At 39.5% G+C, this 144,179-nt stretch overlaps 2 pseudogenes; both read left to right on the top strand.

Annotated features, from left to right (window-relative positions):
- Positions 1 to 63,510: 63,510 nt before the first annotated feature.
- On the top strand, positions 63,511 to 133,010 carry LOC140616559 (bromodomain-containing protein 3-like; annotated as a pseudogene).
- A 9,828-nt stretch (positions 133,011 to 142,838) lies between these two features.
- Positions 142,839 to 144,179, top strand: part of LOC140616388 (DNA (cytosine-5)-methyltransferase 3A pseudogene) — a 3,074-nt pseudogene continuing 1,733 nt past the window's right edge.

Below are 144,179 nucleotides of genomic sequence, written 5' to 3'. Positions count from 1 at the left end.
CGATTCGAATCAATTCGGGTTTTTTTCAAATCGATTCGATTCTTTTCAATTCGACTCTTCGATTCGATTCTTTTCGATACGATTAAATTCTTTTCGATTCGATCCTTTTCAATTCAATTCGATTCTTTTCGATTCAATTTGACTCGATTCTTTTCAATTCGATTTGATTCTTTTCATTTCGATTCGATTCGATTCTTTTCGATTCTATTCGATTCTTTTCTATTCTTTTCAATTCGATTCGATTCTATTATTTTCGATTCGATTCGATTCAATTCGATTCGATTTTTTCGATTTGATTCTTTTCAATTCGATTAGATTCTTTTCAATTTGATTCTTTTCGATTCGATTCAATTCGACTCTTGTCTTTTCGATTCGATTCTTTTTGATTTGATTCGATTTGATTCTTTTTGTTTCGATTAGATTCTCTTGGATTCGATTCTTTTCGATTCGATTCTATTCGATTCGAGTCTTTATGATTTGACTCAATTCGATTCTTTTGGATTCGATTCGATAATGTTCCATTCGATTCTTTTCTATTCATTTCGATTCGATCCAATTCTTTTGGATTCAGTTGGATTATTTCCGATAATTTTTTATTCGATTCGATTCCTGTCGATTCGATTCGATTCGATTCTTTTCGATTCGATTCGATTCAATTCGATTCTTTTCAATTCGATCTTTTCGATTCGATTCGATTCTTTTCGATTCGATTGGATTTGATTCTTTTCGTTTCGATTAGATTCTCTTTGATTCGATTCTTTTCGATTCGATTTGATTCTTTTCGATTCGATTCAATTCGATTCGATTCGATAAGATTCTTTTCGTTCGAATCATTTCTGTTTGATTCTATTCTATTCGATTCGATTCAATTCTTTTCAATTCGATTCGGTTCGATTCTTTTGGATTCAATGGATTCGTTTAGATAATTTTTGAATCGATTCGATTCTTTTCGCCTACCTTCGATTCGATTCTACTCGATTTGATTCTTTTTGATTCTTTTTGATTCGATTCTATTTGATTCTTTTCGATTCGGTTCGATTCTTTTCGTTTCAACTCAATTCGATTTGAATCTTTTCAATTTGAATCAATTCAATTCTTTTCGATTCAATTTCATTCAATTCAATTCTTTTCGAATCGATTCATTTCGATTCTTTTTGATTCAATTCGATTCTTTTTTATTCGATTCAATTCTTTTCGATTTTTTTCGATTCGATTTGATTCGATTCCTTTCGTTTCGATGCAATTCTTTTCGATTCCATTCTTTAGGATTTGATTCGTTTCGATTCTTTTCGTTTCAATTCGATTCGATTTTTTTCGATTCAATTCGATTCGATTCTTTTTGATTCAATTCAATACGATTCGGTTCTTTTCAATTAGATTCTATACTATTCTATTCTTTTCAATTTGATTCGATTCTTTTCGATTCGATTTGATTAGATTCGATTCTTTTCGATTCAATTCAATTCTTTTTGATTCAATTCGATTCAATCTTTCCGATTTGATTTGATTCTTTTCATTTCGATTCGATACTTTTCAATTCGATTCTTTTTGATTCGATTCGATTCTTTTCAATTCGATCTTTTCGATTCGATTCTTTTTGTTTCAATTAGATTCTTTTCGATTTTATTTGATTCGATTCTTTTCAATTTTACTTGATTCGATTCTTTTTGTTTCGATTTGATTCTTTTCTATTTTATTTGATTTGATTCATTTCAATTAGATTCGATACTATTCGATTCGATTCTTCTCGATTCAATTCAATTGGAATCGATTCGATTCTTTCTGATTCAATTCGATTCGATTCGATATGATTTTTTCTATTCAATTCGATTCGATTCTTTTCGGATCTGTTCGATTCAATTCTTTTCGATTCAGTTCGATTCGATTCTTTTCCATTCGGTTCGATTCTTTTCCATTCGATACGATTCAATTCGTTTCGATTTTTTCAGTTCATTTTGATTCGAATCTATTTGATTCTTTTCGATTCAATTCGATTCGATTGATTCTTTTTGATTCCTTTCTATTCTATTCCATTCGATTCGATTCTTTTCTATTCGATTCGATTCTTTTCTATTCGATACGATTCTACTCGATTCTTTTCAATTCGATTCAACTCAACTCTATTCTTTTTGATTTGATTTTTTCGATTCGATTGTTTTCTATTCGATTCTATTCTCTTCGATTTGATTCTTTTCGTTTCAATTCAATTCTTTTCAATTAGATTCGATTCGATTCTTTTCGTTTCAATTAGATTCTTTTCGATTTTATTTTATTCGATTCTTTTCAATTCGATTAAAATCTTTTCGTTTCGTTCGATTAGATTCTACTCTATTCATTTCAAATTGATAGATTCTTTTTGATTCGATCTATTCGATTATTTTTGATTCGGTTCGATTCGATTCAATTCTTTTCGATTCGATTAGATTCTTTTCCATTTGATCTGATTAGATTCGTTTTGAATTTTTTCAATTTGATTCGATTCGAATCTATTCGATTCTTTTCGATTCAATACTTTTCGATTTGGTTCGATTTGATTCTTTTCGATTCGATTCGATTCTTTTTGATTCGATTCGATACGATTCGATTCTTTTCGGTTCTATTCTATTTGAATCTTTTCAATTCAATTAGATATGATTCGATTCTTTTCGATTCAATTCGATACCATTCGATTCTTTTCTATTCGATTCAATTTGATTCTTTTCGATTCGATTCGATTTGATTGTTTACGATTTGATTCAATACAATTGGATTCTTTTCGTTTCGATTCGATTCTTTTTCATTCGATTCTTTTCAATTTGATTCGATTCTTTGGATTCGATTCGATACTCTTCGAATCGATTCAATTCTTTTGGATTCAATTCGATTCATTTCGATTCTTTTCAATTCAATTCGAATCTTTTCACTTTGCTTTGATTCGATTCTACTCTATTCATTTCAAATCGATCAATTCTTTTTGATTTGATCTATTCGATTATTTTCGATTCGGTTCGATTCGATTCAATTCTTTTCGATTCGATTAGATTCTTTTACATTCGATCTGATTAGATTCATTTTGAATTTTTTCGATTCGATTCGATTCGAATCTATTCGATTCTTTTCAATTCAATTCGATTCGAATTCCTTTCTTTTCGAATCGATTTGATTCAATCCGATTCTTTTTGATTCCATTAGAATCGATTTTTTCGATTCAATTCTTTTAGATTGGATTCAATTCGATTTTTTTCAATTCGATTCGATTCTTTTCGATTTGATTCGATTCTATTCGATTCCATTCAATTCGATTTGAATCTATTTGATTAGATTCTTTTCAATTCGATTCTTTTCGATTTGATTCGATTTGGTTCTTTTTGAATCGATTCGATTCTTTTCAATTCAATTCTGTTCTTTAAGGTTCAATTCGATTTTTTTGATTCAATTCGATTCTTTTCGATTCGATTCGAGTTGATTCTTTTCGATTCGAATCGATACTTTTCTATTCTTTTCGATTCCATTCGATTCAATTCGATTCTTTTTGATTCAATTTTTTTATTCGATTCAATTCTTTTCGATTCGATTCGATTCCTTTCGATTCGATTCTTTTCCACTCAATTCTCTTCGATTTGATTCGATTCTTTTCCATTCGATTCGATATTTTTGATTCGATTCGAATTCTTCTCTATTAGATTTTTTCGATTCTTTTCGATTCAATTCGATTCTATTCTTTTCAATTTGATTTGATTCTTTTTTATTCGATACGATTCAATTTGATCCTTTTCGATTTGATTTGATTCTTTTCGATTCGATTCGATTCAATTTTTTTCGTTTCGATTTGATAGTTTTTGATTCGTTTCTTTTTGATTCGATTCGATTCGAATCTTACGATTCGAGTCTTTTCGATTTGAATTCCTTTCTTTTCCAAACGATTCGATTCGATTCTTTTCTATTTGATTCTATTCAATTCTTTTCAATTCGATTCGATTGGATATTTTTCAATGAGATTCGATTCGATTCAATTTTTTTTATTTGATTCGATAGTTTTCAATTTGTTTCTTTTCGATTTGATTCGATTTGAATCTTTCGATTCGATTCGATTGAATTCTTTTTGATTCGATTCAATTCTTTTCGATTCTTTCTACTTCCATTCGATTTGATTCTTTTATTCCGTGCGATTCGATTCGATTTTTTTCGAATCGCGTCGATTTGATTCTTTTCGATTCGAGTCTTTATAATTCGAATTCCTTTCTTTTCGAATGTATTTGATTCGATTTGATTCGATTCTTTTCTATTCGATTCCATACGATCTTTTCAATTTGTTTCGATTCGATTCTTTTAGATTAGATTCGATTCGTTTTTTTCAATTCAATTCGATACTTTTTGATTCGATTCGATTCGATTCTTTTCGATTCGATTCAATTCTTTTCGATTCGATTCGATTTGAATCTATTCAATTAGATTCCTTTCAATTCGATTCTTTTCGATTTGATTCGATTCGGTTCTTTTTGATTCGATTCGATTCTTTTCTTTTCAGTTCAATTCGATTTTTGTGATTTGATTCGATTCTTTTTCATTCGATTTGTTTCGATACTTTTTGATTGGATTTGATTCAATTCTTTTCGATTTGATTCCTTTTGATTCTTTTTGATTCGAATCGATTCAATTCAATTTTTTTCGATTCGATTCGATTCTTTTCGATTCGAGTTTCTTCGATTCGAATTGCTTTCTTTTTGAATCGATTTGATTCGATTCTATTGTTTTTGATTCCATTCGAATCGATTTTTTTCAATTCAATTCTTTTAGGTTCGATTCAATTCGATTCTTTTCGATTCGAGTCTTTTCTATTCGAATGTCTTTCTTTTCAAATTGATTTGAATCGATTCTTTTCGATTCGATTCTTTTTTATTCAATTTGATTCTTTTTGATTCGATTCGACTCGATTCTTTTTGAGTCTCTTCGATTTGGTTTTTTTGAATCGATTTGATTTTATTCGATTCGACTCTTCGATTTGATTATTTTGGATTTGATTCTTTTCAATTCGATTCGATTCTTTTCGATTCGATTCGATTCTTTTCAATTTAATTCGATTCGATTCTTTATGATTCGATATGATTCTTTTCAATATGATTCAATTCGGTTCTTTCCTATTCTTTTCAATTCGATTCGATTATTTTCTATTTGATTTGATTCAATTCGATTCCTTTTTTTCTAAACGATTCGATTCTTTTCAATTCCACTCCTTTCGACTCGATTCATTTGGATTCGATTGTTTTCGAATCGAATAGATTCGATTCTTTTTGATTTGATTTGATTTGATTCTTTTTAATTCGTTTCCTTTTTATTTCATTCGAATCTTTTCGGTTCGATTAGATTATTTTTGATTCAATTCGATTCGATTCTAAACTTTTCGATTCAATTCTTTTCGATTCGATTCCTTTCGATTCGATTAGATTCTTTTCGATACGATTCGATTCTTTTTTTATTCGATTTTTTCCTATTCGATTCTTTTTTATTTGATTTGTTTCAATTTATTTCAATTCGATTCGATTCGATTCTTTTCAATTCGATGCGATACGAACCTTTTCGATTTGATTGGATTCGATTCAATTTTTTTCGTTTCGATACGATAGTTTCCGATTCATTCTCTTCAATTCTATTCGATGGTATTCTTTTTCTTTCGATTCGATTTGCATGTGGAAGTGTCAGGCCAGTACTCACGATTATCTGAGTTGAATATACCGATTTCAAATGACCTTCTTCAAAGAGTGTAGCTAGTTTCTAACTCCCATGTACGAGTGGGTAGCAGACATCTGCCTCCCAGGCATACACACTCTTGAAAGTTGAGCTTATGGCCTGTACTTCCCACATCCTCCTCCAGGTACACTTCGCTGCTAACAGGCCTAGGATCGATGCGTGATGGAAGTATTGTGAGAGGTAAGTGGAAAGTCCCCGCACACAGGACTGGTGCCTCCAAGCTCAAGCCAGCGATTTCCTAGTAATTCCTGTCTTAGACAGCTGCTACAGACTAAGTTCCATACGTGAGAGCTAGCTGAACACCGAGTCCAAAAGCATCACTATTCTGAGAGTTGAGCTCACACCCAATCTCTCACATTTCCACACTGCCTGTAGAATGAGTTTTGAACATCTTCACCAGAGACGTTTCTCAGAAGCTTGTGAGATGCAAGTGGAATAATGCAGGCCTGGAAGGCGCCTCCCGGTGCAGTGGAGTGGTATTCTTCGTACCTCCTGAGTTAGAAGACTGCTATGGTCTCACGGCCATTAGAACACAGCTAGTTGAAAGCTGGCTTCTAGGCATGGTCTCTTGTGAGAGCAGAGCTCAGGGCAGGACCCTCCAGCATCCTGCCTGCCCATAGTCATAGCTGCTAACATCCTTACGTGAGGTGCTGGGAGAGGATGGAGAAATGCAAGTGGAAGTGTTAGGACTATACTCACGTGTATCTGAGTTCAATACAACGATTGCCAACATCCTTGTTTAATTAGAGTGTAGCTCGGGTATACCTCCCTTGATAAGTGTCTAGCAGACATCGGCCTGCAAAGCATACACACTTCTGAGAGGTGAGCTTATGGCCTGACCCTCCCCCATCCTGATTCCCTGTACGTTCTGCTTCCACAGCATTTCATTGATTACGTGAGAGTAGTGGAGTGAGAACCAAGTGTGCCTTGTCAATTTCGTGCCTAGCAGACAGCTGCCTCCAAGGCATGCACACTCCTTTGGATTGAATGTAGGACTTGAACCTCCCACAAGCTTACCGCCTGTACACTTTGCTTCCAAAGGATTTCGTTCGAAATGGGATGCAAGTTTTTTGAGAGGCAAATGTGTCTTCGTTCAATCCAGCAACTTCTGAGGAAATCCTCCCTCAGATGGGAGCTACATACTAACTTCCAAACCTGAGTTACTAGCTAAAGCTCTGTCTCTGGGGAGCTTCCCTCTAGGAGATGAACTGAAACGTGGTCCTTCCCAGTTCCACACTGCCTGCAGATACAGATACAAACATCCTCACTAGACATGTTTGTCAGAAGCTCATGGGACACAAGGGCAAGCTGCAGACTTCAAGGTTGTGTTTCCAGGTGCAGTAAAGCGGTATTCATGGAACATCCTGAATTACAATGCTGCCACGTTCTCATGGCCATCAGAACGCAGTTAGTAGAAAGCTGGCTTCGAGGCATGCCTCCTTTTGAAAGCTGAGCTCAGGGCAGGACCCTCCCGCATCCTGCCTGCCCGTAGTCGTAGCTGCTAACATCCTTATTTTAGGTGCTGGGAGAGTTTGGAGAAATGCAAGTGGAAGTGTCAGGACTGTACTCACGTGTATCTGAGTTCCATACAGCGTTTGCCAACGTCCTTGAACCATTAGAGTGTAGCTCGGGTATACCTCGCCTCAATAAGTGTCTAGCAGACATCGGCCTGTAAAGCATACACACTTCTGAGAGTTGAGCTTGTGGCCTGTACCTCTCCCATCCTGACTGCCTGTACGTTCCTCTTCCACCGCATTTTGTTTTATGCGGGACAGTAGCGGAGTGAAAACCGAGTCTCTCCCTTGTCAATTTCGCACCTATCGGACAGCTGCCTCCAAGGCATGCACACTCCTTTGGATTGAACTTTTGGCTTGTACCTCCCACCTGCTGACCGCCTGTACGCTTCACTTCCAAAGGATTTCGTTCGATACGGGATGCAAGTTTTGCAAGAGGCAAGTGTCCCTTACTTCTTTCCAGCAACTTTCTAGGAATTCCTCCCTCAGGTGGGATCTACATACTAACGTCCAAACCTGAGTTCCTAGCTGAAAGCTATCTCTCTGGCGAATTGCCTTCTGCGAGATGAGCTGACACACGGTCCTTCGCAGTTCCATACTGCCTGCAGATGCAGTTACGAACATCCTCACTAGACATGTTTGTCAGAAGCTAATGGGACGCAAGGGCCAGCTGCAGGCTTCAATGGTTGTCTCTCCAGGTGCAGTGGAGCGGTATTCATGGAACATCCCCCCTTACAATGCTGCTACGTTCTCACAGCCATCAGAAGAAGCTAATAGAAAACTGGCTTCAAGGCATGCTTCCTTCTGAGAGCTGAGCTCATGGCAGGACCCTCCCACATCCTGCCTGCCCGTAGATGTAACTGCTAATATCCTTATGTTAGGTGCTGGGAGAGGGCAGCAAAATGCATGTGGAAGTGTCAGGCTTGTACTCATGATCATCTGAGTTGAATACAGCGATTTCAAACAGCCTTCTTCAAAGAGTGTAGCTAGTTTCTAACTCCCATGTACGAGTGGGTAGCAGACATCTGCCTCCAAGGCGTACACACTTTTGAGAGTTGAGCTTATGGCCTGTACTTCTCACATCCTGCCTGCAGGTACACTTCGCTGCTAACAGGCCTAGGCCCGATGCGTGACTGAAGTGTTGTAAGAGGTAAGTGGAAAGTCCCGGCACACAAGACTAGTGCCTCCTAGCTCAATCCAGTGATTTCCTAGTAATTCCTGTCTTAGACAGGTGCTACGTACTAAGTTCCATACGTGAGAGCTAGCTGAACCCCGAGTCCAAAAGCATCTCTCTTCTGATAGTTGAGCTCTCACCCAGTCCCTCACAGTTCCACACTGCCTGCAGAATGAGTTTTGAACATCTTCACCAGAGACGTTTGTCAGAAGCTTGTGAGACGCAAGTTGAATAATGCAGGTCTGGAAGGTGTCTCCAGGTGCAGTAGATGGGTAATCTTGGACTTCCTGAATTAGAATACTGCTACATTCTCACTGCCATAAGAACGCAGCTCGTTGAAAGCTGACTTCTAGGCATGCTTCCTTGTAAGAGTTGAGGTCAGGACAGGACCGTCTCGCATCCTGACTGCCTGTAGACTTAGGTCCTAGCATCTTTATGTTTGGTGCTGGAAGAGGTTTTGTGAAAAGCTTGTGGAAGCGACAGGCATGAACTCACGTGTATCTGAGTTCAATGCAGCGATTGCCAACGTCCTTATTTAATTAGAGTGTACCTCGGTTCTAGCTCCCATCAATAAGTGTCTAGCAGACATCTGCCTGTAAAGCATACACACTTCTGAGAGTTGAACTTATTCCCTGTACCTTCCACATGCTGACTGCAGGTACACTTCACTCCTATCAGGCCTAGGCTTGAATTGTGACAGAAGGGTTGTGAGAGGTTAGTGGAAAGTGTCGGCCCACACGACTAGTGTCTCAAGCCCAATCCAGAGATATGTGAGGAACTGCTCTCTATGATTGGTGCTACATAGTAAGTTCCATACATGAGAAGCTAGTGGAACGCAGTGTCCAAAGGGTACTTTCTTCTGAGACTTGAGCTCACCCCCAGTCCCTCACAGTTCCTCATGTCCTTCAGATGAAATTTCAAACATCCTCACTAGACGTGTTGGTCAGAAGCTCATAGGACAAAAGGAGCTAGCTGCAAACTTCAATGCTTGTGTCTTTAGGTGCAGTAGAGCGGTATACATGGAACCTCCTGACTTACAATGTAGCTACATTCTCACGGCTATACGAACGCAGCTAGTGGAAAGGTGATTTCGAGGCATGCTGCTGTGGATCAGAGTCTCCTGTTCCAGGTGAGGCCCAGGTGGGGCCAGAGTCTACTGGTACAGAAGAGGCCAAAGTGAGTACAAGAGTTACCAGGTACAGGTGAGGCCAACCTGAAGGTCATGCAGAGGAACCATGTCCCGATGATGCCCAGGTAGGGACCAGAGTCACCAGCTCCAGATGAGGCCCAGGTGGGGAGCATATTCACTAGGTCTTTGTGAGGCCCAGTTGAGGACCAGAGTCACAAGGTTAGGGTGTGGCCCAGAGGGGTTCCAGAGTCATCATGTCCAGGTGAGGCTCAGGTGTGGAATAGAGTAACCAGGTACCAATGATGCCGAGTTGAGGACCAGAGTCACCAGATCTGGGTGAGGCCCAGATAGGATCAGAGTCATCAATTCCAGGTGAAGCCAAGAAGGAGTCCACAGCAATCAGGTCCAGGTGGGGAACAAGGTCACCAGGACTGGATGAGGCCCAGATCGGGACCAGATTCACCAGGACCAGGTGAGGCCCATGTGGTGAATAGAGTCACCGGGTCTGGGTGAGGACCAGGTAAGGACCAGATTCACCAGGTCCAAGAGGCCCACGTGGGGACCTGAGTCACCAGGTATGGGTGAGGCCCAGGTGGCAACCCCACTCACCAGGTCCAGGTGAGGCCCAGGTATAGAAGACAGTAACCAGGTCCCAATGATCCCCAGGTAAGTATCAGAGTCACCAGGTCCAGGTGAGTCCCAAATATGTATCAGAGTCATTTTCTTCCAGGTGAGGCCAGAAGGAGACCACTGGAACCAGGTCTAAGAGAGCCCCATATTGGAACCAGAGGCACCAGATCCATGTGAGGTCCATGTGGGGACCACAGTCACAAGGTCCAGGTGAGGCCCAGGTGGCAACAAGATTCACCAAGTCCAGGTGAGACCCTGGTGGTTACCAGAGTCACCAGGTCCAGGTGAGGACCAGGTAATGACCAGATTCTCCAGGTCCAAGTGAAGCACAGGGAGGGACCAGAGTCACCAGGTAAGGGTGAAGCCCGGAGGGGGACGAGAGTCACTAGGTTCAGATGAGTCCCCGATGTGGAACTGAGTAACCAGTTCCCATGATGCCTATGTGAGGACCAGATTCAACAGGTCCAGGTGAGGTCCCTGTGGGAACCAGTCATCTCGTCCAGGTGAGGCCCAGGTGGGACCACAGTCACCAGGTCAGGGTGAGGTCCAGAGGGGGACCAGAGTCACCAGGTCCAGGTGAGTCTCAGGTATAGAAGAGAGTAACCAGGTCACAATGATGCCCAGGTAAGGACCAGAGTCACCAGGTCCAGGTGAGGCCCAAATATGGATCAGAGTCGTATTGGTCCAGGTGAGGCCAGAAGGAGATCACAGGAACCAGTTCCAAGGAGCCCCATATGGGAACCAGAGCCACCAGATCCAAGTGAGGTCCAGGTGGGGACCACAGTCACAAGATCCAGGTGAGGCCCAGGTGGGGACCAGAGGCAACAGGTCCAGGTGAGGCCCAGGTGAGGACCATGGTCAACAGGTCTATGTGAGGCCCAGGGGTGGAACACAGTAACCAGGTCCAGGTGAGTTCCCGGTGGTGACAACAGTCACCACGTCCAGGTGAAGCCCAGGTAGGGACCAGGATCACCAGGTACAGGGGAGGCCCTTGAAAGAACCAGAGTCAAGAGTTCAAGGTGAGGCGCAGGTGGCAACCAGGGTCAGCAGGTCCAAGTCAGGCCAAAGTGGGGTTCACATTCACCAGGGCACGGTGAGACCCAGAGGGGGACCAGAGTCACAAGGTACATGAGAAGCTAGAAATGCTGCCGCCACCAGGTCCATATGATGTCCATGTGGGAACGAGAATCACCAGTTACAGGTGAGGACAAGGTGGGGATCCGACTCTCCAGGTCCAGGTGAGACCCAGGAGGGGACCAGTGTCACCATGTCCAGGTGTGGCCCAGGTGAAGACCAGAGTTAACAGGTCCAGCTGGGTCACTGTTAGTGAACAGTGTAACCATATCCTGATGCTATCCAGGTGGGTACCAGAGACACCAGGTCCAGGTGAGGCCCAGGTGGGACCAGAGACATGAGGTCCAGGTGAGGTCCCGATGGGAACCACAGTCACCAGGTCAGGTGAGGCCATGCTGAGGATCAGAGTCACCAGTTACAGGTGAGGCCCAGGTGGAGCCAGAGTCACCTGGTACAGAAGAGGCCAAAGTCAGGACCAGAGTTACCAGGATCAGGTCAGTCCAGTGGGGAATAGAGTAACCATGTCCCGATGATGCCCAGGTAGTACCAGAGTCACCAGGTCCAGATGAGGCGCAGGTGGGGAGCATATTCACTAGGTCCCGGTGAGGCCCACTTGAGGACCAGAGTCACCAGGTCTAGTTGAGGCCTAGAGGGGTACCAGATTCACCTGGTCCAGGTGACATCCAGATGGGGACCAGAGTCACCAGGTCAGGGTGAGGCCCAGAGGGGATCCAGAGTCATCATGTCCAGGTGAGGCTCAGGTGTGGAACAGAGTATCCAGGTCATAATGGTGCACAGGTGAGGACCAGAGTCACCAGATCTGGGTGAGGCCCAGTTAGGATCAGAGCCACCAGTTCCAGGTGAGGCAAAGTAGGAGTCCACAGCAATCAGGTCTAGGTGGGGAACAAAGTCACCAGGACTGGGTGAGGCCCAGATGGGGACCAGATTCACCAGGTCCAGGTGATTCCCAGGTGGTGACCAGAGTTACCAGTTCCGGGTGAGGACCAGGTAAGGACCAGATTCACCAGGTCCAAGTGAGGCCCACGTGGGGACCTGAGTCACCAGGTATGGGTGAGGCCCAGGTGGCAACCCCACTCACCAGGTCCAGGTGAGGCCAACCTGCAGGCCAGAGTCACCAGATCCAGGTGAGGCCCTGGTGGGGACCGGAGTCACCAGGTAAATGTGAGTCTACAAGAACACCACAGTCAACAGGTCCATGTGTGTTTCATGTGGGAACGAGAGTCACCAAGTCCTGGTGAGACCAGGTGGGGACCACAGTCACCAAGTCCAGATTGAGGCCAAGGTGGGGCCCAGTGTCATCAGGGCCAGGTGAGGCCAAAGTGTGGAGCGAAGTTATCAGGTCCAAGTGAGTCCCAGGTGAGAACCAGTCACCTCGTCCAGGTGAGGCCCACAAGAGTAGTGCCTCCAAGCTCAATCCCGCGATTTCCTAGTAATTCCTGTCTTAGACTGGTGCTACATACTAAGTTCCATACTACCTAATTGAACCCTGCATCCAACGGTAACTTACATCCGAAAGTTGGGCTCACACGCAGTTCCTCAGAGTTCCACACTGCCTGCAGAATGTGTTTCCAATGTCTTCACCAGAGACGCTTGTCAGAAGCTTGTGAGACGCAAGTGGAATAATGCAGGCCTGGAAGGTGTCTCCAGGTGGAGTAGAGTGGTATTCTTGGAACCTCCTGAGTTAGAATACTGCTGCGTTCTCAGGGCAAGATGAATGCGGCTAGTTGAAAGCTGGCTTCTAGACATGCTTCCTTGTGAGAGTTGAGGTGAGGGCGGGACCCTCCCGCAACCATGACTGCCTGTAGACATAGGTCCTAACATCCTTATGTTAGGTGCTGGAAGAGGTTGTGAAAAGCATGTAGACGTTTCAGGCTTGTAGTCACGTGTAACTGAGTTCAATACAGCGATTTCCAACAGCCTTGTTCAATTAAAGTGTAGCTAGGTTCTAACTCCCATAAAAGAGTGGCTAGCAGAGCCTGCAAGGCATACACGCTTCTCAGAGTTGAGCTTATGGCCTGTACCTCCCACAATCTGACAGCCTGTACGGATCGCTTCCACAGCATTCCCTTCTTTTTTTTTTATTATTTATTTATGATAGGCAGACAGTGAGAGAGAGAGGCAGAGACACAGGCAGAGGGAGAAGCAGGCCCCATGCACCGGGAGCCCGACGTGGGACTCGATCCCGGGTCTCCAGGATTGCTCCCTGGGCCAAAGGCAGACGCTAAACCACTGCGCCACCCAGGGATCCCCCACAGCATTCCCTTCTATGCGGGACAGTAGCGGAGTGAGAACCAAGTGTCTGCATTGTCAATTCGCGACTACCGGACACCTGCCTCCAAGTGATGCACACTCCTTTGGATGAGCTTATGGCTTGTTCCTCCTACATGCTGACCGCCTGTACCTTTCACTTGGAAAGAACGTCGTTTGATATGGGACACAAGTTTTGTGAGAGGCAAGTGTCTCCTAGCCCAATCCAACAACTTCTGAGTAATTCCTCCCTCAGAAGGGAGCTACATACTAACTTCCAAACCAGTACCTGGTTGAAAGCTGTCTCTCTGGGGAACTTCCTTCTGCAAGATGAGCTGACACGCGGTCCTTCCCAGTTCCACACTGCCTGCAGATGCAGTTACGAACATCCTCACTAGACATGTTTGTCAGAAGCTCATGGGACGCAAGGGCCAAGCTGCAGGCTTCAAGGTTGTGTCTCCAGGTGCAGTAGAGCTTTATTCATGGAACGACCTGACTTCCAATGTTGTAAAGTTTGAGTTAGGTTACGGGTTAGGGTTAGGGTTAGGGTCCTGTTTAAGCTTAGGGTTAGGGTTAGGGTTAGGGTTAGGGTTAGGGTTAGGGTTAGGGTTCAGGTTAGGGTTAGGGGTAGTTTCAGGGTAAGGTGTAGGCTATGGGTTAGGATTAGAGTTAGGGTTAGTGTTTGGTTACGGGTTAGGTTACGGGTTAGGTTACGGATTAGGGTACAGGTTAGTGTTAGTGTTAGGGTTAGGGTACGGGTTAGGGTTTGGTTTAGGTTTATGGTTAGGGTTAGGGTACGGGTTAGAGTTAAATTTAGGGTACTGTTTAGGGTTAGGGTTAGCGTTAGGGTTAGGTTATGGGTTAGGGTTAGGGATAGGGTAAGGGTTAAGGTTAGGATTAGGTTAGGCTTATGGTTAGGTTTAGGGATTGGGTTTCGTTAGGTTTAGGGTTGGGGTAAGGTTAGGGTTAGGGTACAGGTTAGAGTTTGGGTTAGGGTACGGGTGAGGGTTAGGGTAAGCGTTAGGGTATGGGTTAGGATTAGGGTACGGGTTAAGGTTAGGTTTAGAGTTAGGTTTAGGGTTAGGTTCGGGTTAGTGTATGGGATAGGGTTAGGTTTAGGGTACTGTTTAGCCTTAGGGTTAGGGTTAGGGTTAGGTTACAGGTTAGGGTTACGGTTAGGGTTAGAGTACGGGTTAGGGTTAGAGTTAGAGTTCGGGTTATGTTTAGGGTTCTGGTTAGGGTTAGGCTACGGGTTATGGTTAGTGTTAGGGTTATGATTAGGGTTCGGTTTAGGCTTAGGTTTAGGGTACAGATTAGGGTAGGGGTTAGGGTTAGGGTACGGTTTAGAGATATGGTATGGATTACGGTACGGGTTAAGTTATTGGTTAGGGTACTGGTAACGGTTAGGGTTTGGGTTAGGTTTAGGGTATGGGTTAGGGTTAGGTTTAGGGTTAGGGTTAGGGTACAGGATAGGGTTAGGTTTAGGGTTAGTGTTAGGGTTTGGGTTAGGGTACGGGTTAGGGTACGGGTTAGGGTGAGGGTAGGTTACGGTTAGGGTTAGTGTTAGGGTTAGGGTTAGGTTTCGGTTAGTGTTAGGGTTAGGGTTAGGGTTTAGGGTTAGGGCTAGGGTTAGGGTACTGTTTAGGGTTAGGTATAGTGTTAGGTTTAGGTTATGGGATAGGGTTAGGTTTAGGGTTAGGTTATGGGTTAGGGTTAGGGTTAGGGTTAGGGTTCAGGTTAGGGTATGGGATACGTTTAGGGTTAGGGTTAGGGAACGGGTTAGGGTTAGGGTTGGGGATAGGGTTAGGCTTAGGGTACGGATTAGGGTTAGGGTTAGGGTACGGGTTAGGATTAGGGTCCGGGAGAGTTAGAGTTAGGGTATGGGTTTTGGTTAGGGTTAGGGTACAGCTTAGGGTTAGGTTTAGGGTTAAGTTTAGGGTTAAGGTACACATTAGGGTTAGGGTTAGGGTACTGTTTAGGGTTAGGGTTAGGTTTAGTTTACGGGTTAGGGTTAGGGTTAGGGTTAGTTTACGTGTTAGGGATAGGGTTAGGGTGAGGTTTAGGTTTAGGTTAGGGTTAGGGTTAGGGTTAGGTTAGAGATAGGGTTACGGTTATGATTAGTGTTAGGGTTAGGTTAGGGTAGTTTTAGTGTGAGGGTACGGGTTATGGTTAGGGTAGGATAGGGTACGGTTTAGGTTTAGGGTGGGTTAGGGTTAGTGTTAGGGTTAGGAGTTAGGGTTAGGGTTTTGGTTAGGGTTAGGGTTAGGGTTAGGGTTAGGGTTAAGGGTTAGGGTTAAGGGTTAGGGTTAGGGTTAGGGGTTAGGGGTTCAGGTTCGGGTTAGTGGTTAGGGGTTAGGGTTAAGGTTAGGGGTTAGGGGTTAGGGTTATGGTTTGGGTTAGGGTTAGGGTATGGCTTAGGGTTAGGTTTAGGGTTAGGGTTTGGGTTAAGGTACACGTTAGGGTTAGGGTTAGGGTACTGTTTAGGGTTAGGGTCAGGGTTAGGTTTAGTTTATGGGTTAGGCTTAGGGTTAGGGTTAGGGTTAGTTTATGCGTTAGGGATACAGTTAGGGTTAGAGTTATGGTTAGGTTAGGGTTAGGGTTAGGTTTAGAGATAGGGTTAGTTTTATGATTAGAGTTAGGGTTAGGTTTAGGGGTAGTTTTAGTGTTAGGGTACAGTTTATGGTTAGGCTTAGGGTAGGGTGTGGTATTGGGTTAGGGTACAGGTTAGGGTTAGTTTTAGGGTTAAGATTAGGGTACGGGTTAGGGTTAGAGTTAGGGTACCATTTAGGGTTAGTGTATGGGTTAGCGCTAGGGTTGGGGTTAGCGTAAGGGTTAGGGCACGGTTTAGGATTAGCATTAGGGTATTGTTTGGGTTAGGGTCAGGGTTAGATTTAGGTTACGTGTTAGGGTTAGGGTACGGGTTAGGGTTAGGATACGGGTTTGGGTTAGTGTACGGGTTAGAGTTGGGTTAGGGTATGGTTTAGGGTTAGGGTATGGGTTAGGGTACGGGTTAGGGGTAGGGTATGGTTTAGGGTTAGGGTACAGGTTAGGGGTAGGGTTACTGTACGGGATAGGGTTAGGGTTAGGGTATGGGTTAGGGTACGGTTTAGGGTTAGGGTTAGGTTCAGGGTACGGGTTAGAGTTAGGGTACAGGTTAGGGTTAGGTTTAGGTTATGGGTGAGTTTTAGGGTTAGGGTACGGGTTAGTTTATGGGTTAGGTTTCAGATTAGGTTTAGCGTTAGGTTTAGAGTTAGGGGTTAGGGTTAATGTTAGGGTTAGTGTTAGGGTTAAGGTTAGGGTGAAGGGTTAGGGTTAGGATTAGGGGTTAGGGTTAGGGTTAGGGGTTAGGTGTTAGGGTTAGTATTAGTGTTAGGTTTAAGGTTAGGGTTAGGGTTTAGGTTTGCATTTGATTTAGTGTTAGGATTAGGGTTAGGGTAGGGTTAGAGTTAAGGTTTAGGGTTAAGGGTTAGGGTTAGGTTTAGGGTTAGTGGTTAGGGGTTCAGGTTAGGGTTAGGGTTAGGGGTAGGGGTTAAGGTTAGGGTTAGGGGTTAGGGTTAGGTTTTGGTTTAGAGTTAGGGTTAGGGGTTAGGGTTTAGGGTTAGGGTTAGGTGTTAGGTTTAGGGTTAGGGTTAGGGGTTACGGGTTAGGGTTATGGTTAGGTACGTGTTAGGGTTAGGGTTAGGATACGGTTTAGGGTACGGGTTAGGGTACGGGTTAGTGTTAGAGTACTGGTTATGGTTAGGGTTAGGGGATGGGTTAGTGTACGGGTTAGGTTATGGGCTTAGGGTTAGGGTACGGGTTAGGGTAAGGGTTAGGATATGGGTTAGCGTTGTGGTACAGGTTAGTGTTAGTGTACCTGTTAGGGTTAGGGTACGGGTTCAGTTAGGGTACGGGTTAAGTTTAGGGTTAGTGTTTGGGGTAGGATTAGGGTTAGAGTTAGGGGTTAGGGTTAGGGTTAAGGGTTAGGGTTAGGATAGGTTTAGTGTTAGGGCTTAGGGGTTAGGGGTTAGAGTTAGGGATTTGATTCGATTCGATTCTTTTTGATTCGATTCGATTTGGTTCAATTATTTTTCGATTCGATTCGATTCAATTCTTTCAATTCGTTTCTTATCGATTCGATTCTTTTCGATTAGATAGATTCTTTTCTATTTGATTCAATTTGATTCGATTCGCTTCTTTTCGATTTGATTGGAGTCTTTTTGATTCGATTCGTTTCGATTCGATTCTTTTCAGTTCGATTCGATTCAAATCTTTTCGATGCGATTCAATTCGATTCTTTACGATTCTCTTCTTTTCAATTCAACTCGATTTTTTTCGATTCGATTCAATTCTTTTCCATTCGATTTGATTCGATTCTTTTCAATATGATTCGATTCTATTCTTTTCGATTCGATTCTCTTCGATTCGATTCTATTCTTTTCGATTCAATTTGATTTTTTGATTCAATTCGATTCCTTTCGATTCGATTCAATTCGATTCAAATCTTTCGTTTCGATTCGATTCTTTTCGATTTGATTCGATTTTTTTCGATTTGATTCGATTCTTTTCGATTTGATTCAATTCGATTAGAATCTTTTCGAATCAATTCTATTCTTTTCGATTTGATTCTTTTCGATTCGATTCTTTTCGATTCGATTGTTTTTGATTCAATTCGATTCAATTCTGTTCGATTCAATTCGATTCGATTCGATACTTTCGATTTGATTCTTTTCAATTAGATTCGATTCTTTTCGATTTGATCGATTCTTTTCAATTCGATTCGATTCGATTCAATTTGATTCTTTTCGATTCGATTCAATTATTTTTGATTCGACTCAATTCGATGGTTTGATTCGATTCTTTTCGATTCGATTTAATTCGATTCTTATCGATTCGATTCGATTATTTTTGATTCAAATCGATTCGATTATTTTTTATTCAATTCGATTAATTTCAGTTCAATTCGATTATTTTCGATTCGAATCGATTCGATGAGAATCGATTATTTTCAATTTGATTTGATTTGATTCGATTTTTTTATTCGATTTGATTCTATTCGATTCTTTTCGATTTGATTCGATTATTTTCGATTCGAATCAATTCGATTCTTTTCGATCCGATTATTTTCGATTCTATTTGATTATTTTCTATTCGATTCGATTATTTTCGATTCAATTCGATTGGATTATTTTCGATTTGATTCGAAGCGAATCGATTATTTTTGATTCAATTCGATCGATGCAATTATTTTCGATTCAATTCAAATTAATTTGATTATTTTTGATTCGATTTGATTGCATTCGATTCGATTATTTTCGATTCATTTCGGTTCGATTCGAATCGATTATTTTCGATTCAATTTGATTTGTTTCGGTTCGATTATTTTTGATTCGATTCGATTCAAATATTTTCGATTCAATTTGATTCAATTCGATTCGATTATTTTCGATTCGATTCGATTCGATTACTTTCGAATCAATTCGGTTCGATTCGATTCGATTATTTTAGATTCAATTCGGTTCGATTCGGTTCGATTATTTTCGATTTGATTCGATTCGATTCGATTATTTTTGATTTGATTTGATTGGATTAGTTTAGGTTATTTTCAATTCGATTCGAATCTTTTCAATTCAATTCGATTATTTCTGATTCGATTCGATGCGAATTGATTATTTTCAATTCGATTACATTCGATTCGTTTCGAATCTTTTCAATTCGATTCAATTCTTTTCGATTCGATTCAATATTTATGATTCGAATCGAATCGATTCTTTTCGATTTGATTATTTTAGATTCGATTCGATTATTTTCTATTCAATTCGATTTGATTCGATTCGATTATTTTCGATTCACTTCGATTATTTTCGATTCTATTCGTTTCGATTATTTTCGATTTGATTCGATGTGAATTGATTATTTTTGAATCGATTTGTTTTAATTCGATTCGATTTGATTCGATTCGATTTGATTATTTTCGATTCGATTCAATTATGTTCAATTTGATTCAATTCTTTTCGATTCGTTTCGATTATTTTCCATTCGAATCGTTTCGATTATTTTCGATTCGATTATTTTCAATTCGATTTGATTATTTTCGATTCAATTTGATTATTTTCGATTCAATTCAATTCGATTCTTTTCGATTCAATTCGATTGTTTTCGTTTCCATTCTATTTGATTGTTTTCGATTCGATTGATTCGATTCGATTATTTTTGATTCGATTCGATTCTCTTCGATTCCAGTCTTTTTGAATCGATTCGATTTATTCTTTTTGATTCGATTCGACTCATTCAAATAATCGAATCGAATCAAATTGAAAAGATTTGATTTGAATTGAATAGAAAAGAATCGAATAAAAAAGAATGGAATCAAATAGAATCAAATCGAAAAGAATCAAATTGAATCAAAAAGAATCAAAACGAATTGAAAAAAATCGAATCGAATCGAAGCAAAAATAATCAAATTGAATCAAATCAAAAAGAATCTAATCAAATCGATAAAAATCCAATCGAATTGAATCGAATTGAACAGAATCGAATCTAATGACATCAAAAAGAAGTGAATCGAAAAGAATCGATCCAGTTGAAAAGAATCGAATCGAATTGAATCAAATCGAAAGGAATCGAATCAAATAAAAAAGAATCGAAATGAATTGAACCAGATTCTATTCGATTCGATTAATTTCGATTCAATTCGATTAGTTTTGATTCGATTCGATTCTTTTGGATTCGATTCGATTTTCGATTCGAATCGATTCGATTCTTTTCAATTCGATTATTTTAGATTCGATTCGATTATTTTCGATTTGATTCGATTATTTTCGATTCAATTTGATTAGATTAATTTCAATTTGATTCGATTCGATGCGAATCGATAATTTTCGATTCAATGATTTGATTCGATTATTATCGATTCGATTTGATTCAATTCTTTTTGATTCGATTCGATTATTTTCGATTCATTTCGATTATTTTCAATTCAGTTTGATTAGATTATTTTTTATTAGATTTGATTCGATACAAATCGATAATTTTCGATTCCATTCAATTCGATGATTCGATTCAATTATTATCAATTCGATTTGATTCGATTATTTTCGATTCGATTCGATTCTTTTCGATTCGATTCGATTGCATTCGATTCGATTCTTTTCGATTCAATTCGATTCGATTATTTTTGGTTTGATTCGATTATTTTCGATTCGATTCGATTATTTTCGATTTGAATCGATTCGATTCTTTTCGATTCCATTATTTTAGATTCGACTCGATTATTTTCGATTCAATTCGATTCAATTATTTTCGATTCGATTCGATTAGATGCGAATCGATTATTTTAGATTCGATTCAATTATTTTTTATTGGAATCGATTCGATTCTTTTCGATTGGATTATTTTCGATTTGATTGGATTATTTTAGATTCGATTCCATTATTTTCAATTCAATTCGATTGGATTATTTTCGATTCGATTTGATGCGAATCGATTATTTTCGATTCAATTAGATTCGATGTGATTATTTTCGATTCGATTCGATTTGATTCGATTGATTAATTTCGATTCGATTCGATTCTTTTCGATTCATTTCAATTCAATTTGATTATTTTCGATTCGATTTGATTGGATTCGATTAGATTATTTTCGATTCGATTCGGTTCGATTCGATTCGATTATTTTCAACTCAATTCGATCGATTCGGTTCAATTATTTTCGATTTTATTTGATTCGATTCGATTATTTTCGATTCGATAAGATTACTTTCGATTCGATTATTTTCGATTCGATTTCATTATTTTCAATTCAATTCAATTCGATTATTTTCGATGCGATTCAATGCGAATCGATTATTTTCGATTAGATTCGATTCAATTATTTTCGATTTGATTTGATTCGATTATTTTCAATTCGATTCAATTTGATTATTTTCATTTTGATTCGGTTCGATTCGATTCTATTATTTTCGATTCGATTTGTATCGATTCGAATCGTTTTGATTCAATTCGATTATTTTCGATTTGAATCGATTCTTTTCTTTTCGATTCGATTCTTTTCGATTCGGTTTGATATTTTCGATTCGAAACGACTCGATTCTTTTTGATTCGAGTATATAAGATTCGATCCGATTCTTTTTGATTCGATTCTATATGATTCTTTTCGATTGTATTCGATTCGATTCTTTTCGGTTCTATTTGATTCGATTCTTTTCGATTCCATTCGATATGATTCGATTCTTTTCGATTCGATTCTTTTTGATTCGATTCGATTCAATTCTTTTCGTTTAGATTCGATTCTTTTCGATTTGATTCAATTCGATTTGAATCTTTTCGTTTCGATTAGATTCTCTACAATTCGATTCTTTGGATTCGATTCTTTTTCATTCGATTCGATGTGATTCTTTTCTATTCGATTCGATTCAATTCGATTCTTTTCAATTCGAATCGATTCAATACGATTCAACTCAATTACTTTTGATTTAATGCAATTTGATCCGTTTTTTTTGAATCAATTTGATTCGATTCGATATTTTCGATTCAACTCGATTTGATTCAATTCCATATCGATTCCATTCAATTCCAATTATTCTCTATTTGATTCAATTCGATTATTTTTTATTCAATTCGATTCAATTATTTTTGATTCGATGTGATTCGATTCAGTCAATTCGATTTGATTCTTTTCAATTCGATTTGATTAGATGCTTTTCGATTTGATTGCATTCAATTCAATTCTTTTCGATTCGATTTGATTCTTTTCGATTTGGTTCGATTCTTTTCAATACAATTCTATTCTTTTGAATTCGATTCGATTTGATTCTTTTCGATTCGATACGATTCAATTCTTTGTGATTCGATTCGATTCAATTAGAATCTTTTCAATTCGATCTTTTCAATTCGATTTGATTCTTTCCATTTGATTCGATTCATTTTGATTTGTTGCTTTTCGAATCGATTCAATTTGATTCTTTTCAATTCAATTCGATTCGATTCTTTTCGTTTTGATTTGATTCTTTTCTATTTTATTTGATTCGATTCATTTCAATTAGATTCGATACTGTTTGATTCGATTCAATTCGATTGGAATCGATCGATTCTTTTTGATTCAATTAGATTCGATTCGATACAATTCTTTTCGATTCAATCCTTTTCGGTTCTGTTCGATTCGATTCTTTTCGATTCAGTTCGATTTGATTCTTTTCGATTCGATTCTTTTTGATTCAATATGATTTGATTCGTTTCAATTTTTTTCGATTCGTTTCGATTCGAATCTATTCGATTCCTTTCGATTCAATTCGATTCGATTCTTTTCGATTCAATTCAATTCGATTTGAATCGATTCCATTTGATTCGATTCTTTTTGATTCGATTAGATTCTTTTCGATTCGATATGATTCGATTCTTTTCGATTCAATTCAATTCTTTTCAATTCTTTTTGAATCGATTTTTTCGATTCTATTCTTTTCAATTCGATTTGATTCTTTTCAATTTGATTCTTTTCGATTCGATTCGATTTGACTCTTTTTCGATTCGATTCTTTTTGATTCGATTCGATTCTATCCTTTTCGTTTCGATTAGATTCTCTTCGATTCGATTCTTTTCGATTCAATACAATTCGATTCGATTCTTTTCGATTCGATTCAATTCGATTCGATTCTTTTCAATTCGATTCTTTTCAATTCGATTTTTTTGATTTGATTCTTTTCAATTCGATTCGATTCTTTTCAATTTGATTCTTTTTGATTCGATTCAATTCGACTCTTGTTTCAATTCGATTCTTTTTATTCGAGTCGATTCGATTCTTGTCATTTCGATTACATTCTCTTTGATTCGATTCTTTTCGTTTCGATTAGATACATTTCGATTCGATTCTTTTCGATTTGATTTGATTCGATCATTTGGATTCGATTTGTTACATTTCGATTAGATTCTTTTCGATTCGATTCGATTCGATTCAATTCTTTTGGATTCAATTGGATTCGTTTAGATAATTTTTGATTCGATTCGATTCTTTTCCCCTAGCTTCGATTCAATTCTACTCGATTTGAATCATTTTGATTCTTTTTGATTCGATTCTTTTCGATTCGGTTTGATTCTTTTTGATTCAATTCGATTCTTTTCGATTCGATTCGATTCTTTTCACTTACATTTGATTTGATTTTTTTGATTCGTTGCGATTCAATTTGATTTTTTAATTCGATTCTATTCGATTCTTTCGATTCGATTCGATTCGATTATTTTCGATTCCAATCGATTCTTTTCAATTCGATTCAATTCTCTTTTCGATTCGATTTCTTTTCGTTTCTATTCGATTCTTTTTGATTTGATTCTCTTTGATTTTATTCGATTCTTTTCACTTCATTTCGATTCGATTCTTTTCAATTCGAATCGATTCAATACGATTCGATTCGATTATTTTTTATTCGATGTAATTTGATTCGATTTTTTCGAATCGATTTGATTCAATTCGATTATTTTCTTTTTTTTAATTTTTTTAATTTTTATTTATTTATGATAGTCACACAGAGAGAGAGAGAGAGAGGCAGAGACACAGGCAGAGGGAGAAGCAGGCTCCATGCACCGGGAGCCCGACGTGGGATTTGATCCCAGATCTCCAGGATCTCGCCCTGGGCCAAAGGCAGGCGCCGAACCACTGCGCCACCCAGTGATCCCATCAATTCGATTATTTTCGATTCCACTCGATTTCGATTCGATTCGATTATTTTTTATTTGATTCAATTATTTTCGATTTGATGCGATTCGATTCTTTTCGATTCAGTCAATTCGATTTGATTCTTTTCAATTCGATTCGATTCGATTCCTTTCGATTTGATTGCATTCGTTTCAATTCTTTTCGATTCGATTCGATTCGATTCTTTTCAATAGTATTCTATTCTTTTCTATTCGATTTGATTCTTTTTGTTTCAATTAGATTCTCTTCGATTCGATTCTTTTCGATTCAATTCTTTTCGATTCTATTCGATTTGATTCTTTTTGATTCAATTCTTTTCGATTCGATTCGATAAGATTCTTTTCTTTTGAATCATTTCTGTTCGATTCTATTCTATTCGATTCGATTTGATTCTTTTCAATTCCATTCTATTCGATTCTTTTCGTTTTGATTCGATTCTTTTCGATTTGATGCGATTCGATCAATTGGATTCAATTTGTTACATTTTGATTTGATTCTTTTCGATTTGATTCGATTCTTTTGGATTCAACTGGATTCGCTTAGATAATTTTTGATTCGATTCGATTCTTTTCGCCTAGCTTCGATTCGATTCTACTCGATTCGATTCATTTTGATTCTCTTTGATTCGATTCTATTCGATTCTTTTCTTTTCAATTCAATTTGATTCTTTTTGATTCGATTCGATACGATTCGATTCGATTATTTTTAATTCGATTCGATTTGTTTTGTTTTTGAATCTATTTGATTCGATTCGATTCTTTTCGATTCGACTCGATTTGATTTGATTCGATTCGATTATCGTTTCAATTCAATTCCAATTATTTTTGATTCGATTCGATTCGATTATTTTTCATTCAATTCGGTTCAATTATTTTCGATTCGATGCAATTCGATTCGATTTTTTCCGTTTCAATTCTATTCGATTTGATTCTTTTCAATTCGAATCGATTCAATTCTTTTCGATTCAATTTCATTCGATTTGATTCTTTTTGAATCGATTCGTTTCGATTCTTTTTGATTCGATTCTTTTTGATTCGATTCGATTCTTTTCAATTCTTTTCGAGTCAATTTGATTCGATTCTTTTCGATGCGATTCTTTTCGATTCGATTCTTTATGATTCGATTCATTTCGATTCATTTCGATTCGATTCTTTTCAATTCAATTCAATGTGATTCGGTTCTTTTCAATTAGATTCTATACGATTCTATTCTTTTCGATTCGATTTGATTCTTTTCAATTCGATTCGATTCTTTTTGTTTCGATTCGATTCTTTTCGATTTTATTTGATTCAATTCTTTTCAATTCGATTCGATTCTTTTCTATTTTATTTGATTTGATTCATTTCAATTAGATTCAATACTGTTCGATTCGATTCTTTTTGATTCAATTCGATTGGAATCGATTAGATTCTTTTCTATTCAATTCGATTTGATTCGATATGATTCTTTTCGACTCAATTCGATTCGATTCTTTTCGGTTCTGTTCGATTCGATTCTTTTCGATTCAGTTCGATTCGATTCTTTTCATTTTGATTCGATTCTTTTCCATTCGATATGATTCGATTCGTTTCAATTTTTTTGATTCGTTTTGATTCGGATCTATTCGATTCAATTCTATCCGATTGATTCTTTTCGATTCCTTTCGATATGATTCCATTCGATTCGATTCTTTTCAATTCGATTCGATTCTTTTCTATTCGATACGATTTGACTCGATTCTTTTCGATTCGATTCAACTCAACTCGATTCTTTTCGATTCAATTTTTTTGATTCGCTTCTTTTCTATTCTATTCTATTCTCTTCGATTTGATTCTTTTCTTTTCGATTCGATTCGATTTGATTCGATTCTTTTCGTTTCAATTAGATTCTTTTCGATTTTATTTGATTCGATTCTTTTCAATTCGATTCGGTACTGTTCGATTCGACATTTTCGATTCAATTCGATTGGAATCGATTCATTTCGATTCAATTCGATTCTATTCGATACGATTCTTTTTGATTGTATTCGATTCGATTCTTTTCTGTTCTATTCTATTCGATTCTTTTCGATTCAATTCAATATGATTCGATTCTTTTCGATTCCATTCGATACGATTCAATTCTTTTCGATTCGATTCGATTCTTTTCGTTTTTATTCAATTCGTTTCGATGCTATTCAATTCGATTCTTTTCGATTTGATTCGTTTCGATGCTATTCAATTTGATTCGATTCTTTTCAATTCAATTCAATTCGATTCAATTCTTTTCTATTCATTTCCATTCTTTTCGATGCTATTCGATTTGATTCTTTCCGATTCAATTCGATTCGATACGATTCGATTCTTTTTGATTCGATTCGATTCTTTTTTTTATTTTTTATTTTTTTTTATTTTTTTTTGATTCTTTTCGGTTCTATTCGATTTGATTCTTTTCAATTCAATTAGATATGATTCGATTCTTTTCGATTCAATTCGATACCATTCGATTCTTTTTGATTCGATTCAATTGGATTCTTTTCGATTCGATTCGGTTTGATTGTTTACTATTTGATTCGATACAATTGGATTCTTTTCGTTTCGATTTGATTCTTTTCGATTCGATTCTTTTCGATTTGATTCAATTCGATTCTTTGGATTCGATTCGATACTCTTCGATTTGATTCAATTCTTTTGGATTCAATTTGATTCGTTTCGATTCTTTTCAATTCGATTCAAATCTTTTTGCTTCGCTTCAATTAGATTCTACTCTATTCATTTCAAATCGATCGATTCTTTTTGATTCGATCTATTCGATTATTTTCAATTCGGTTCGATTCGATTCAATTCTTTTCCATTCGATTTTATTCTTTTCCATTCGATCTGATTAGATTCGTTTCGAATTTTTTCGATTGGATTCGATTCTTTTCGATTCAATTCGATTCGAATTCCTTTCTTTTCGAATCGATTTGATTCGATTTGATTCTTTTTGATTCCATTCAAATCGATTTTTTCGATTCAATTCTTTTAGATTCGATTCAATTCAATTTTTTTCAATTCGATTCGATTCTTTTCAATTCGATTTGATTCGATTCAATGCGATTTGAATCTATTCGATTAGATTCTTTTCAATCCGATTCTTTTCGATTTGATTCGATTCAGTTCTTTTCGATTCGATTAGATTTTTTTCAATTCGATTCTGTTCTTTAAGTTTCAATTCGATTTTTTTGATTCAATTCTATTCTTTTCGATTCGATTCGATTCTTTTCGATTCGAATTGATAGTTTTCTATTCTTTTCTATTCCTTTCGATTCGATTCAATTCAATTCTTTTCAATTCAATTTTTTTCGATTCGATTCGATTCTTTTAGATTCGATTCTTTTCGTTTCTATTCGATTCCTTTCGATTCAATTCGATTCGATTCTTTTCCATTCGATTCGATATTTTTTATTCGATTCTTTTTTATTAGATATTTTTGATTCTTTTCGATTCAATTCGATTCTTTTCAATTTGATTTGATTCTTTTCTATTCAATACCATTCGATTCTTTTCGATTTGATTCGATTCTTTTCGGTTCTATTCGATTTGATTCTGTTCAATTCAATTAGATATGATTCGATTATTTTCGATTCAATTCGATACCATTCGATTCTTTTCGATTCGATTCAATTTGATCCTTTTCGATTTGATTCGATTTGATTGTTTACGATTTGATTCGATACAATTGGATTCTTTTCGTTTTGATTCGATTCTTTTCGATTTGATTCGATTCGATTCTTTGGATTTGATTAGATACTGTTCGATTCGATTCAATTGTTTTGGATTCAATTCGATTCATTTCTATTCGATTCGAATCTTTTCACTTCGCTTCGATTCGAATCTACTCTATTCATTTCAAATCGATTCGATTATTTTTGATTCGATCTATTTGATTATTTTTGATTTGGTTCGATTCGATTAAATTCTTTTCAATTCGATTCGATTCTTTTCCATTCGATCTGATTACATTCGTTTCACATTTTTTCGATTCGATTCGATTCGAATCTATTCGGTTCTTTTCTATTCAATTCGATTCGAATTCCTTTCTTTTCAAATCAATTAGATTCGATTCGATTCTTTTTGATTCCATCCGAATCGATTTTTTCGATTCAATTCTTTTAGATTCGATTCAATTCGATTTTTTCAATTCGATTCGATTCTTTTCAATTCTATTCGATTCGATTCAATTCGATTTGAATCTATTCGATTAGATTCTTTACAATTCGATTCTTTTCGATTTGATTCGATTTGGTTCTTTTTGATTCGATTCGATTCTTTTCAATTCGATTCTGTTCTTTAAGGTTCAATTCGATTTTTTTATTCAATTCGATTCGATTCTTTTCGATTCGAATTGATAGTTTTCTATTCTTTTCGATTCCTTTCGATTCGATTCGATTCTTTTCGATTCAATTGTTTTTGATTCGAATCTTTTCGATTCAATTCGATTCCTTTCAATTCAATTCGATTCGATTCTTTTCCACTCAATTCTTTTCGATTCGATTCGATTCGATATTTTCAATTCGATTCAATTCTTTTTTATTAGATCTTTTCGATTCGATTCGATTCAATTCTTTTTGGTTCTATTCAATTTGATTCTTTTCAATTCAATTAGATATGATTCGATTCTTTTCGATTCAATTCGATACCATTCGATTCTTTTCGATTCAATTCGATTCGAATTCCTTTCTTTTCGAATCGATTTGATTTGATTCGATTCTTTTTGATTCCATTCGAATCGATTTTTTCGATTCAATTCTTTTAGATTCGAGTCAATTCGATTTTTTTCGATTCGATTTGATTCTTTTCGATTCTATTCTATTCTATTCTACTCTATTTGATTCAATTCAATTTGAATCTATTCGATTAGATTCTTTACAATTTGATTCTTTTCGATTTGATTCGATTTTGTTCTTTTTGATTCGATTCGATTCTTTTCAATTCTATTCTGTTCTTTAAGGTTTATTTCGATTTTTTGATTCAATTCGATTCTTTTCAATTCGATTCGATTCTTTTCGATTCGAATTGATAGTTTTCTCTTCTTTTCGATTCCTTTCGATTTGATTCGATTCTTTTCTATTCAATTGTTTTCTATTCGAATCTTTTCGATTCAATTCGATTCCTTTCGATTCAATTCAATTCGATTCTTTTCCACTCAATTCTTTTCGATTCGATTCGATTCTTTTCCATTCGATTCGATATTTTCGATTCGATTCAATTCTTTTTAGATTTTTTCAATTCTTTTCGATTCAATTCGATTTGATTCTTTCCAATTTGATTTGATTCTTTTCTATTCGATACGATTCGATTCTTTTCAATTCGATTCGATTCGATTCTTTTCGGTTCTATTCAATTTGATTCTTTTCAATTCAATTAGATATGATTCGATTCTTTTCGATTCAATTCGATACCATTCGATTCTTTTCGATTCAATTCGATTCGAATTCCTTTCTTTTCGAATCGATTTGATTTGATTCGATTCTTTTTGATTCCATTCGAATTGATTTTTTCGATTCAATTCTTTTAGATTCGAGTCAATTCGATTTTTTTCGATTCGATTCGATTCTATTCTATTCGATTCGATTCGATTCGATTTGAATCTATTCGATTAGATTCTTTACAATTTGATTCTTTTCGATTTGATTCGATTTTGTTCTTTTTGATTCGATTCGATTCTTTTCAATTCGATTCTGTTCTTTAAAGTTTATTTTGATTTTTTGATTCAATTCGATTCTTTTCGATTCGATTCGATTCTTTTCGATTCGAATTGATAGTTTTCTATTCTTTTCGATTCCTTTCGATTCGATTCGGTTCTTTTCGATTCAATTGTTTTTGATTCGATTTGATTCTTTTCGATTCGAGTCAATTCTTTTCAATTCCATTTGATTCTTTTTGATTCAATTCGATTCGATTCTTTTCGATTCGATCCGATTCTTTTCTATTCGTTTGATTCGATTCGATCCTTTTCGATTCGATTCTATTCCTTTTGATTTGATTTGATTTTTTCTATTCGATACAATTCGATTCGATCCTTTTTGATTTGATTCAATTCTTTTCAATTCGATTCGATTCTTATATTCGATTTGATTCGATATTTTTCGATTCGATTTGATATTTTTCGTTTCCATTCGATAGTTTTCTATTCGTTTCTTTTCTATTCGATTTGATTCGATTCTTTTCGATTCGATTTGATTTGAATCTTTCTATTCGAGTGTCTTTTATTTGAATCCTTTCTTTTCGAAACGATTCGATTCGATTCTTTTCGATTTGATTCTTTTCGATTGGATTTGATTCTTTTCGTTTCTATTCGATTCGATTTTTGATTCATTCGATTTATTTCTATTCTTTTCAATTCGATTCGATTCGATTATTTTCGATTCGATTCGATTCAATTCGTTGTTTTTTCGAATCGTTTCGATTCTTTTCGATTCCACTCCTTTTGACTCGATTTATTTGGATTCGATTATTTTCGATTTGATTCGATTCTATTCATTTCGATTCGATTTGATTTGGTTCTTTTTGATTCATTTCTTTTCGATTCTATTTGAATCTTTTTGATTCGATTAGATTATTTTCGATTCAATTCGATTTTATTCGAACTCTTTGATTCAATTCTTTTTGATTCGATTGGATTCGATTCATTTCGATTGTTTTCGATTCAATTCAATTCAATTCTTTTCGATTTTTTCGATTTTTTTCTATTCTATTCTTTTGTTATTTGTTTCGATTATTTTCGATTCGATTCGATTCTTTTTGATTCAATTCGATTCTTTTTGATTCATTTCGAATCGATTCGATCCTTTTCGATTCGATTCGATTCGATTTTTTTGGATTTGATACGATTTTTTTCATTTCGATATGATAGTTTTCTTTTTTTTTAATTTTTATTTATTTATGATAGTCACAGAGAGAGAGAGAGAGAGAGGCAGAGACACAGGCAGAGGAAGAAGCAGGCTCCATGCACCTGGAGCCCGATGTGGGATTCGATCCCGGGTCTCCAGGATCGCGCCCTGGGCCAAAGGCAGGCGCCAAACCGCTGCGCCACCCAGGGATCCCTCGATATGATAGTTTTCGATTCGTTTCTTTTTGATTCTATTCGATTCGACTCTTTTTGTTTCGATTCGATTTTATTCGAATCTTTCGATTCGAGTCTTTTTGATTCGAATTCCTTTCGTTTAGAATTGATTCGATTCGATTCTTTTCGATTCAATTCGATTCAATTCTTTTCACTTCGATTCGATTTGATTCTTTTGATTCGGTGCGTTTCGATTCTACTTTTTTGATTCGATTCGATTCGATTCTTTTCGATTTGATTTGATTCAGTTCTTTTCGATTCGATTCGATTTGATTCTTTTTGTTTCGATTCGATTCTTTCCGATTCGATTCGATTCTTTTCGATTCAATTCGATTTGATTCTTTTCATTTCAATTGACTTGATTCGATTTTTTTCGAATTGATTATTTTCTATTTGATTCTTTTCACTTCCATTCCATTCGATTTTTTTGATTCAGTGCGATTCGATTCGATTTTTTTTCGTTTCGATTCTTTTTGATTCGAGTCTTTTCGATTCGAAATGCTTTCTTTTCGAATCGATTTGATTCGATTCCATTGTTTTTTATTCCATTCGAATCAATTTTTTTCAATTCAATTCCTTTAGGTTTGATTTTTTTCGATTCAATTTGATTCTTTTCGATTTGAATCTATTCGATTAGATTCTTTTCAATTCGATTCTTTTCTATTTGATTCGATTCGGTTCTTTTCTGTTCGATTCGATTCTTTTCGATTCGATTTGATTCTTTCGGTTCAATTCGATTCTTTTCGATTCGATTCTTTTCAATTTGATTCGATTGTTTTCCATTCGATTCTATATTTTCGATTCAATTTGATTCGATTCTTTTTTATTAGATTTTTTCGATTCTTTTCTATTCGACTCGATTCGATTCTTTTCGATTTGATTTGATTCTTTTCTATTTGATATGATTCAATTCGATCCTTTTTTACTCAATTCGATTATTTTCGATTTGATTCGATTCGACTTTTTTCGTTTCGAGTCGATAGTTTTGGATATGATTCGATTCAAATCTTTCGATTCGAGTCTTTTCGATTCGAATTCCTTTCTTTTCCAAACGATTTGATTCGATTCGATTCTTTTCGATTCGATTTGATTCTTTTCGATTCGATGCGATTGGATTTTTTCGTTGCGTTTCGATTCGATTCGATTATTTTCGATTCAATTCGATAGTTTTCTCTTCGTTTCTTTCGATTTGATTTGATTCGATTTGAATCTTTCGATTCATTTCTTTTTGATTCGATTCTTTTTGATTCGATTCTTTTCAATTTGATTCAATTCTTTACACTTCCATTCGATTAGATTCTTTTGATTTGGTGCGATTCGATTCGATTTTTTTCTATTCGATTCGATTGTTTTTGATTCGAGTCTCTTCTATTCGAATTTCTATCTTTTCGAATCGATTTGATTCGATTCTTTTCAATTCAATTCCATTCGATTCTTTTCGATTCGATTCTATTCTATTCAATTTGATGCGATCCTTTTCGATTTGATTCAATTCTTTTTTATTTGATTTGATTCTTTTCTATTCAATACAATTCGATTCGATCCTTTTCGATTCGATTTGATTCTTTTCGATTCAATTCGATTCTTATATTCGATTCGATTTGATCTTTTTCGATACGACTCGATTCTCTTCGATTCGAATCAATTCAATTTTTTCATTTCCATTCGATAGTTTTCTATTCGTTTCCTTTCTATTCGATTCGATTATATTCTTTTCTATTAGATTCGATTCGATTCGAATCTTTCTATTTGAATGATTTTGATTTGAATTCCTTTCTTTTCGAATTGATTCGATTCTTTTGGATTCGATTTTATTCGATTCCTTTGGATTTGATTCGATTTGATTCGATTATTTTCACTTCCATTCGATTCGATTCTTTTGATTCGGTGTGATTCGATTCGATTTTTTTCGATTCAATTTGATTCTTTTTGATTTGAGTCTTTTCTATTCGAATGTCTTTCTCTTCAAATTGATTCGATTCGATTCTTTTCGATTCGATTCGATTCTTTTTGATTCGATTCGATTCGATTCTTTTCGAGTCTCTTTGATTCGGTTTTTTCGAATCGATTCGATTATTTTTGACTCAACTCTAAGATGCGATTATTTTGGATTCGATCTTTTCGATTCGATTCGATTCTTTTCGATTCGAATCGATTCTTTTCGATTTAACTCAGTTCGATTCTTTTCGATTCGATTTGATTCTTTTCAATTCAATTCGATTCAGTTCTTTTCTATTCTTTTCAATTCGATTCGATTCAATTATTTTCTATTCGATTCGATTCAATTCGATTCGTTTTTTCTAAACGATTCGATTCTTTTCAATTCCACTCCTTTCAACTCGATTCATTTGGAATCGATTCTTTTCGATTCGATTAGATTCGATTTTTTTCGATTTGAATCGATTTGATTCTTTTCAATTCGTTTCTTTTTGATTCCATTCGAATCTTTTTGGTTTGATTAGATTCTTTTCGATTCAATTCGATTCGATTCGAAACTTCGATTAAATTCTTTTCTATTCGATTCGATTGGATTCGATTCGATTGTTTTCGATTCGATTCGACTCAATTCTTTTCATTCAATTCACTTCTATTCGATTCAATTTGATTTTTTTCTATTCGATTCTTTTTTATTTGATTTGTTTCGATAATTTTCAATTCGATTTGATTTGATTCTTTTCGATTCAATTCAATTCCATTCGTTTTTTTTGAAACAATTCGATTCTTTTCGATTCCACTCTTTTCGATTAGATTCATTTGGATTCGATTCTTTTTGATTCGATTTGATTAGAATCTTTTCGATTCGATTCTATTAGATTCTTTTTGATTCGTTTCTTTTTTATTCCATTTAATCTTTTCAGTTCGATTAGATTCTTTTGATTCAATTCGATTCGATTCGAAACTCTTCAATTGAATTCTTTTCGATTCGATTCTTTTTGATTTGATTCGATTCGATTAAATTCTTTTCGATTCGATTCGATTCATTTCTTTCGGATTAGATTTTTTCTATTAGATTCTTTTTTATTTGATTTGTTTCAATTATTTTCGTTTTGATTGGATTCGACTTTTTTCGTTTCGGTACGATAGTTTCCGAATCGTTCTTTTCGATTCTATTCGATGCGATTCTTTTTGTTTCGAAACGATTTGCATGTGGAAGTGTCAGTCCTGTAATCACGATTATCTGAATGAATGAACAGATATGAAACAGCCTTCTTCAAAGAGTGTAGCTAATTTCTAACTCCCATGTACGAGTGGGTAGCAGACATCTGCCTCCCAGGCGTACACACTTTTGAGAGTTGAGCTTATGGCCTGTACTTCCCATATCCTGCTGCAGGTACACTTCGCTGCTAACAGGCCTAGGCTCGATGCATGACGGAAGTGTTGTGAGAGGTAAGTGGAAAGACCCAGCACACAAGAATAGTGCCGCCAAGCTCAATCCAGTGATTTCCTAGTAATTCCTGTAGTAGACAGGTGATACATACTAAGTTCCATACGTGAGAGCTAGCTGAACACCGAGTCCAAAAGCAACTCTCTTCGAAGAGTTGAGCTCACACCCAGTCCCTCACAGTTCCACATTGTCTGAAGAATGAGGTTTGAACATCTTCACCAGAGACGTTTGTCAGAAGCTTGTGAGACCCAAGTGGAATAATGCAGGCCTGGAAGGTGTCTCCAGGGGCAGTAGAGTGGTATTCTTTGAACCTCCAGGGTTAGAAGACTGCTATGGTCTCATGGCCATTAGAACGCAGCTAGTTGAAAGCTGGATTCAAGGCATGGTCTCTTGTGAGAGCTGAGCTCAGGGCAGGACCCTCCCGCATCCTGCCTGCCCATAGTCATAGCTGCTAACATCCTTACGTGAGGTGCTGGGAGAGGTTGGAGAAATGCAAGTAGAAGTGTCAGGACTGTACTAACATGTATCTGAGTTCAATACAGCGATTGCCAACGTCTTTGTTCAATTAGAGTGTAGCTCGGGTATACCTCGTCTCGATAAGTGTCTAGCAGACATTGGCCTGCAAAGCATACACACTTTTGAGAGTTGAGCTGATGGCCTATACCTCCCCCATCCTGAATGCCTGTACGTTCTGCTTCCACAGCATTTCATTGTATGTGGGAGAGTAGCGGAGTGAGAACCAAGTGTCTGCCTTGTAAAATTCACGCCTAGCGGACAGCTGCCTGCAAGCATGCACACTCCTTTGGATTGAGCTCATCGCTTGTTCCTCCCACATGCTGACCGCATATACACTTCACTTCCAAAGGATTTCGTTCGAAACGCGACACAATATTTGCAGGAGGCAAGTGTGTCTTAGTTCTATCCAGCGACTTCTGAAGAATTCCTCCCTCAGAAGAAAGCTACATACTAACTTCCCAACCGGAGTACCTAGCTGAAAGCTCTCTCTCTGGGGAATTTCCTTCTGCGAGATGAGCTGACACGCGTTCCTTCCCAGTTCCACACTGCCTGCAGATGCAGTTACGAACATCCTCACTAGACATGTTTGTCAGAAGCTCATGGGACACAAGGGCCAGCTGCAGGCTTCAATGGTTGTGTCTCCAGGTGCAGTAGAGCGGTATTCATGGAACGTCCCGCCTTACAATGCTGCTACGTTCTCACGGCCATCAGAAGGAGCTAGTAGAAAGCTGGCTTCTAGGCATGCTTTTTTTCTGAGAGCTGAGCTCAGGGCAGGACCCTCCCGCATCCTGCCTGCCCGTAGACATAACTGCTAATATCCGTATCTTAGGTGCTGGGAGAAGGAGGCGAAATGCATGTGGAAGTGTCAGGCCTGTACTCCCGATTATCTGAGTTGAATACAGCAATTTCAAACTGCCGTCTTCAAGGAGTGTAGCTAGTTTCTAACTCCCATGTCCGAGTGGGCAGCAGACATCTGCCTCCCAGGCGTACACACTTTTGAGAGTTGACCTTATGGCCTGTACTTCCCAAATCCTGCCTGCAGGTATACTTCACTGCTAACAGGCCTAGGCTCGATGCATGACGGAAGTGTCGTGACAGGTAAGTGGAAAGTCCCAGCACACAAGACTAGTGCCTCCAAGCTCAAACCAGCGATTTCCTAGTAATTCCTCTCTTAGACAGGTGCTACATACTAAGTTCCATACGTGAGAAGCTAGCTGAACCCCGAGTCCAAAATCATCTCTCTTCCGAGAGTTGAGCTCACACCCAGTCCCTCACAGTTCCACACTGCCTGCAGAATGAGTTTTGAACGTCTTCACCAGAGCCGTTTGTCAGAAGCTTGTGAGATGCAAGTGGAATAATGCAGGCCTGGAAGGTGTCTCCAGGTGCAGTAGAGTGGTATTCTTCGAACCTTCTGAGTTAGAAGACTGCTATGGTCTCATGGCCATTGGAACGCAGCTAGTTGAAAGCTGGCTTCGAGGCATGGTCACTTCTGAGCGCTGAGCGCAGGGCAGGACCCTCCCGCATCCTGCCTGCCCGTAGTCGTAGCTGCAAACATCCTTATATTAGGTGCTGGGAGAGGTTGGAGAAAAGCAGGGGGAAGTGTCAGGACTGTACTCACGTGTATCTGAGTTCCATAGAGCGGTTACCAATGTCCTTGTTCAATTAGAGTGTAGCTCGGGTATACCTCGTCTCGATAAGTGTCTAGCAGACATTGGCCTGCAAAGCATACACACTTTTGAGAGTTGAGCTGATGGCCTATACCTCCCCCATCCTGAATGCCTGTACGTTCTGCTTCCACAGCATTTCATTGTATGTGGGAGAGTAGCGGAGTGAGAACCAAGTGTCTGCCTTGTAAAATTCACGCCTAGCGGACAGCTGCCTGCAAGCATGCACACTCCTTTGGATTGAGCTCATCGCTTGTTCCTCCCACATGCTGACCGCATATACACTTCACTTCCAAAGGATTTCGTTCGAAACGCGACACAATATTTGCAGGAGGCAAGTGTGTCTTAGTTCTATCCAGCGACTTCTGAAGAATTCCTCCCTCAGAAGAAAGCTACATACTAACTTCCCAACCGGAGTACCTAGCTGAAAGCTCTCTCTCTGGGGAATTTCCTTCTGCGAGATGAGCTGACACGCGTTCCTTCCCAGTTCCACACTGCCTGCAGATGCAGTTACGAACATCCTCACTAGACATGTTTGTCAGAAGCTCATGGGACACAAGGGCCAGCTGCAGGCTTCAATGGTTGTGTCTCCAGGTGCAGTAGAGCGGTATTCATGGAACGTCCCGCCTTACAATGCTGCTACGTTCTCACGGCCATCAGAAGGAGCTAGTAGAAAGCTGGCTTCTAGGCATGCTTTTTTTCTGAGAGCTGAGCTCAGGGCAGGACCCTCCCGCATCCTGCCTGCCCGTAGACATAACTGCTAATATCCGTATCTTAGGTGCTGGGAGAAGGAGGCGAAATGCATGTGGAAGTGTCAGGCCTGTACTCCCGATTATCTGAGTTGAATACAGCAATTTCAAACTGCCGTCTTCAAGGAGTGTAGCTAGTTTCTAACTCCCATGTCCGAGTGGGCAGCAGACATCTGCCTCCCAGGCGTACACACTTTTGAGAGTTGACCTTATGGCCTGTACTTCCCAAATCCTGCCTGCAGGTATACTTCACTGCTAACAGGCCTAGGCTCGATGCATGACGGAAGTGTCGTGACAGGTAAGTGGAAAGTCCCAGCACACAAGACTAGTGCCTCCAAGCTCAAACCAGCGATTTCCTAGTAATTCCTCTCTTAGACAGGTGCTACATACTAAGTTCCATACGTGAGAAGCTAGCTGAACCCCGAGTCCAAAATCATCTCTCTTCCGAGAGTTGAGCTCACACCCAGTCCCTCACAGTTCCACACTGCCTGCAGAATGAGTTTTGAACGTCTTCACCAGAGCCGTTTGTCAGAAGCTTGTGAGATGCAAGTGGAATAATGCAGGCCTGGAAGGTGTCTCCAGGTGCAGTAGAGTGGTATTCTTCGAACCTTCTGAGTTAGAAGACTGCTATGGTCTCATGGCCATTGGAACGCAGCTAGTTGAAAGCTGGCTTCGAGGCATGGTCACTTCTGAGCGCTGAGCGCAGGGCAGGACCCTCCCGCATCCTGCCTGCCCGTAGTCGTAGCTGCAAACATCCTTATATTAGGTGCTGGGAGAGGTTGGAGAAAAGCAGGGGGAAGTGTCAGGACTGTACTCACGTGTATCTGAGTTCCATAGAGCGGTTACCAATGTCCTTGTTCAATTAGAGTGTAGCTCGGGTATACCTAGTGTCTAGCAGACATCGGCCTGCAAAGTATGCACACTTCTGAGAGGTGAGCTGGTGGGCTGTACCTCCCCCACCCTGACTGCCTGTATGTTCCTCTTCCACAGCATTTCGTTGTATGCGGGAAAGTAGCGGAGTGAAAACCAAGTGTCTGCCTTGTCAATTTCGTGCCTAGCCAACAGCTGCCTCCAAGGCATGCACACTGCTTTGGATTGACCTTAGGACTTGAACCTCCCACATGCTGACCACCTGTACGCTTCGCTTCCAAGGATTTCTTTTGATACGGGATGCAAGTTTTCCCAGAGGCAAAAGTGTCTTAGTTCAATCCAGCAACTTCTGAGGAATTCCTCCCTCAGATGGGAGCTACCTACTAACTTCCAAAACTGAGTACCTAGCTGAAAGCTCTCTCTCTGGGGAACATCCCTCTCGGAGATGAGCTGAAACGTGGTCCTTCCCAGTTCCACACTGCCTGCAGATGCAGTTATGAACGTCCTCACTAGACATGTCTGTCAGAAGCTCGTGGGATGCCAGGGGCAAGCTGCAGGCTTCAAGGTTGTGTCTCCAGGTGCAATAAAGCGGTATTCATGGAACATCCTGAATTACAATGCTGCCACGTTCTCATGGCCATCAGAACGCAGTTAGTAGAAAGCTGGCTTCGAGGCATGCTTCCTTTTGAAAGCTGAGCTCAGGGGAGGACCCTCCCGCATCCTGCCCTCCGTAGACGTAACTGCTAATATCCTTATGTTAGGTGCTGGGAGAGGGCGGCGAAAGGCATGTGAAAGTGTCAGGCCTGTACTCACTATCATCTGAATTGAATACAGCGATTTCAAAGGCCTTCTTCAAAGAGTGTAGCTAGTTTCTAACTCTCATGTACGAGTGGGTAGCAGGCATCTGCCTCCCAGGCGTAAAACTTTTGAGAGTTCATTTATGGCCTGTACTTCCCACATCCTGCCTGCAGGTACACTTCGCTGCTAACAGGCCTAGGCTCGATGCGTGCCTGACGTGTTGTGAGAGGTAACTGGAAAGTCCCGGCACACAAGACTAGTGCCTCCAAGCTCAATCCAGCGATTTACTGATAATTCCTGTAGTAGTCAGGTGCTACATACTAAGTTCCGTACGTGAGAAGCTAGCTGAACCCCGAGTCCAAAAGCATCTCTCTTCCGAGAGTTGAGCTCACACCCAGTCCCTCACAGTTCCACACTGCCTGCAGAATGAGTTTTGAACATCTTCACCAGAGATATTGTCAGAAGCTTGTGAGACGAAAGTGGAATTAGACACGCCTGGAAGGTGTCTCCAGGTGCAGTAGAGTGGTATTCTTCGAACCTCCTGAGTTAGAAGACTGCTATGGTCTCACGGCCATTAGAATGCAGCTAGATGAAAGAGGGCTTGTAGGCATGCTCTCTTGTGAGAGCTGAGCTCAGGGCAGGACCCTCCCGCATCCTCCCTGCCCGTAGTCATAGCTGCTAACATCCTTACGTGAGGTGCTGGGAGATGTTGGAGAAATGCTAGTGGAAGTGTCAGTATTGTACTCACGTGTATCTGAGTTCAATACAGTGATTGCCAACGTCCTTGTTCCATTAGAGTGTAGCTCGGGTATACCTCACCTCACTAAGTGTCTAGCAGACATCGGCCTGCAAAGCATACACACTTCTGAGAGTTTTGCTTATTCCCTGTAACTCCCCCATCCTCACTGCCTGTATGTTCCGCTTCCACAGCATTTCGTTGTATGCGGGAGAGTAGCGGAGTGAGAACAAAGTGTCTGCCTTGTCAATTTCGCGCCTCGCAGACAGCTGCCTCCAAGGCATGCACACTCCTTTGGATTGAGCTTAGGATTTGAACCTCCCACATGCTGACCGCCTGTACACTTCGCTTCCAAAATATTTCTTTCGATACGGGATGCAAGTTTTCCCAGAGGCAAATGTGTCTTCGTTCAATCCAGCAACTTCTGAGGAATTCCTCCCTCAGATGGGAGCTATATACAAACTTCCAAACCTGAGTACCTAACTGAAAGCTCTCTCTCTGGGGAACTTCCCTCTCGGAATTGAGCTGAAACGTGGTCCCTCCCAGTTCCACACTGCCTGCAGATGCAGTTACGAACATCCTCACTGGTCGTGTTTGTCAGAAGCTCATGGACGCAAGGAGCTAGCTGCAGGCTTCAATGCTTGTCTCTCCAGGTGCAGTAGAGCGGTATACATGGAACATCCTGACTTACAGTGGTGCTACGTTCTCACAGCCATAACAACGCAGCTATTAGAAATCTGGCTTCGAGGCATGATTCCTTTTGAGAGCTGAGCTCAGGGCACGACCCTCCCGCATCCTGCCTGACTGTAGACGTAGCTGCTAACATCCTTGTGTTAGGTGCTGGAAGAGGTTGTGACAAAAGCATGTGGAAGTGTGAGGCTTGTACTCATGATTATCTGAGTTGAATACAGCGATTTCCAATGGCCTTCTTCAATCAGAGTGTAGCTATATTCTAACTCCCATTACGAGTGGGTAGCAGACATCTGCCTCCCAGGCATATACACTATTGAGATTTGAGCTTATGACCTGTACCTCCCACATCCTTCCTGCAGGTACACTTCACTGCTAACAGGCCTAGACTCGATGCGTGACTGAAGGGTTGTGAGAGGTAAGTGGAATGTCCTGGCACACAAGACCTGTGCCCCCAAGCTCAATCCTGCGATTTCCTAGTAATTCCTGTCTCAGACAGGTGCTACATACTAAGTTCCATAGGTTAGAAGCTAGCTGAACCCCGAGTCCAAAAGCAACTTACTTTTGAGAGTTGAGTTCGCACTCAGTCCCTCACGGTGCAATACTGCCTGCAGAATGAGTATCAAATATCTTCACCATAGACTTTTTTCGGAAGCTTGTGAGACGCAAGTGGAACAATGTAGACCTGAAAGTTATCTCCAGGTGCAGTAAAGTGGTAATCTTCGAACCTCCTGAATTAGAATACTGCTACATTCTCACTGCCATAAGAACGCAGCTACTTGAAAGCTGACTTCTAGGGATGCTTCCTTGCAAGAGCTGAGGTCAGGGCAGGACCGTCCCACATCCTGACTGCCTGTAGACATAGGTCCAAGCATCTTTATGTTAGGTACTGGAAGAGGTTGTGTGAAAAGCATGTGGAAGTGACAGGCCTGTACTCACGTGTGTCTGAGTTCAATACAGCGATTGCCAACGTCCTTGTTCAATTAGAGTATACCTCGGTTCTAGCTCGAATCAATAAGTGTCTAGCAGACATCTGCCTGTAAAGCATACACACTTCTGAGAGTTGAACTTATTCCCTGTACCTCCCACATGCTGACTGCAGGTACACTTCGCTCTTTTCAGGACTAGGCTCGATGCGTGACAGAATGGTTGTGAGAGGTTAGTGGAAGGCGCCGGCCCACACGACTAGTGTCTCCAAGCCCTATACAGAGATATGTGAGGAACTGCTCTCTAGGATTGATGCTACATACTAAGTTGCATACATGAGAAGCTAGTGGAACGCAGTGTCCAAAGGGTACTTTCTTCTGAGACTTGAGCTCACCCCCAGTCCCTCACAGTTCCACACAGCCTTCAGATGAAATTTCGAACATCCTCACTAGACGTGTTCGTCAGAAGCTCATAGGACAAAAGGAACTAGCTGCAGGCTTCAATGCTTGTGTCTCTAGGTGCAGTAGAGTGGTATACATGGAACCTCCTGACTTACAATGTAGCTACATTCTCCTGGCCATAAGAACGCAGCTAGTGGAAAGGTGCATTCGAGGCATGCTGCTGAGGATCAGAGTCACCCGTTCCAGGTGAGGCCCAAATGGGGCCAGAGTCACCTGGTACAGAAGAGGCCAAAGTGAGGACCAGAGTTACCAGGTCCAGGTGAGTCCCATTTGGGAATAGAGTAACCATGTCCCAGTGATGCCCAGGTAGTTACCAGAGTCACCAGGTCCAGATGAGGCCCAGGTGGGGAGCATATTCACTAGGTCCAGGTGAGGCCCAGTTGAGGACCAGAGTCCCCAGCGCGCCCCACAGCCGCCCATCTCCGTAAAGGGCCGGAGCGCGCCCCGCGGGGCCTGGGGGAGCAGCCGGAGGGTCGGGCGGGGCTCCGGGCAGAGGGGGCTCCCCGGGAGCGTGACTCCAGCAGCGCAGGCCCCGGACCCCAGGCCTCCGGGGGACACAGCCGGGATCCTGTGCTGCCCCGGGACGGGCCGAGGCGGGGAGGGCCCAGGACAGCGAGGACGCTCCTGCTCTGGCGCCCCGACCTGTGCAGATCGGCGCCCCCGCCCCGGGAGCACCCAGGCCCCTGCGGACTGGGAGCCGTGGTGGTCACGGCGGGAGCGGACTCTAGGGCTGGGGAGACCTGGCCGCCGCCTGTGGAGTTGTCCCTCCTGGTGTCACCCTGTGCCTGGGAGAGGCGGGGCTGCCAGGGGACAGGGGCCTCACCGGGGCAACAGCTCCCCCTGAGCCCTACACCCAGCAGGGGGGCGGGGCAGCGCCCAGGTGCACACACCTGCGAGTCAGCACAGCAGCCCCTCCCCCGAAGACCAGCTGGAAGGTCAGGGCAAGAGCAAGTTCACCGAGCAGCACTGGAAAGCTCCAGGGCAAGTCCAGGGATTTACACGATATAGAACCAGAGGGTACCCCTCCTATTTTTTTCCTGCCTATTCCACTACAACTTGTTTTTATATCAGACTGTAAATTTTCTTTTTTTTCCTCTTTCCCACCTTACTACAATATTTTACCAACTCTTCATTTTTAAGATGCTTCCTTTTTGACTTTCAAATTTCTACAATGACACGTCCTAGATATACTTTCCACTTCTAGATTCCCTACAACATACTCAATTTTGGGATATATACAAGATATGTTTTTTTGTTTTGTTTTGTGTTTTCTCTCTGCCTCATTTTGTTCTACAATGGCACAAGTTCATACCTTCTAAACCATGCCAGCATGCACCCAGAACCAAGTGGTATACCGTGCTGGTTCATTCTGTGAGATTATACTCTCTCTGCATTCCCATTCTGCCCCCCTCTTTTATTTCATTTATGTTTGGGTGGTCATTGGTGGGGCTCTCTACATGTATTTCTGGTTTATATAAATTTAGAACTGAGCATCTTCTAACATACAGAACTTAATATACTCAGAACCAAGAGGATCAACCTCTAGGACCCCTCAGGTAGACTACGTTCTCCCTCCACTACAACTTCGTCACCACCACCATCTCCTTTTTTCTTTTCTTTTTTCTCTTTTTCCTCTTTTGTTTTTTGTTTTGTTTTATTTTATTTTATTTTTTTACTTTTTCCTTCTTCTATGGTATTTTTGGCCTTTTATTTTTTATTGCTTTGTTTAAAAATTTATTTTTCACTTTAGTGGCCCTTTTCTTTTATTTTGTTCTCATCTTCGTTTTCATTTTCTGGTCTCTGACCTCATCAGAATCATCTACGGTGAAATTTACTTAGGTCGTGACTGATATTCCTGACTCAGCCCGTTCACACAGCCACTGTGCATTGAACAAAATGACTAGAAGAATTAACCACAAAAGAAAGAAGCAAAACAGTACTCTCTGTAACAGAGTTACAGAAAATGGGTTACAATTTGATATCAGAAAGCCAATTCAGAAGCCCAATTATAAAGCTACTGGTGGCTCTGGGAAAAAAAAGCATAAAGGACTCTAGAGACTTTGTTACTACAGAATTTAGCTCTAATCAGGTTGGAATTAAAAATAAATTAAATGAGATGCTAGCCAAACTGATGTCCTAACAGCTAGGGTTAATGAGGGGGGAGAGTGAGTAACATAGAAGACAAGGTGATAGCAAGGAAGAAAGCTGAGGAAAAAAGACAAAAACAATTTAAAAACCATGGGGAAAGGTTAAGGGAAATAAATGACAGCCTCAGGAAACAACTGGGGTTCCAGAAGACGCCAAGAGGGAGAGAGAACCAGAAAGTATATCTAAACAAATAATAGCTGAGAACTTCCCTAATTTGTGGAGGGAAACAGGCATTTAGAGCCAGGAAATAGAGAGGTCACCCCCCAAAATCAATAAAAACTGTTCAACACCTTGCCATTTAATAGTGAAACTTGCAAATTCCAAAAATAAACAGAAAATCCTTAAAGCAGCCAGAGACAAGAGATTCTTAACTTATATGGGGAGAAATATCAGATTAACAGAAGACCTCTCCACAGAGACCTGGCAGGCCAGAAAGGGCTGACAGAATATATTCATGGTACTAAATGAGAAGAACATGCAGCCAAAAATATTTATTCAGCAAGGCTGCCATTCCAAACAGGAGGAGAGATAAAGAGCTTCCAAGATAGGCAAAAACTGAAAGAATATGTGACCACAAAACCAGCTCTGCAAGAAATATTAAGGGGAACACTGTAAAAAGAAGAGGACACCCAAAAAAATAATCCCTAAAAACAGAGACTGAATAGGTATTACGATGACACTATATTCATATCTTTCAATAGTTTCTCTGAACATGAATGGGCTAAATGATTCCATCAAAAGACACAGGGCTTCGGCCTGGAAAAAAAATAAAATTAAAAAACCCATCTATTTGCTGTCTACAGGAGACTCATTTGAGAGCTAAGGACACATCCAGTCTGAAAATGAAAGGGTGGAGAACAAGTTACCATTCAAATGGTCCTCAAAAGAAAGCAGGGGTAGCAATCCTCACATCAGATAAATTAAAGTTTATCCGAAAGACTGTAATAAGAGATGAAGAGGGACACTGTATCATACTTAAAGTGTCTATCAAACAAGAACACCTATCAATCATGAATATTTATGCCCCTAATGTGGGAGCTGCCAAGTATATCAGTCAATTAATAACCGAAATAAAGACACACTTAGATAATACACTAATAGTGGGAGGCTTTAACATGGCACTTTCTGCAAATGACAGATCTTCTAAGCACAACATCACCAAAGAAACAAGGGCCTTAAATGATACACTGGACCAAATTTCACCTATATATACAGAATTTTGCATCCAAATGCAACTGAATACACATTCTCCTTAAGTGCATGTGAAACTTTCTCCAGAATAAACCACATACAGGGTCACGAATCGGGTCTCAGCCAATACCAAAAGATTGGGATTGTCCCCTGCATACTTTCAGACCACAATGCTTTGAAACTAGAACTCAATCACAAGAAGATATTTGGAAGAAACTCAAACACATGGAGGTTAGAGTACCGTGCCAAAAGATGAAAGGGTCAACCAGGAAATTAGAGAAGAATTAAAAGATTCATGGAAACTAATGAAAATGAAGACACAACCTTTCAAAATCTTTGGGATACAGCAAAAGCAGTCCTAAGAGGGAACTACATCACAATACAAGCCTCCCTCAAGAAATTGGAAAAAATTCAAATACACATGCTAATCTTGCACCTAAAGGAACTGGAGAAAGAACAGCAAATAAAACCTACACCCAGCAGAAGAAGAGAGTTAATAAAGATCTGAGTAGAACTCAACGAAATAGAGACCAGAAGAACTGTAGAACAGATCAAAAAAACCAGGAGTCGGTTCTTTGAAAGAATTCATAAGATAGATAAACCATTAGTCAGCCTCATTCAAAAGAAATTAGAAAATATTCCAATTATAAAATCATGAATGAAAGGGGAGAAATCACAATCAATACCAATGAAATACATACAATTTTAAAAACGTATTATGAGCAGCTATATGCCAATAAATTAGGCAATCTAGAAGAAATGGACGCATTTCTAGAACACCACAAGTTACCAAAACTGGAACAGGAAGAAACAGAAAACCTGAACAGGCCAATAACCAGGGAGGAAATTGAAGCAGTCATCAAAAACCTCCCAAGACACAAAAGTCCAGGGCCAGATGGCTTACCATGGGAATTCTATCAAATGTTTAAGAAGAAACAATACCTATTCTACTAAAGCTGTTCCAAAAGATAGAAAGGGATGGAATACTTCCAAAATCATTCTATGAGGCCAGCATCACCTTAATTCCAAAACAAAAGAGCCCACCAAAAAGGAGAATTATATATCACTGATGAACTCAGATGCAAAAATTCTCGACAAGATACTAGCCAATAGGATCCAACAATACATTAAGAAGATTATTCGCTATGACCAAGTGGGATTTATCCCCCGGATGTAGGACGTTCAACACTCGTAAAGCAATCAACGTGATAGATCATATCAACAAGAGAAAAAACAAGAACAATATGATCCTCTCAATAGATGCAGAGAAAGCATTTGACAAAATACAGCATCCATTCCTGAACAAAACCCTTCAGAGTGCAGGGATAGAGGGAACATTCCTCAGCATCTTAAAAGTCCTCTACAAAAGCCCACAGCAAATATTATTCTCAATGGGGAAACACTGAGAGCCTTTCCCGTAAGATCAGGAACAAGACAGGGATGTCCACTCTCACCACTGCTACTCAACATATTGTTAGAAGTCCTAGCCTTAGCAATCAGATGACAGAAAGAAATAAAAGGCTTTCAAATTGGCAAAAAGAAGCCAAACTCTCCGTCTTTGCAGATGACATGATACTGTACATAGAAAACCCAAAAGCCTCCACCCCAAGATTTCTAGAACTCATACAGCAATTTGGCAGTGTGGCAGGATCAAAATCAATGCCCAGAAGTCAGTGGCATTTCTATACACTAACAATGAGACTGAAAAAAGAGAAATTAAGGAATCAAACCCTTACAATTGCACCCAAAAGCATAAGATACTAGGAATAAACCTAACTAAAGAAATAAAGGATCTATACCCTAAAAACTACAAAATACTTCTGAAAGATATTGAGGAAGACACAAAGAGATGGAAAAATACTCCGTGCTCATGGATTGGAAGAATTAATATTGTGAAAATGTCTATGCTACCCAGGGCAATTTACATGTTCAATGCAATCCCTATCAAAATACCATGGACTGGGCAGCCCTGCTGGCACAGGAGTTTAGTGCCGCCTGCGGCCCGGGGCCTGATCTGGAGACCCTGGATCGAGTCCCACCCCAGACTCTCTGCATGGAGCCTGCTTCTCCCTCTGCCTGTGTCTCTGCCTCTCTCTCTCTCTCTCTGCATCTCTATGAATAAAAAAAATACCATGGACTTTCTTCACTGTGTTGGAACAATTCATCTTAAGGCTTGTGTGGAATCAGAAAAGATCCCGAATAGCCAGGGGAATATTGAAAAAGAAAACCAAAGCCAGGGGCAACACAATGCCAGATTTCAGCTTGTACTACAAACCTGTGGTCATCAAGACAGTGTGGTACTGGCACAAAAACAGACACATAGATCAATGGAACAGAATAGAGAACCCAGAAATGGGCCCTCAACTCTATGGTCAACTAATAATTACCAAAGCAGGAAAGATTATCCACTGGAAGAATGAAGGTCTTCATTAAATTCTCTTCAATAAATGGTGCTGGGAAAATTGGACAACCACATGCAGAAGAATGAAACTAGACCACTCTCTTGCACCAGACACAAAGATAAACTCAAAATGGATGAAAGATCTAAATGTGAGACAAGATTCCATCAAAATCCTAGAGGAGAACACAGGCAACACCCTTTTTGAACTTGGCCACAGCAACTTCTTGCAAGATACATCTATGAAGGGAAGGGAAACAAAAGCAAAAATGAATTACTGGGACTTCATCAAGATAAAAAGCTTTTGCACAGCAAAAGAAACAGTCAACAAAACTAAATGACAACCTACAGAATGGGAGAAGGTGTTTGCAAATGACATATCAGATAAAGGGCTAGTATCCAAAATATATAAAGAACTTATTAAGCTCAACAGCAAAAAAACAAACAATCCAATCATGAAATGGGCAAAAGACATGAACAGAAATCTCACCAAAGAAGACAAAGACATGGCCCACAAGCACATGAGAAAATGCTCTGCATCACTTGCCATCAGGGAAATACAATTCAAAACCACAATGAGATACCACCTCAAAGCAGTGAGAATGGTGAAAATTAACAAGGCAGGAAACAACAAATGTTCGAGAGGATGTGGAGAAAGGGGAACCCTCTTGCATTGTTGGTGGAATGTGAACTGGTGCAGCCACTCTGGAAAACTGTGTGTGGGTTCCTCAAAGAGTTAAAAATAGAACTGTCCTATGACCCAGCAATTGCACTGCTGGAGATTTACCCCAAAGACACAGATGCAGTGAAAAACCGAGACACTTGCACCCCGATGTTTCTAGCAGCAATGTCCACAATAGCCAGACTGTGGAAGGAACTTCGGTGTCCATCAAAAGATGAATGGATAAAGAAGATGTGGTCTATGTATACGATGGAATATTACTCAGCCATTAGAAAGGATGAATATCATTTGCTTCAACGTGGATGGAATGGGATGGTGTTATGCTGAGTGAGGAAAGTCAATCACAGGAGGACAAACATTATATGGTTTCATTCATTCAGGGAATATAAGAAATAGTGAACGGGATTATAGGGGAAAGGAGGGAAAATGAGTGGGAAATATCAGAGAGGGAGACAAACATGAGAGACTCTTAAGTATTGGAAATGAATGAGGGGTAGTGGAAGGGGAGACAGGTCGGGGGATGGGGTGACTGGGTGATGGACACTGAGGGGGGCACTTGACAGGATGGGCACTGGGAGTTATATGTTAACAAATCAAACTTCAATTAAAAATATTTTTAAAAAATGAAACAATGGAAACACCATTTATGAAATGGAGAAGACTGTGAAGAAGTAGGTTTTTGGTGAGGGGGTAAACAGGACCTATGTTTTGGACATGCTATATTTAAGATCCTGTTAGGTATTCAAGTAATCATGTCTAGCAGAGACCTAGATATATTAATCAGTCTGTACCTCAGGTGAAAATTTCAGGCTGGAGATATAAATCAGAAAATAATCAAAGTGGCAAGAATAAGGCACAAAAATAAGAGAAAGATTAAGAGTGATTCCTAATGTCAAGGACATCAAGTCAAGTAGCTATTAAACTATCAATGTCAAAAGCTGGTGATAGTTTTGATGAAGGTTGAGAAGAGACCCCTGGATCTAAATCACTGGTGACTTTGATGAGAACAGTGTCTGCTTGATGGTAACAGCAAAGCCCTCACTAAAGTGAATTAAAAAGAAATTCTAAAGATAAAAGCTAAAGGCAATATATATAATTATTTTTAGGTATATATTTTGTAAAGAAAAGGGGAAAATGATGTGATAGCTGAGGAAGAGTTAGGATGGAGAGAAAAACATTTTTTTAAAGATGTGAGATACAAAAACTGTCTTTAGGCCAATAGAAAAGTCTCTGGAGTCATGTCAGGCAGGCATGGGTTCTACTTACAGGAGAAAGGGGTGACAATTGCTGGGAGCATGGACAGTTTATCCAGGATAAAGGAGAAAAGAGAGTTTGTAGATAGGTTGAAGGCTTGTTGGAGCTTACTAAAATCTTTCTGATTGTTCCTATTTTCTCAGTGAAATAATATATAAGATCATCAGCTGAGGCTAGGGACACGAACGCTGAAGATGGATATTAAAGACAGGAAAAAAATGTGCTATACCCTGAGGTAAATGGGTGAGTGAATGGAGTAGAGAAATACAATGATTCCTCGGAAGTACAAGAACAAAATTAAGGCAGTGATCATCCATATACAGTGAGGACAGACAACACTGCTTTGTTTTCTTCCCCAGCCACATTCAGCTGGGCAGCTGAGGGGGCTGAGAGGCACAGTTAATCTGTTAGTGCTGGGCAGCTCAGGTGGCTCAGCAGTTTAGCACTGCCTTCAGCCCAGAGTGTGATCCTGGAGACCCAGGATCGAGTCCCACATCAGGCTCCCTGCAGGGAGCCTGTCTCTCCCTCTCTCTCTGTCTCTTTGTGTCTCTCATGAATGAATAAATAAACATTTTTATGAAAATCTGTTAGTGCTTTAGTGACTATCAAAGGACAACAAGGAAGTTGAAGGTCGACGTAAGGCAGTCATTCCAATATGAAGCAATGGAATTTAAACTGCCTAAGAAGGGAAGTCAGATATGAAAGGATGAGAGACACTGAAGTGTTGGTATGATCAGCAGATTGTAGGTACTGGTAACACTGGTATATTGATGGAATGGTAGAAACACAGGAAGAGAGCTAAAAATGGTAGGAAGTAGCTAAAAAAGGAAGATGGTTGCAGATTAGGGGTTCTAGTTACTGCTAAGAAAACACATACTACTTTTCATGCAAAAGGGAGAATGACTCAGAAGGTGGAACCAAGAGTCCAGACAACAGAAGTAAGAACCCATATCTAACAACCAAATTAAAGAACTCCAGCTCAAGTTTTCCCAGCTACATTTCAAAACTGCTTTGAACCAATGACTTCTTTTTCTACCTTCCATTCTCCCTCTCCTTTTTAACTAAAATGTCAGGTGTTATCCTGATGTCAATCTTATGATTATATGTTAAGAATTTTGGAAGCAGATAACTCTATAGTTAATTTCACAGGTCAACAGATGGAAGGAATTGTGTCTAGGAGATATACTACATTTACCTGATAATTTGCGTGATGATTTCTAGACTTACAGAGAGACTAGATTTAATTGAAGATTTGGGCTTTTTATTGTGGCTATAATGGAGTGAGGTCCTTGGAAATCATGGGAAAAGTTGAATGCATTTTGTATATGAGAGGAATCACAGGGACCAGCGATTAAATTACAGTAAGCAGATTTGTAACATAGCCCTCATGGTCTCCAACCCCTGCTGTTATAACATTATTAAGTTATGTTACATGGCAAAGGAGTTTTGCCAATGTAACTAAGGCTACTAATCAGTTGATCTTAAGATATGAAGCTATCTGTTTAAACTAACCTAATCAAATATAGTCATGACTACCATTATTAACATGTTAATTAACATGTTAAATTAATGAAATTTCACAATCCAAATATAATTATGAGATCCTGATGAGCCTGAGTTAATTTATATTTCCATATATACATATATGGAACTATGTGTATACATATATCACAATTATGTATGTGTATATATAGCCCAAAATATATAGTGTATGTATGTGTGTATCCCAAAGAAGATAAATTTAGATTCTTGCTAACTCTGAAAATTTAAGAGACAGTGGCATCACCAAGATGCTGACATAGGTCATTTCTGCTTTATTCCCCTTCAGAAAAACAACTACTGATGAACAAGACACAGCTGAGAAAATCCTAGAATAGAGATGATACTGAAACATCCCCTGCATCACAGAGACCAAGATAGACTGTATTAGAAGCGTAAGAGAAGCAACTCCATTCTGACTACTTTGTCTTTCTCCCAGACAGGAGCAACACCACATGGAAAGGTCTTCCCTGAACCTCCAGTTCCCCCCAAAAGAAGAGAACTCAAGGGGACAATCAGCACCACCACCACTGCAGATTACTTCATGAGAGCCCCTACTCTGGTCTCGTGCCATGAGAATTGCAGGGGAAACTGTGAGGCTTGCAATAACCAACACACAGATCTTGGCAGATACAATTCATGACTACAACTCCCTAAGTGATTAGTAATCCAAGTAGTGGCCCCAACCAGCAGCTTTGCTCATCACCAGAACCAAGTCTGGGACAAACTGTGACCAGAGAACTCACTGGAGTACATATCTGCTTGATTTGGGTTCTCATACAAGTTTTGCTGACTCTAGAAACTGTATCCAAGCAAGAAGTTGTAGCTCCATTTGCTGGGGAAACTGTCTTCTGGTCCATCTTGCCAGAGGGCACTGACAAGAAAACCTAAAAGCTGTATAGCTCAGCAATACTCCAACCAAGAGGTGTGTGGGTGGTTCGGACAGTCCCCGAGGCAAAGCCAGTACAGGGTATGAAAAATTCCCCTGCTGCACCCAGGCAGGGGAATTAATTCACAGCGAAGGCTGAGGGTGCGTCATGGCCTCACCCATAAGAAAAACTCGTTTGGGGAACATGTGAGCAAGGCCAGGAGGCACCCCTCCAAACCCCACCCAAGCAAGTAACCTGAAACACAGCCACACCCACTGTGGCTCCCAGGCCCCATCTGACCAGAAGGGCTGGCAAGGATATCTGGAAGCTCTGTAACCAACAATGTGTAAGCCAATAAGCAGAAAGGCAGAGCTAACTGTCTAGAGCAAAGCCAGTACCAGGTGTCGAGGGGTGGCCTGCTGTACCTAGGCAGAGGAATTAACTCATAGCCAAGGTAGAGAGTAGCTTCTGGCTCTTACTGAGTCAAAAGACAGAAAAGCAGAGAAGCCTGGAGCAGCACCTCTCCATCCCATTCAGAAAAGGGAACTAAAACAGCCCCACCACTGAGGATAGCATCTCCCAGCCCCACCTGACCAGAAGGGCTGGTGAAAAAAGGGAGCTACAAAAAAGCCAGCAATACTGTAGCCAAGAGACAGACAGGCATATACAACAGTGAGCAGAACAAAGCCAGTGGCTCATATTTGGCCAGGGAACTTGGGACACAGGTCAGGATAAGATAACACACAAAGAGCTTTATTGCCTTTAAAGGTGCCCCTCCCACTGCTCCTGGGCAGAGAAACTAATTCATGGCCCCAATTATATTAATATAGCCTTCAGCTTTTGTGACCTGGGAACTTAACAAGACCACATGGGGAGCTGCTGTACAGGTCATCCAAAAGCTCTGCTTCTAGCTGCGCTTGAAAAGAGAGAACAGCCCATGGCTTTCTACATCTGCAGAGCAGATGACCAAGAAATTCAGTGCACACTCTTGTGTTGATTCAGGTACCCTCAAATGAGCCATGCGGACACTGGGTCCTCCCCTGCTAGTGAAGGGAAATGAATTTACAGCCCTGTCTACTAAATATAGTACCCAGTTCAGACCATCTAGTAAGCCAGATGGAAAATTCATGCAACTGGGGGAGGGGCCCATCCTACAGATTTCCACCTCTTTCCCTATACCCAAACTTAGAGCTTGGAAAGTTGCCTTGCCAAAAACTAGACCATAATAGCAGGTACCACCTGCCCAGTGACTTAAACTGAGGTGACTATTGAAGATCTATCTCTGCCAAAGCAAATCTATAGAGTCTAGAAGAGGAGCCAAATTATTCAAGTGTGCAGATACCAATGTAAGAAATCAAAGATAACAAAATCCAAGTAAATATGAGACCATCAAAGGAAACTAATAGGGACGCCTGTGTGGCTCAGTGGTTGGGCACCTGCCTTTGGCTCAGGGTGTGATCCTGGATTCCCAGGTTCAAGTCCCGCATCAGGTTCCTTGCATGCAGTCTGCTTGTGTCTCTGCATCTTTCTCTCTCTCTCTCTCATGAATAAATAAATAAAATCTTTAAAAAAAGGAATCTAATAAAGTTCTAAAAACTGACCCTAAAAAAATGAAGATCTAGGAACTATCAGATTTATAATAATTTTCTTAACTTTAGGTAACTACAATAACATATAGACAATTAAATGAAATTAGGAAAATAATCCATGAAAACAACAAGAAGTTTGACAAAGAAATAGCAACCATGCAAAAAAAAAAAAAAAAAAAAAAAAAGAAATAGCAACCAGAAAAAAAAACAACAAACCCAGAAATAAAGAGAAATCCTAGAGTTAAAAAAAATAGTAATTGAGCTGAAGTAGTTAATAGAATTTCAAAAGTACACTTAGACATGCAGAAGGAAAGAATTAGTGACCTAAAAATATAAGACATAGAAAAATTATCCAGTCAGAGAAACAAAAAGATAAAATGAGAAAGAGTGAAAAAATCCTAAGGGACTCATAAATACAATGGGAATTCCAGGAAAAGAGAATGAGAAAGGGCAGAAGCAAACTGAAAGCAATAGTGGTTAAACATTTCCCAAACCTGGGAAGAGAAATGAACATACAGAACCATAAGGCTCAAAAGACTTGAAATAGGCTGACTTTGAAAAAGGCTGTACCTAAAATAGGCTGACTTTGAAAAAAGCTGTACCAAAAAGGATCAATTAAATTGTCAAAGCCAAAGAAACCATTTTAAAAGCATTAAGGAAAAAAGAGAAAAGTACATACACGGGAACTTCTATGACTATAAGCAGATTTCTCAACAAAGACTTTTTAGGGCAGGACAAAATGGGATGACATATTCAAAATATTGAAGAATAATTAAGAATTCTATACCCAGCAGAGCTGTCCTTTAGAAATGGAGAAATAGACTTTTCCCAAACAAAAGATGAGGGAGTTCATTACCACTACACCTGCCTTCTAAGAAACACTAAGGGAATTAAGGGAATTCTGAGTAAAAGTAAAACATAAGCCTTATAAAAATATAAAAAGAAAGTATAGGGATGCCTGGGTGGCTCAGTGGTTGAGCGTCTGCCTTTGTGGTTCAGGGCATGATCCTGGAGTCCAGGGATCAAGTCCCACATCAGGCTCCCTGCATGGAGCCTACCTCTCTGTCTATGTTTCTGCCTCTCTCTGTGTGTGTCTCTCATGAATAAATAAATAAAGTTTAAAAAAAGAAAGTATAAAACTCACTGGTAATAGTAAACAGTTAAGGTTAGATTCTGTAATATGGTGATGGTGGTACATCATTCACTTACAACTCTAGTTTAAAAGTTAAAATAAATGTAGTAAAAATACAATAACTACAGTAATTGTTATTAGTTACAAATACAAAAATATGTAAATTTTATAAGAAATTACCTAAAATATGAGGGGGAGAAGAAGTAGAAGTATCAACTTTAGGAATTTCAGGAAGTAAAGTTGTTATCAGCTTAAAATAGGGTTTGTGATTTTAAGATGTTTTATGTAAGCCCATGAAAACCACAAAGGAAAAAACTGTGGCAATCACACAGAAGAACAGGACAAAGAAGGCAAAGGATACTAGTACCAAAACACATTAAAACAAAAAAGAAAACATGGAACAATACATCTCCAAAGCAACTAGAAAACATTTAGACATGGAGAGAGAGGGAGAGACATGGGCAGAGGGAAAAGGAGGCTCCCCATGGGGAGCCAGATGCAAGACTCGATCACAGGACCCTAGGGTCACGCCCTGAGCCAAAGACATATGCTCAACCACAGACCACCCAGCATCCCAAAAGCAAGTTTTTAAAGGGCAAAAATAAGTCCTGATCTATCAATAGCTACTTTAAATGTAAATAATTCTCCAACCAAGACAGACAGAATAGCTAAATGAATTTAAAAGAGAAAGAAAGAAAGACCTAATATTTTAGCCTCAAAGACACACATAGACTGCAACTAAAGGGAAAGGAAGAGATATTTCAAGAAAATGGTAATGAGAAAAAAAAGCAGGAATAGCTGCATTTATATCAAACCAAGAGGCTTTAAAATCATAAAAAAGAGAGGCACCTGGGTGGCTCGGTCAATTAAGTGTATGCTTTGGGCTCAGGTCATGATCCCCAGGGTCCCCAGCAGGGAATTTGCTTCTCCCTCTCCCTCTACCCCTACTCATGCTCTCCCTCCCTCTCTCAAGTAAATAAGTAAAATATGTGAAAAAAAGAAAAAAACAAAGTAAAACTATAAAAAGAGAGAACAAAAAGGTCATTATTTAATGATAAAAAGGTCAACACATCAACAAGATATAACAACTAGATATTTATGGAACTAACATCAAAGCATCCGAATAAATAAAGTAAAAAAGAACAGAGGTAAGAGACGAAATAAACACTAATACAATAACAGTTAAAGACTTTAACATGTTACGCTCAACAATAGCAGATTATCCAAGGAATCTATAAGTTAATAGCAGATTTGAACAATGCTAGAGGCCCAATGGACTTAGACGTATACAAAACATTCTGTGCAATAACAGCCAAACACATTCTTCTTAAGTGCACATGGAACATTGTCTAGGATAGACTATATGGTAGGCCATAAAACAGGCCGTACCAAATTTGAGAAAATTAAAACCATATCAAATATTTTTCTCTGACCACAATGATGTGAAAAGAAGTTGAGGGCAGCCCGGGTGGCTCAGCAGTTTAGCGCCGCCTTCAGCCCAGGGCGTGATCCTGGAGACCTGGGATTGAGTCCTGCATGCTGCTCCCTGCATGGAGCCTTCTTCTCCGTCTCCTGTGTCTCTGCATCTCTCTCTCTCTCTCATGAATAAATAAATAAATAAAACCTTTTTAAAAAAAAGACAATAGAAGTTGAAAATAAGGAAAACAGGAAAATTCATGAATACTCAGAAATTAAATAACACATTCCTGAACAATCAATGAATCCAAAAAAAATGGGGGGGAATAAAAGTTCCTTGAGACAAATGAAAATGGAAACATTACAAAAATTAAGGGGTGAAGCAAAAGCATTTCTAGGAGGAAAGTTCATACCAATAAATGTCTACATTAAAAGGCAAGAAATATTCCAAATAAATAACCTAACTCTATCCTTAATGAACTAGAAAATAACTGAGCCCAAAGTTAGCAAAGAAAATGGAAAACAATGAAGATTAGAGCAGAAATAAATGAAATGGAGAAATTAAAAACAATAGAAAAGTTAACCAAACTAATAGTTGTTTCTTTGAAAAGATAAACAAAATTGATACATTTTAACAGGAAAAAAAAGAACTCAAATTACAAAATTATAAGTGAAAAGGGAGATATTACAATGAATACCACAAAGGTACAAAAATTCATACAAGGTTACTACAAACAACTATACACCAGGAAACTGACAACTGAGAAGATATAAAAAAATGTCTTTGAAACATACAACTTACTAAAATGGCGTCAGGAATAAATAGAAAATAAATAGACTAATTACTAGTAAGGAGAGTGAATCAGAAAAGGAAGAAAGGAAGAAAGGAAGAAAGGAAGGAAGGAAGGAAGGAAGGAAGGAAACAGAACAAAGGAAAGAAAGAGAAAGAGAAAAAGAAAAAAGAAAAAAGAAAAAAAAACAGAAAAAGAAGTTCCTATGAAGAAAAGCCTAGAAACAGATGGCTTCACTGGTATATTTTACCAAACTTCTAAGAATTAATATACCAATATTCTCAAACTTCTCCAAAAAAACAAAAAGCAGAGAACATTCCCAATAAGCCTTATGAGGTCAACACTATCTTCATGCTGAAAGACAGATGAGAACCCTACTAAAAAAGAAAACTATAGGCCAATATCCCTGATGATTATAAATGTGAACATTCTCAGCAAAATACTAGAAAAGATATCAGCAGCCTATTAAAAGGACCATTCACCATAATCAACTTGGATTTATCCCTGGGATGAAAGGATGGCTCAAAATATGGAAATCGATCAATGTGATACATCACATTAATAGAGTGAAAGAAAAGAATCCTATTATCATCTCAATAGACACAGAAAAAGCATTTGACAAAATCCAACAGTCATTCATGAAAAAAACCGTTAACAAATGAGGTATGGAAGTAACATGCCTCAAAATAATAAAGGCCATATTGACAAGCCCATAGCTGATGTCACACTCAATGGTGAAAGGTTGAAAGCTTTTCTTCCAAAATCAGGAACAAGATAAGGTGCCCACTCTCACCACTCCTCTTCAATATAGTACTAAAAGTCCTAGCTAGAGCAATTAGTCAACAAACATAAAAGGCATCAGAATTCAAAAGGTAGAAGTAAAATGGTCTCTGTTTGCAAATAACATGTTTTTGTATAGAGAAAATCCTAAATATTCAACAAAAAAACTGTTAAAATAATCAACAAATTGAGCCAAGTTGTAAGACACAAAATTGACATACAAAATAAAATTTCTATAATAACAAATTTTCTGAAAAGGAAATAAAGAAACATATCCAATTTATAATTGCATGAAAAACAATAAAATACTTAGGAATAAATTTAAGGAAGTGAAAGATCTATGCTAACAACTGTAAGACAATGATGAAAGCAATTGAAGAAGACATAAATGAATGGAAAGATAGGGCAGCCCAGGTGGCTCAGCAGTTTAGTGCCGCCTTCGGCCCAGGGTGTGATCCTGGAGACCCAGGATCAAGTCCCACGTTGGGTTCCCTGCATGGAGCCTGCTTCTCCCTCTGCCTCTGCCTGTGTCTCTGTTTCTTTCTCTGTATATTTCATGAATAAATCAATAAAGTCTTTTAAAAAATGGAAAGGTATCCTATGTTACTGGACTGCAAGAATCACTATTATTAAAATGTCAATACTACCAAAAACCATCTATAGATCAATGCAGTCCCTATTGAGATTCCAGTGGCTTTTTTTTTAGCAAAAGTAGAAAAAAAAAAAACCTAAAATTTATATGAAGCAAAAAAAAAAAAAAAAAAAGCAAAGAAATCCTGAGAAAGAACAAGGCATGAGGCATTATTGTTCCTGATTTTTTATATTTATTATAAAGCCATGGTCACTAAAACAGTAGAGTACTGGCACAGAAGCAAAGAGAACAATGGAATAAGGAATTCAGACACAAATCCAAGCATATATGGTCAACAAATATTTGACAAGTGAGTCAAGAATGCTCAATGAAGAATTGTCTCTTCAATAAATGATGTTGCAGCAAATGGATACTCACATGTAAAAGAATGAAACTGGGCCCATAGCTTACACCACTCACAACATTAACTCAAAATTAAATAAATGCTTAACTGTGAGACCTGAAACCATGAAACTCCTAGAAGTAAAACACAGGATAAAAGCTCCTTGACACTGGTCTTGGTAATTATATTTTGGAAATCACACCTAAAATGTAACCAAAAAATAAAAAATAGACAAGTGGGAATACATCAAACTAAAAAGTTTCTTCACACCTGAGGAAGCCATCAACTAATTGAAAAGACAACCTACAGAACAGAGAAAAAATATTCACAAACCATATATCTGATAAGGGATTAATAGCCAAACCAAATAAATAATGCACATAACTCTATGGCAGAAAAATCACCCAATTTAAAAATGAGCAAAAAACCTAATAACCATTTTTCAAAAAAAGATACACAGATAGGCAACAGGTATATGAAAAGATGTTCAACACTTCTAGTCATTAGGGAAATACAAATTAAAACTACAATGAGATACCACCTCATGCCTGTTAGAATGGCCATCATCCAAAAGACAAAAGATAACAAATGCTGGTATGGATGTAGAGGAAAGGGAACCCTTGTGCACTCTTGGGGGCGGTGTGTGTTGTAAACTGGTACAGCCACTGTGGAAAACAGAATGAAGGCTCCTCAAAAATTAAAAATAGAACTAGTTACAGTCCATTTCTGGGAATGTATCCAAAGGAATTGAAAACACAAGAAAAGATAAATGAACCTCCCGACACACAGCAGCATTATTTATAATAGCAGAAACAGGGAAACAATCGAAGTGTCCAATGATGGAGGAATGGTTAGAGCAGTTGTGGCATATATGGTTGACTCCTGAACAACGAGGTGTGATCCTCCACATAGTTGAAAATCTGCATATAAAATTTGACTTTCCAAAATTAAGAGGCAGACTCTTAATAGCTTACCGTTGACTGGAAGCCTTACTAATAGCATGAACAGTCAACTAATACATGCTTTGTTTACACATTATATATTGTATTCTCACAATTAGGTAAACTAAAGAAAGGAAGGCGCTATGATGTATACCTTAAACCTCATTCAGTGATGTATGTCAACTATCTCTCAATAAAAGTGAAAAGAGATGAAAAGATACAATTGTCACTTGTTTTTTTGAAATATTTGCAGTAGCCTCCTACTGACTCCTCTTTCCTGAAGGACCCTAGAGGTCCAAGTTGGGAGTCATTAATCCAGTGAGGGAGGGGGGGAATGTGCTTCTCCCCCCGCCACTATCAGAGTCTTTAGTATCACCCAAGAATCTTCTATTTCTCCATTAGTCCTAGTTTCCAAGGCAAAATTTCCATAGTGATCACCACCACAGCTCCCCACCTTGCAGAGTCTACCCCTGTATACTCCATCACTCCTCTGTTACCACAGATAAATTGTTTGGGTTCCTAGCAGAGGCCATTCTCTACTCATATACTGGGTCACATCCTCTCTTGGCTATTCAACAACTCCATCTCTCCAGAAAATCCTCCCCCCTCTTGCATCACACACACTATCCTTCTTTATTCTCCACACCTCTTCCACAAGTCTAGAGAAACATGTTGGTAAACTCCCTTGGCCCCATTTCATGTAAGAGCCACCACCTCATTTCTCAGTTTTCCTAAATGAAGTCTTAGAGGTTGATGAAAATTATAACTTTCCAATTTTCTCTTGATCTCCCTCCAATCAAGCTTTCTCCTCTTGCTAAGATCCACAATTACTTCATAACATTGTATCCGAAGTCAATTCGCAGTCCTCATCTTGGTCTATCAGCAATATGTGACAGTTAACCAGGTTTTCCACTATCTTGAAACACTGAGAACTTGCCTTTCAAGACAGTAAATTTTCTGAATTTCCTTCCTTCTTTCCTCATTGTTCCTTTCTTCATCTCTGCTGGTTCTTCCTTTGACCTTGTTTCTAGATCTTTGATCTTCTATCTTCATTACTTTAGAGAACTCTTCTAGTTGCAGGATTTAAGTGTCATCTCTATGCTGATGTCTCACCAATATGTATCTCCAGCCTGAACCTCTTCCTTGAACTCCAGATTCATATATCTAATTCTCTATTAGACATTTTTTTCTGGGCAGCCCAGGTGGCTCAGCGGTTTAGCACCACCCTCAGCCCAGGGTGTGATCCTGGAGCCCCGGGGTCAAGTCCCATATCGGGCTCCCTGCATGGAGCCAGCTTCTCCCTCTGCCTATGTCTCTGCCTGCCTCTCTCTCTCTCTCTCTGTCTCTCTCTCTCTCTCTCTCTCACACACACACACACACACACACACACACACATAAATAAAATCTTTAAAAATATATATTTAAAAAACACATCTTTTCCTGAATATCTAACTGGCATCTCCAATGTAATACAACCAGGAATGATCTTCTGAGCTTTTCCTTCAAACATTCAAACATAAGTTTTTCTTAGAGACTCCTAAGGTCTTAGCAGACAGATTGTGAACCTTGGTTGCATGTTATAGTCACATGGGGGGCCTGAGTTCCACCTCCCAATGATTGTAACCCAATTGGTCATGGCATCCAGAGTGTTAGAAGCTCTCTATGTAGCTTCTCCAAAGAAGCCAAGATTGAGGACTGTAGCTCTGGATGGGTTTCTTCTTCCTTTAACCTCAAATCCTATTATTTTTTCCCCATAAACACTCTCCTCCAGCCACACTGGTCCCCTTGCTATTGCTCAACTCACCAAATATGCTCCCCTTTCAATTCCTTCTTTGTGCCTGGAACACTTTTACCTAAAATAGCCTTAAGGTTTATTTCCTTATCTTTTCAAGTCTTTGCTTTAAATCACTGTGTCATTGAGATCTACTATGACCACCCTATTTAAGTTTGCAAAGTTCTCTGCCAACCACATCATTTCCCCATTACCCTTACCAGGACTTTTTTTTTCCTTCAGCATTATGCCCTTCAAAAAGATGTAATTTACTCATTTATTATAGGTTCAGTCTCTCCCCAGTTAGGAAGCAGACTCTGAGAGCAGAGGAATATCTGCATCTTTGCTTACTGTGGGATCTCAGATCATGCATGATATATAGCAGGTACTCAAAAAACGAGCACTAGTGACATTCCTTTTTCTAATATGAAATTTTCTCCTTTCTCATTTTCATCAAATTCTTGGTTCTGTTTAAGAGTTAGACCTATTTGCTGGTATCCCAAAACAACCCTACTTAATAGTTCATCCACTTCTAATTTTTTTCCAAAGGCTTATCTTTCCTTACATTTCCTTAATTATGAGCTTCTCCTTAGGGTTTAGTATTTGACCCTTTATCCTTATTTATATTTACACTTAATAACCTCTCTCCTTTGAAAAGAGGAGACTTCATTTTTCAGACTTCAGCTAGAATGGAAAATTTAAAGTGGTGCCGCCATGTCAAAGTTTTAGTTAAGAACACTGGACCTTCCTCTCACGGTAAATCCAGTACAGTATCAAAGCTTCAATTATTTATGTCAATAAATCCAAATATTGTTTCTCTAATGCACTGTTCTCTTATTAGTGTCAAAAAAAGTAATGATCTCCTCCCTCCCTCCTGCTCCCCCCCCCCACACTCTATACCTTATAAGTCAAGATAAAAATTCAGGAGTATTACTTAAAACATCCCTTTTCCCTTTCTCCCAAAACTCAGCCAAGCGTTTCTTTATTCTACTTATTAAATTTTTATTATGACCTATCTCTTCCATGTCATTTCTGTTCATGATAATCTCTTACCTTTCCTCTTAAAGCCTCCCAACTGAAACCATTATTTCCCTACTTTCCCCTTCAATACATTCTACACACTGCCAAAGTATAAACATTTAAAGACCTTTAAAATTCATGCAATTGCATTAAAATCCTTAAATGGCTTTCGTATTATTTAGTATAATAATCCTTACCATGGTTAAGCTAATACTCAACAATCTCTATGCTTCTCTTGCACATAAGCTCAAACTATCACAGTTTCTTTAATAAATCAAGATTACTTTCCTCCTCACTCATTTTAATGCCTTACCACAGTCCATTTCTTCTGTTTGGAACCTCCCATTTATGTTCACTTAGCTATTCAAATTCATTCTATCACATCCTTTTAAAAGTTAATGAGATTCATATAGTCAATGGATCTTGACAAAGGACTAGACAACACGGTGAAAGAAAAGGACAGTATTTTCAACAAATGATAATGTAAAACTGGACACCACATGCAAAAATACTGAGTCCAGACACAGACTTCACATCCTTCACAAATATAAACTCAGATCACAGTTCTAAATATAAAATGCAAAATTATAAAACCTCTGCAAGATAATGTAGGAGAAAATGCAGGTGAACTTGGGTATGGCTATGATTTTGATCCAACACCAGGGCACAATCCATGAAAGAAATAACTGATACACTGGACTCCATTAAAATTTTCTGTTCTGCAAACAGCAATGTCAAGAGAATAAGAAGACAAATCACAGAGTTGGAGAAAATATTTACAAAAGAACCATCTAATAAAGAACTGTTATCCAGAATATATATAGGGAGCAGAGGGACGGCCGTCAGAGCCGCCGAGGCCAAGTGCTGCCTGGCTGGGCCTACAAAGGGGATGTCAGGCCTCCAAAAGGAGCGCAGTGGAAGCGAGGGCCTCCCTGAGCCGCTGCTGTGACGGCCAGTGAGCGAGCCGCGGAGGATGTCCACCACCAGGACGGTCGCGCCCGCAGGGATCCCGGGGAACCCGCGGGAGGTCCCCAACCCTGCCAAGCCTGGCCGCAAGACCAAGCAGCTGCAGTACGCACAGAACGTGGTGGTAAAGACGCCCTGGAATCACCAGCTCACCTGGCCCTTCTACCAGCCCGTGGATGCAATCAAGCTAAACCTGCCCGATTACCATAAAATCATAAACACCCAATGGATATGGGGACTATTCAGAAGAGACAAAAAATAATTATTACTGGAGCGCCAGCGAATGTATGCAGGACTTCCACACCATGTTTACAAATTGTTACATTTACAACAAGCCCACAGATGACACAGTGCTAACGGCCCAAGCCTTAGAGAAAATTTTTCTGCAGAGAGTGGCCCAGGTGCCCCAGGACGAAGTTGAATTATTACCCCCTGCTCCGAAGGGCAAAGGCCGGAACGCGGCGCAGGAACCCGGAGTGCAGGTGGGCAGCAAGTGGTGGCCGTGTCCTCTGTCTCCCCAGCAACCCCCTTCCAGAGCGTCCCCCCACTGTCTCCAGACGCCTGTCATTGCTGCCCCCCTCTGCCAACCATTACTGCAAACATCACATCGGTCCCTGTGCCCCCGCCGCCGCCCCACCCCCTCCCTCGACGCCCATCATCCCTGTGGTCCCTCCCACAGCGCCTGTCGTCAAGGAAAAGGGTGCAAAGCGGAAAGCAGCCACCACGACGCCCACTCCATCCGCGAGCCGGAGCGAATCGCCGCCGCCATTGTCAGACCCCAAGCAGGCCGAGGTGGGGGCTCGGCGAGAGAGTGGGGGCCGCCCCATCGCACCGCCCTGGAAGGATCTAGAGGACGGCGAGGTGCCTCAGCATGCGGGCCAGAAGGGCGAGCTGCCGAGCACTCGCGGCACTGTGACAGCGTCCTCGAGGAAATGCCGTGCAAGAAGCGTGCGGCCTACGCCTGGCCCTTCTACAGCCGGTGGACGCCGAGGCCCTGGAGCTGCACGACTACCACGACGTCACCGAGCACCCGATGGACCTCAGCACTGTCAAGAAGACGGACAGTCGCGAGTGCCCAGACGCGCAGGGCTTCGCTGCTGACATCCGGTTCATGTTCTCCAGCTGTTACCAGTACAACCCCCAGGCCACAAGGTGGTGGCCGTGGCCAGGAAGCTGCGGCCGTGTTTGAGGTGCGGTTTGCTAAGATGCCGGCTGAGCCGGGGGAGGCGCCGGCCCTGCCTGCGCCCGCAGCCCCCGTGCTGAGCAGGGGCGCCGAGAGCAGCCGCAGCAGCGAGGAGAGCTCGGAGGAGGAGGAGGAGGAGGAGGAGGAGGAGCGGGCCCGGCTGGCGGAGCTGCAGGAGCAGCTGAAGGCTGTGCACGAGCAGCTCGCCGCCCTGTCGCGGGCCCGGGAACAAGCCAGAGAGGAAGAAGGAGCCGAAGGGAAAGGAGGAGAAGGAGGAGGACGCGGACGAAGACGAGGACACGGAGAGGCACAAGGCCAAGTCTGAGGACGAGAAGGCCAAGGGGGCCCCGCCGCCAAGCAGGCCCAACCGAAGAGGGCTCCCGCCGAGAAGGCCGGCAGCACAGCCAGGCCAGCAGGCAGCCGAAGCAGGGCGGCAAGCAGGCATCGGCCTCGACGACCCGGAGAGGAGGAGCAAGGCCTGCCCGTGAGCTAGGCCGAGGGCGCCAGCTCAGCCTAGACCACCCGGCTGCCCGGGGACACGGGGCTGCGGGGTCCACTTCATCCAGTCCCGGAGCCCTCGCTCAGGGACCCAGGCCTGAGCAGAGAGAGATTGACTTTGAGCCTCTGAAACCCACCACTGTGCGGGAGCTAGAGAGATGCGTCAAGTGTTGTTGACAGGAAAAGCAAAGGGAGCCTTTCTCCACGAGCGGGAAGAAGCAGGCGGCCAAGTCCAAGGAGGAGTTAGCTCAGGAAAAGAAGGAGTCAGAGACGCGCGGCAGGACGTCCGTGGGCAGCTGAACAACAACGAGAAGCCTGCCAAGGAGGAGAAAGCGGGCTCTGCGCCCTCGGGAGGGCCGCCCGGCTCAGCAGCAGCAGCTCCTCGGTCCGGGAGCAGCAGTTCGGCGGATCCAGCTCCACTGCAGCGACTCAGACTGAGCGCTGGACTCGCACATCAGGACAAAACCAGCGAAGTCGCACCCGCCGAAACTCTGCAGTGTCCCTTGCTCTGGTTGATCTGCTACTCTGGTTCCGCGGCGTGCAGGTTTTCTTTAAAACTCAGTGTTACGGAATCCAGGGATCCCTGGGTGGCGCAGCGGTTTGGCGCCTGCCTTTGGCCCAGGGCGCGATCCTGGAGCCCCGGGATCGAGTCCCACGTCGGGCTCCCGGTGCATGGAGCCTGCTTCTCCCTCTGCCTGTGTCTCTGCCTCTCTCTCTCTCTCTGTGACTATCATAAATAAATAAAAATTAAAAAAAATAAATAAACTCAGTGTTATGGAATCTTCCAGTTTTGGCTTTAATAGGTCTAAGATCTTTCTCGTGTGTATGTGAGGCTTTATGAGAAGGTGTGAACCCACATAAAGCCTTCCCTTCCTTACTGAGTTGAGTTGCTTGGAGACGGCAACTTCAAACGCTGACCTGATGACCGTAGAAAACCATGTCAGATGTGATCTGAAGTTTCTTGCAAAGCCCCTTTCTTATGCCCAACCTGGTCTGTAGCTCCAGAAAGCATTGTTTGAAAGGAAGTTTCTCTGAGATGGTACTGCACCGAAGGCTGTCAGCTTTGCAAACAGGCGATGTCTGTCCCCCCAGCTCAGCCCCGCGGCTGGGGTTACCTCTTGCTGCAGGGTGGGGGGACTGTGGAGGTGCTGCGGGCTCCAGTCCGGGCTTCTGCAGGGGTGGGGAGAGGCGGGTGGGCACCGAGGGAGGGGCCTCGGGAGCTCCTGGGAGGGAACACAGGGGCGCGTGTGCCACGCGCAGCTTTCCATACACTGAAACTTTTACCTCAACTGAAAAAAAAAAGATAAAAAAAAAACAAAACTAAAGGAGACTTTTTTGTAAGGTTCAGCAATTTTCTACGAAAATCTAATGTAAATTTCACTATCTACATGGTAAAGTTCTGCAAGGCAAGGAGACATGGGCTGCTAAGGAAACTTGGTGTTGACTAGGGGAGGATCATTGTCTCTTCTTATACTTTTCATACACACTGCTAGTATGAAAATAGAAACAAAATGGACCAGAGCGATACTTACGGGAGAAAAGAAAAAGACTTGAGAAGTTCTGACATACAAGCAAAAACAAAAACAAAAAATGCCCCTTATAGTTCTAATTTATAACTTTTAGAGTGAAGAACAATGATCTTGCAGAAAAATAAAATCCAAAGGAGCTCAAAGAAAAGGCACAGGAAAAAAAGCTACTCTCTCCATAGACATCCTTAATAATGTAACTTATTGAAATTTAATCTTGAATAATCATAGAAAAATACTTTCTTATTAAATATGGATCTTATTCTCAATAGAATTTTCAAATAAGAAAAATCTTTTATTTTTTGTCTTGACTCCATAGTATATAATTTATGTTTTATTATTTATTTCTACTGACCTGAATTTCTCTAATCCAGCAACATAATTATCTACAGCAAAGATTCTTCAAAATACCATGGGTTATTTACCAGATTTTACTTGTCTACAAAAAAATATATATTTTCCCCCAGTCAGTGATCAGTGACTCCATAAATGGGAAGGAATGGACTTTTTCTCCATTTCTTGGTTTTATGTCACAGTAACGATGAAACTTTTACCTCAACAACTTCTCATTCCAGTCTTTTACAATCACTTCTGTCGAGGGACTGTGTTTGTTCACTGCCAAACAGTGTCTAAATTATAACTTGAGGACAATATGAAGATGACAATGAAAATCCAGTTTACTAAGAAGAAAACAACTAGATACCCTTCTTTCTACAAGGACTTATTTATGAATATGCACTTAATAAAAAATAAGATACTCGATAATGAACAAATTTAGGTTTATTCTGCAGTTAGGTTTATAGAAAAGAGCATAAACTGGAAAATAGTCGCTTCATTCCCCATCTTCTATTTTAGGAAGACTTTAAATCTGTAATGAAGTTTAAAAATGCCAAATCTCACACACACAAAAAAACACTTTCTTGAAACATTTTTTTCACAATATATGCAGAAAAAGCACAGCCCTAAATAGAAGACCAAGACGCGCATACACACACACACACACACACACACACACACACACACATCCACATGCTCAATATATTCACAGCAAAAAAACATAAGGGATGGGCAATTCAAGCTTTCTCCCAAAGCATACATGGGATGAAAGAAATTCCTAAATCTCAATGCAGAATAGAACAATTACTACCAGAGGGTAATGAATTAATGAAAACATGAATACAGTTACTACTGGAACTGGCTTCCGAAGCACCAACACACAAACTCATTCAAGACTCTCTTTTAGATCTCAGCTACAGAAATGCCAACCAACATTCCTATATTTAGCAGATATAGTAGTTTGAGGAAAAGCTACAATTAGTATTTTAAGTTTGAAAATGAACATCAGGGATCCCTGGGTGGCGCAGCGGTTTGGCGCCTGCCTTTGGCCCAGGGCGCGGTCCTGGAGACCCGGGATCGAATCCCACGTCGGGTTCCTGGTGCATGGAGCCTGCTTCTCCATCTGCCTGTGTCTCTGCCTCTCCCTCTCTGACTATCATAAATAAATAAAAAAAATTAAAAAAAAGAAAATGAACATCATAAAAATAATAAATCACTCCTTTTTCCTATATTGTTCCACCTGTCTTTGCTTAGCCTTTACTGAATCCAAATGCTAAGTATTGACTTATGTGGTTTTCCTGTGAACAGATAAAGTAGAAAATGAGAAATAGTTTAGATCTCAAAAAAAAAAAGCACATGACTCAAAAGTTTGCAGGCAGAAATAAATTACAGTGATCAAAAATATTGTTTGGGAATATTAAAATATCTTTACTGTGTACAGAGTTGTTTATGAAAACTTTGGCTTTCTCATCTACATTATACCATGGAGAATAGAACGAAATAATGTAAAAATGTCCTGTTTACACAACGTAGACTTGAGAAAATGCACCACTGGTGCTATTTGATGTATGAAATCTTCATTTTCCAGTATATGGGTTATTTTCTGGGACTAAATCAAGCTCAGTGTATTTTAGTCTGAGAAAGCTAATATGTTTTCACAAAAATAGAAACTTCTGAAGAGTATCTTCATGACCATGAGAGGATTAAAAGCAAATTTCAAAATGCACTTTAAGCACAGACAAACTAGAACATTTCTATTTTGTTGCTTTGACTGTTTTTTTAACATAGTGACCCTTAAGGGAAAAAAATGGGTGGGGGGCAAGGTGGCAGGAAGATAGGCTTCATAAAATACACTTAGGTTGAATTAAAGTAGTTGTAGTTTAGTATTTTAAATAAGGAAACATTCAATTAAATAATCAAGATTCTCAATAATCTGCAAATTGCTATAACCTCTAGTTTTGAAATCCCCAATTTTTGAAAAAAATTCTTTTTTCGTGCCAAAATTGTGTTAAAACATATGTTTGGTATTCTCTTTCCTAAAAAGTTTGGAGATATTTTAGAAGCACCCAAAACCTAAATCCATGGCAAATTTAATAACTCTTTGGAGGTAAGTAATAGTCTCATCTAAAAGAAAGAGAAATCGAGTTGGGTTACAGATGCTTACAAAAATGAGAAAATTAGGATAAATTTCATTAAAAATATTAAATATCTGAAATTCTAGATTGCCAGTATTCCTTTTAAGGAGGATTTATGTTTATGAATAGAAATCCTCAGGGTGGTATTGTGTTTTTCTCCTCATAGGAAACGCCTGTTTTGTCAAGCAATTAAGGTTCTCTGTGGAGAAACTGATATGTCAGTCAGTCCACCACCAGACTCTCAGCCTAAAATCCATGGGCTTCTCTCCCTTTGCTGCAAAACAAAGACCCCTACTCTTATTCTCCTGAACTCTTTGTCTTTTCCTCAACTCAAGTGTCAGAATTTTTAACACATAGATTCATAAAAATGGGGTAAAAAAAACAATTTCTATAAATAAAACAGATCCACAGTATAACATTAACTCTGCCAAAAAATCAGACAAAGAAATAAAAATAAATACTCTAGAAATTTGGAGCTCATTTGCTAATTTTCTTTTTTTTATTTAAAAAAATTTTTTTTATTTATTTATGATAGTTACAGAGAGAGAGAGAGGCAGAGGGAGAAGCAGGCTCCATGCACTGGGAGCCTGATGTGGGATTCGATCCCAGGTCTCCAGGATCGCGCCCTGGGCCAAAGGCAGGCGCCAAACCGCTGCGCCACCCAGGGATCCCCTCATTTGCTAATTTTCTAACTCAATTCACTATGATCATGGGTCCACAGCCAAATCATGGTCTCCTATCCTCTTTTCAACTATCTTATTAAATATAATGTGATTAAATAAATAATTACTAAAGGGAAAGGATATTCTTTTTATTTAAAAAAAAGAACATGAAGAATCACATCACCAAGATGGCAACATAGGATATTCCTGACTTCACTCCCCTCCCAAAACAAATGAACAACTATTCAAGAGCAAGACAACATTGAAAGAACCCTAGAACATGATGGTGAGGTACTCCCCACACCTCAGAGGCCAAGACAAACTGCATAGGAAGAGAAGGGGCCACACGCTGGCTGCACTTCTCCCCCCCAAATCCAGGCCATTTCAGCACCAACCTGAGGTCTCAACTGAGCCTCCAATTCTTCCAGTGGGAAAAGAGAGCACAGGGGGGAATAGCCAGCCCCCCAACTCAGCACTGTGGCTGCTTTGTTTGAACCCCTACTCTGATCTCATGCCTACACAGGGATTGCTGGAAAACTATAAGGTTCAAACACTGGGATTCTAACTGTGACAAAGAATAGGAGAGAGGCTTGTAACAAGTAGCATACGACCTTGGCCGACCAAGTCCATACTTGCAGTGTCCAAGTAATAATACCAACCAGCGGCTTTCCTCATTATCAGAACCAAGATGGATATATACTCTGACCAGGGAATTAGCAGAATATAGATCTTATTTATTCTGATCAAATGAATACTGTTGACCATAGAGCCAAGTTTGCCTAAGCCCAGGCAGGGAACTGAATCACAGCTCCCTTCCTCGACTGTGGAGAGTATCTTCTAGTCCAATTTGACAAGAAGGGCTGGAGAAAACTCCTGAAAGCTTTGTGACCCAATAGCAGTCAAGCTGAGAAGCTGGTAGAATTGAAGTTGTACAGCGGCCCTGTTTGGTCAGGGAACTTGGGGAATGGATCAGCCTGAGTTGAAACAACAAACAAAGAACAATAGCAGCTTTAACTGCTTCTCCCACTGCACCCAGACAGGGAATCTAATTCATAACCCTGCTCATTGTTGAATGCCATCAGTCTATCCAACCAGAGAATCTAACCAAAGGACAAGGAAAGCTCTGTAGCCCATCCAACAGCCCTACCTACAGTGGCATTTGAACAAAGAGCATAGCCTGTGGCTTCCCCAGTCTGCAGAGCAAAACCAGTGGCCTCACCTGACCAAGCAACTCAGTGCAGACACTACACTGATTCGGGTCCACCAACAATGAGCTATACAGACCCTGGTTCTATCTGCTGTCGTGCTAGGGAAGGGAAACTAATTCATAGTCTTATCTACTGCTGAATATAGTAGCCAGTCCAGACCATCGATGAAGCCTAACCAGCTTAGGAGAGAATCCAAACAATTGTAGAGAAGCCAGGCAACTGCAAAGCCCATCCTATAGCTTTTCTTAGGGAGGGAACCAAGCTGGCAGTCCTATACAACTCTCTCAGTCACTGGAACATCTCCTATCCCTGACCTTAAAGTATGAAGCATGGCCCCATCCAAGAAAAGACCACAATAGCAGACCCCATTTGCCCAAAGAAATTACCAGCAAATGCCCAGAAACTGAAACTGAGCTGAATGGTGAAGAAGTGTCTCTGCCAAAGCAAACTTGTCAAGTATGGAATTGGAGCCCAATTACTTAAATGCACAGATTCCAACATCAGGAATCAAAGATCACACACACACAAAAAAAAATCAGGTAAATAGGACACCACCAAAATAAACTCATAAAGATCCAAAAGCTAAACCTTAATAAATGGAGATCTAGGAACTGTCAGAAAGAATTCAAAGTGAACCACCTTTAGGAAGTTAGTGAACTACAAAACACACAAACACAGACACACACAGAAAAGCAAATGAAATTAGGAAAATAATGAATAATAAAAATGAGAACTTTGAAAGAGCAATCATCAAAAACAAATCCAAATATAATTCTTAGATTTGAAAAATAAGTAAACTGAAGAATTCAACAGAAAATGTCAAAAGTAGACTCAACCATGCAGAAGAGGGAATGAGTAACTTGAAAGAGAAGTCATGGAAAATAATCTAGAGGAGCAAAATGAAAAAAGAATGACAGAGAGTGAAAAATCCTATGGGAATTATGAATCACAATCAAAAGGAATGACATTTGCATTATAGGAATTTCCTGAAGGAGACAAGAAAGGGAGAAAGACCAGTAATGGCTGAAATGTCCCCTAATCTAGGGGAAAAAATGAACATCCAGATTCATCAGGTCCAGAGGACCTCAAATAGGATGAACCTGAATAGGGCTACACTGAGACACATTATAGTCAAACTGCCAAAAGTCAAAGACAAAGAAAGAATTTTAAGAGCAGTGCAGGAAAAAGTTACGCACAAAGGAACACCCAAAAGATTATTAACACATTTCTCACAAAAACATTTTAGTCAAAAATCAAAACAAAACATTTTAATCAAGGAATGGGATGACATACTCAAACTATTGGAGGAAAATAACTGTCAACCAAGTATTATTCTATATTGGCTAAACTGTCCCTTGAAACAAAGCAAGGATAAAGACTTCCCTGAGCAAATAACCAGTAAAGGAGTTCCTTATCACTATATCTACCTTACAAAAGATGCTAATGGAAGTTCTTTAAGTAAAGGAACAATAATTATCACAAAAAGATAAAAAGATAGCAAAAATCTCAGTGGTAATGGTAAACATACAGTCATATATTCTGCAATATGGTAACAGGGATAGTTAATTCACTTAAAACTCTAGCTGAAGTTTTAAAAAATGTACTAAAAATAACCATGTTAATCTGTTATTACACAATGTAAAAGCGATAACCAAAAAGGAGGAGAGGGAGTAAAAGTGTAAAGGTTATCAATTTTATCAAAGTTGTATCAGTTTAAAATGAGGTGTTATAAGTTTAAGATATTATATGTAAGCCTCATTGTAATTACTAGGAAAATCCTTTAGTAATTACATAAAACATAGATAGGAACTCAAAGCACAATGATACCAAAAGACATCAAAACACACCCTAAAAAAGTAACAGGTTTAAATAAGAAATAATGGGTGTACAAAATAACCAGAAAATAATGAACAAAATGGCAATAGTAAATCCTTATCTATAAATAATTACTTTAGTTGTAAACAGATTTCTTCAATTAAAAGCCACAAAATGGCTAAATGGATTAAAAACCATACCCAACATTATGGTGCCTAAAAAAGACTCACTTTACCCTCAAAGACACACAGAATAAAGGGATGAAAAAAGACGTTTCAAGCAAATGGCACTAAATTACTGGCACTAAATTTACTTACATTACATGTATTATAAAAATGATATGAGATAAAGAAGGTTATTATATAATGAGAAAATGGCCATTGCTTTAATAAGATAACAACAATTGTAAATATTTTGTGCATAACGTTGGAATACCTGAATATATATAAGGCAGAAACTGACAAAGCTCAAAGGAGAAATCAACAGTAATGCAATGGATAGATCATCCAGAAAACCAATCAGGAAACAGTATACCTAAAAAACATTACAGACCAAACAGACCTAACACATACATAGAACATTCTCTTCAACAATGGCAGAACAGATATTTTTATCAAGCAGGCAGGGAATACTTTTTAGAACAGACCATAAACTTTGCCACAAAACAAGTCTTAGCAAACTCAGGAAGACTGAAATTACACCAAATATCTTTTTTGACTACAGTGCATGAAATTAAAAATCAATCCCAACAGGAAAGCTGGAAAACTCATGACCATATGCAAATTAAATAACACTCTCCTTAAAACCATTTGATCAATTGATAGTTAAAGGAGAAATAGAAAAGGTTTTTTTATTTTTTATTTTTTGAGACAAACAAAAATGAAAGTACAACATACCAGAACTTGTGGGCTATAATAAAAGCAATTCTAATTGGAAGTTCACAGCAATAAACATCTACATTAAGAAGCAAAAAAAGATCCTAAATAAGTAACCTAAGTCTCTAAGCCTTAAGGAACCAGAAAAAGTGGAACTGAGTCCAAAATTAGAAGAAATAAAAATGAAAGTAAACATAAATGAAATAGAGAATAGAAAAACAATAGAAAGGAATAGCCAAAGTAAGAGCTGGTTCTTTGAAAAGATAAATAAACCCTTAGGCAAACCCTTACGTACACTAACAAAGAAAAGGCAAAGGACCCAAATCAATAAAATTATAAATGTAAAAAAGCACATTACAAGTGATACTACAGAAATACAAAGATCTTAACAATATACCAATATACTACACAACATAGAATAAATGAAAAAAATTATCTGAAATGCACAACTTACCAAGAATGAATCAGGAAAAATTAGAAAATGCAACTAGACCATCTACTAGTTAGATGATTGAATAAGTAATCAAAAATGCCCCAAGGGGGAATAAACATTGTTAAAATGACCACAGGATGCAAAGCAATCTACAGATTTAATAAAATCTCCATCTACCAACAGCACTTTTCACAGACCTACATAATCCTAAAATTTGTATGGACCCACAAAAAACCCCAAAGAGCCAAAGCAATCTTGAAAAAGAAAAACAGAACTAGAAGTAGCACAATCCTAGATTTCCAGTTATATTGCAAAGCTGTAGTAATGAAAATCATATAGTACTGGCACAAAAATAGGCACATGGATCAAGAACAGAACAGAGGGCCCAGAAATAAGCCTGCAGTTATTAGGTTAATTAATCTACAACAAAGGAGGCAGGAATATGCAATGGGAAAGAGTCTCTTAACTAAAAGGTGCTGGAAAACTGGACATTGAGAGCTTGTTTGGAGGTTCTAGCAGGGGAGCGCAGCTACTCGTGTACCCTTGACCGAAGATCGGTCCTCCTCTATCGGGGATGGTCGTCGTCTTCCACCGAGCACCCAGCTTCGGGAGGGACGCACATGGAGCAGTGAGAGAGGAAGGGGACACCCGCCTAGCCAGCCAGATCGCCGATCAACCCTGGTGATCAATGGGGTGACAGGTGTCGCAGCCAGATCGCCCTCACATCCAACAGCTACAAGCAAATGAATGAAGTTGGACCTACACCATACACAAAAATAAACTCACAATGGATTAAGGACCTAATTGGGAGACTTGAAACCATAAAAATCCCAGAAGACAACATATCTGATATCAGCCACAGAAACATTTTTCTAGATATGTCTCTAAAGCAAGAGAAATAAGAACAAAAATAAATTATTGCAACTACATCAAAATAAAAACTTGTGCATAGCAAAGGAAACCACCAAGAAAAGACAACCTACTGAATGAGAGAAGATATTTACAAATGACATATCTGATAAGGGATATCCAAAATATATAAAGAACTTCTACACTGAATGCCAAAAAAACCAATCCAATTTAAAAATGGGCAGAAGACATGAACAAACATTTCTCCAAAGATGATATGCAGATGGCCCACAGACACATGAAAAGATGCTCAACATCACTCACCATCAGGGAAATGCAAATCAAAACTGCAATGAGATATTACCTCACATGGGTCAGAATGGCTAAAATTAACAACACAGGAAACAGATGTTGGCAAGTATATGAAGAAAAAGGAACTTTTGTGCAATAATGGTGCGAATGCAAACTCAAGTGCATCCATTGTGGTAAACAACTTGGGATTTCCTCACAAAATTAAATATAGAAGTTCTATATGATCCAGTAATTCCACTGCTGGGTATTTACCCAAAGAATATGAAAACACTAATTTGAAAGATACATGCATCCCTATGTTTGCTGAAATATTATTTTTAATAGCCAAATTATTGAAGCAGTTCAAGCATCCATCAATAGGTGAAAGGATAAGAAGAGGTTGTGGGGATCCCCAGGTGGCTCAGCGGTTTAGCGCCACCTTTGGCCCAGGGCATGATCCTGGGGTCCCGGGACCGAGTACCACATCGGGCTCTCTCCCTGCTTCTCCCTCTGCCTGTGTCGCTGTGTCTCTGCTCCCCGCCCCCGTCTCTCTCTCTCTCTCTCTCATAAATAAAATCTTAAAAAAAGAAGAGGTGGTGGACACACACACACACACACACACACACACACAAACACACTAGAATATTACCCAGCCATAAAGAAAAAAAAGAAATCTTGCCATTTGCAACAACATGGAATGATCTTAGAGGGTATAATGCTAAATGAAATAAGTCAGAGAAAGATAAATCCCATATGATTTCACTCACATGTGGAATTTAAGAAACAAAACAAAAAAGACATACCTAAAACAGACTTTTTTAAAAAATTTATTTATAATAGTCACAGAGAGAGAGAGAGAGAGAGAGAGAGAGAGGCAGAGACACAGGCAGAGGGAGAAGCAGGCTCCATGCACCGGGAACCCGACGTGGGACTCGATCCCCGGTCTCCAGGATCGCCCCCTGGGCCAAAGGCAGGCGCTAAACCGCTGCGCCACCCAGGGATCCCTAAAACAGACTTTTAAATATAGAAAACAAACTGGTGGTTGACAGAGGGGAGGTAGGTGGGAAGATATGAGCAATGAGTGAAGGGGATTAAGAGTACATTCATTATGATGAGCACTAAGTAATGTATAGAGTTCCTGAATCGCTTTATTGTATACTTGAAACTAATATAACACTGTATGTTAACTATAGTGGAATTTTTAAAATAAATAATTTTTTAAAGCTGCAACCTCCCTCCCCACATGAGTATCTCCCTATTATCATTACCTGATTAGTTTTTCTCCATACTATAAACATTTTACTTCTTTAATAGCCTACATTCCACTTCTTAAATTTTTTTAAAGATTTTATTTATTTATTCATGAGAGACACACACACAGAGAGGCAGAAAAACAGGAAGAGAGAGAAGCAGGCTCCATGCAGGAAGCCCAATGTGGGACTCAATCCCAGGACTCCAGGATCACACCCTGAGCCAAAGGCAGATGCTCAACTGCTGAGCCATCCAGGCGTCCCTCCTCTTCTTAAATATAAACTCACCTAGGGCAAAGACTTTTTGTCATTTTGATCAGTGCTCATTCCTGGCATATAAAAAGTGCTCAATAAATATATGTTGAGTAAAAAAAAAAAATGTCCCAAAGAAGAAAAGTCCAGGACCAGATGGATTCACTGTGAATTTTACCAAACATTTAAATTAAGATTTAAAATCAATACTTATCAAATTCTCCATAAAATTAATAATGAAGGAACACTCTCAAACTCATTTTAGGAGGCTAGCATTATCCTGATAACAAAATCAGAAAAGAATGCTACTAGAAAGAAAAGAAAACTACAGGCCAATATCCTAATGATTATAGATGCAAAAATTCTCAACAAAGTACTAACAAAGAATTCAGTAGCCTATGGGGCACCTGGGTGGCTCAGTCAGTTAAGCATCTGCCTTCAGCTTAGGTCATGATCTCAGGGTTCTGAGAGTGAGCCCTGCATCAGGCTCCTCTGCCCCTCACTTGGTTTGTGCTTTCTCTCTTACTCTCTCAAGTAAAATTTTTAAAAAAAATTCATCGGCCTATCAAAAGAATCATTAGAAGGATAATTGACCATATTCAAGTGGGATTTATCCCTGGGTTGAAAGGATGGTTCAAAATATGGAAATCGATCAATGTGATACATCACATTAATAGAATGAAAGAAAAGAATCCTATGATCATCTCAATAGACACAGAAAAAGCATTTGACAAAATCCAACATTTATGAAAAAACAGTTAACAAATTAGGTATGGAAATAACATACCTCAATATACTAAAAGCCATATATGCCAAGCCCATAGCTGATATCACACTCAGTGGTGAAAGGTTGAAAGCTTTTCTTCCAAGATCAGCAACAAGATAAGGTGCCCACTCTCACCATTCCTATGCAATATAGAAATAAAAGTCCTAGCTAGAGCAATCAGTAACTAGCTAACTAAATAAATGCCATCAGAATTTTTTTTAATTTTTTATTTATTTATGATAGTCACAGAGAGAGAGAGAGGCAGAGACATAGGCAGAGGGAGAAGCAGGCTCCATGCACCGGGACCCCGACGTGGGATTCGATCCCGGGTCTCCAGGATCGCGCCCTGGGCCAAAGGCAGGCGCCAAACCGCTGCGCCACCCAGGGATCCCCAGAATTTTTTTTTTTAATGTATGGTCTCTGTTTGAAGATGATTTGTTTTTATATAAAGAAAATCCTAAAAACTCAACCAAAAGCCTGTTACACCAACCAACAAATGCAATAAAGTTACAGGACACAAAATCAGCATACAAAATTTAAAAGAATTTCTACATAGCAACAGCAGATTTTCTGAAAAGAAACTTATCCCATTTTGCAATTGCATCAAAAACAGTAACATACTTAGGAATAAGTTTAACTGAGAAAGTGAAAGATATCTACCCTGAAAACTAGAAGGCATTGATAAAAGCAATCCAGGAAGACACAAACTGTGGATTAAAAAAATTAATACTATTAAATGTCAATACTACCAAAAGCCATCCATAGAGTCAATGAAATCCCTATCAAGATTCCAATGGCTTTTTTTCCCCGAAGGAAACTGCTCCTAAAATTTATATGGAACCAAAAGAGATCTCAAATAGGCAAAGAAATCCCGAGAAAAAAGAACAAAGCAGGAGGCATCAGTCTTCCTGATTTCCAGCCATACTATAAAGTTCTAGTTACCAAAACATTATGGTACTGGCACAAAAATGGATAAGGGGTCAATAGAAAGAATAGAAACCCAAAAAATAGACCCAAACACATAAAGTCAACAAATATTTGACAGGGAAGACAAGAATACTGTATGAAGAAAGGACAATCTGTTCAATAAATGATGCTGGGGTAACTAAATATTCACATGTAAAAGAATGAAATTGGACCCATATCTTACACCACTTATAAATATTAACCAAAAATGGATTAAGACTTAAGTGTGAGACACGAAATTCCAAAAATAAAACATAGGACCAAATTTCCTTGACATGGGTCTTAGGGATCATTTTTTTGCTACAACATCTCATGCAAAAGCAACAAAGTCAAAAATAACTAATGTAGTATGACTACACTAAAAATCTTTTGCACTCTACAGAAACTATCCACAAAGTGAAAAGACTACCTACAAACTGGTAAAAAAGCATTTATAAACCATTTATCTTCTAAGGGATCACTATACAAAACATAACTCATGAAATTCAATAGCAAAAACCAAATAAGTCCATTAAGAAATGGCAAAGAACATGCATAGACATTTCTCCTAAGAAGATATATAAAGGGTCAACAAGCACATGGGAAAAGACATTCAACAGGGATGCCTGGGTGGCTCAGGGGTTAAGGGTCAGCCCTTGGCTCAGGGCATGATCCCAGGATCCTGGGAATCAGTCCCACATTAGGCTCCCTGCAGGGAGCCTGCTTCTGTCTCTGCCTCTGTGTGTCTCCTATGAATAAAAAAATAAAATCTTAAAAAAAAGACATTCGACATCACTAGTCATTAGGGAAATGCAAATTAAAGCTACAATATCCCTTCACACCTGTTAGAATTGCTACTATGCAATTGATAAATTATCGAACCCTGCATCTGCAGCTAAGTATGTACTACATGTTGGCTAATTCAATTTAATTTTTTAAAAAAGAAAAAGGGTTGCCTACATGAAGCAAAAAAAGAAAAAGAGTGGGTTCTACCAAAAGAGAACAATTATTGGCATGGCTGTAGTGGAAAGGGAATCCTTGCTGATAGGATTGTAAATTCATGCATCCAATATGGAAAACAGCATGGAGAATCCTAAAAAAAAAAAAAAAAAAAAAAGATCTAGTTAGGATCTAGCAATTCCACCTCTGAGAATATACTGAAGGAAACAAAAACACTAATGCAAAAAGATACCTGCACCCGCATTGTCACAGCAGTAGTATTTACAAAAGCCAAGACATGGAAACAACCTAAGTGTCCATCAGTAAGTTAATGAATAAAGAAGTAGTGGTATGCATACACAGATACACATTTCTCTTCTGAATAGCTCCTACAGTGTTTGGCTTTGTTAGCAGACAGCACAAGTCAGATACCACAAAACACAGCGTGTAGGAAGCTTCTCCTTTTGGTTCCAGTGCACTTATTGGTTTTCCTTTTCTTTTCTTTTCTTTTCTTTTCTTTTCTTTTCTTTTCTTTTCTTTTCTTTTCTTTTCTTTGTTGTTGTTTTTTTTTTTTTTGTTTTGTTTTTTTGTTTTTTTGTTTTTGGATTGTTTGCTTTGGCCCTGTGACTGCTAGCAATTTAAAGCAACCCAGTTACAGTCCTCCTTCAGTGAGTTTTACAGGCATCCTGATGAATAAATTCTCCCTTTCCCTACCAGCTACTAACCAAATCTAGGTCACAATATCCCGGCAAATTTTTCTACCTTCCAATGGGTCCCAGTAACACACCCTCTCCAATAAAGTCTAAAACTCATTTTTTGGATATGGGGGGGGTGCTCTCATCCAAAATGATGCCTCCCTTGGACTGTCTGTCTCAGAACTAGAAGTAGTAAGTTGCCCCTCACATCTGTCATTCCTCTCTTCCTATTGTTTTGTTTTTGTTTCTCGTTGTACATAACTACTCTTTAAAATTACATAGTTATTCTTTTTATTACATTTTCCTTGTTCACATTTCTAGTGTGGTTTCTGTCTCCTGAATGGACACAAACTGTTAAGAAAGTCTATAAAATGAGGCTAGTAATAGTGACTCCTTAGATTGGTTTTCATGATTATAGGAGTTATATGGATAAAGTTCTTTTTTTGATAAGATTTCATTTATTTATTTATTCATGAGAGACATACAGAGAGAGAGGCAGGGACACAGGCAGAAGGAGAAGCAGGCTCCATGCAGGAAGCCCGATGGGGACTCGATCCCAGGACTCCAGGATCATGCCCTATGCCGAAGGCAGGCTCTAAACTGCTGAGCTACCCAGGCAATCCCTAGATAAAGTTCTTAAACCATGTAGATTGGTAATAGTCTTTATCTATTCAGAGACAGGTTTACAACTGGTAATCCCTGTCAAAACTTTAAATAGATAATTCTTGTAACAAAAACAAAAAAATTTAAGAAATTCCTGCTGAGAAATTATCTACCTTCTTCTTTTTAAAAAAAAAATTATCTACCTTCTAAAGAACACATTCTCCAATCCTTAGAGTTGTAACAACACCTTGTTTAGACCTCTATTCTAATTACAGTACAACCCTACTATATACAAACTATTTCTTACCCAAAGGACTCAGCTTCTTGAGGAAAATCATCACATTTTATTATTTACTGAATCTCTTGGTATAGTATAGATGCTCATGTAGGTTTGTGATGAGTCAGAGTACAGCTACCTTGCCAACATATCACAACCCAACAATGTCCCTGATTTTTCTCAACTCTCTTTTTAAAAATATTTTATTTAGTCATGAGAGAGAGAGAGAGAGAGAGAGAAAGGCAGAGAGAGAGGAGGAAGGAGAAGCAGGCTCAATGTGGGGCTCGATCCCAGGACCCTGGGATCACGACCCAAGCCGAAGGCAGATGCCTAAACAACTGAACTACCCAGGCACCCTTTTTCTCATCGCTCTGATCTACATTCTGCATGGATTGCTGAAAGAGTCTTTCCAACAGTATGCTCCACCAAACTTCATAAAAATAACCATGCCCCTATATTATCTTGACTCAAAACTACTTGAGTTTCATTTCAGGTATTGGTAGATCAATAAAATCTGATATTCCTATAACCTTCCCTCTTGCCTGACTTAAAGATCTTCAACAGGAATTAAATAATTTTGCAAAACATTGTCCACCAACCCCATCCCCTCCTTTTCCTTAGTAATTTTCAAGGGACAGTAGGATAACTTTAGAGTCATATAAGTATAATGCAGAAAGAACGGATGCACTGCCTTCTGAAAGGAAAAACTTAAAAGAGACCTTCAAAGATTTGTAAACATACAACCAAGCGAGATCTATAGTTTTATGACCAACTTATTTATTGGTACACTATAGTTTGAAAGAATATTCTTCAGTATTATATAGTCTTCTGCCATTAATTTTACTTGAATGGCAATTGTTTAGAGTAAGAGCTAGCATTCTTATATATACGAAAAAAATTAGTAAAGGAATTTTTATACTATACCCTTGTTCTTGTCTTTTGAGTTCTATCTTGCATTTATTTCAAATTCTACACTCCAACACAGCAAAACCAAAAGTTAAAGAGGTTTTCTTTTTTTTGCTACTGTTTTAAAGCTAATCTGGTTTGCTTTCAACTGCAAGTCATTTTAGTTTTATAAAGGTCTCCATTCTGTCTGACTTCATTAAATATTCACTTGAGTAGTGTGCACTTTACATTCAGAGAGTAAATATGACAGTATTCCCCTCTTGTCTCTGGTTTTGTTCTCTGTGGTTTCACAGTTACCCAAGGTCAACCGCACTGCAGGAAGCAGATGATCTTTTTTCCGATGTATGGTCAAAAGGTCAATAGTAGGTTGCCTTTTGTTTTGTTGATTGTTTCCTTTGCTGTGCAAAACCTTTTTATTTTCGTATAGTCCCAATATTTTATTTTTCCTTTTATCTCCCTTGTCTCAGAAGACATATCTAGAAAAATGTTTTGGCTTATGTCAGAGACGTAAGAAAGCCTGTGCTCGTTTCTAGGATTTTTATGGTTTCAGGTCTCACATTTATGTCTTTAATTCATTTTGAGTTTATTTTTATGTATGGTATAAGAAAGTGGTCCAGTTTCATTTGTTTACATGTCGCTGACCAATTTTCCCAGTTTCCTTTGTTGAAGAGACTGTCTTTTTCCAACTGGATACTCTTGCCTCTTTTATTGAAGATTAATTGATCACATAGTTGTAGGTTTATTTCTGCGTTTTCTATTGGTCATTGGTCATTGCGTCTATTTTTGTGCCAGTACCATACGGTTTTGACTCCTACAGCTTTGTAATAGAACTTGAAGTCCAGAATTGTGATACTTTCAGCTTTTGTTTTAAAAATTGCTTTGACCATTTGGAGTCTTTTGTGGTTCCATATATATTTTATAATTTTTTTTATTTCTATGAAAAACGCTCTTGGCATTTTCATAGGGACTGTATTAAATCTGTAGATTGTTGTGGATAGTATAGATATTTCAACAAAATTTGTTCTTCCAATCCATGGGCAAAGAATATTTTTCCCTTTATTTGTGTTGTATTCAATTTCTTTCACCAGTGTTTTATAGTTTTGAGAGGGACAGGTCCTTCAACTGTTTGGTTAAGCTTATTCCCTGGTATCTTATTATATTAGGTGAAATCTATTGAATGGGAGAAGATATTTGTAAATGGTTTATCTAAAAAAGTTTTAATATTCCTTTCTGATATTTCCTACCCATTTTTTCTCCCTTCCCTTCTATTCCCTTTCACTATTATTTATATTCCCCCAAATGAATGAGACAGTATAATGTTTGTCCTTCTCCGACTGACTTATTTCACTCAGCATAATACCCTCCAGTTCCATCCACGTTGAAGCAAATGGTGGGTATTGGTCATTTCTAATGGCTGAGGAATATTCCATTGTATACATAAACCACATCTTCTTTATCCATTCATCTTTCGATGGACACCGAGGCTCCTTCCACAGTTTGGCTATTGTGGACATTGCTGCTAGAAACATCGGGGTGCAGGTGTCCCGGCGTTTCATTGCATCTGTATCTTTGGGGTAAATCCCCAGCAGTGCAATTGCTGGGTCGTAGGGCATGTCTATTTTTAACTCTTTGAGGAACCTCCACACAGTTTTCCAGAGTGGCTGCACCAGTTCACATTCCCACCAACAGTGCAAGAGGGTTCCCTTTCCTCCGCATCCTCTCCAACATTTGTGGTTTCCTGTCTTGTTAATTTTCCCCATTCTCACTGGTGTGAGGTGGTATCTCATTGTGGTTATGATTTGTATTTTCCTGATGGCAAGTGATGCAGAGCATTTTCTCATGTGCTTGTTGGCCATGTCTAGGTCTTCCTCTGTGAGATTTCTGTTCATGTCTTTTGCCCATTTCATGATTGGATTGTTTGTTTCTTTGCTGTTGAGTTGAGTAAGTTCTTTATAGATCTTGGAAACTAGCCCTTTATCTGATAGTCATTCGCAAATATCTTCTCCCATTCTGTAGGTTGTCTTTTAGTTTTGTTGACTGTATCCTTTGCTGTGCAAAAGCTTCTTATCTTGATGAAGTCCCAATAGTTCATTGGTCTTGATTGCAACCGCTTAACAGCCATTTTAGTGTGAAAGTAACCATAGATGATGTGTAAACAAGTGGATACGGCTAGGTCCCAATAAAACATTATTTACTTAAACTGGTGGTTGGCCAGATTTGTTCGTAAGATTATAGTAGAGTCTATTTCCTTCTAGAGTTACTTTGCCCCATACTAAAGTGTACCTTTCTGGAGTTCCTACTGAATACCCTGTGTATTCACCAATCACTCTCTCTCCACTCTGGCTGGTAGAAATTCACATATATATGGCCCTCTGTGGATTCTGGCAGTTTTTCAGTTTATAGCTCCTAGTTATTGCTGTCTTAGAAGTTTGTTTTCTATCTATCCTTTGGGATTTTACCTACAAATATAAAAGCTAGATTCTAAGACTTAAGCATATCTCTTGATCTTCTTCTCTGTCTAGCTCCCTTTCCTCCACCACCCAGTATTGAAAATTCTAGATGTTCCAAACTCTGTCTCCTCCTATGTGTAAGCCCATTTTCTGGTAGGCTGACCTTTAGGAGTTATAGTTCATAAGTGCCTCCATGCAGAAATCTAGGGGTGATCATAGGGTGTGCCTTTTTTCACACAGTCCTGTGTTTCCTTATGTTCAATATCTGAAAACACTTGTTTTATGTATTTTGCCCAAGTTTCTAGTTGTTTGTTGCTGAAGAATAATTTCATACTTTTTTTTTTTACTGTTTCTTACTGTGTTTAAATTGAGCACAAATTACTTAATCTTGATATTCTAATTGTCTCTGATTTGACCAGTAAGTTTCTCTAAAAGCTGGCTCCTGGGATCCCTGGGTGGCGCAGCGGTTTGGCGCCTGCCTTTGGCCCAGGGCGCGATCCTGGAGACCCGGGATCGAATCCCACGTCGGGCTCCCGGTGCATGGAGCCTGCTTCTCCCTCTGCCTGTGTCTCTGCCTCTCTCTCTCTCTCTCTCTCTCTCTGACTATCATAAATAAATAAAAATTAAAAAAAATTGATTAAAAAAAAAAAGCTGGCTCCTTAAACCTTTCATCCTAATGCTATAATTTTTTGAGCACTTTCTTATTTTCTGGTATAGAAACAAATCTAGTCTCATTTTGAATTTTTTTGTTTTTAGTTCTAAACAGACCATTTTCTCAAGGGGGCCTGGCTCATTTTAAAGTGAAATAGTATTTAAATAGAGGTTGGGATAGAGGAGTGACATTTAATTATGTTAAAATATCACATGGCTATCTTTTGTTTAATGGACCATAAAGGGTCAAAGGAGATCAGAAAGGAAAGCATTGTAATAAAGTCACACAAAATGATAGTCACTTAGACCAAAATAGTAATGGTGAAAAATTGTATATGAGTTATGAGATAAAAAGTTGTACACACACACTACTGGGGCCAATACTTAGTTAGAAGGTGGGCCTCTATTCAAAATTTGGTTTGGATGTTAAGACTGACAATACCAGTGGCACCTGGACGGCTCAGTCAGTTAAACATCTGCCTTCAGTTCAGGTTATGATCCTAGGGTCCTGGGATCAAGCCCCATGTTTGGCTCCCTGCTCAGCAGGAGAGTCTGCTTCTCCCCCTCTCTCTGCCACTCTCCTGCTTGTGAGCTTTCACTCAAATAGAAAAAAAAAAACTACTTTCAGACATGCCTTGGAGCTACCCTTATGTCACAGAAAGCCTCATTATGTGAGTAATAGACACTTTCAATCCTTTTTAAGAGACCAAGGAAAAGAAACTGACTTAGAGTTTTATGGTATTTGGAAGATGGGTCTGGGGTGAGAATTTCTGTGCATTGATAAGGGCATACTTGGTGTGACCCTCCTGCCAATAAGGGAAGCACCTGGACTATCTTATTAGGTTTCCAGATGTGGAACACAAAGGAAGAGCTGTCAGCAATCAAGTCTAACATCAAGAAGTAGAGTCAGACTCTATTACACAGAGCTCCTTACAAGATTTGTTTTGCCTCTGAGTAACTGGTGTTGTAGAGTTGCCATAGACACAGTTGAAGAAAGCTGTTAACTTGAAAAAAATTTGGAGGGGAAGAATCAGAGTTTGCATTTCAGCATGTTAAGCTTCAGATTCAGTCTCTAAGATTTATTTGCATTGGAGATTTTTTACTTTCATAATTTGTTCTTTTTTACAAAAAAAAAAACCCTGCCCACTAAGAAGGTCTCTGCCTAATGTAAATAAAATATTTTTACTAAAAATCAAAGTTACATAATTTCATAGAAGCTTTAATCCCAGAATCACTTAAAGATATACATCCTCCCTTAGTAGCTGATTTCTTTGGACAAAACAACAGACATGGAAAATAATTTGGAAATAGGTAAATAACATTAGTCGATAATTTTGATTATTGCTTGATATTTAGCAAAAAGGTGTTTTATGGGTAGGATACATGATAGCAGTAAAATTGTCTTTATTAATGTGAAGGGTTTTCTGTTCAAAATTAATATTATGTAATATTTAAATTATTGTCTTTTTAAATTATGTAGCTATTATGTTTTAGAACTTAAAAATTATGATTATTCCAAAATATGAGCTGTATTGATTCTGTAATATATTGGGATTTGTAATGTGATTCCATTTAGAAACATGTTCAAATTATTTTCTTATTTGCTTTAAAAGGATTAAATATAAGCTTGATTCAGTCTCTTTGGAGAAAAGTATCTCAAGAACCAGTTTTGTTTTTACTCCCCAAATAAACTGGAATTGACGGAATCAATACAAATGCCTACTTGTGTAAAATTAAATGATCTAGTAATTTCACAGGTTTTCAACAGTCCCATGAGAAATAATTCATCTGGTGGTCAACACCACCATTTCTCTTCCTTGGTGGTCTCGTCTTGTGATAGTTGACCTGGATCACTGCTCTTCTTTTCAAGTCAATAGATTTAAAAAATAGTTCAGAAGATAATAGACCTGGGTGCAAATTGTACCTCTGCTATCAAAAAATCATCAAGTCATTTAACATCTATAATCCTCATTTATCTTTCATCTATGAATGGAGGTTAATGTAAATGATCTCCATTTCTAGGTAGCTCAGGAATGCTTTAATGTTCTGATTCTGAGTCAAGCTCTGTGATTGAAACATTAAAGGTCTTTTGCCTTACCCCCAATCTGCTAAAACTGAATTGGGCAGCTAAATAAAAATAGTTTAATCCCACGCTGCAAGAAAAGAAAATGTTAGCAATTAACCCAGACAAGAAAGTTTTGTTAGAGGCAGAATGCATGGTTGAAACTTATTTTCAAAAGCTTTGCAAGTGTAAAGGACATTTAATTAGGCAATTTTGAACAAGCAGTCCAGAAACAGCTTAACACACAAAATGGCTAGAAGCTTCCAGAACACTAGTCTTCTCCCCCAGTGGTTTCTACGTGACATCACATCCATCTCCTCCCACTTATTCCCTCTTAGCCTTCTATTTTCTAAAATGTGGGACTGACGGAGGACATGAAAGCTTCTTTGTAAAATCTTTGAAGATTTTTTTTTTTTTTTAAATTTTTTTTTTAATTTTTATTTATTTATGATAGTCACACAGAGAGAGAGAGAGGCAGAGACATAGGCAGAGGGAGAAGCAGGCTCCATGCACCGGGAGCCTGATGTGGGATTCGATCCCGGGTCTCCAGGATCGCGCCCTGGGCCAAAGGCAGGCGCCAAACCGCTGCGCCACCCAGGGGTCCCCATCTTTGAAGATTTTAATCAGCAGGAGATTTTAGCTTCCAGAACACCTTCCCAACTTACTTCTCAGCTCTAATCCACACCAATCCTCAGCCACCAGACAACCCCAGGCCATAGAAGCTCAAGTAGAAGTAAAATAGGGAGGCATTATTGGTTCCTCTACCTACCAGATAGGAAAGACAGGAAGGAAGAAAGTCTCAGATACCATAGTGTCACAGAGCCTGGGAAGTGGATATTCCAAGATGGATCTTCAAATGACTTTTTCTACTGAAATATTGTTACCCTGGTGCTATGCCCTATTGTAATATTAGAGCAGGATAACAATTATACCCTAAATGTGAATATGGAACTGCTTTGTCATATCCAGAGCACTGTATTTCACTTCTCCGTTTATTTGACTCATATTTTTTAGTCACCTACTAATGGCCAGGCACTGTTCTAGATGCTGAGAATATCAACAGTAGTCTCTTCAATGAGCTTAGCTAATTAAGCCAAGACTCATAGCTGAGAAGTATCAATACCAGGATTCAAACTCAGGTCTTCAAAAACATTGCCCTTTATTTTAAGCTTTGTGGGAAAAAATATTTATTGTTGACATTGCTATGTAGGCAAATTGGTTCTAAAATTCTAAATGATTGACAGATATATGCGCATTTTGAAGGAAAAATCTGTTAGAAAGTTGAATATTACTTATATATTCATACCCCTGCTTTTGAAGAAGTACCATGTATCTATTTGGTTTCTGATAAATCTTGAAATGTGTGGGTGGTAATGGAATATACTTCCAAATACAACATAATACATAAGCTCTGAGTACCCTAAAGATTTTGTTTCAGGATAAAAAATTGAAAGCCTCACTTTGGCTTTCAGATCTAATTTATATCCTTGAACTTACAGGAAATGCTGTATGTGAGGAGACTTGGGATACTTTCCTAGATCAGTAAAATGATACTTGATTTTTTTTTCATTTTGAGTAATCCTCGTGAGTGATCTATTGGGCAAAACCCTGGAGGGGACCAGGAGAGAAGGATAGGAGTCAGATAACTCACATTCCTAAGAACACCATGTTTCTTTATGTGTTAAAGTGAATCTACTCTTACTAGCTTTTAAGCTAAGTAAGGATGTCATGTAGCTTCAGATGTGTTAGTAGTATTTCCTCATCTTCATTTGTTTTCTGTTTTCTAGGTATCTGTCCCCCTGGCTTTTGAGAATGTCAGAACGGCAAATGTTATAAACCAGAGCAAAGCTGTAATTTTGTAGATGACTGTGGAGATGAGACTGATGAAAATGAATGTGGTACCTCCTGTACTTTTGAGAGAGGCTGGTGTGGCTGGCAAAACTCCTTGGTTGAAAACTTTGATTGGGCTTTGGGAGTTGGCTCTCATCAAACCCTAAGACCTCCCAAAGACCACACACTTGGAAACAAAAAAGGTAGGTTATGAGTCTTTTACAGCATCTCTAGAGAGATTACTCTGGTACCATGGCAAGCGAGGCAAACATTTGGTGAGCGTATTTGTCTCCTGGGGCTGCCATCACAAAGTACCAGAGATGTAAGCCACAGGCATTGTTGCACAGTTCTGGAAGCTAGAAGTGTGAGATTAAGGTGTCAGCACAACTGGTTCCTTTTGAGGGCTGTGAGGGGAAATCACCAATTCTTTGCTTCTCTCTTAGCTGCTGTAGACTCACACATTACTTGGCTTGTAGGTGGCATTCTCATGTGTCTTTACATTGTCTTCCCTCTGTGCACGTCTGTCTCTGTGTCTGAATTTATCCTTTTCATTACGACACATTCTTAGTATGGATTGAGGCCTGCCCTGATGACTTCATTCTAATTTGGTCATCCATAAAGGGCCTATTTTGAAATAAGATCACGTTCACAGGGGAATGGAATTGGGACTCCATCATCTTTGGGGGAGTGGGGGATGCGGGGATGCAATTCGACACATAACGGGGGAGTTACCAAATTTTAATATCATTCTAATAATTGTAGATAGATGATAATTTATGCTGCCATCGGGCACTTTTCCTAAATGGCATAATTTATAATTAATAACCCAAAATTCTATCACTCATGTGATCATTCGTATGTCATATAGTTTTTCAGATTCTCAAATTTCTCATCTGCAAATGGAAAGAATCAAGTTTTCCCTGTGTCCCAAACAAGGATTAGAGAAATGGGATGATATGTGTGAAGGAAGGTAGTTGGGAAGCTGCAGAGGTGCTGTGCCGATGTGACTGTAAGGTCACACATGTCAGAAGTGTTGGGAATGCCTCAGTTTTGCCATGAGTAAATGAGGTCAAGTCTCAGACTCAATGGTCAAGGGATGTCAGTAAAGAAGGGACCTCGAATTCCTGGAAGCTATAGAATAGGAAAGATGGTGTCTAAGTGTGGAAACTCCATGGGCTTATGATGAAACAGAGCCCTCCAGGAGCCCAAACTAACCACACCAGAGAAAGAAAGGTCTGAGCCCCGTGCAAACACTCAGCTCTACGTACATAAAAGTATTTGGATACACAAATGTAAAACTCAATATCTTTTTTTAAGATGTATTTATTTATTCATGAGAGACACAGAGCAAAAGAGAGACAGAGGCAGAAGCAGAGGGAGAAGCAGGCTCCCTGCAGGTAGCCCAATACGGGACTCCATCCCCATAAGCCAAAGGCAGACACTCAACCGCTGAGCCACCCAGGCATCCCAAAACTCAATATCCTTCATGGTACATAATAAGATTCTCAGCATTTTACTTGTGCATTCCGTAGGTGACTGAATTTGTGAAAGTACACCATAATTCCTTTATATATTTTTTGTAGATAGTATCTTTGCATTGTTTTACAAGTGGGTAGTTTAGGGGGTCCATGAAATGATTTCTATAACTATTTTGTTGATTCAGTGGCATAAATATCCTGTCACATCGGTTAATCTGCATTCTGTGAAGTACTTTGCTCAAAGCACAGACAGTTGGAAATTGTTCTGTCAGTGAGGTAGAAGCAAGGCTATTGGGTTTTCTTTCTGTTTCAAATGGAAATGCCTTTGGCAGCTCATAGCCTATGAAATATACTTAAAAACCCTAAGTAAGATGGAGGAGCTAAAATGATCCCCTCATTCTTGTTCGTGCCCTGTCTGAATGCCGTCCTTGTTCCTAGGACACTTCTTGTATCTGGAGGCTTACTCCATTGGGTCTTCGGGGTGAAGAAGCACACCTCAAGAGTGCTGTGTGGCAAGAATCCAGCACTGCCTGCACCCTAAGCTTCTGGTATTTCCTATCTGCAAAAGCCACGGGGTCCATTCAGTCCTCATTAAGGTAGGATCTTTGCCTGTGATTCCTCTGGGCTTATCAAAGTGTCCTACAGGCCGTCCATGGCCAAAGGGAGTTTTTACAGTTCTGCTACCTTGGCCAGAAGAAGCTTCCTTTCATCTGGGATGGGAGCTTCTACTTGTGGTTCACATGTTCTGTGGGGGTTGATAAGCAGGGCATGGGAACTAGCTTTGAGCTCAACATCATACCCTGTGATTATGACTGAATCCCAGAGACTCCTTTTATGATAACATGTAGTCTAAGACTCATAAATTTCTTCTTGCTGTTTTGACGTTTCCTTCCCTATCCTTCTCAGAAAAAAAAAAAAAAGATTATTTGTACATCTGAAGGGAGAGTGACTTTCCATTTTAACTTCTGTTTGAGCAATCATTAAGGGAACTAATATTAGACATTTTGGTTCTAACCACACCATGCAAAGGACCGAACTGCTCCGGAGAATGATCAAGGTGTGATTACGTTGAACTGCTTATTAACTATGACACAACAATGCATTTTCTTAGTGATGATTAATTGGATATTTCTGTCAGGGCTTTAATTTAGTATAACAAAGTGACAGTGTTCAGGGAGCAAAATAACAACGTATATATTAATATTAATAAGACCTGATTCATATACCTTTACTCTTTGGCAAGTTAAAACAGCAGCAAAAACGAGATGAGTGTGCATGCACGTGTGTGTGTGTGTGTGTGTGTGTGTGTTCATTTGAGAAATTTAGTTAGAATTCTGAGAGAGCTGGCTTTAAAAACATGCTCTAGAGGCCACTGCTGTTTTATCACACATGAGCTTTGCTGAAGTACCCTAGCACTGTTGGAGAACGCCTGACTAGAATACTGAAGGGCTCTCTTTCGGAATAGGTGATGGCTGAATAGTCTGCATTTTATCCAAAAACCGAGTTAACTGTATATTTTAGGGTTATTCGATAATCAGAAATGCCTACCTAATAAAACACGTGCAGCAAATACCACTGTGATTTATGCTTGCATATAAATGTAGGAGCTTAAATATAATGCTTAAAGTTTGCACAAGAGTGTTCTGCAAGTACATTGCTGCATGTGACACCTGGCTACACAGGGAAGGATTTCTCAGGTGAAAGATTTTGCTCTGCCTTGTGGACTTTGCTTTAGTATTTGTTTCCCTCACATTCACCTTAGTCTCTCTTCTATCATAGTAACAAACTTTATATTACTAATAAAATATATAATTAAACTATTGTGAGAGAGAAGTCTTCCTGTCAAGTCATGTTGAACTCCTATGATTCCTCCGATTGATTCCTATAGATATTTAACAGTATTTTTAAAAAACTATCTTTCTGTTATGTTTTTTTAAAACCCAGTAACACTTTTTTTAAGAAAAAAAAACATGATTATCTTCATTTAGTGATATTTATTGCAAAAGAGAAATCTTTCATCGTGTATATTATATTCAGGAATTTTAGAGCAATCGTTTTATTTTGGTAATTAATATAATACATATTTTTGATCATCATTACAAAGTACTTCTTAGGCTTCTCTCTTTGTGGAACCATGCTGGATTTTAACCTGCTCATTAATTTGAAAGCATCCTAGCCAGATGGCAGACATGATAGGAGCAAGAATTCTCTCTTCTATTTATTGATTTCTTTACTTCTTGTCTTTTGAAATGGTCTCAATTTATGCAGGTGTTGCCTCTGGCTCAGTCTCCTCTGTCTCTTCTCAGGAATATCTCCTTCTGTGTTTCCCTCTTTTGCCTCCATACCAAACCCAACACAATCTGGTAGATTGAGCTTTTTGCAAAACTTTCCTTGACCAATTTTGCCCACCATGATTACTCCTCAGAATAATAAGCTGTGTCCTTCACAGCTCCAAAAAATTCTTCTTTTTCACTAAATGTTCAATTATACTTATTCTGTTTCAACAGGCAGGTCATAAAATCTTGAGAGCAAGACCTTGAAATTTTAGGCTTTTTGTCCTTCTGGGCTCTTCAGAGAAGGGCCTGCAGAAGAGGAGTGGTGATAGGCCAAAGCACCTCTTTTGGGGACAGTCCTTGTGAAGGAGTGACTGTTATGGGTTACCTGCACAAAAGTAAAATCTAGTCTGGGAAGAGAGGGTAGTTCAAGATGATGGTGTAGGAATACCCTAAATGCAACTCTTTCCTTAGACACAACAAATTTCTAGCTATACATGTAATAATTTTCCTCTGTAAGCAAACAAGGAAAGCCCCCTCCCCCCATGAGAACTAGATGACTAGCTTTTCCACAGTAAGAGACAAAAAAGACACTTTGCAAAGGATAGGAGAGGAAGAGACATGGCCTCCCTGGGCCCTGTCCCGGATGCAATAACCCCACAATAGGGACCAAAAGAATCATAGAACTATAAGGAACATATATCCCACTCTAAAAGGGCTCATCTGCAAATGCATTCACATGGAGATCTAGCACAAGAGGAATAGACTTTAAAGCACCTAAACCATAAGAAGGGAGATGCACTAATTTTAAAATGACTGCCAGAGGGTCTGGAACCTGTGAGGACATTATCCAGGGATGGAAGTGCTGGTGTGTCCATTTTTGCCACTCATCCTAACTTCCTGACGATAGAACAAATGTGTGCCATCTTTGGTGCCCTCCCTCTAGCTAACACATGAAGGTCATGGTCTGCTCTCCCTGCCACATAACCAGGCTGGGGGAAGCTCCCCACATTTCACTCACTCTGTGCATTATCGGAGCTGCATCAAGACCAGGTGAGTGACAGAGCCCGTCTCCCTCATGTAGCAGCCAAGCCACAAGCAGGTCAGATGAGCACCCTGAACTCTACCTATCTGGTGCATAAATGGAGTGGGCAAGTGGTGGGAGCCCTGATCTCCCTGCACAGCAACTGTGGCTCTATCAGAGCCAGCAGACTTACCCAAACCATACTGCAGATGCCCATAGAGTGCCTGGTTCTGGTGGTCAGGGGAGGTTGTGCTTCTGGCTCACATGGAAAAACTCCTACATAAGACTACTCTCTCAAGATGAAGGAAGGTAGCCATTTCACCCAATACATACAGAGAAACAGAGAGAGGCAAAATGAGGAGACAGAGGAATATATCCAAACAGCAAGGAAACTCCTCAGAGAAAGACCTTAATGAAACTGAGATAAGCAACACACTTAATAAAGAATTCATAGTAATGGCCATAAAGAGGCTCACAGATCTCAGGAGAAGAATGGATGAACACAGCAAGAACTTCTGCAGGGAGATAGGAACTAGATGAAAATACCAAAGAGAAGTTAAATCTGAACTGAGAAACGCACTGTAGGGGTTCAACAGCAGAACGGATGGAATAGAAACGTGAATCAGTAAAACAGAAGCAAATCCATGGAAAACACCCAATCACAGCAGGAAAATGAAAGCAAAAAAGAGTTTTTTAAAAAGACAAAATGCCTTAAGGGACCACTGGGACAGTATCAAGCAGAATAACATTTTCATTATATGAGTCACGGGAGGAGAGAGAGAGAAAGGGCCAGGAAAATTCTCAAAGAAATAATGGCAGAAAACTTTCCTAATTCAGGGAAGGGAATAAATATTCAAGTCCAGAAAGCCCAGAGAGTTTCAAATAAGGTGAATCCAGTGATGCCTGGGTGGCTCAGTTGGATGAGTGAGCAGCTCTTGGTTTTGTCTCAGGTCGTGATCTTGTGGGTTATATAGGATTGAGCCCTCAATCCTGGGCTCGCACTCAGTGGGCAGGTTGCTTGAAGATTCTTTCCCTCTCACCTTCCTCCTGCTCTCTTTCTCTCTCTCTCTCTCTCCCCCCCCATAAATAAATAAATAAATCTTTTTAAAAAAGAGAAAAGATGAATCCAAAGAGAAACACACCAAGGAACACTATAATTAAAATAGTAAAAATTAATAATAAAGAGAAGATACTGAAAGCAAGAGAAAAGCAACACGCTGTATAAAAGAGAGCCATTATAACTCTATCAGAAGGTTTCTCAGCAGGAAATTTATAGGTCAGAAGGGCATGCATGGCATAATATATTCAAAGTTCTGAAAGGGAAGAACTCCCAACCAAGAATTCTCTACCTGACAAGTCTGTCATTCAGAATTGAAGAAGAGATTAAGAGTTTTCCAGGAAGCAGAAGCTAAAGGAGTTCATCACCACTGAACCCAACCATACAAAAAATGTAAAGAATGCTTTTCTAAGCTAAAAAGAAAAGGTACTAATTACTAGTAAGAAAACTAAAGAAAAAAATGAGAGAAAACTAAGAAAACAAATGAGAGTTAAAAATCTAACCGGAAGGACAAGTAATCAAGGTAGTGAGTGGATCAACAACTTATAAAACAAATATGAAGGGTAAAAGACAAAGGTAGTACAGTAAAACTACCGCAATGAGTTAAGGGATAAATAAAATAAAAAATATGTTAAATGTGTTATCAACAATATAAAAATGCAGAAGAGAGGAGTACAAATATAAAACTTTGGGATACGTTCAAAATTAACTTACTGTCAACTTAAAGGAGACAGTTATATACATGTTATATGTGAACCAGACCATAACCACAAAGAAGAAAGCTTATAGTTAAGAACACAAAAGTAAAAGACAAAGCAATCTAAATATAAAGAAAACAAACACGAAGTAACAAACCAAGAAAGGAACAGAGAAGGACAACAATAACAGTGAGGAAACAATTAACAAGATGACAGTAAGTACATACCTAGAAATAGTGACTTTAAGTGTAAGGGAACTATCCTTCAATCAAAAGACATGGGATGGCTAAATGGATAAGGAAAACAAGACTCTTCTATAGGCTGCCTTATCCAAACCTCAATGAGGTATCACCTCACACCTATCAGAATGGCTATTATCAAAAACACAAGACATAAGTGTTGGTGAGGATGTGGGAACCCTCCTACACTGTTGGTGGGAATGCAAACTGGTTCAGCCACTGTGGAAATCAGTATAAAATTTTCCTCAAAAATTTTTCAAAAATAGAACTACCATGTGATCCAGCAATTCCACTTATGGGTATTTATACAAAGAAAACAAAAACACTAATTGGAAAATATATATGCATGCCTGTGTTTCCTGCAGCATTATTTACTATAGCCAAATCATGGAAGTAACCCTAAGTGTCCATTGAGATAAATGTTAAAGAAGATGTGATATACAAAAGAATATTGTTCAACTGTAAAAAAAAAAAAAAAGAATGAAATCTTACCATTTGCAACAACACAGATACACTTTAAAGGCATTGTGTTAAGTGAGTAAATCAGAAAAAGACAACTACCATATGCTTTCACTTATGTGTAGAATCTAAAAAAAAGCAAACAAACAAAACAGAAAGATACAGATGACAAACTAGTGGTTGCCAGAGGGGAGAGGGTCAGGGGACAGTTGGAATAGGTAAAGGGGATTAAGAGTTACAAACTTCCAGTTATAAAATAAGTAATTTATGGGCATGCAATGTACAGTCTATGGAATATAGTCAATAACATTGTAATAATTTTTTATACTAACAGGTAGTAACCAGACCTCTCCAGGCGATCATTTCATAATATGCAAAAATATTGAATCGCTATGCTATACACCCGAGACTAATATAATATTCCACGTCAATTATAATTCAATAAAAAGTCTGATCTGAAAAATTTGTATTCTGAGATACATACATGCAATCAGATGCAAAAGCTATGCAACCATTGAGCAATAATTCAATATCAATGTTGTTGGAAAGGGTAGTTCTGATCATACATCACAACCACAGTAGTGGATGCATTCATTGAACATCAAATATTTAACATTTATTGAACATAATACTTAATACTATTTTATGTAATTAATTCTTAGCACAACCCTCTGAGTTAAAATGCAAGTTCCATTTTACTGAAGGATGGGTAAAGGGAGTTTCATAGAAACGTCTACCTAACTAGTCACTGACAGGCTGGGACTTTGAATCTAGGTATATTTACATCCAAAACTCACATTTTTACCCTCACCTTTATTCCCGAGAGTTTTTCACTGATACTAATGAGTTCTGCTTTTATAATGAAACACAGATTCTGTTTTAGAGAGATCTATTTTCATTGGCTCAAATCATGGAATAATTTTCTTTTTTAGGAAAACAAAATGAGTAATAGTTCCTAGCATGCATATTTGTGACTCTTAAACTACTCCTGTAATAAAGGAGTTAATTTAGGGAAGTATCAGGATAGCAAAACTATTTGTTTAGGAAACATTTAGTAAAGAGCTGTACAATTTTCCATATTCTATATATTATATTTTTATTCTATATTGCTTGCCTACAGTCACATGAAAATTAATTTTCACTAAAGTGATGTATCTGGAACAAATGTAATCTTTTTTGTCTTAAGGTGATGAGTGAATTACGCAAAGATGGAAAAAAGTATTTCATTGAGAAATTATTTTTTTCTTTCCTTTGAATTTCCTTTAGTTATATATGTAGAAACACACAAAATAAAATGAAGTGACTTTTTCAAGAGAAATAACTTTTTAAAACATAACTAATTTTTTAAATAACATTGGACAATTTACCATATAGGAGGATAGATCTGTCACTCATTTCTTGGACCAAACCACATTGCGAGTAGGATTTAGTCGAAGGTAACTGGTTATGTCTTCATTTGTGATGAGTCAATGAAAACTCAGAGGGACTAAATATTAAGTTAAAGGTTGTAAGTGGATGAGCTAGGACTTTAACTCAGGTGATTAAAAATTAAGCTTAGAATGTTACACAATCAGTTTTGTTTCTGTCATTCTATAGAGGAAAATCAGATGTTGATAATTTAAATTACATTGCCAGGTCTTTTTCTGATTTAGTAATTCTTTTTTTCAAAAAATTTTACTCATTCTTGATAACATGTCTCCTTTTACTTATATTTACTTACCTTTTACTCATTTACATCCAGCATTAAATTTCATGTGAAGTGTAAATGTATTGCTTTTCAGATCATCTAAGATTTAAAACAAAAAATGAACCAAGTGCTCAGAGGTAGAACAAAGCTGTGTTACATAAAAGTCAACTTGTTTTTACAAATATATTTAATTTTACCTGTTTATCTGGCTACTTGTTTTCTGATCGGGTTAATTATGGATCAGTTATATGTAGATTTTAATGCTCGAAAAATAATTTGAGAGGGGTTTTTAAATGTACCTGTGTTTGACAGTTTGTTTTCATAGGTAAAAGTCTGTTTAACCTCATCAGGAAACAAAGGCTTTTGCATCTTTTCAGCCAGCCATTTGAATAAATGCAGGAACACCTGCTACCTGAAGAGTATTATTATGTTTTGGAACTACTCCATCTGTAATAAACTGTTGAGATTTTAATCAAGATGACTGTGTGCTGTAGGGAATTTTGACTGAAGGCATTCAGGGCTGTTACACTGTTATGATAGAAAAAAAATAATATATTCAAGCCAGAAGTGGAGAAAAATAATGTATTTCAGGAGCGTCCTCCTGATTATAGCAACCTAGTTATGCTGAAAGACCATTGCTAAATTAGTTCATTGTTTTATCTTGCTTAGTGGTTCAGAGAATTTTAGAGCAGATGGGGTCACCTGTAATTTGTTTAAACTATTCATTGAGAGATAAAGGGGCTAAGATTATGAGGTTATATTTCTTGTCCCGGCTCACATGGTGTTTTAAGAACAAGAATATGAATCCAGTTTTTTCTGACTTCTAATTTAGAGCTCTGATATTTATCTATCTGGAAATTCTATCTGAAGATCATATTAAGTATGGAAATACAGATTTTGTTCAATAGGCTCTGAAAAATGTCAAATCAACAAACGAAAGGCCAGATCCCTTTGCCTACTTAGAAGACTGGTTGTTCTGGGTCTGCTTTTACCCTGAAGCTAGTGAACAGTGAGCCTCAGTTTTGTGTAAGGGTTAATCGACAAAGCAAACATTCCCCATCCTTCCTAACTCACGACTATGCCACCCCTGACACATATGCTCACCACAGTCCTACTCTGAGAAGATTTACAACTAATCGCTAACACTACAGGTGTCTAACTATTGGAGTGTGTCAGAAACATTTTCAGATTTAGGCGTATTTTGATCTGTCCAGACTACCAAACGTCTGATACTATTTTAGTCATCTTGGCATTTTATTCATTATTTCAGAGAAAGGAATATAGAAAACATGGATAGAGAAGATACATAGAATCAGGATATAGAAAGTCGATTTTTTTTCAAAGACTGTCTTGTAGATTTTAGATTGTAAATTGATTAAACTAAATCTTTAGTGCCAGAACTTCACTTGCTTTTCCAGAATTGCTTCAGCATGTTAGCAATTCAATTTACATAATTTTGGCTATATTATATTATTGACCTGGACCAGATTGAGAGAGAAAACAGTTTGATTTTGGCATTTTAAGCTATAGCACACAAGTAGCAACTTGTGTTTTATTAAATTAGTTGTCACAGGCTCACAGTGCCCTGATTTATATAAAATCAATGTTCCTTTTTATCATCTTGGGGAGTGTGGCAATATTTGTTCAAGGCATAGTTTTGACTGAGATTTTTCTAAAGTTCTTTCTACCCTCCCGCCCCCACCATGATTTACCTCTTTCAGATGTCTTGAATGCTACCCACTATGGCTTCTGAGAAGCCGGTGCCTCTGGAGTCCCTTGTGTCATGAAGAGAGAATTTCTGTTAAGATGCTAACAATTTTAATTGAATTTAATTTTAATTGATTTAGTTTCTCTTTTAACAGAATGATATGGCCAATTCTAAAGAATATAACTTTCATACCATTTTTGCTATTTTCCTTTCATTTCTTGTCCCACAACTGTTGCTACTCTTGTGATCGATTTCCAGTTACAAACTGGTTCCTTTTTTCCCATATGATGTGCTAATTCTTTTGCACTTGTTAAGTCTCTTAATCTTCAGAATAAATTTACAAGATATCGATATTTTATCCTAATTTTTCAGGCCACAAAATTCAGACCCAGGTTATATAAATTGTAATAGTATAATCAGCATTAAAAACCAATTCTAACTCCAAAATCCATCCTCTAAACCATTGCATTCAACTTCTGCTATTAGAACTTAAAACATTCTCGTATCCAGGAAACAGTAATATTAGTGATGATCAGTGCTTTCTAGGGGCTCTGATCCACATATGTTAGAAAGGGGAAGTGATTACTTTGTGTTAAGCAATTATTATAGTTTCGTTTGTTTTCTAACTTAGCTTGTCAACAGCTGGTAACAGTAATTATGTTTATCTAAACCATTCTGCCTCACATCTACCATAATTCAAAAATTTCAAAATCATATTTAATAGCATTTTAAAGTTAGTGAGGAAAGAATGAATTAGAAACCATGTAATTTGATTTTTGTAAGAGCAAAGCTAGCTAGATAAAATCTCTTAATTATATTATTTTTTGTTCAGAGTCTTCCTCTCTCTTGGCTTTTTAAACTTGGTCAATAACAATTTTTCCCTCTGAAGATAGAGACATTGTAAATTAAAAGCAGAATTCTTCACAGTCACCAGTTCTCTTTTTAAAAAAGATTTTTTTATTTTTATTTTTAGAGACAGAGTGCACACATGTGGGGGGACGGGGAGAGGGAGAGGATCTTCAGGAGTTTCCATGCCGAGCATAGAGTCACATGTAGGGCTTGATCCCAAGACCCTGAGATCATGACCTGAGCAGAAACCAAGAGTTGGACACTTAACCAACTGAGCCACCCAGGCTCACAGCAACCAGTGGTTCTTAATCATGTGTGTTATGTATCTCTGTGTGTCACAAATCTCTTTGGCAGTCTGATGAACTTCTTAATAATACTGTTTTATTTTTTTAATAATAAATTTATTTTTTATTGGTGTTCAATTTGCCAACATACAGAATAACACCCAGTGCTCATCCCGTCAAGTGCCCCCCTCAGTGCCCGTCACCCATTCACCCCCAATAATACTGTTTTAAATATATGAAACAAAATACTAGAATTACAAAGGAAACAATACCAATTATTAAAATATTTTTAAATCCCAAATTTTGACTTAGTAAATTAGTAAATTAGTAAATGTATATTAAGTGACAAGGTCTGAAGGAGAATGGAATAAACACAAATGACTGATAAGCATAAATGACATTCTTGAGATATTTTCAGTTCTACAAAGTGATATTAAAACTTTTTTTATCATTGGTGAGAGAGTCACAGGTACTACTATTACCATGATGTATTGCTTGCATTCATGATTAAAGAAAACACCAAATTTTAGTTGAGGTTACCAAAAATAAAGATGTATTTCCCTCATCCATGTTACACTCTCTTGAAAACCAGTACCTTATATATAAGAAGCCTTGAAAAGTTTTCATTGTGTTCAGCATTTACATTTATTTGTTAAGAAAAATCAGTGTGTCTTCAGTTTCCAGTAACTGAAGCACAAAGACACTGAAGATAGCATTCTATCTGAACCAAGTTCAGAACAGGTGAATTGTACATAGACGTAGGTGACACCACAGCAAAGAACTGGTTCAGCAGGCTAGGTATCAGGTTCACAGCCAGGTACAAGCAGCCATTTACGGACTTGCGGCTGGGGGATTAATATATTGAGATTTTTCACCCAGATTATGAGTTGTTTTTTTCAAAAGTCAGAAGTAGCTAGTACTATAAAATAGGGGAGAAGGCAGAGAAGAGAAACTGTTGGAATTTACCTAGTTTAAGATGTTGCTTCACAGGTTTACTGTTCATTTGTTTACAGAAAAGTCATAGGTTGCAATTGTGTACAGAGTTGCCTCCTGTAGGAATCCCATGTGCCAGTTAATTTCACTTGTTTGTTTCCTGCTAATGTTCGCTTTTTAACTGTTTCAAACAAATTTCTCATGGGAAAACAGTCCTTTGTTCTCTCACTACATTTCTTTCTTTCTTTCTTTCTTTTTTTTAAAGGACATTGCCTGAAAAATCACAATAGTCTTCAGCACATGGTGGTAAATCTTTTGGAATTCACAGGTTCTCATCAGTTAATTTTTAATGCCTGCTCTGTTAATTTTCTATGCAGCCTGTAACATAGGCTTCTATCAATATAAGTTGGAATTGCTTATCTGTGGGTTGATTATTCTAACCGAAATCACATCTCTGACTCAGAGGCTGCTACAAGATTGGCGATCTGTGTTTACTAATTATAGATCACAGTTAGCAATCTTTGCTCTATAAGAGATGAATATATCACATGCTCCTATTTGTACTCTTTGGTGAATTTCAGCTAAAACAAATGTTTAAAACCTATTATTTAACAATGAAGAAATATTTAGGCCCAAATTCACATTTTCCAGATGAGTTCATCTCTTTACATCTTCTAAAGAGGCCAGGAATATTTTCTATTAATGTGTGAGTTGTTTCAACAAAGGCCCTCGGCGAGTTCTGCTGGGATTCCGCTTCTGTGAATAGCATTATGTGACACATAAATTAAAAAAAAATCTGGGCACTTTAGGGTATACTGTGCACTAATTTATACAGTCTATTGTTAACTAACCATTTCTTTATTGGATTACAACTTTCCTTTGCAAATACTGAGTTCTGTCTCAGTCCCTACTCTGTCCAGGCCTTACTTCTAATTCATGCACTCAAACAAATCTTTGCTGAGCTTCTACTAAATATACTCCTAGCTGACATGAAGCTTGTGAGTTTGAAGTGGAATTAACTGTTTGCAAAAGGCAGCTGTATGCCAGTCAGTCTTTCTACCAGAAGCGGCCAATGCTCTCTCATTAGTCCTTGGGTGTTCTTCAGTATTTAATTGTCCTCTTTCTGAAATTATCCTCTTTCTGAGAAGTGACTTATGACTTCCTGTACTGTATTCTTGGAATGGAACCTTTCCAAGCCTGCACCCTCCCTGAGTGGCTTTGTATCCCATACCCCTGGGGCTTTTTTCATGGTCCTACTACCCTGCTGGATGACTCTGTGTATAAAGCTCTGTTTTCCAATGACTAGGAAGCTTTAATGATGAGCAGAGACTGCATCTGCCTTGTTTACTGTCCTATTTCTAGCTGTAGCAGAGTGCCTAGCATATAGTAGTTACTTTAATTGCATGAGTGAAAGGACAAGCAGTGCATAATTACATGCCAGTTACCTACAAAAAGCATTTAATATTCTAGGAATTCAAAAATTATCTAGGAATTCAAAAGCTATCACATGTTTATGTACTGAGAGTGTTGGGAGGAAATAAGAACAAATTGAACTGGATTTTGAGAGTTAAGGATTTGGATAAATAGAGGAAAGAAGAGAGGGTATTTCAAATGAGAAAACAGAAACATAGGGAAGCATAAGATGCATTCAAAAGACCTTGAATTTACCAATTATCAGTAACTAAAGATATAATATTAAGGAAAAGTGATAAAGTAAGCATTAATTTAACTCTTCAGTTTATATCTGATACTGCAAAGTAACTGCTATTCAACACAATATTGCTTACATTTATTTTTATAGTTGTCAGTTGTTTCTGATGTGTTATCTTTACCTTTTGTCCTTTTTTGGGGGAATACTCTATTTTATCCATGTATTTAATTTTTACTGAAGTATAAATGATATACAAGATAATATTAAGGTATATATCATAGTGATTTGATATTTTTACATGTTACAAAATGATCCCCATGATAAATCTGCTTGTCATCTCCCACTATGTGAAGTTAATACAATACTATTGACTATATTCCCTATGTAGTACATTACATCCCCATGACTTATTTCTTTTATAACTGGAAGTTTGTGCCATTTAATCCACTTCACCACATTTACCTGTTTCCCCCATCAACTCATATCCCCTCTGGTAGCCTATAGTTTGTTTCTTGTACCTATGAGTCTGCTTGTTTTGTGTTGTGTTTTTAGAGTTCACATATAAGTGAAATCATAAAGTTTTTCTCTTCTTCTGTCTGACATATTTCACTTAGTGTAATAGCACTGATCTAAGTCCATCCATGTTGTTGCAAATGGAAAGATGTCATTCATTTTTATGGTTGAGTAATATTCTGTTGGATATACCTACCACATCTTCTTTCTTCATTCATCTATCACTGGACCATTAGGCTGCTTCCACATCTTGGCTGTTGTAAATAATGTTGCAGTAAACCTAGGGTGCATATATTTCTTCAAATTGGTGTGTTCATTTTCTTTGGATAAATAAGTGAAATTGCTGGATCATGATAATTCTAAATTTAATTTTTTGAAGAACCTCTAAAATGTTTTCCATAGTGGCTGCACCAATATACATTCCTCCCAACAGTGCGTTGGAATTCCCTTTTCTCCACAGACTCCAACACTTGCTGTTTTTGTATTTTTGAAAGTTAATCTGGCTGGAGTGATTTGCATTTTTCCCTGATGTTGAGTGACGTTGAGCACCTTTCCATATGCCTGTTAGCTATGTTTGTCTTCTTTGGGAAGATGTCTATTGAAGTTCTCTACTCGTTTTTAAATCAGATTGCTTTTTAAATATTCAGTTGTATAAATTCTTTCTGTATTTTGGATGTTAACTCCTTATTGAATATATGATGTGCAAATATCTCCCCCCATTTGGTAGGTTGCCTTTTTGTTTTGTTGATGGTTTCCTTCACTGTGCAAAAGATTTTTACTTTGATGTAATTTCATTTGTTTGTGTTAACCTTCGTTCTCCTTCCCTGAGGAGGCTGGTCCAAAAAAATGTTGCTAAGATGAATGTCAAAAGTTTATCGCCTGCATTTTCTTCTAGGAGTTTTATGGTTTCAGGTCCTACATTCAGGTCTTTAGTCCATTTTGAATTTATTTTTTGTATATGGTAGTAAGATAGTGGTTAAATTTCATTCTTCTACATGTGGCTGTCCAATTTTCCCAAAATTATTTCCTGAAGAGAATGTCTTCTCCATTGTGTGTTCTTGCCTCCTTTGTCATAGATTAATTGACCATAAATATGTGGATTTATTTCCAGGGTCTCTATTTCATTGACCTAAGGGTTTTTGTGTCAGTACCATACTGTTTTGATTACTATAGTTTGAAATTAGGGACCATTATGCCTCCAGCTTTGTTCTGTGTCAAGATTATTTTGGCTATTTTGAGTCTTTCATGGTTTCATACAAATTTTAAGGATTCTTTGTTCTAGTTATGTGCAGAGTGTCACCAGTATATTGATGGGAATTGTATTGAATCTGTAGATTCCTTTGAGTAGCATAGACATTGTAAAAATATTAATTCTTCCAATCCTTCCAATCCATAGCACAATATATCTTTCCATTTATTTGTGTTGTCCTCAGTTTCTTTTTTCAGTATTTTATAGTTTTAAGGATACAAGTTTTTCACCTCCTTGATTAAATTTATCCCTAAGCTTTTTTTTTATTTTAATGCAGTTGTAAATGAGATTGCATCATTAATTTCTTTTTCTCATAGTTACTAGTGTAGGGAAGAAACACAATGAATTTCTCCGTATGCTAATTTTGTATCCTATAACTTTATGAAATTCACTTATTAGCTCTAATAATTTTTTGGAGTCCTTAGGGCTTTCTATATATAGTATAATGCCATCTGCAAATAACGAAAGTTTTACTTTTTCATTTTCAATTTTTCTGCGTTTTTTTAATTATCTAATTGCTATGGCTAGGACTTTTAATACCATATTGAATGAAAGTGACAAGGTTGGGCATCCTTGTCGTGTTTCTGATCTTTGAGGAAAACCTTCAGTTTTCACCACTGAGTATAATGTTAACTGTGGGTTTGACATATATGGCCTTTATTACGTTGAGATATATTTCTTTTATACACACTTTGTTGAGACTTTTTTTTATCATAAATGGAAGTTGAATTTTATGATATGCTTTTTCTACACCTGTTGAGAAAAATCATATGATGTTTATTCTTCATTTTGTTGATGTCGGTACATCATGTTGATTTGTGAGTGTCGAACCATTCTTCCATCCCTGAAATAAATCCCATTTGATTATAATGCATTCTCCTTTTAACGTGTGTTGAATTAGGTTTGCTAATATTTTGTTGAGGGTTTTCATATCTGTGTTCATCAGAGACTCTGGCATGTGATTTTCTTTTTGTGTGATGTCTTTGGATTTGATATCAGGGCAGTGCTAGCCACTTAAAATGAATTTGGAAGCCTTCCTTTCTCTTCAGTTCTTTATAGGGGGAGAGGAATAATTTGAGAGTTATAGGGCTTTAACTATTTGGTATAACCATCAGTGAAGCTGTCCAGTCCTTGTTTTGGGGAGTTTTTATTCCTAATTCATTTTCATTATTCATCATTGACCACTAAGATCTTATTTAAAACAAATAATTTTGAAGATTTTATTTATTTGAGAGAGAGAGAGAGAGAGAGAGAGACCACACAAACAGAGGGAGCAAGCGAGAGAGAAAAAGCAGGCTCCCTGCTGAGGAGGGAGCTGGATATTGGTTTCATTCCCAGTACCCTGGAATCCTGACCTGAGCTGAAGGCAGATGTTTAATTGACTGAGCCACCCAGGCATCCCTATAATTGACCTACTAAGGTCTTCTGTATCCTTTTTTTTTCTAGGTCTTCCAGTATGGTTGTGTATAATTGTTTCTGGTCATCTCTTATAGTGTTTTTGTATTTTGTGGTGTCACATGTAACATCCTCTACATTTCTTTTTTATTTTCTTCAATCTTTTTCTTTTAAATTTATGATAGTCACAGAGAGAGAGAGAGGGAGAGAGAGAAGGCAGAGACACAGGCAGAAGGAGAAGCAGGCTCCATGCACCAGGAGCCCGACGTGGGATTCGATCCCGGGTCTCCAGGATCGCACCCCGGGCCAAAGGCAGGCACCAAACCACTGCGCCACCCAGAGATCCCAAGATTTTATTTATTTATTCATGAGAGACACAAGCAGAGGGTGAAGCAGGCTCCACGCAGGGAGCCCGATGTGGGACTCGATCCTGGGTCTCTAGGATCATGCCCTCAGCCAAAGGCAGGTGGAAAACCACTGAGACGCTTGGCCTGCCCTTCCTCTACATTTCTGGTTGTATTTGTGCCCTCTTTCTTTTTGAGGATTATGGCTAGTTTATTGGCTTTGTTTATCCTTTCAAAGAACCAGGTCTTGGATTTATTGATCTTGTCTATTGTGCATATCGATTTTGTTTGTTTGCTTGTTTCTACTTTTATTTTGTTCTTGTTGTTTTGTTTTGGTGGGTTTTTTTTAAGTCTCTAGTTCATTTAATTTTTCTGTGATCTTTTTTCTTTTTTTTCCTTTTTTTTAATTTTTTTTCCTTTTTTTAAATAATAAATTTATTTTTTATTGGTGTTCAATTTGCCAACATACAGAATAACACCCAGTGCTCATCCCGTCAAGTGCCCCCCTCAGTGCCCATCACCCATTCACCCCCACCCCCCGCCATCCTCCCCTTCCACCACCCCTAGTTCATTTCCCAGAGTTAGGAGTCTTCATGTTCTGCCTCCCTTTCTGATATTTCCTACCCATTTCTTCTCCTTTCCCTATTCACTTTCAGTATTATTTATATTCCCCAAATGAATGAGACCATATAATGTTTGTCCTTCTCCGATTGACTTATTTCACTCAGCATAATACCCTCCAGTTCCATCCACGTTGAAGCAAACGGTGGGTATTTGTCATTTCTAATGGCTGAGGAATATTCCATTGTATACATAGACCACATCTTTATCCATTCATCTTTCGATGGACACCGAGACTCCTTCCACAGTTAGGCTATTGTGGACATTGCTGCTAGAAACATCGGGGTGCAGGTGTCCCGGCCTTTCATTGCATCTGTACCCTTGGGGTAAATCCCCAGCAGTGCAATTGCTGGGTCATAGGGCAGGTCTATTTTTAACTCTTTGAGGAACCTCCACACAGTTTTCCAGAGTGGCTGCACCATTTCACATTCCCACCAACAGTGCAAGAGGGTTCCCTTTTCTCTACATCCTCTCCATCATTTGTGGTTTCCTGTCTTGTTAATTTTCCCCAATCCTCACTGGTGTGAGGTGGTATCTCATTGTGGTTTTGATTTGTATTTCCCTGATGGCGAGTGATGCACAGCATTTTCTCATGTGCATGTTGGCCATGTCTATGTCTTCCTCTGTGAGATTTCTCTTCATGTTTTTTGCCCATTTCATGATTGGATTGTTTGTTTCTTTGGTGTTGAGTTGAATAAGTTCTTTATAGATCTTGGAAATTAGCCCTTCATCTGATACGTCATTTGCAAATATCTTCTCCCATTCTGTAGGTTGTCTTTTAGTTTTGTTGACTGTATCCTTTGCTGTGCAAAAGCTTCTTATCTTGATGAAGTCCCAATAGTTCATTTTTGCTTTTGTTTCTTTTGCCTTTGTGGATGTATCTTTCAAGATGTTACTGTGGCCAAGTTCAAAACGGGTGTTGCCTGTGTTCTTCTCTAGGATTTTGATGGAATCTTGTCTCACATTTAGATCTTTCATCCATTTGGGTTTATCTTTGTGTCTGGTGCAAGAGAGTGGTCTAGTTTCATTCTACTGCATATGGATGTCCAATTTTCCCAGCACCATTTATTGAAGAGACTGTCTTTCTTCCAGTGGATAGTCTTTCCTCCTTTGTCGAATAATAGTTGACCATAAAGTTGAGTGTCCACTTCTGGGTTCTCTATTCTGTTCCCCTGATCTATGTGTCTGTTTTTGTGCCAATACCACACTGTCTTGATGACCACAGCTTTGTAGTACAACCTGAAATCTGGCATTGTGATGCCCCCAGATATGGTTTTCTTTTTTAAAATTCCCCTGGCTTTTCGGGGTCTTTTCTGATTCCACACAAATTGTAAAATAATTACTCTAACTCTCCGAAGAAAGTCCATGGTATTTTGATAGGGATTGCATTAAACGTGTAAATTGCCCTAGGTAACATTGACATTTTCACAATATTAATTCTGCCAATCCATGAGCATGGAATATTTTTCCATCTCTTTGTGTCTTCCTCAATTTCTTTCAGAAGTGTTCTATAGTTTTTAGGGTATAGATCCTTTACCTCTTTGGTGAGGTTTATTCCTAGGTATCTTATGCTTTTGGGTGCAATTGTAAATGGGATTGACTCCTTAATTTCCCTTTCTTCAGTCTCATTGTTAGTGTATAGAAACGTCACTGACTTCTGGGAATTGATTTTGTATCCTGCCACGCTGCCAAATTGCTGTATGAGTTCTAGCAATCTTGGGGTGGAGGCTTTTGGGGTTTCTATGTAGAGTATCATGTCATCGGTGAAGAGGGAGTGTTTGACTTCTTCTTTGCCAATCTGAATGCCTTTAATATCTTTTTGTTGTCTGATTGCTGAGGCTAGGACTTCCAGTACTATGTTGAATAGCAGTGGTGGGAGTGGACATCCTGTCTTGGTCCTGATCTTAGGGGAAAGGCTCCCAGTGATTCCCCATTGAGAATTATATTTGCTGTGTGCTTTTCGTAGATGGCTTTTAAGATGTTGAGGAATGTTCCCTCTCTCACAACACTCTGAAGTGTTTTGATCAGGAATGGCCGCTGTGTTTTGTAAAATGCTTTCACTGCATCTAATGAGAGGATCATACGGTTCTTGGCTTTTCTCTTGCAATATGATAAATCACATTGATTGTTTTATGAGTGTTGTACCAGCCTTGTGTCCCGGGAATAAATCCTACTTGGTCATGGTGAATAATTTTCTTTTTTTTTTTTTGAATAATTTTCTTAAGGTACTGCTGGATCCTATTGGGTAGTATCTTGTGAATTTTTGCATCCATGTTCATCAGGGATATTGGTCTGTAATTCTCCTTTTTGGTGGGGTCTTTGTCTGCTTCTGAAATTAAGGTGATGCTGGCCTCATAGAACGAATTTGGATGTACTCCATCTCTTTCTATCTTTCCAAACAGCTTTAGTAGAATAGACATGGTTTCTTCTTTAAACGTTTGATAGAATTCCCCTGGGAAGCCATCTGGCCCTGGACTTTTGTGTCTTGGGTTTTGATGACTGCTTCAATTTCCTCCCTGGTTATTGGCCTGTTCATGTTTTCTATTTCTTCCTGTTCCAGTTTTGGTAATTTGTGGCTTTCCAGAAATATGTCCATTTCTTCTAGATTGCCTGATTTATTGGCATATAGCTGTTCATAATATGTTTTTAAAATCTTTTGTATTTCCTTGGTGTTGGTAGTGATCTCTCCTTTCTCATTCATGATTTTATTAATTTTAGTCTTCTCTCTTTTCTTTTTAAAGGGTGAATAATTGTTTATCTATGTTATTAATTCTTTCAAAGAACCAAATCCTGGTTTTGTTTGATCTGTTCCACAGTTCTTCTGGTCTCGATTCCGTTGAGTTCTGCTCGAATCTTTATTAACTCTCTTCTGCTGGGTGTAGGATCTATTTGCTGTTTTTTTTTCTGTAGGTCCTTTAGGTGTAAGGTTAGCTTCTGTATTTGAGTTCTTTCCAGCTTTTGGATGGCTGCTAGTATTGCGATGTATTTCCCCCTCAGGACTGCTTTTGGTGTATCCCAAATGTTTTAAACGGTAGTATCTTCATTCTCATTAGTTTCCATTAATCTTTTAAATTTTTCCTTAATTTCCTGGTTGACCCTTTCATCTTTTAGCAGGATGGTCCTTAACCTCCACGTGTTTGAAGTCCTTCCAAACTTCTTGTTGTGATTTATTTCTAATTTCAAGGCAACATGGTCTGAGAATATGCAGGGGACGATCCCAATCTTTGGGTATCGGCTCAGATCCAATTTATGACCCAGTATGTGGTCTATTCTGGAGAAAGTTCCATGTGCACTTGAGAAGAATGTGTTTTCAGTTGAGTTTGGATGTAAAGTTCTGTAGATATCTGTGAAATCCATCTGGTCCAGTGTATCATTTAAAGCTCTCGTTTCTTTGGAGATGTTGTGTTTAGGAAACCTATCAAGTGTAGAAAGCGCTAGATTGAAGTCACAAAGTATAAGTGTATTATTATCTAAGTACGTCTTCACTTTGGTTATTAATTGATTGATATATTTGGCAGCTTCCAGATTCACGGCATATATATTGAGGATTGTTAAATCCTCTTGTTGGATAGATCCTTTAATTATGATATAGTGTCCCTCTTCATCTCTCACTGCGGTCTTCGGGATACGTTTTAGTTTATCGGATATAAGGATGGCTACCCCTGCTTTCTTTTGAGGACAATTTGAATGGTAAATGGTTCTCCAACCTTTTATTTTCAGGCTGTAGGTGTCCTTCTGTCTAAAATGAGTCTCTTGTAGACAGCAAATAGACAGGTCCTGCTTTTTTATCCAGTCTGACAGCCTGCACCTTTTGATGGGGTCATTAAGCCCGTTCACGTTCAGAGTTACTATTGAAAGATATGAGTTTAGTGTCATCATGATACCTATTCAGTCCCTGTTTTTGTGGATTGTTCCAGTGGACTTCTTCTTAAAGGGGAATTTTGAGAGTCCCCCTTAAAATTTCTTGCAGAGCTGGTTTGGAGGTCACATATTCTTTCAGTTCCTGCCTGTCTTGGAAGCTCTTTCTTTCTCCTTCCATTCTGATTGAGATCCTTGCTGGATAAAGTATTCTTGGTTGCATGTTTTTTTCATTTAGGTCCCTGACTATATCCTGCTAGCCCTTTCTGGCCTGCCAGGTCTCTGTGGAGAGGTCTGCTGTTACTCTAATACTCCTCCCCATAAAAGTCAGGGATTTCTTGTCTCTTGCTGCTTTAAGGATCTTCTCTTTATCTTTGGAATTTGCAAGCTTCACCATTAAATGTCGAGGTGTTGAACAGTTTTTATTCATTTCAGGGGGTGGAATCTCTCTATTTCCTGGATATGAATGCCTGTTTCCCTTCCCAGATTAGCAAAGTTTTCAGATATGATTTGTTCAAATACATATTCTGGGCCTCTGTCACATTTGGCGCCCTCTGGAACCCCAATGAAACATAGGTTTTTCTTCCTCAGGCTGTCATTTATTTCCCTTAATCTATCCTCATGGTCCTTTACTTGTTTGTCTCTTTTTTCCTCAGTTTCCCTCTTTGCCATCAACATGTTTTCTATGTCACTCACTCGTTCTTCTACCTTGTTAACCCTCATCATTAGAACTTCTAGTTTGGATTGTGTCTCATTCAATTGATTTTTAATTTCTGCCTGATTAGCTCTAAATTCTGCAGTCATGAAGTCTCTTGAGTCCTTTTTGCTTTTTTCTAGAGCCACCAGTAGCTTTATATATATATTTTTAATGTTTTTATTTATGATAGTCACAGAGAGAGAGAGAGAGAGAGAGAGGCAGAGACACAGGCAGAGGGAGAAGCAGGCTCCACGCACCAGGAGCCCGACGTGGGATTCGATCCGGGGTCTCCAGGATCGCGCCCTGAGCCAAAGGCAGGCGCCAAACCACTGCGCCACCCAGGGATCCCTAGCTTTATAATAATGCTTCTGAATTGGCTTTCTGACATTGAATTGTAATCCAGATTTTGTAACTCTATGGGAGAGAGGATGTTTCTGATTCTTTCTTTTGAGGTGAGGTTTTCCTTCTAGTCATTTTGCTCAGTGCAGAGTGCCCAAAAACATGTTGTATTGGGAAAAGGAGAAAAAGAGAGGAGAGAAAGACGGAAAGAAAAGAAAAAAGAAGAAAGAAGAAAGGAAGAAAAAAGGAAAAAAAGAGAAGAAAAAGAGAAAAAAGAAAGGAAAAAAGGGGTGGGGGAAGCAAACAGAAATAAAAAATAACAACAACAACAACAACAAAACAAGGGGGAGTATCCTCTGATTCTGTATCCTGCAAGTCCCTTGTCTTACCCTGGAAGTTTCCAGTGCTGCTTGGTCAATAACTTGTTTTTCCCCTGTCCTTCTCGCTGGTCTTCTGGGGGAGGGTCTATTGTGCCGATTTTCAGTTGTTAGCACTTGGGGGAGCTGGTCAAGCCCCTGCCTGGTGCTGGGCTCAGTGGGGGTTGTTTACCCGGTGAGGCCCCAGTGCGCAGGCGCCAGCGAGGGGCTCCCAGCGTGCACTGGGCTCGAGCGCGGTCCCCCGGACTGACGGCCAGCCGACCCTGCGGACAGACGGGCCACAAAGCATGTCGCCCTGCGCCTGCTGAACTGCGAGCGCCCGAGGATGTCAGCGCTGAGGAAGGTGCGAGCCGCGGGGGCCGCGGGCGGGGCGCGGGCAGGGACCCCGAGCTGCCGGGGCGACCGGTCGCGGGCTGCGCGGCGGCCTCGTCCCTCGCGGCGCCTGGGTGCCTCGCCGGCGGTGCTTCCCGGACCCTGCACTCCCGGGGCGTGGGTGCCACGCGGGCTGTGCCGGAGACGGGCGGGCTGCAGGAGCTGCGGGGCCTGAGGAGGGGGCGGAGTCCGGCTCTCGCGGGGCAACCGCGAGGGCCCAGGGGCCCAGGCGGAAGCGGCTCGTGTTTAGGGCAGCGCCAGCGGCAGACAGACGGTCCCTGGACAGCTCGAGAGCCTCCGTCCACGTCGCCCGAGGCAGCTAGTGCCGGGTCCGTCCTCCGGATGCGGGGCACCGCCCCTGGGGGGACGCGCGCTACCTTCGCTTCTCCCTGGCACCGGCCGCGCAGGCGGCGCTGGGACCGTGGGGCGGCGGGCGAGCTGCACGTGCTGCAGGCTACCGCCGCCTCCAGCGCCAGGGGACCCGCGCCACAGGTGGCATCCGGGGCGGGGACTGCCCGCCGGCTGCGGGGTGGCGGAGGCGCGGCGCTTGCCTGGGCTCCCCGCGCTTGCCTGGCCCTTCCCCAGGTGCCTCCGCGCGCCGGCCGGCCCCCAGCGCGCCAGGCCTCCGGGGCGCCCAGTGCGCAGGCGCCGGCGGGGGGCTCCGAGCGTGTGCGGGGCTGGAGCGCGGTGGGACGCGTGGCGGCGGCGGCGGCGGCGGCGGCGGCGGCGGCGGCGGCGGCGGCGGCGGCCCCGCGGATTGTCGGCTGGCCGTGCGGATGGACGGACGGGCCACAAAGCATGTCGCCCTGCGCCTGCTGAACTCAGAGCGCTCGAGGATGTCGGCGCTGAGGAAGGTGCGAGCCGCCGGGGCCGCGGGCGGGGCGCGGGCAGGGACCCCGAGCAGCAGGGGCCACGGTCGCGGGCTGCACGCGGCGGCCTCCTCCCTCGCCCGGGCTGGGTGCCTCGCTGGCGGGGCCTCCCGGACCACGTGCTGCCGGGGCGTGGGTGCGGCGCAGACTGCGATGGGCTGGTTTTCATGATCTCCTAGTACTTATCTGTTGCTTTTTAAAATTTTTTCCTTGTTGAAGATTTTGAAAAGCCATAGTTTAAATATCGGGGCCGTATAATTAAAAAGAAATCGATTATCTTCAGAAGTTGATTTTTTAGATGTGTTTTCTATTTTATTTGTAAAAGGTTTTACTTATTGATTTGTGAGAGAGACAGAGAGAGGCAGAGACACAGGCAGAGGGAGAAGCAGGCTCCCCATAGGAAGCCCAATGTGGGGCTGGATCCTGGGCCAGAATCACGCCCTGAGCCAAAGTTAGACGCTCATCTTCTTAATCACCCAGATGTCCCTGTGTTTTCTATTTTAACTTAGATAATAAGGCATATGTCATCAATCTCAAAGTGATTTACTATTTGGTTACTCCCCCAGACGCCTTTCAGGTTTCATCCACAGATTAGAAATTATAGGGATCTTTCACTTTATGTGTTTTATGCGGACGCTTATTCCTCTGGTCCTCTTGGTGGTTCATTCGAGAACCAAACTTTTTGAAGTGGAGTAAAGGTATAGACAGAATTCTAGGAAGGGGCAGTTGCCACTTGAGGAAGTCTTAAGAAATCACTTTATTATTTTTTAAAACTCTTTTTTTTAAGATTTTATTCATTCATAAGAGAGCCACACAGAGACAGAGAGAGAGAGTTAGAGACACAGGCAGAGGGAGAAGCAGGCTCCATGCAGGGAGTCCACAGTGGGACTTGATCCTGGATCTCCAGGATCAAGCCCTGGCCCAAAGGCAGTGCTAAACTGCTGAGCCACCCGGGCTGCCCAATTTTTAAAACGTTTTTATCAGGGACGCCTGGGTGGCTCAGTGCTGAAGCGTCAGCCTTCAGCCCAGGGTGTAATCCTGGAGTCCCGGGATCGAGTCCCACTTTGGGCTGCCTGCATGGAGCCTGCTTCTCTTTCTGCCTATGTCTCTGCCTCTCTCTCTCTCTCTCTCCATCTCATGAATAAATAAAATCTTTTAAAAATTCATCAAATGCCTCTTTTGTGCAACCACAGGACTACGTGCCTTGTTCCCTTGCATTCTTATAACAATGATGTTAACCACCACTTCTCCTCTTGCTTTAACTGTACTTTGAGATAACTGTGGATTCATGTGTTGGAAGACATAATACAGATCCCGTGTACCCTTGACCCTGCTTCCTCCAGTGGTGACATCTCGTGTAGTTATGGTAACCACGTGGGTACATCGTCACTGATGCAGTCCCTTAGGCTTTTTCAGATTTTACCTGTATTATATGCACACACTTGTGTATGTGCATACGTATGTATATTTTTTCCTGTCCAGTTTACTATAGGTGTAGATTACCGTTTCTTTTGAACATATGATGGAAAGAAGGCTGAGGTAAGTTATGGGGGGTAAATGAAGTATAGACCTGGTTTGAATCTAGGTCTGTTTGACTCAGAGTTTTGATTTTTCAATAGCAGTAGCGATGGACACTCCTGGGTGGTGCAGTGGGTTGAGTGTCTGACTCTTGGTCTCAGCTCCAGCCATGATCAGGGTCATGATTTGGAGCTTCGTGTCAAGCTCCATGCTGAGCGTGGAGTCTGCTTAAGATTCTGTCTCTCTCTGCCCCTGTCCCCTGCCTCTCTGTAAAATAAATTAATCTTTAAAAAATAATAGTCATGATGAATAACTAATAATAAGAACAATAGCTGAAGCTCACTGAGTTACATATGAAACAGACTATTTGGGACACCTTACAAATAGTTTTATGAAATCATAAATAAGAGCTAGCTTAAGCATGATGCCAGGTTTTTAAGGGAATAAGTGTAAATCATCAAGAATACTTAGTATGTAATAGGGAGACATTTTCTTCCCCCTGAAGTAGAATAGATCTTTTTGGCCACATGCAGTCCCAGGAATGTTTGAGTTTAACGTCTCATGTTACAGATCCAGCTTTCCAAGGCAAAGCGAATACATTTGGTGAATGATCACTGATTATCAGAATATGATAATACTTTAGGAAGATAATAGATAGACATATCAGCAGGCCATAATTTATGATTCTTTGCTAGTTACATATCTTGTAAAGCTGTCCCTGTGATGAACAGCAGCACTTCAGAGCAGGAATAACAGCACACTCCTGTGTCGTAGATCCCAGGAGGTTTCGGTGCTCTTGTAGACAGCAGACAGAAATAAAAGGAAGTTTCTCCTTTTAACCTCGTATTAATCCCACTGGAAAGTGAAACGTGTGCTGAGAGTTGATACTGACTTCTTCTAGGTCACCTCCCTGAAGAGGCCCCGGGCAGGCACTGTCGTAACAGTTCTTGGACAGGAGTCTGATGGGCCCCAAAGGAGGCGGGAGGGTTTCTGCAACAGGCTACTGGTGGAACTGGGTGCTACTGTCTAGCCCCAGGAAGCTTCTAGTGAGGAGGGCCCCGAGGAACCTGCATCCTTTTCCTTAACTCTTTCAGAGGGTACGGCATACGCCCAGATTGGAGTTAAAGGTAAACTCAGTTCTGTGTAGCTTGTGGTTGTTGCTTTTTGAAAAATGAGCAGCTACAAGAAAGCAACACCACGTATGGCTTAATAGGCCTTAGCTTTTTGGAACTTGAATTTGGATGTAGATAACGCAAATGGTTTTGAAGCTATATATCATTAGGAACTCTTTGGAAACCACAAAACCTTTTTAATGGGCCACTCTATCAATTTTCTGCTCTTCTAAGGAGTTTTTCCTATTCATGACTCCTTTTGATCTTTGGCTAACACTGAGGCAAATGTAGTGATGATTTAGTTTTCTTCTTCCTCTGATAGCTTGTACACATTTTCTGCCTCGGGTTGTGTCCACTTGGATGCCTGGAGAATGTTGACAAAGGAAAGGTTAGGCTAGCCTGTTGATACTACATATTTGGGCTTTAAAAATCAAAAAGGTTCCTTGGCTTCCGCGGAGAAGCATTCTGCTTGATGGCCCAGATTACTGATCCAGTAAAAACGACATGTTCCAGCCATCCTTCACACACACCTTAAGTGAAATTAATGAGATCACTCTATGGTTACGCTTTGTGTTTTATTTTCACTTTCTAGGTCTGTATGAGCTGTTGGCTGTTGTGCCAGGCTGGCTGGGGCCACGTGTGGACAGCCAGGAAGACCTGACCTTCCTCTGGGATATGTTTGGTGAGAAAAGCCTGCATTCACCGGTAAAGGTAAAACCATGCTGATGTCAGATTCTCTTGGTGGGAAAACATATGGAAAAATATTTTGTCATCTCATGCTTTGTTCTGTCCTCCCCTATTCTCTATGCAGAAGTTACTCGTCGAGCACCATTTTCCTTTAGGTTAGTGATTTCTGAATTGTATTCATGAAACATTTCCTTAATGTGTGACCAAAAAGCTATTCCCTTTTTCATTTTCACTTTGATTTCGCTACTCTAGATTTTTGTTTATTATGTGTGAATCTGGATCTCAAAAGAAATTCTCTCAACATTTCTTCTTTGTCATATTTGCTCTAGATTATTTTTTTTCATATTTGCCACTTACTCAATTTAAGAAGTTTCCGTTTATTCTTTGTAAAATGACTTTTTAAATGACTAGCCATTGGACTTTGTCAAGTGCTTTTTATTTATTTATTGTAATGATCATATGATTTGTTTCCTGTCAGTCTCAACATAGGAAAGTTCATTGGTTTTTGACATTTTTTTTTACTGATTTTTGACTGTTCAACTGGCTATCATTGGACTATTATTTGAGATAACCTAATTTGTTCATGATTTGTTCTCCTTTACATATAATCTGCTGGAGTTAGTTGACTCCTAGTTTATTTAGAACTTTAATGTCTCCTTTTATGAGACTTCAGCCCATAATTTTGCTTTCTTATCTCTCTCATCAGATCTTCACAATATCCTGGGTAGCCTTATGTTGTGAGGTGGAAGTCTCTACTCTTCTGTGGGTAAGTTTATGAAAGACTGAAGTTCGTTTGTCCTTTAGCAGAACTGACTTGTTGGGTTACTTGGGCCTGGATGTTTTCTTTTTGATAAGGATATTGGTAACTATTTTAAAGATGACAAGAACGTTTAGGCTTTCTATTTCTTCTTGATTAGTTTTAATGATTCATATTTTTCTAAGATTTGGTCCATTTCAACTACATTGTCAAATTTCTGAAAAGGTTGCTTATAATATTTCACATGTGCAGTTTCTATGCTAATTGTTTTTCTTCTTGGTCCTGATATTGGTACTTATTGCCCTTTCTTCTCTTTCCTCAATATTGCCAGAGTTTTGGCATTAGTCTTTTTAGATATAAACCTTTGGCCTTATTAATTTTCCTCATTGTATATTAGTTTTTATTTCATTGATTTTTTAAAAAAATTCTTTTTCTAGTTATGAACGTTTGTTCATAAATTTTCAACCTTCTTCTTTTCCTAACGTTAGCATTTAAGGCCATTTCTCCCAAGGTACTGGTTTTCTTAACTTAGAATCATTTTGTAGTTGCTTACTTAGACTTTTCTTGAATTTACAAATAAGGATTTTTTTAATTTATCTTGTTCCTGATTTCTACCTTAATTGCTTTGAGGTCAGAAAACCTAATTTGCATTATTTCAGTCCTTTGAAATGTGTTTACACTTTATGGCCAGCTACATATTCAATATCTGTAATGTATCCTGTCTGTGTCTAAAAAGAAGGTATATTCTGCAGTCATTAAGTATAGTTTTCTGTATATGTCTGTAGATCAAGTTTGTAAACCTATTCAAATATTCTGTGTTTTCACTGATTTTTGTTCGTTTTATTCTCTGTTACCAAAAGTATGGTAAAAAAGTTTCCCATTATGACCATGGTTTTCTTCTTGCAGTTCTGTTCAGTTTTTTTGTGTTTTTCTTTTTTAAATTTAATTTATTTATCGGACACTGAAGAAGCAGGAGGAGTGACAGGCAGAGAGAGAGAGAGAGGGAGAAGCAGTCTCCCCCCTGGAGCAAGGACCCTGATGTGGGCCTTGATTCCAGGACCCTGGAATCTTGATGGGAGTTGAAGGCAGGTGCTTAACCGACTGAGCCACCCAGGCTCCCTCTGTTCATTTTTTGTTGTATATATTTAAATTTGTTATTAAATATAAATTTGTTATTTTGCTGGTGAATTACTACACTTTATACTTTTTAATAGAGTTTATTTTAAAGTAGATACGTTTTTGTTGCCATTTGCAGGATATCTTTTCCTATCCTTTTATTGTCAACTCTTCCATATTCCTGCTTTATTACAGCTTTTGTGAATTACAGTTGGAGCTTTCTGAGGTAACAAGTCAGAAGTCTTTACTTTCAGCTAGAATATCTTCACTACAGTTCATTATGACGTATGATCTTTATAATTTAAAATCTGACGTATTTTGTGTTTTCTTGTCCTGATTTTTCTTTGTTTCTTTTGGATTGGTTAGGGTTTTCCCTGCATAGAGTTGAGAAGTTAATACATTCTCTTTCTGTTATTTGAGTGGCTACCTTAGAAATTATGACATGAATCCTTTATTATAAAATCCTATCTTAATCTGTCTATTGTCATCTGGAAAAGATCCAGAAATCTTAGCGCACTTTTGCCCCATATACTTTCCTGCCAACTTCAGTGCTATTGTGTCCTGTATTTTAATTCTCTCTAGAAAACAAACAGAAAAACAAAAACCCCTCACAACCTTGAAGACATCCTTATTTTGCTTTACATCAACGTCATTATTCATTTAGTATAACCACCATTTTGTTTGTTCTAGTCCCAATCTTTTTTTTTTTTTTTTTTTAAATTTTTATTTATTTATGGTAGTTACAGAGAGAGAGAGAGGCAGAGACACAGGCAGAGGGAGAAGCAGGCTCCATGCACCGGGAGCCCGATGTGGGATTCGATCCCAGGTCTCCAGGATCGCGCCCTGGGCCAAAGGCAGGCGCCAAACCGCTGGCGCCACCCAGGGATCCCTGTTCTAGTCCCAATCTTACAGCTCAGCCTTGTCATCCAGGCTGATTTTTCACCTGTTTAATGTAAAAAAGCTCTAGAATCTCCTGTATTGAGGGTTTGTGGCTATCAAACTATGTCTTTCAGTGAATCAGTACATGTTTTTATTTCCTTCCATTTTTTTTTCGTTTTATTAAATTATAATCGATATATGACACACTAGTTTCAGGCGTGCAACATAAAATTTGGCATTTGTATATCTTGCACAATGAACACCATAGTAAGTCTAGTTAACATCTCTCTGCATGCACAGTCACGCCATTTGTTTTCTTGTGCTAAGAACTTTTCAGATGTATTTTCTGAAAACAACTTTCAAATTTGCAATACGTTATTATTGACTATAGTCACCATGCTGTGCGTGAATTCATTTTGTAAGAGGATGATGGGACTCTTGATCCCCTTTATCCGTTTTTACCCACACAGCCTCACCCCCTGCCCTTTTGGCAACCACCCATGTATTCTCTGTATTTCTGACTTTATTTGTTGTTTAGTTTCAGGTATAAGTTAAATCATACCATATCTGTCTTTCTCTGACTTTTTTCACTTAGCATAATACCCTTCAGCTTCATGCCAGTTGCAAATGGCTAATTTATTTTATGGCTGAATAGTATTCCTTTTTTTTTTTTTTTTTTTTGCTGAATAGTATTCGTGTGTGTGTGTGTGTGTGTGTGTGTGTGTGTGTGTAAATCTTTTCCCATTCATCCCTCAAAGGAAGGACACTTTGGTTATTTCCATATCTTGGCTATTTTAAATAATGCTGCAGTGAACATAGAGGTACATGTATCCTTTTGAATCTTCAGATAAATACCCAAAAGTGGAATTGCAGGATCATGTGGGAGTTGTATTTTTAAGTTTTTGACTGTTCTCCAGATTATTTTCTGTGGTGGCCGCACCAATTTACAACCTCACCAACGGTGCACTAGGGTCCCCCTTTGCCCACAGCCTCATCAGTACTTGTTTTTTCTTGTCTTTCTGATATTGGCCTTTCTCAGAGGTGTGAAGCGATATCTCACTGTGATTTTGATTTGCATTACTCTGATGATTTGTGATGTTGAGCATCTTCCCATGTGCCTGTTGGTGATCTGTATGTCGTCTTTGGGAAAACGTCTATTCAGATCCTCTGTCCATTTTTTAATATTGAATTGTTTGTTTCTTGTTGATATTGAGCTATATGAATTTCTGTATATATTTTGGCTGTTAACCCCTTATTGGATAGAATTGGCAGTTCTTCTTCCTTCTATTCGGTAGATTGCCTTTTTGTTGTTGATGATTTCCTTTGCTGTGCAGAAGCTTTTTAGTTTTATGTTATCTCATTAATTTATTTTTGTTTTTTGATGCCACTGCCTTTGGAATCATAAGATCCAAAAAGGAAAAAAAAAAATCTCCAAGAGTGATGTCAGAGAGCTTACGACCCATGTTTTCTTCTAGGAGTTTAATGATTTCAGGATTTTCATTCCAGTCTTTAATCCATTTTGAGTTAATTTCTTTGTATGGTGTGAGATGATGGCCCAGTTTCAGTCTTTTATATGTAGGTGTCTAGGTTTCCCAGCACCATTTATTGAAGAGATTGTCTTTCTCCATTGTATATTCTTGCCTCTTTTCTTGTAAAGTAATTGGCCTTATATGCCTGGGTTTATTTCGGGGCTCTCTTTTCTGTCCCACGAATCTGTGTGTCTGTTTTTATGCCAATACCATACATTTTGATTACTTTAGTTGTTAGATACTACAGCTTGAATTCAAGGAGTGTAATGTCTCAGACTTGTCCTTTCTCAAGATTTGCTTTGGCTGCTTGGGATCTTTTGTGGTTCTATACAAATCTTACGATTGTTGTATTTCTGTGAAAAATGCCACTAGAATTTCAATAGAGATTGCCTTGACTCTGTAGATTGCTCTGGTCAGTATGGACATTTTTGCAATATTCTTCATGAGCATGGAATATCTTTCCACTTATTAGTGTCATTGTCTCTCCTCAGTGTCCTATAGTTTTCAGAGTATAGATCATTCACCTCCTTGGTTAAATTTATTCTTAGGTATTTTTTCATGCAATTTTAAATGGGATTTGTTTTCTTAGTCTCTCTTCCTGATAGTTTGTTGTTGGTGTACACAAGTGTGACAGAATTGTGTATATCAGTTTTGTACCTGCAACTTTACTGAATTTATTTAGAAATAAGGTTAGAACTAATGTTCTAACAGTCTTTTTTTTCCACAGAGTCGTTAGGGTTTTCTGTGTATAAAATTGTATCATCTACAAATAGTGATGGTTTTACTTCTTCCTTTACAATTTGGTTCCAATTTCTTTCTTTTTCCTTCCTAGCTGCTGTGGCCAAGACTTCCAATACTGTGTTAGCATCCTCGCCTTGTTCCTGATGTTAAGCAGGAAGCTTTTCCCTGTTGAGCATGATGCTAGCTGTGCACTGGTCATACGTGGCCTTACATTTTGAGGTACATTTGGTCTATACCCACTTTGTTGAGTTTTTCTGGGGTTTAATCCTGGTCTTTCATTGGGAACATGTTTATCTGTTTCCTCATGTTGCCTGACTTGGTATGTATGTATGTCTTTGTGTTAGGTGAAACAGCTATCTCTTCTAGTCCTGAAGGTGTGGCTGTGTGTGGGTGAACATTTTTGTTTATAGTAGCCTTGCTTCAGTGTTTGGTTGTCTCTCATACTGTTTCCCCAATTATTCTAGACCTGTGGGGCTCACAAACACAATCCACCCTGGCCCCAGAGTCTCATATTCAGTAGGCATCCCCTGTGTGGGTTGCATGTACCTGCTGGCTTGGAGGCCTCTGGCAGTGGGAGTGTAACTAGAGGTCAGGGCACTGGCCTCCTGCTTCTGGCAGGGCCGTGGCAGCAGTATGGAGGGGGAAGGAGGTACTAGAAGGTTATGGGAATGCAAAAATAGCTCCTGCCAGCATTGGCAGTAGCAAGGTAGAGAAAGCGTAAATATGGCACCCTCCGGTATCTTTTGTCTTTGGAGGGAATCTGAGTGGGCTTTTGCCCTTCTGGTAGATGCTTTAAGATTAGCAAATGGAACCCCTTCACATCTGGTCTAGGCTCCTTTCAAACTGGTGCTTTTGTACTGGGTCCTGAGGCAAATGAGTCTGATTGTGAGCCCTGTAAAAGCAGAGCCTGCACTCAGTACAGCCCTAGGAGTCTCCTGGATGGAAGCTCCACTGGTTTCCAAAGCCAGGTGCTTTGGGGGCTGTCTGTCTGGTGCATCTCCCATGGGTCATGGTGCCTGATGTGTAGTACAGATTCCCTCCCTCAGGGAGGGGTTCTGTATTTGTGCGACCCCTCCTCCATAGGTCGTTGCATGGGGGGAGGTGAGGTTTTCGGCAAAAATACAACTACATCTGTCTCTCCTCCCTGTCTGTTTAATTCTTCGTTGTGGAGTAGCTGTCCTGCTCAGAGATAATTGTTTTATATGTAGCTGTAGATATATTGTGTCTGTTGAGGGAAAGGATTTCAGAAGTTTTTATGTGACTATCTTGAATGATCTCCCTGTTTGCCTCTGTTCTTTTTTTTTTTTTTTTTTAGATTTTATTTATTTAGTCGTGAGAGAGGCAGACACACAGGCAGAGGGAGAAGCAGGCTCCAAGCAGGGAGCCCAACAAGGGACTTGATCCCAGGACCTCGACCCAGGCCACCTGCGTCTTCTTGAATGGCATTTTTAGTAAGCAAAGAATGCTAGGTAGGCTCTTGTTATCTATCTGTGTATCTATCTATCATCTATCTATCTATCTATCTATCATCTATTTATATTTCAGTATAGTGAAAGATGATGAAATGATTATTCCTAAAATTTCTAGTTAGAGGTCAGCTGTCAGGATCTCTGTTTTGAAGTAATCTTTCAAAGCATGTTTTTTTCCTCTGGCTCTTTTAAAGACTTCAATACATACATAACTTTTTTCTTTTAAATAAGTTCTGTTTAATTCTTTTAAAAATGTTCGGCCCAAGTGTGGCAGGATACAAAATCAATGCCCAGAATTCAGTGGCATTTCTGTACACTAACAATGAGACTGAAGAAAGAGAAATTACGGAGTCAATCCCTTTTACAATTGCACCCAAAAGCATAAGATGCCTAGGAATAAACCTAACCAAATAGGTAAAGGATGTATACCCTAAAAACTACAGAACACTTCTGAAAGAAAGTGAGGAAGACACAAAGTGATGGAAAAATACTCCATGCTCAAGGATTGGAAGAATTAATATTGTGATCACCCAAGGCAATTTACACGTTTATTTTTATTTATTTTTATTTATTTTTTAATTTTTATTTACTTATGATAGTCACACAGAGAGAGAGAGAGGCAAAGACACAGGCAGAGGGAGAAGCAGGCTCCATGCACCGGGAGCCTGATCCCGGGTCTCCAGGATCACGCCCTGGGCCAAAGGCAGGTGCTAAACTGCTGCGCCACCCAGGGATCCCAATTTACACGTTTAATGCAATCCCTATCAAAATGCCATGGACTTCTTCAGAGAGTTGGAAAAAATTATTATAAGATTTGTGTGGAATCTGAAAAAACCCCGAATAGCCAGGGGAATCTTAAAAAAGAAAACCATAGCCATGGGCATCACAATGCCAGATTTCAGGTTGTACTACAAAGCCGTGGTCATCAAGACAGTGTGGTACTGGCACAAAAACAGACACATAGATCAATGGAACAGAAATGAGAATCCAGAAGTGGACCCTCAACTTTATGGTCAACTAATATTTGACAAAGGAGGAAAGACTATCCACTGGAAAAAAGACAGTCTCTTCAGTAAATGGTGCTGGAAAATTGGACATCCACATGCAGAAGAATGAAACTAGACCACTCTCTTGCACCATATACAAAGATAAAATGATGAAAGATCTAAATGTGAGACGAGAATCCATCAAAATCCTAGAGGAAAACATAGGCAACTCCCTTTTCGAACTTGGCCACAGTAACTTCTTGCAAGATACATCCATGAAGGCAAGAGAAACAAAAGCAAAAATGAACTATGGGGACTTCATCAAGATAAGAAGCTTTTGCACAGCAAAAGATACAGTCAACAAAACTAAAAGACAACTACATAATGGGAGAAGATATTGGCAAATGACATCTCAGTTAAAGGCCTAGTATCCAAGATCTGTAAAGAACTTCTTAAACTCAACAGCAAAGAAACAAACAATCCAATCAAGATACGGGCAAAAGACATGAACAGAAATCTCACAGAGGAAGACACAGACATGGCCAAGAAGCACATGAGAAAATGCTCCGCATCACTGGCCATCAGAGAAATACAAATCAAAACCACAATGAGATACCACCTCACACCAGTGAGAATGGGCAAAATTAACAAGGCAGGAAACCACAAAAGTTGGAGAGGATGCAGAGAAAAGGGAACCCTCTTGCACTGTTGGTAGGAATGTGCAATGGTGCAGCCACCCTGGAAAACTGTGTGGAGGTTCCTCAAAGAGTTAAAAATAGACCTGCCCTAGGACCCAGCAATTGCACTGCTAGGGATTTATCCCAAAGATACAAATGCAATGAAACGCCAGGACACTTGCACCTCGATGTTTCTAGCAGCGGTGTCCACAATAGCTAAACTGTGGAAGGAGCCTCGGTGTCCATCGAAAGATGAATGGGTAAAGAAGATTGGTTTATGTATACAATGGAATATTACTCAGCCATTAGAAATGACCAATACCCATCATTTGTTTCGACGTGGATGGACCTGGAGGGTATTATGCTGCGTGAAATAAGTCCATCGGAGAAGGACAAACATTTTATGGTCTCATTCATTTGGGGAATATAAAAAATAATGAAAGGGATTAAAGGGGAAAGAAAAAATGAGTGGGAAATATCAGAAAGGGAGACAGAACATGACAGACTCCTAACTCTGGGAAACGAACTAGGGGTAGTTGAAGGGGAGGTGGGTGGCAGGTGGGGGTAACTGGGTGGCGGACACTGATGGGGGCACTTACTTGATGGGATGAGCACTGAGTGTTATTCTGTATGGTGGCAAATTGAGCACCAATAAAAAATAAATTTATTAAAAAAAAAGAAAAAAAATGTTTGGCCAACATTCAAATTGTTTATACCATAGGCTCATCTTAAGAAACCTGGTTAACCTTTATTTCCAACATCAAAAGCATGAAGTTCCATTCTTAAAGCAGTAGATTCGAAAGAAGAAAGGTTTTGACTATATCACTGCAATATTGCCACTTGCAGAAGCCCTTTGAAGTAACTAGAATGGACTTTATTGGCCTTGCCAATGTCCTACAAATGTTTTGTTTTCATATTTCATTTAAAACATGAATTATTTTTCCCTTTTGATATTGAGTGTATTTCATCATGGAAAATCAGCATCTTCAACTTGCTCTTTTTTCTTCAAATGGCTTCCAAAATGAGGTATACTCTGGAGTTTTGAATGGATCATGTTTTTATTTTTACAGTTCTCTTCCATAGCAAATCAAGCTCATTAGGTATGTGGCTGACCGCAAGCTGTTCTGTGTGAACAGAAAGCAGCGTGTGATTTGGCATTTGGATACAACTTTTGTTGGGGGGAGATCAGTACATAGAGCTTCATTCTTAAATTAAACCAGGACACTTGTTCTTGTCCTTGTTACTGCTCCTCAAGTATTTATGAATGAAGCAAAAAGTCGTCTTCATGTAATAATGGGTTTTCATTTTTATTTAATTTTTATTTAATTTTTAAGATTTTATTTATTCATGAGAGACACACAGAGCGAGAGAGAGGCAGAGACACAGGCAGAGGGTGAAGCAGACTCCGAGCAGGGAGCCAGATGTCGGACTCGATCCCCGGTCCCCAAGATCAGGCCCTGGACCGAAGCTGGCGCTAAACTGCAGAGCCACCCGGGCTGCCCTGGATTTTTCATTTTTAAACAGGAAAATCACTTAGTGGCATTTCTCACAGTAGCTCTTAGAGGTGGGCTTTCACTTCTGTTCTATTAATAGTTTTCTTGTAAGGTAAATATCTGCTAGCATACTTACTACATGTTAGCCAATGACTCTGCTACATTGTGTGCTCTTGCTATTACTAAAAGCCCAACCGTCATTTCTCCTTTTGTTGAGTTTTTCAAATGAATGGCTTTATTTATTACAGTGGGTAATAGCAGTAGACTTTCCTGCAGTGACTGTACTGTACTGTATGTATTCAATAAATACTGTTAATTGGTGACAGAAATTTATACACAAAAGAAGCAGGTGAATCAGACTAGACCAGATCTAGAGGGAGATACAGAAGCAAATTCTCTATTTGTTACCCTGTCGTCTGTTAGATTTAATATATTATTCTGAGTGAAGTAAGTCAGTCGGAGAGGGACAAACATCATATGGTCTCATTCATTCGGGGAATATAAAAACTAGTGAAAGGGATTCAAGGGGAAAGGAAAGAAAATGAGTGGGAAATATCAGTGAGGGTGACAGCACATAAGAGACACCTAACTCTGGGAAATGAAGAAGGGGTGGTGGAAGGGGAGGTTGGCCGGGGTTGGGGTGACAGGGTGACTGGCACTGAGGGGGGCACTTGACGGGATGAGCATCAGGTGTTGTAGTATATGTTGGCCAATCGAACCCCAATAACAAATATACAAAAAATAAGGGAAAAAGAATTAAAAATAGATAAAAATAAACTTCATTTAAAAAGGTTTAATATATCATCTTATTGTGATTATTATCTTAGTCTTTACAGAAATGCCATGTAAACAAGTTGCTGAATATGTTGTGTCTCATGGCATTGTACAGAACTTTGTATGTGCAACAGTCCTCTCATACAGGAATTCTGCCAATAATTTTCATTCATTATGTAGTTTTTGTCTTTCATTTTGAGACTCATTGTATAATCTTAATGGCAGTGGTGTGATTTCTCTTTTAGCTGTAAGGAGTACAATGTTTCATAATGTACATGTAGTTGGCTTTTATTTTTCAGTTTTTCTTTAAGGTAAGATACATGTATAAAATTTGCCATTTTTACCATGTTAACGTACAATGTAATGGCATTAGGTATATTCAGAATGTCGTGCAAACATCACCACTCTCTATTTCCAAAACCTTCTCATCACTCTACACAGAAACTCTGTGGCTGTTAAGCGCTACCTTCCCTTGTTGCCCACCCCCAGCTCCCGGCAACCACCATTCTACGCTTTGTCTCTATATTTTAACTGTTTTACATAGTTCACATAAGTGGAACTATACAGTACTTGCCCTTTTGTAACTATACCACTCCATACAATGCTTTCAAGGTTTGTCCATGTTGTAGCATGTATCAGAATCTCCTTCTCTTTCATGGTTGAATAACATTGCACTATGTGTATACACTGCATGTTGTTTGTCCATTTGTCTGTTGATGGACACTTGCATGTGTCCGCCTTTTGGCTATTGTGAATGGTGCTGCAATGGACATTGCTGTACAACTATCTGTTTTGAGTCCCGATTGCGGTTCTTTTGGGTAGACACTTAGCAGCTGAAATGCCTGCTTATATAGTAATTCTGTTTAGGCTTGTGAGAAGGAACCATCAAAGTGTTTTCCGTGGAGTCTGCACCATTTTACATTCCTAACAGCATTATATGAGGGTTCCAATTTCTCCATATCCTCATCACTACCTGTTACACTGAGTAATTTTTGATTATAGCCATTCTCGTGGGCATGAAGTGGTAGTTCATTGTGGTTTTGATTTGCATTTCCCTAATGACTAATGATGTTGAACATGTTTTCAGGTAGTCTTTGGCGATCTGATTGCCTTTTTGTTGTTGAGTTTGGCATTTTTTATATATTTTAGATATTAAACCCTTATCATATTTTCGCCTTGCAAATATTTTTCCCCTTGTGTAGGCTATCATTTCACTTGTCTGATAGTATCCTTTGTACAAAAGTTCTAATTTCTATAAAGATCAGTGTCCATTTTATCTTGTGCTGCTTATGCTCTTGGTAGCATATCTAAGAATCTCTTTGCAAACCCAAGGTTATGAGGATTTACCCCTTGATTTAAAATTTGAGCTAATTTTTTGTGTATGGTGTGAGATAGGGATCTAAGAATCTACATTCTTGTGCATGTAGGAATCCAGTTGTCCTGTATAGTCTATTTTGTTTTCATCTCTATTTTTAGTGGCTATCAGTTTTTATCCTAGAAAGCGTTAGTTTGTGCTTTCTCTGGAAACAGTTTATTGGCAAAAGGTCGATGTCCTTAATTTAAAAATTATTGGAGAAATTTGGTGGCTTCATGACACTGTATAACAGAATTTCTTAAATGACAAAGCCCTGGAGGTGGGGGAAATTAGCTCTCAGGATAAAGAAAACCTAATTCTTATTATTGTACTTTGTATTCTGACACTGTTTGGGTGGCTTATTATTTTTTTTGGTTGTTTTTGTGAAATAAATGCATTTTCAGTTCCACTTCTGGCGTAGCTAGATTCACTCTCAGTGAAGGTCGGAACCCTGTTAGCTTTCTCTGTTGATGTTGTTATTCTGTGGTCCATTTATCTAGTAATAATACATAGTAGGAAAAGGCCAGTTACAATTAATCTGCATTAAACAGGTACGAAAAGAGCAAGAAAATGGTGGGGGAAGTGAACAGAACTTTATGTAGGAACAGGAAATATAAAATGTGACCACATTTGAAATGTAATTAAGAATATTGTAGGTTACAGTTGTAACTGCTAATTCTTAGCATGGATGCATTGTATCCTGCTGAATTTTCCTTTGTTGGCATAATATTGCTGCTAACATTTTATAATAGCACTTTGACTTTTCCAGTTAAAAGGGCAGTTTAACAAAAATATTTGAAGACTTTAGTTTCTCCAGTAGTATTTGGTTTTTGTTCATTTTTAAAGTTCAGTATTCAGATTGTTCCCTTTCAAAGTGGGGAGTTTTGTCAGATATGTTACATTTTTCTCAGTTGCTGACTAGCAGACCTCTTTCAGAGGCTTGTTTACCACCAGCATCACTTCGTCATCATTTTCATCAGCCCTGTGAAGTCCTGTATTTTTGCAGTCATGTTAATGGCATCCAAGGTAAAAACCAATGACAGCATAGAGGGCATGTATTAGGTGGGAAGAAATGTTTAAATGAGGGCTGGTATGAACATTGTCAGTTTATTGGTGAATATCATAATGTCTATATTCCTGTAACCTTGGATTGTTTGGGAATTAGATCCTAAATATTCAGAAGATAGGAACCTCTATGTTTATATTAGTATTTTCTTTATTTTCCCAACATTTGTTAGAGAGAGAGAGAGGAGAGGGGTAGAAGGAGGAGAGAGAATCTCAAGCAGATTCCACACTGAGTCCAGAGCCCAACATGGGGCTCAATCTCATGACCCAAAGACCATGACCTGAGCCAAGATCAAGAGTTGGATGCTTAATCAAGTCAGCCACCCAGACACCTCTGTATTGCTATATTCAATGACTAGGCTTTTATGAACTAATTTGAAGTCTTTTACCTATCTTAGTTAATTGAATATATGACTTGAGATAATTATAGTTGTATAGTAGAAATTTTCCAAACACAATGGTGATAAGCAAATACTGCGAAGGTTAATAGCAAAGCTCTGACAAGCTTAGCCTGTGCAGCACTGGCACAGCCTTATGAAAACAATTATGCAAAAATAATAATCCTGTTGCAACTTCAAATCCAGATGCATAAAAATATTAATTGATTTTTTTTCTTTCAGTAGTGCTAAGTTGCCAGTGGAAACTGCCCATGGGCCACATGAGAGACCACGGATCCTGTAATGCTGGGAGGCATAAAGCTGGCACAGAAGTGCTGCAGAGAGGCTGTCACCAGTTAGAGGGAAGGAGCCAGAGAAGCAAGAGGTGTGGCAACAGCCAAGGGTCTTCAAAGGTAGATGGACGGTGCACTCCCTTCCTGAATGGGAGACCAGCACAGAGACCTTGGGGGCACGCCTCGCCCAGGCTCCAGCCGGAGGCTCCGCCCCAGGCCATGGCCTTCCACTTGCTCACGTGACCACGCCACAGGCATGCAGAGAGGCAGGCTGAGCTCTGCCAGGCCAGCAGGGTCCGTGCCAGGCCTGGTGGACTTCGAGGACAAGGAGCAGGTGAAGGCCTTTCTGGAGAACGTGGTGGAGTGCAAGTACCAGTGCTACTGTGAGAAGGACCCGAATGGTGAGTGCTGGCAGAGCAGCCTGCGAACACGAGGAGATGCATGGGGATGGGCGGGGGCTGCAGGGGTCACGAGCCACCTCTGAAGGAGATCCAGAAGGGGTCTCTGGTCTAGGTAAGTTGGTGGGGCCAGGTGCTTGAGGACCCCTAATCCTCTGCCATCTGCCCCATCCCCCAACTGAGTCAGATTCATTTAATTTTTTAAGGCCAGAAAAAAATGAGTAATTTTGTAGGAAAACGGTGTTTACTGTAACTGACAAAGGAAGAGATAGAAAACCTAAATGGAGAAATTTCCATACACCACCCACAAGAAATAAAGTTGGGGGATGAAGCTGCCCTCCATAATGTATCTGATCCTCCTGGTTTCCCATGGGAATGCCATAAAACACTTAAAGAAGAGATTACTTTAGTGACATTGAGATTTGAGAGCATAGAAAAAGATTGAAACTTTCCACAGTGTAAAAAAAAAGCGAAAGCAGTGTAACACTGATATTATGACCCCATAAAGACAGGACCAGGAGAAAAAAAGCCAACTTCAGTTGCAAGAACTAATGAGGAAAGTCTCAGTAAGATATCATCAATGGATTCCACGGCACATTAAGTGACCAAAATATCTAGCCAAGTGAGGCCCCTTTTGGGAAAGCCACGATGAGATGGCTAGTATTTGGAAATTTATAAATAAATTCTGTAAATAGAATTCCCATATTACCTGGTCACACCCGGAAAACACTATTGGTACATATGGTAGAAAATATTTTGTGAGATTGAACATTAATTACTTGAAGTAATTTTTACTTTCATACCAACTTCATATTTAAAATTATGTCCTGGAGTAAAACACATATCATCATAGGGTTACCAGCATTTGGAAATTCTGGGAGAGCATTTAAAAACTCCTGATACAATACAACGTCCCAGGGTTGGCAGGGTAGGGGTACGCACTCAACTCACTTGGGTGAAGATGGAAAGATGATGATGTGGAAAGAGGGGCTCCTTGTTTATAAAAGACCCTCAGAAGAAGGAAATGAAGTGGAGAAGAATGTCTTTATTTGGGGCATATAATGTTTAAGTTGTAATTATGGTACAGAATCAATACAAATTCATCTGGAAAAATTAAGAATTGTCGGAAAGAAAAAAGACAGGGAGGGGTGAAGAGAAGCCATTCCTAATCCCGTAGTCATTAGAAACAGCCAGTATTATTTGTCACATATCTGAGAGCCTCTCTCTATCCTGTTCATCCAGCCATGATTGAGGTCTGTGGAAAAGGCAGACAAGATGTTAATCTGAGAGGCAGGCATGTGGAGTGACGACAAGCTCTGACACTGAGCCAGGTGGCCTGAGTTTTAAGTCCCAACTCATTTGTTTCTATGTGTGGAACCATCGCCAGTTACTATTTAAAGAGTAGATGGCCTGATACCTCTGAGTGTATTACTTGATACCTATTAAAAACTGGAAATTCTGCGGTGCAACTGTTTTATATATATAGTGTGGGGGGTAATTTCTTCAACTGTAAGTAAGAAGAGGCTCAAGTAAGTTTTCAAGTATAACATTTTAAAGGCACCTGTGTAAGAGCTGAAGTAGATAAAATGTAAAAGCCAACAGTTTTGCATTTGTTAAAGCAGATTTTTTAAGGAACTCCATGTGTCTTCTAGTGCACCTTTGTTGTTTCTTGGGTAATGTTGGGAAAGAAAGGACCCAATTATTCCCTAATAGTATAATTTTACTTGTTTTACAGGACAGAAAGTTATCTAAGCTCAATAGTTCTGAGAAATGTCTTCATCTAGGAGCATTCCCTCTGTTTCTTAGAAGTTTGAATTTGGGAGAAAGGTTGACAATCTGGGGGAAAAAAAAGACTAAGCGAAAGGAACAGCATGCTTAGGAGGGCACACACCACGCCAGTTCCCTTGCTTCTAATGGTTATCACGTACCAACCCAAGTGGCTGCCGCCTTATTAATCATCATGTATGTTTTTAGTAGAGATATGAACTACAACTGATACTTAAAGTACTGAAGCAATATGTTTTAGAAGTTACATATTTTAGAAAACTATCAATTATTCAAGGGAAAAAGGTTTAGCTTTTATGTGGGCTCTATTTGATAATGATTTTTACCCCCATTTGACATCTCATGTAACAATGTACGGTGATAGTAACTAAATTTACTGTGGTAACCATTTTGCAATATATATATACAGCAAATCATTATGTTGTACATATAAAAAGTATTACAGTGGTACATGTCAATGATGTCGCAATTAGAAAAACTTTGATTTAAACATAGAACATTGACATGAGAATCTTAAAGAAGAATCAGACTGGACCATAGAAATAAGCCCACTTATTTATTATCTACAGATTTATAGAAACGTTTAATTTTTTTTTGAGGTTTAGTGGATCTGTTTCTATTCGCAGTGCTGAAAACCCTTCAACTATCTCACTGTTTGCTAGCAGGTGAACTTGTATACTCTTGTTTTTCTTCTAGATTCATGAAAAGCTCTACTACTATGAGAAGTAGAACCCTGTGCCCATCCTCCACAGCACAGCAGTCTTGGCTGATGATGTAAGTGTGCCTTTCGGAGCTCCCTGCCACTCAGCTCCCTTGGGCCCGGTCCTGAGCAGAGCTCTTCCTGGTGCAGACACAAGTGTGAGATCCTGGGAGTGAAAACCAGAAGCCGCTGCAAATGTTTCCAAAAGTCCTGTCACCGAGGACCTTATGCGGATACTGTGCTGATTTGCATTCACTCTCCTGCTCAAAAAATTGTGCGTGGGGATGTCCTCTGTTCTACCTGGGTAGCTACAGTAGCAGAAGTCTGAGGCTAGAACTCTCTGGGCAGAGAGAAACTGTCAGCTACTAGTGTTCTGAGAAAGGCACAGGCAGGAGGAATGCTTTGGAGAAATAAAGACAAATGAGCTAGGTCTGTTGCTGACAGTGCTAAAAACTGACAGATACGCTAGTGTCGGAACGAGGCCTGATGAAATACATAAAAAGACAGGATTGTTTTCAAAATGAAGTATAAAGCATCATAATGATTTATGGATATTAGACCTTTCCACATTACCTTCATAACCAAAGAATAAATGACAGAAGCAGTTAGCATTGATGGAGTAATTTCCTGTAGCTATCATTTTATTTTCAATCTTGGAATGAATTACCTTGCTGTTCCTTGCCGTTCACTTTCAAACTCAGATGAATTGAAAGCACACCTGGATAAACTGTAAAGGACACTGAGCCAGAGGAGAAATAGGTCTCATGTGAAGGTTGGTTTTTGTGATCTCCTTGAGCTTATCTGTTGCTTTCTAAATGTTTTCCTTGTTTATGATTTAAAAAGGAATGTAGTTCAGCTTAAATATCGGGGCCATATAATTTTTAAAAAATCACCTTCAGAAGTTGATTTTCTTATATGTGTTTTCTATTTTATTTTATTTGTAAAAGATTTTACTTATTGATTTGTGAGAGACACAGAGAGAGGCAGAGACACAGGCAGAGGGAGAAGCAGGCTCCCCATAGGAAGCCCAATGTGGGGCTGGATCCTGGGCCAGAATCACGCCCTGAGCCAAAGTTAGACACTCAGCTTCTCAATCACCCAGGTGTCCCTGTGTTTCCTATTTTAATTTAGATAATAAGGCATATGTCTTCAATCTCGAAGTGATTTGCTATTTGGTTAGTCCCCCAGACTCCTTTCAGGTTTTATCCACAGATTAGAAATTATAGGGATCTTTAACTTTATGTGTTTTATGCAGATGCTTATTCATCTGCTCCTCTTGGTTCTTCATTAGAGAACCAAACTTTTTGAAGTGAAGTTGAGTAAAGGTATAGACAGAATTCTAGTAAGGGGCAGTTGCCACTTGAGGAAGTCTTAAGAAATCACTTTATTTTTTTTAACTCTTTTTTTTAAGATTTTATTTATTCATAAGAGACACAGAGAGAGAGAGACAAAGAGACAGAGAGAAAGTCAGAGACACAGGCAGAGGGAGAAGCAGGCAGGGAGCCCACAGTGGGACTTGATCCTGTCGGATCAAGCCCTGGCCCAAAGGCAGTGCTAAACTGCTGAGCCACTCAGGCTGCCCAATTTTTAAAACCTTTTTATCAGGGACGCCTGGGTGGCTCAGTGCTTAAGCATCAGCCTTCAGCCCAGGGTGTGATCCTGGAGTCCCGGGATCGAGTAGCACTTTGGGCTCGCTGCATGGAGCCTGTTTCTCTTTCTGCCTATGTCTCTGCCTCTGTCTGTCTCTCTGTCTCATGAATAAATAAAATCTTTAAAAAATCCATCAAATGCCTCTTTTGTGCCAACCACGGGACTATGTGCCTTGTTCTTTTGCATTCTTATAACAATCATATTAACCACCACTTGTCTTGCTTTAACTGTACTTTGAGATAACTGGATTCATGTGTTGAAATACATAATACAGATCCCGTGTACACTTGACCCTGCTTCCTCATCTCGCATAGTTATGGTAACCATGTGGGTACATCGCCACTGACGTAGTCCCTTAGGCTTTTTCAGATTTTACATACCTTGTGTACGTGCATACGTTTGTGTATTTTTTCCTGTCCAGTTTACTACATGTGTAGATTACCGTTTCTTTTGAACATATGATGGAAAGAAGGCTGAGGTAAGTTATGGGAGGTAAATGAAGTATAGACCTGGTTTGAATCTAGGTCTGTTTGACTCAGAGTTTTGATTTTTCAATAGCAGTAGCGATGGACACTCCTGGTTGGTGCAGTGGGTTGAGTGTCTGACTCTTGGTCTCAGCTCCAGCCATGATCAGGGTCATGATTTGGAGCTTCGTGTCAAGCTCCATGCTGAGCGTGGAGTCTGCTTAAGATTCTGTCTCTCTCTGCCCCTGTCCCCTGCCTCTCTGTAAAATAAATTAATCTTTAAAAAATAATAGTCATGATGAATAACTAATAATAAGAACAATAGCTGAAGCTCACTGAGTTACATATGAAACAGACTATTTGGGACACCTTACAAATAGTTTTATGAAATCATAAATAAGAGCTAGCTTAAGCATGATGCCAGGTTTTTAAGGGAATAAGTGTAAATCATCAAGAATACTTAGTATGTAATAGGGAGACATTTTCTTCCCCCTGAAGTAGAATAGATCTTTTTGGCCACATGCAGTCCCAGGAATGTTTGAGTTTAACGTCTCATGTTACAGATCCAGCTTTCCAAGGCAAAGCGAATACATTTGGTGAATGATCACTGATTATCAGAATATGATAATACTTTAGGAAGATAATAGATAGACATATCAGCAGGCCATAATTTATGATTCTTTGCTAGTTACATATCTTGTAAAGCTGTCCCTGTGATGAACAGCAGCACTTCAGAGCAGGAATAACAGCACACTCCTGTGTCGTAGATCCCAGGAGGTTTCGGTGCTCTTGTAGACAGCAGACAGAAATAAAAGGAAGTTTCTCCTTTTAACCTCGTATTAATCCCACTGGAAAGTGAAACGTGTGCTGAGAGTTGATACTGACTTCTTCTAGGTCACCTCCCTGAAGAGGCCCCGGGCAGGCACTGTCATAACAGTTCTTGGACAGGACTGACGGCCCCCAAAGGAGGTGGGAGGGTTTCTGCAACAGGCTACTGGTGGAACAAGGCACTACTGTCTAGCCCCAAGAAGCTTCTAGTGAGGAGGGCCCCGAGGAACCTGCATCCTTTTCCTTAACTCTTTCAGAGGTTATGGCATATGCTCAGATTGGAGTTAAAGGTAAACTCAGTTCTGTGTAGCTTGTGGTTGTTGCTTTTGAAAAGTGAGCAGCTACAAGAAAGCAACACCAAGTATGGTTTAATAGGCCTTAGCTTTTTGGAACTTGAATTTGGATGTAGATAACGCAAATGGTTTTGAAGCTATATATCATTAGGAACTCTTTGGAAACCACAAAACCTTTTTAATGGGCCACTCTATCAATTTTCTGCTCTTCTAAGGAAGTTATTCCTATTCATGACTCCTTTTGATCTTTGGCTAACACTGAGACAATAGTAGTGACAATTTAGTTTTCTTCTTCCTCTGAAAGCTTGTACACGTTTTCTGCCTCGGGTTGTGTCCACTTGGATGCCTGGAGAATGTTGACAAACGAAAGGTTAGGCTAGCCTGTTGATGCTGCATATTTGATTGGGCTGTAAAAATCAAAAAGGTTCCTTGGCTTCTGCGGAGAAGCGTTCTGCTTGATGGTCCAGAATACTGATCCAGTAAAAACGACATGTTCCAGCCATCCTTCACACACACCTTAAGTGAAATTAATGAGATCACTCTATGATTACGCTTTGTGTTTTATTTTTCACTTTCTAGGTCTGTATGAGCTGTTGGCTATTCTGCCAGTCCAGCTGGGGCCACTTGTGGACAGCCAGGAAGACCTGACCTTCCTCTGGGATATGTTTGGTGAGAAAAGCCTGCATTCACTGGTAAAGGTAAAAACCATACTGATGTCAGATTCTCTTGGTGGGAAAACATGGAAAAACATTTTGAGTGCTGTCTCATAAACCAGAGATCAAATTGTTGCCTTCTGCAAGGCAGAACAAATCAGCCTTGTTCCGTGATGAGCATGGAAGTTGTTAAAGATTTTACCAAAAATACCTAGATGATTTCCCTTAATGGTGGTGATCTGGCTGTGTGCACTAATGAAGCCAACGTATGCCTGCCCTTGTTTAGAAGAAGAATATGAAATAATAGCAGGAAGGTATAGGCTCCTTATGGACAACATTCATGAGCTGGAATTTAGCTTGAGTAATGAATGGTCACAACAAAAATTAGAAGGAATATATTTTCTGAGGTTAAGGATGGCAGCAGTTCATAGCCACATTAATTTAAAATAATTACCTTTCCACACCAATCTTAAGATAATTTGTTCCAACTCTCTGAAGAAAGTCCATGGTATTTTGATAGGGATTGCATTAAATGTGTAAATTGCCCTGGGTAACATTGACATTTTCACTATATTAATTCTTCTAATCCATGACCATGGAGTATTTTTCCATCTCTTTATGTCTTCCTCAATTTCTTTCAGAAGTGTTCCCTAGTTTTTAGGTTGGTTCGTTTATTCCTAGGTATCTTAGGCTTTTGGGTGCAATTGTAAATGGGACTGACTCCTTAATTTCTCTTTCTTCAGTCTCATTGTTAGTGTATAGAAGTGCCACTGACTTCTGGGCATTGATTTTGTATCCTGCCACACTGCCAAATTGCTGGTATGAGTTCTAGCAATCTTGGAGTGGAGTCTTTTGGGTTTTCTATGTACAGTATCATGTCATCAGTGAAGAGGGAGAGTTTGACTTCTTTGCCAATTTGAATGCCTTTTATTTCTTTTTGTTGTCTTATTGCTGAGGCTAGGACTTCTAGTACTATGTTGAATAGCAGTGGTGAGAGTGGACATCCCTGTCTTGTTCTTGATTTAGGGGAAAGGCTCACAGTTTTTCCCCATTGAGAATAATATTTGCTGTGGGCTTTTCATAGGTGGCTTTTAAGATGCTGAAGAATGTTCCCTCTATCCCTACACCCTGAAGAGTTTTGATCAGGAATGGATGCTGTATTTTGTCAAATGCTTTCTCTGCATCTATTGAGAGGATCATGTGGTTGTTGTTTTTTTCTCTTGCTGATATTATCAATCACATTGATTGCTTTACGAGTGTTGAAGCAGCCTTGCATCCCGGGGATAAATCCCACTTGGTCATGGTGAAGCATCTTCTTAATGTATTGTTGGATCCTAGTGGCTAATATCTTGTTGAGAGTTTTTGCATCCGTGATCGTCAAGGATATTGGTCTATAATTCTCCTTTTTGGTGGGGTCTTTGTGTGGTTTTGGAATTAAGGTGATGCTGGCCTCGTAGAATGAGTTTGGAAGTACTCCATCTCCTTCTGTCTTTCCGAATATCTTTAGTAGAATATGTATGGTTTCTTCTTTATTTTTTTAAAGATTTATTTATTTATGATAGACATATATAGACAGAGGCAGAGACACAGAAGGAGGGAGAAGCAGGCTCCATTCAGGAGCCTGACGTGGGACTCGATCTCAGGTCTCCAGGATCAGGCCATAGGCTGTAGGCAGTGCTAAACCACTGCGCCACCGGGGCTTCCCTGGTTTCTTCTTTAAACGTTTGATAGAATTCCCCTGGTAAGCCATCTGGCCCTGGACTTTTGTGTCTTGGGAGGTTTTTGATGACTGCTTCAATTTACTCCCTGGCTATTGGCCTGTTCAGGAAACAACAAATGCTGGAGAGGATGTGGAGAAAGGGAAACCTTCTTGCACTGTTGGTGGGAATGTCAATTGGTGCAGCCACTCTGGAAAACTGTGGAGGTTCCTTAAAGAGTTAAAAACAGATCTGCCCTACATACGACCCAGCAATTGCACTGCTGGGGATTTACCCCAAAGATACAGGTGCAGTGAAATGCCGGGACACCTGCTCCCTGATATTTATAGCAGCAATGTCCACAATAGCCAAACTGTGGAAGAAGCCTTTGTGTCCATCAAAAGATGAATGGATAAAGAAAATGTGATCTATGTATACAGTGGAATATTACTCAGCCATTAGAAACAAGTACCCACCATTTGCTTCCATGTGGATGGAACTGGAGGGTATTACACTGCGTGAAATAAGTCCGTCGGAGAAGGACAAACGTTATATGATCTCATTCATTTGGGGAATATAAAAAATAGTGAAACGGAATAAAGGGGAAAGGAAAAAAAACAAGTGGGAAATATCAGAAATATCTCACAGACCATGAGAGACTCCTAACTCTGGGAAACGAAGAAGGGGTGGTGGAAAGGGAGGTGGGTGGGCGGTGGGGGTGACTGGGTGATGGGCACTGAGGGGGGCACCTGATAGGATGAGCATTGGGTGTCATGGTATATGGTGGCAAATTGAACTCCAGTAAAAAATAATAAATATAAATAAATAAATAAATAAATAAATAAATAAATAAATAAATAAATAAATAAATAAGTAAACGAAAATTACCTTTGACAAGGTCAACTGAAATTTGAAGAAGTTGCTTTTTTTTTTTCCCCCACAACGCCATTGAAATGGTATTTTGTGTATAAATACATGAAAGTTCAAAACGAAGAAAAAGAGTTTCTGGAGCTGGTTCTTGGTAAAGCATCATGCCATGGAAATGGTCAGCCACCAGAAATGAGGTCTTGCCACACAGCAATGCTGGGAGTGATCAGAAATCTTAAAATTGTAAAATTAGATTAAGAAGCTTAGTTTTGCTTCTGGAGATATGAATTGCATTTTTTTTTCATTTAACTCAAGCTGAAAAAAAAATGTGAGTCTTACCTGAGTCTGTAGGAAATTGATACCTGTGGTGCCTTAGCTCTATCTGCACCAAAACCAAACTCAGGTGAATTTGCTATGGTTGTCTGTCACAAGAGAAGGATGTTACTGATGTATAGTATTTGAAAATCAGCCACTTCCAATGTGCTTTTGCTTCACAGGCTAGAAGAAATCTTAGTCCATTTTTTCCCATCAAATTGGCTGAAATTTGCCTGCCTCAAGCAGTAGCAACTCTCAAGAAATGAAAAAGTTGAGATGTGGCATTTTCCTAACAATACATGTAAAGACTAGAGTGCTTGATTTAGTTTTTATGGAATTGCCACGGTACCTTTGTGTATCGTTGTGTTCATCAGCACCCCCTTAACCATTAAACAAACATGCCCAAAACAATGCATGCATGTGTGTCTCTATTTAGTTGTAATGTGGCCACTGTTTCCTTCCTATAAAATGGAAATTATAATGTTAAGGTGGTTTGTGAGTTTCAAATACAATAGTGAAGATCTTTCTTTGATAGTTACATAGGTTAGGCAAATACAAGCAGGCATTTAGTATTAAATTATAGCACGTGAAAGACCAAAAAGTAGTGATAGGTGGTTGTTATTTCTACTAAGAAAAGAACACTAATTTTTTTTCAAAGTCTTAGTTACACTAGCTCTTGAGTTTTAAGCTTGGTGGTTTTTCAAAGTAAATGTGACTAGTAAGTGGTGAGGAAGCATAGTCACTGATATCCTGGTTTTAGAAAAGCAATGAGTAAACAAATTGATGTTGCTAGCATTTAAGTGGCACAGTAGCATGTGTACTATTACAAGGATCTTTCTGTAATTGCTGTAAAATGTGCTTTTAATGTTTACTGTGCCCCTCTAGTCCATTCTCTGTTTCTTACTAGCTGCCCCCCACTCCCAGCCTCTATCACACGCAAACTTCAAGTGTGTCTTTTGACCCATTCTGTTCACTTTCAAGTATGTCAACAAGCAAGAGAGAGAAAGCGAGCCACATGTGCACGTATGCGAGAATGCGCACAAGTGCTAGAATGCGCAGAGGGAGATGGAGAGAGAAATTTTAGCAGACTCCCCACAGAGTGTGGAGCCCTGTGAAGGATCTGGGGTCCCGACCCTGAGATCAGGACCTGAGCCCAAACCAGGAGTCGGGGTGTAACCAACTGAGCCACCCAGGGGCCCAGGTAGAGACCTCTTCTTAATTGGCTTTGACTTTATTTGACCATGGTAGGAGCCAGTATATTGAAAGGGTTAAAGCAGCAGAATGATGATATCAGACTGGTTTTTTTTCAGAAGTAAAATTTAGTTGCTACGGAGATGGGATGGGCCTGGAGATTTCCAGGTCAAGACAATGGCAATGAACCCATGGGTGAGGGAAGGAAAGTGATTTTTGTTTTGAGAAAGGGAGTTGGATGCTCAGCCTGCCCTCACCATCAGGGTGATGTTTCTCAACGTATTGAAACTCCTCCCCCGTGTTGGTTAAACCTCAGCTCCTAGACACCACATCCACTAATCCAACCACCAGATTGTTGATGCCAGGCCATCGGGGGTTGAGAGAGGGCTCCAGAGACCAGCACAAGCCCTGACCTACCACTTCTGACATAATTGAATATCTTCTCATAAGAAAGGTGATTTTAATTTTATGTTCATTTGCTATTTGGCAGTTAACCAAGTAGAACTTCCTACTGTGTAGTTGGATACGTGGATCTTGAGGATAATTAGTAAGTTCTAGGTTGTAGGTAATAGACTTGGGAGTCGGGTTGCCAGATAAAATACAAGGCATCCAGTTTAATTTGAACTTAAGAGAAACAGTAATTTATTTATTTTTTTAGTGGATGTATGAACTGTGCTGTCTTTTTATATTTCCTTTTGTGAAATCTCGCAACTCTGATTGGGGTGTCATCAACATTTAGATAGTAACTCTTTGTAACCACTTTATTGAGACATATATCAGACAGTTTACCCATTTCAAGTATATGTGCAAGGATGTGAAGTGTACGCACAAAGTGATGCAGCCACCTCCACGATTCTAGAATAATTTCATCTCCTCCCAACAAACCCCTGTCTCATGTAGCTGTCTACCGCTAATCCTTCATCCTCTGACCCTTCCTCACTCCAGCCCTATGCAACCACTAATCTACTTTCTGTTTCTATTTACCTGTTTTGGACAATTCATGTAAATGGAATCATATGGTGGGTAGATTTGTTTGCCATCGGCTCCTGTCACTTAGCTTAATCCACATGATAATACGTAGCAATACTTCATACCTTTCTATGGCCCAGTAGTATTTATGGATATACCAGCTTTGTTAACCTCTTTATCCAGCTTTGGACATTTGGGTCATTTCTACCTATTGCCTATGATGAATAATGCTGCTAAGAATCTTCACATAGAGGGGCTGCACGTGGCCTTATGGGCTGAGAAGAAAAGCCAAGGTGATCGCAGTAATGAATGCTGTGGAAGAAAACCAGGGGTCTGGCGAGTCTCAGAAGGTGGAGGAGGCCAGTCCTCCTGCAATGCAGCAGCCCACCAACCCTGCATCCCCCACTGTGGCCACCACACCTGAGCCCGTGGGGGCAGATGCTGGGGACAAGAACACCACCAAAGCAGCCAACGATGAGCTGGCCTACGAGGACGGCCGGGGCTTTGGCACTGGGGAGCTGGTGTGGGGGAAACGTCAGGGCTTCTCCTGGTGGCCAGGCCGCATTGTGTCTTGGTGGATGACAGGCCAGAGCTGAGGAGCTGAAGGCACCTGCTGGGTCATGTGGTTTGGAAATGGCAAGTTCTTGATGGTGTGTGTTGAGAAGTTGATGCCGCTGAGCTCCTTCTGCAGTGCTTTCCACCAGGCCACATACAACAAGCAGCCCATGTACCGCAAAGCCATCTATGAAGTCCTGCAGGTGGCCTGTAGCCATGCGGGGAAGTTGTTCCCAGCGTGCCACGACAGCGATGAGAGCGACACTGCCAAGTCCGTGGAGGTGCAGAACAAACAGATGATCGAGTGGTCTCTTGGAGGGTTCCAGCCTTCTGGCCCCAAGGGCCTGAAGCCACCCGAAGAAGAGAAGAACCCCTACAAAGAAGTTTACACAGACATGTGGGTCGAACCTGAGGCAGCTGCCTATGCACTACCCCCCCCAGCCAAAAAGCCCCGAAAGAGTACGACTGAGAAGCCTAAGATCATTGATGAACGCACAAGAGAGCAGCTGGTGTACGAAGTGCGGCAGAAGTGCCGGAACATCGAGGACATTTGCATCTCTTGTGGGAGCCTCAACGTTACCCTGGAACACCCTCTCTTTGTTGGAGAAATGTGCCAAAACTGTAAGAACTGCTTCCTGGAGTGTGCATACGTATCACCACGATGATGACAGCTACCAGTCCTACCACACCATTTGCTGTGGGGGGTGGGGCGCAAGGTGCTCATGTGTGGGAACAATAACTGCTGCAGGTGTTTTTGTGTGGAGGGTGTGGATCTCTTATTGGGGCTGGGGGCCACCTGGCAGCCATCAAGGAGGACCCCTGGAACTGCTACATGTGTTGGCACAAGGGCACTTATGGGCTACTGCGGCAGCGGGACGACTGGCCCTCATGGCTCCAGATGTTCTTCACCAACAGCCACGACCAGGAATTTGACCCTATGAAGGTTTACCTGCCTGTCCCAGCTGAGAAGAGGAAGCCCATCCGGGTGCTGTCTCTATTTGATGGAATTGCTACAGGGCTTCTGGTGCTGAAGGATTTGGGGATTCAGGTGGACTGCTACATCGCCTCCGAGG

This window comes from Canis lupus, chromosome 24 (assembly GCF_048164855.1).
Source record: "Canis lupus baileyi chromosome 24, mCanLup2.hap1, whole genome shotgun sequence".
NCBI lineage: Eukaryota > Metazoa > Chordata > Mammalia > Carnivora > Canidae > Canis > Canis lupus.
The sequence above is the reverse complement of the archived record's forward strand: the minus strand, read 5'-3'. Positions and strand labels throughout refer to the sequence as shown.